This window comes from Pagrus pagrus, assembly GCF_965226575.1.
Source record: "Pagrus pagrus genome assembly, chromosome: 22".
Lineage (NCBI taxonomy): Eukaryota > Metazoa > Chordata > Actinopteri > Spariformes > Sparidae > Pagrus > Pagrus pagrus.
The window spans coordinates 2,626,551-2,739,703 of record NC_140204.1 but is presented as its reverse complement, the minus strand read 5'-3'; the positions used below and the strand labels follow the sequence as shown (position 1 = coordinate 2,739,703).

Here is a 113,153-nt window from a genome sequence, read left to right as displayed (position 1 = left end):
TTGAACTCAAGCACACAGTCAGAGATGAGCTTAAGACTAACTTCAAGTAACATGAACATTTTTTTTTTTTAAATGGAGGTTTTTGGGGGAGTTTCTCCTCAGCTGAGTCGAGGGTCTGAGCACAGAGGCTGACATATACTGCGACTGCAAAGATTGATTTTTAATACAGGACTATACAAATATAACAACTGACCCGACACATCCACCACAGCTTAACATAAACTTAGCATACATGTACGTTCCCTAGTCTATGTGTCATCCATCAACCATTGTCAGAACACATATAACAGAAGAGGTTACATGAACAGATCCTATTTAGGTTAATTTATTTATGTTTATGTTTATCCATTTATGTTCTGCAACCATTTAACTGTCACCAGACAGAAACCATGCAGGAGGCCCACAGACACAAGTTTTCACCCTACACACGTCTAATATTGTAAAGTTTCATATGCAAGAATAACATATCAAAATAATAAAATGACTTTAGAGAATTTCCCTCACAATACGCATCAATTTAAGTAAGCGAACGAGTGCCAGCTCTCTGTTACATCAGCAGGGTCTGTTGGTGTGGAAAGGGAAATAAATGTGGAAATCCCCTAAATGATTGAAATCTCTGGATCACGGAGCTGAACAACCAGTCAGACAACTCTCTAGTTTAATTTACTTCCCATTGCTCTCTGTGTGTTTGTGTGACAGGTGTGGTCCACAGGGCTGATTAAGTTTCTCCACATCACATCAGTTCTTTATCATCGTTCTTCAGGTGTCTTATCTTTTATCTGTATCATATTCCACACACTGATTTCATTGAGCGTGATGAAGGAGAACGTGGGATTCATCGTTTTGCTGCTCACTCAAGCTGCCGTGGCCTCAAGGTATGAAACTTATTTGTTTTTTTTTGACTGTAGAATCAGTGGAAACATTTTTCGAGTATGTCCTTAATATATATATATATATATATATATATAATGAAATGTAACATGTTAATTAGTGAGCTACAGAAGCAATGCTAGGTGGATACTCTTACCCTGTTTCCACCTGTTTCCAGTCTTTATGCTAAGCTAAGCTACCTGGCTGTACTTTCACATTAATCGTACAATGTGATCTCATTTCTTTAAGAGTTTTGCAGTTTGTTTATTTTTAGTTTGGTTTGATATGATTGTGTTTATTGTTTAAAGCTGTCTTCAGATCTGGAAGCCAGCACTCTAATCTTGTTTTTGTTAGTTTTAGTTTAGGGCGCGTCTTGTTAGTCACCTAGGTTTTCCCTAATCCTGGATATGAAACACTGTGTTGAATCAAATAAAGTAACTTTCACAATCCTTGATGCCTCATTGATGTTCTTGAAAGAAGTCTGTATTTGTATTTGTATACCTAGCGAGATTCCCCCTGTTGCCATCCTTTAACTCACTGTTTCTTCCCTCATCACATCAGGATGTTGAATCAACTTAACCTCAAATAAAGGTCAAGTTGACAGGAACTAACCGCTGCACCACCGCGTCACATTTGCACAGCACTGCTTTCTAGTAAGACAGCAGGATATATGAGGAGTTAGAGCGGCTCTGTTCTCAGTGGGTTTAACATCTGATTTGATTGATTTCTTATATTTTAGCCACAGGACACAACAGAGAGCAGCTCCACTCAGCAAACAAACCACAGTAGTTTCCAATCACAATGCAAACGTTGTTCTGTTTGTGGGTTTGAAAGTGGAACGCTTGTCCTGTGTTTGTTTCCACTTCTGAGAAACAACGCAATGCAGACAATCTCACCACAACCGACCCACACAGGCCGAAAGGCTGCTGCAGTAAATCACTGACAGTGAGTGTTGTTATGTTTGAGCTTTTTCTGTTTACGGTGTATTATAGAGGAAGAAGAGTCAGTGTTGTGTCAGGTTTTAAGTCGATATGAAATGTCAAATGGAAAAAAGGAAAAAAACAAAAGAAACTCAGCTGGACTTGATCTTCACACCTCACATGTATACATGACAAAAACAACTTAACCACAAACACAGCTCTGAACTCGGTCTGCTGCCCCCTCCCACTTCCTTACACCCTCGCCATTGTTTTATGCACTTCATCGCAATGTACAAGCATCGATTTGTTGCTCAAATGCAAATAAGACACTATATGAAGGGTGGGTTCATTTTCTTTATCAGCAACAATGTTGGACACCAAAAGGTCAACGGTCAGAGGTCCTAACACCCCAACCCACATCATCAGAACACGTTTGCACTTTAGGTTTTTATAGCACATGTATCTCTTTCCTCTCCTACCTGAAAGTAACTTAGAGGAGCAGGGGGAAAAGATGGAAAGTGAAGGAGACGGTGAGGAAACAACAACACAAAAGGTTTCACATCTATTTTTTTTATTCTTACTGAAATGTGAATGTGATTGTATTTCTTACAGCTTCTTCTTAAAAGGATCCAATTTGTCCAGGAGATCAGAAGGCCTTTTAAGCTCGTCTCCGCTTCTACAGTCTCTGTTGCCACCAAATACTGCAGCTAATTCAGCTGAACACTGGTGGTAATAACTGCGGCGACGTCCTGCCGTGCTGGGTCGAATGATGCAGACTTTCTGTCCCGGTTTGTACGACTACACGACTATTTCCATGATGACATCGTTGCTGCCGTGTCTCTCTGCAACCGTCCGAGCTGCTGTGAGCAGAAAGAGTTCAGTGGAAAAGTTTCTATGAAAATAATTGTACTCCGGGTAAGACGCTTTTAAGAGCAACCTGTTGACCTGTTTCAGAGCACAGTCTGATTAAAAACAGAAAGAAAGTGACCTGCGATTATGTCGCAATACTGGAGTTTACATCCAAACCGCAAACCTCAACCTAAATCTGTCAGAGCTCATTTAGGTTGAGATAGAATAGCAGAATGATTCATTCTTTAGCTCGTTACGCAGATGACACCTGAGTGTTTTTAGCTAACTGCGTCTCCGAACGTAACAGTTTTGATTATCAAACGCTCAGAGAAAGCTCTGTTCCTACCTCTCTTCCTGTCTCTGTATATGAGTCCCAGTAAGATGGTGGACAGCAGGTAGGGAGTTCCCACCACCAAGTGACAAATCAGTCTGGAAACTGAACTGGAAGTTGCAGCCGGAACAGAAGGTGAAGGTCGAGGAGAAGCTGCGAAGAGAAACAAACTCTTATCCCACCAGGTCGTAAACGATGTGAGGAAAAACTGACTCATTAAATCACAAAATTAAAGTCAGACATTTTTTCTTTACAGTTCACCGTCAGTGTGAACACGACCGTTTATCTCACCTTCAACAGCCAGCCAATTGCTGAGGGACTCTTCACCTCTGTGGATGCTGCACTTGTAGAGTCCTTCGTCAGATTTTGAAGCACTGCTAATGATCATCTCTCCTGTGGAGTTGATGCTGACGGGGAGGCCGTCTTTAAAGAAATCAAACCTGAGGTCGGAGGAGTTCGTCTCAGCTTTGCAGCGCAGCGTCACAGCAGCTCCCTCCGACACAGGGAGGCCAGGACTCTCCAGGAGCACAGGGCGATCTGGAGAAGACAAAGAAACTCATTTTAAAATGTTTGAATGTTTCTGCAGACCAGGGAGGTGTTAAATCTGTATGTTTTGTATCATATCAACACTAAAATATGTGACAAATCACATTCAGGGTCCATGACTATGTTCAGAGTTCACTGTTCAAGACGGAGTGTCAACATTCATGAGTGGCAAACCACTGGATATATTTTTAACATTACGTTTGTGGCGATGAAGCCAAATATTCTGAGAATACATTCAAGACATTTTCAGCTGTGTTTATGGTGACAAACCAAATGTTTTTGACGTGACGTTGAGACATTGGAATAAATAAATATGAACGCTGAATATGAAGATACGTAAACATTCAACATATCTGTGGTTTGCAGAAACTTTCATTGCCAAAATGTATCCCGGTTGCAAATTATGCCTCCGCCAAAGTCTTACTTTGTCAGACAAATACTCTGATGTAAGTCTGATCTATCAAATGCAGCTTTAAGTTTAATCAGCACATGTTTCCAGTGCTGTGTGCAGTACCAGTGATGGTTATGTTGACGCCATTGCTCCTCTCCCCGTCTGCAGACTCACACCAGTACACCCCGCTGTCAGTTGGGTAGATGTTGCGGACGATGCAGGATGAGCTCGAGGAGATGAAGCCCCAGCTGGAGGAGCAGGTTCTGACGCCACTCTCAGACGTTTTCCTCCTCACCTTCCAGCCGGTGGCGTTCGAGTGATCCTCGCAGCTCAAAGAGATGGTGTTATACCTATAGAACTGAGACCTGTCGGGGCTCATCCGAAGACAGGCTGCACGTAGGTGGAGGGAGGAGGGGAAGGACAAAGACAGAACGTAGCAAACACCAAAGTGACAAACAAAAGGCCAAAAGGCAGATGAACATAGTAGTAAAGAAAAGGTAAGAAAAGGAGGGTCGGATGATAAATTACAGGTTTGAGGAGTGAAAACAAGAGCGACAAGTTGATGATCAAACAAAGAGGCACAGAAAACAGCACGAGAGGCAAGAATGGATCAATGAGGAGACGGACACAGACAATACATCAAAAACAGGAAACAAGCAAAAGAGGTCAGTGATTTTTAAACTCAGACACTGAAAACATCTGTCGGCAGCACGTCAGCAGACTTTTTCCAGAAAGTGAAGAAATGTCAGAGTTTGTACTCACACAGCGTCAGGCAGAACGGTGTTAGCTGCATCCTGACCTCACACCAACTAACACACCGACAGTGTGATGTCTGCACTTCCTCTCAGAGAAACTCCACCTCCACCTCAACACCAACCGTGACATCAGGACGTCTCACCACTGCCAGCTGGGTTTTATTGTGCAACACAAGTGAATTTTTTTGAAGAGGACACTGGGAAATTTCCAATAACATTATATTTCCCAAACAATAAACCTAATCAGACCATAAGCAGTGTTGTCTCAGGATAAAATTAAATATTTAACCCCAAAAAACACAATTAATGTAAAGTTTCAACATGCACATGAATGCAGCTGTAATATTAATCCAGAAACATCAGATATGACAGTAAAACACTGACAGGGAACAGTTCACTGCTCTGAGTGCTCTTACTTTTCATATTTAAGCTATAAGATGAACTTTGACTTGATCCAGGATTGAATCAAAAAGAAATGCAGTGTTGTAATTAAATCACTAGGGGGGGCTCTTTATCTGTTTTCAGGTCTGAGACCAGTATTGCGTGAATGAAGCCAGCATTTTGTTAAAAAGGAGAGTGTTTTATTTCATGACAGTGTAGTGAACATACAAAAGGAGAGATTTAGAAAATATTTATATAAAAAATAACAAAGATTAAATAAAGAATCAATACTTTATCCCAAATAAAAGTATCCCTGCCCCAAGATGTCGGATGTTATTGTATCGCATTACAATATGCAATCATTATTTAAATAAAAGCTCTCATGTGGTCAACACATGAAGAGATTTACAAGAAGTGAGCAGAAAGTGTGCGCAGACATGAATAAATAAAACTGTTGTGAACTGGTGAAACGACCTGCAGGTGTGAAGGAAACATGAAGCGTGACGCGAATGATCGCAAAACTGTCTGATCACAAGTATTTTAAAGTAATTCCAATAAAAGACACAAGTGCAACATTACAGACAGTTTAAAGAGCTGCTCTCATATCAGCTATACCCAATTAGCTTCTAGATTGTAGCTAAAGCCCAGTTAGCCTTGGTCCGCTAACATGACTTTAGTCTCCATTCATTAAATCCACAAATGATTTGTTCCAGTGGTTATCGTGTGCAAAAGTTATTTTCTGTAGTGAATTAATTGTCCTGAAAACTGTGCTGTAATATTGCAATTTAGGAATCTAGCATACGGTAGCTAGTTAGCACAAGCAGGCTAATCATAAGCTAAAGATCAAGTAGTGCGTTCATGGGGTGTCGGGGAAAAAATGTTTAACCAACTGGAAAATTCACATGAAAAGTCGAACATGTCAAGAAAATCAAGTAAAAAATAAATGTCTTGCTATGCCTGAAGGAAAAGTTCAAAGTTCAAGAATTAAATGAGAAGACCGACACCACTCTCAGGAGCATCTGGCCATGCAGATAGTTTTTTTTTTTTGTTAAGGTTTACAGAAATCCCAGACTGAACCTTTTACATCTTTATGTCAAACGTTGTGCTCTTTTCTTCTGATATTAACAGCTCGTTTTCCTCCAGTAAGCCTGCCAGCGGTGTGTAGCGGTTATTGTGACTTGACGCTAAGGAATGTCGACGCTGAGGTTTGGGAACTTTTGGATCAGGACGAGCAAAACAGTCACTCTTGGAACGACCGATCTGGCCGAGCTTTTTCTTTGAAGAAGCAGACGGCACCAGATCGTCAAACTTAAAAATATCAGGGCTGCTGTTGATACGGTTCCTTTGCTTCGGGCAGCCAGGTTCTTGGACACTGTTCTGTCGTGTGAGGCCAGGTCTACGACCCTGATTCTGGGGTAAGTCTCCAGGTTCTGGAGGGTTGCTGTTGGCTGAAGCTGCAGGACTGAAGAACATCGTTGGCGAGCCAAGCTGGAAAACAACAGGACTTAGAGGAGGATTGTTGTTCTGTAGTTGGTGGATGGTCTCGTCCTTCTCATGAAGCTTTGACTTGAGGTCGGCGATCTCTCTTTTCAGCTTCCCAACTTCGTCGTTGTCAACCCTGACGTTCTGCAGGAAGGGTTGATCCTCACAGGAACCATTGATGGTACTCACTGTACTCTGATCTGACGACTGCCTTGTCATCGGGAAATTTGCTCCTTTTGCTGTGTGAGTACAAAAAAAAAAAAAGCACCTTTAGCTTCACATTTGTCTTTTACTAAAAGATAATTTAACTTCAAGTGTTCAAAACAAAGAAGATAATGCCCAAACTGCAATAATGTCCTGGAACTATTCTTGAAAAGGAGGATAAATAAATACAATGAATAGAGAACGAGGAGGCTTTTTCCCCCAGATATTCTGTTTCCTGTCAAAATAAAAACTTGTGTAACGTTTGCCATCTTGTTTTTCATTGACCTTTTAATGAAATAAATCAATGCAGTGGTAAGAAATGTGAGCAGGAATTACTATCTTTCATTAAAATAAACACTTCCTGCAACTGTTTCACATTAAAAGTCTCTGAATGTTGCGAGACTTCTGCACACCTCATATTACGCTCAATGACAGTGATTTTAAACATTCATTTCACAAGTTTTAAAAGTTATATCTCCCACTATAACATTCTTTAGCACATCCAAATACTGTCTGGGTGAAAATATTGAAACGGACCATGTTTACTTGGTATGAGGAGATTAATGACGGCAGGGTTTGACATCCAACAGACCTGCTTCCTGATCTGTAACCTGATACGCTTGAGTCATGACTTTCAGTCGGCCTCATGCCAGAACATTTACGTATTCCTTTCTCGATCCGCCCTTACTGATATCTCTGAGGGATTTTTCATACTCTCGTGACTGCAGGAACTTGCCGTAAACCACGTTCATGACATTTGCATACTCGACGCCCCTAAAAGGGCCAAAAAAATCTGCCTTCTGCTCAACTTGTGGGCAGGTTTCATCACGTTTCCTCAATCAGCAGATAAAAAGTACTGGCAGTATTGTGTTCAAGAACAACTTTAGTGTTAAAACAAGTCGAAGCAATTAGAAAATATCACAACAGCTGTCAAGAATATACTGTGACAGAAATAAAGATTGCTCCGACATGAAGTTAGACACTGAGAATGTCTTGATTTGTACAGGACTGTTCCCGCCCCGTGTGGAGCCGATCTTCTTGCACTCTTATGTTTTCACAGTATGTTCGTCATGGTATGCCAGTTGAGAAGCGAGTTTCTGTGCCAGCATTGTCTCAGTGTTACTGACTTACCAGATTTCCTGCATCTCGTCTTTACCAAGGCAGTTAAGCCACATGACAACGCTGACAGAAGTAAAATGGCTTCTCCAACAGCGATGCCAGTGGACAGGGAGCAGGTCCTCATGCAGTCAGCTGAAAAGACACAGATGTAAATCATGGGATATATCATAAATCATTTATAAACACACATGGAGACCACATTATCTGTTGTCAGGAGCAGATTTCATTCTGCTTTTCTACTGCGGGAAATTTTATAAAACTAAGGTCACCGAGTCTTTCTATGTCCGAGACTTAGTGGAGGTTGATGCATTTCAAAGAGACGACTAGTACATCCGGCTGTCCCAATGTGTCACAGTGGAGTATGGAAATATGAAAACATTTTACGATCATCTAATCTCATCTCGTTATGACCCTGGAAACATTAAAGGTGTTACAACACATATTAAAGGTCATATCTGTAGGAAAAGTAGATTTTTAGTCTCGTTCCAAACTCTTGCAGCGTTGTGACGGCGACCGACCCGACCTACAACCCCAAAGTGTAAGAAATAAGACTCTCAAATGAACTCCTCTTACCAGCAGGACCTTTAATGACAACATGATAATTAAACTCTGCTATAACACTTGACATGGTGACTTTTTAGTGTTTTTCATAACGCAGCCTGTACAGGTGTGTTGAGCTCCGGCGTACCTGGTATGTGTATCTGTGTAACTCTGGTCTGGTTGCTCTCCGGCTGGTGAACACTGCAGGTGACCCTGCGATGAACACAAGTTTGAGGTTAATGAATCATAGATGTTATGTTTTTTCTGATGGGAAAAAAGTCTTGCAGTTGGTGAGTCACTGTAATTTCACCAACATGACTCATGATTCAACCCACATTTGTGCTACTGTAGAGTTTCATCTGCGGAAAACGAACCGCACACATTAACTCACATATTTTATGTTCCTATTTTATGTGGTAAAAGAATAAGAGGACCGACATCATCACACTGCACAGAGCCCAATGTCCTCAGATGCTTCTCAGCTCTGGTTAAGAAAACTTGTACACAAGTACATTTCGAAGTGGGCTCAGCTGGACAGCCCAGGAATTGCCAGCCCTGCTCCACAGCAGCGTTGGGAGTCACCAGCAATTGACCTATTCAGTTGTTTAGGAATGAGGGTGTGCTGCATTTTGTTCTACCCTCACTGACAGCAACTAAAATGAATAGAGATGTCCCAGACTGCAGCACATTCGTGTTCCTGTGACCTCTTTCCATGGTTTTATGCAGGATTTTGCCATAAATGATGCTGACTGACTAAAAGTCTCAGATTTGGGACTGAAAACAAAACCTTCTTGATTCTGTTTTAAAGGTAAAGGACAACTTAGTTTTAAAGATGGAGCCACAAAAGGCCTCTTGTAGAATAATAATTTAAGTCTGAGTGAAGAAGTGGATGCGAACCTCTGGGTAGCATCCTGGAGAGTCACTCTTCGAGTCACGGTGAAACACCCACTGGCGTCTTGACGTCTGCTCGGGTGGTCAGCAGTGATGTTGTTCCCCTGATGATCCAGGAACTTGATCTCGGGCTCTGGCAGCCAGCAGGTGGCCTCACAGTGAAGAGTCACTCCTCCGCTCTCAGCTGGCACCACGGACAGCTTTGGCTCAGAGACAGCGCCTATAAAAACAAGCATTACGCAAGGATTTACCTGCGAGGGGTTCACAGAACGTTTCTGTCAAAATGTGTGAAATATTACTGGGATAGTCATTGAAAACCAGCTTTTCATTCATACGGTGTGAAGTGGAAAAACAGTTTCCACCCACATGGACTTAAGTTAATAACTGACTGCTTGAATGCACCACACCCAACCCAGTCGTAAAAGTGATTGTCAGTCACACTCCTTTGGGTGAAGCTCTTGGCTGCATTTTTTAGCTACAGGACAAACTGAGAACAACATAATGTCATGTCATTAAATTAATGGAGTGAAGAACGGAAGCCACACCTGAGATATTGTACAGGTAATTAAATCTTTGATCATAGTATAGCTCGTAGGTGTGATCCACACCCCAACTGTGTAATTCAATGATCGTCCTGCAAATAGACTAGACCGGACGTACCTACAACAAGCTCCACAGTTGAAATGTCCCGTGGGGCTTTCTTCCAGAGCCTCATGCATTGGTATTTCCCTGCATCAGACAGCTGGACGTTGGAGATCCTTAAGGAGATGTTCCTGTTCTTCATTTCTTTCGTGATGAAGCTCGTCCGGTAGTGGAAGGCCGGATTCTTCATCTCGTAAGTCTCACAGCCATCCCGGTACAAGAAGATGACGTTCGGCTGCAGGCCCTCCTTGGACCACTCCACCGATGGAAAGTCATCGCTCGAAGTGATCTCGAAACTGCAGGGAAGAACGACATCCTCGCCAGCGAAGGTGTAGACGGTCTCTGTTGGACCGTTCACAGAGGTTTCTCCTGGGAAAACACAAGACGTACAAATCATTTAGAGACATACGTTACACATCAAGTACAGTGTTGTGGTGGGGGCTGTTCCTGATGAGACGTTGGGATATTTCCAGTCACGTTTGTAAAGACAAAACACAACGTTTTGAACAAGATGTTGGGATACCTCAAGCCTTATCTGAAGTGACATTAACCAATATTTTTAAGATGCTGTTGGGATATTTCCAACCTTATTTGTGGCCATCAAAACGTGATCTTTTCCTAACCCTAACCCTAACCAAGTGGTTTTATGCCAGAACCTAACCAGACCAGAAGCACAGCGCTGTCACATCATAAAATTGAAGGTGGAACCGAAAGAAACATTATAAATGTCAAGTGCCAACAAAAGCTTGATGTACAGAAACAAATATAGCCAACGTTCATTCTGCCGATTGGGTTGAGAAGGAGTTTGGATTCTCCTGCAACCTTCAGGCCTCTAAAAGTTGTTTAAATTAAAGACTCTCTGAAGTGTCACAACTCAAAGACTACGCAGCATGTAGTGCGTCATATCAGGATTTCACGGGCCAAAAATCCTCTTGAATACAATCTCTAGAAAGACAATAATATTTATTTAAGAAGCACACACAAGCGTAATCTGCTGCCGCCTACGCAATCCCAGTGTGACTGACGGGAGTGTAAAAGTGTGTTTGTATGTTATGACCAACATCCAGTGTACACGTGTGAGGGCAGGTCTGTAACGGCCTGTAACGGCCTGCTGGGAGCACCCGTCCTAACTCAGACATCTCCTGGGTTTATAAACCAATCATAGATCAGAGGCATCACATACTCCTCTAAACAACAACTTCCCTTTTTTCCGCAGGCAAACAGGAAACCGGTGTGACGAAGGAATCTCAACTAACTGGAACCTCGGGTCAACAACTCGAAACACTCGGCTGACGAGCAGTTCCTCGTGCTCCAGAGGTCATAAACATGTCGTAAGTTTCCACTGTTCATGTGATTACAGTCACTTTCCATAATAAAAATGTACTACGTTTTAATTACAGTGCTCTGAGGGAGAGCTGTCAGCATCGTCAGCGATTACAGTGTGAATAATGTCAATAATTACTATTATTTTGATTACTAGAAAGCAGGAGTTCATTTCATTCAAGTCAATAAGCAGCAATTAGCCTGTCACACTCACAGAATGGATGAGTGACGTGAGATGAGTGCCTCAAGTCCTGGTGCTGACATCAAAATACATACTGAAATACATCAAATCATTTCCTTTTAACAGGACGGATAAATGAGACAGTGTGCCTGTGGTGTGTGTGTGTGTGTGTGTGTGTGTGTGTGTGTCAGAAAAAGGTGAAAGGTGAAACTAAACTATTGCACACATTATGTTTGTGCTGTACGTTGTGAATAACTTGAACTCTGAACGCTGCTTTGTCAGTCACTGACCCAAATCCACCTGAGCCACAGGTGTGTTCCTGGTCCCGCTGCTTACGGGTCGACCTGCGCATCACAATATACTGTAAATATATAAAGTACATACATACATGTATAAAGTAGGTGTCATATACTTAAGCACATTTAACATCAGACACTTTAAGACTTTTACTCGAGTACGACCATTCAACGTCACCACATCTGGAGATACGTGGTTTTCACTGGACAGGAAGGTAATCTGAAGAGTAACTAGTAACTGAAGCTGTCAGACAAATGTAGTGGAGTAAGAAGTACAACGTTCACCTCTGAGCTGAAGCACTGTACGCTCGTCTTTATCGGCCTGATCGTGTTTAAATGAGTCTGATAACAGCGACAATAAAACGCTGCTTAATGAAAGTCTGACCGCCGACTCGCTCCAGATACAGGAAGTAGTGTGATTACAGCTGAGAGTATATTTGCAAACACATTGAGTCATTTCACAAAAACAAAACCGCCTCAATGACAACAGACGGTTCTGATTATCAAACCCACAAACTCGACTTCCCTTTCTCATCCGGAGCCTTTGAGCCCCGCAGAGTAAAGCTTTTACAGATACTCTGATGCAGCATGTAATCTGCAGAGTAACCAGTAACTAGAGTAATCACATAAATGTAGCTGACTAAAATGTACAATATCTGCCTCCAGAATGTAGCTGAGTAGAAGTATAAAGCAGCAGCAGATGGAAAGTTAAACCACCTCAGAGTTGTACCTAAGTACTTGAGTAAATGTACTCAGTTACATTCCACCAGTGGAAACAGCAAACAGATAAAAGTTATTTGTGTAACTGAGATGATTACAAAACACTTCCTGTATTTTATTTTTCACTATTTTAATCTGGAAAGTAACTAAGTACATTTACTCAAGTACTGTACAGGTTCAAATTCAAGGGACTTTACTTGAGTATTTCCATTTTCTGGAACTTTATACTTCTACTCCACTACATCTCTGAGGTACATATTGTACTTCTTACTTCACTACATTTGTCTGACAGCTTTAGTTACTAGTTACTTTTCAGATTACCTTCCTGTCCAGATAAACTGATTGAGTGTTCTTAAAGTATCTGATGTCAAATGTACTCGAGTATCATACTTACCAGTAAAAGTAACTGATACAGACATTATACTAACATGTATGTATACACTGTATACTGTGAGTCAACACATTTCAAAATGTTCTACTTCGGCTCTGATGCAACATGTAATCTGCAAAGTAACTAGTAACTAAAGTTATCAAATAAATCTACTGTTGTTGGGTAAAAAGTAGAATATTTGCCTCTAACAAGTACAAGTATCTCAAAATTGTACACAATACTTAAGTAAATGTACTTAGTTACATCCCACCGCTGTGCATGAGTCTTTATCAGCGTGATTGTAACTGAATTACTCTGATTACAGCAGCAATAAAACACTGATTGATGATCAAAGTCACTTCAACATGTGCTCCACAGTCTGACTTCAGCTCAGAGTTAAAGAACAGAACCAGCCCGACCAGAACTGACGGTTCTGAGCTCATTTCTAACCACTTCTGTTGCCAACGCGCTCGTTTGTTCAGCCTTTCACAGACAACCCCTCCAAAGTAAAAGCACGAACACACACTGACAGACCTGTGCAGGCGGACAGCAGAGAGGCGGCCAGCAGGACACGAGGATACATCACCGCACACGGAGGCTGCGGGAGGGCCGATCCAGGAGAAGTCTCTGCGGGCTGGAGTCACCTGGGCAGGTGTGATCAGCTGAGCGGTCTGAGCAGACTGAGCCCGTTCACAGGTTTACACTACTGGTAATGCATGCTGCGTTCAAGGTCGCTGGGAAAAGTCGGTAGTTCTGCTGCTTCCCACCTCAGTGCACTGGTTAAAGCTGTATCTATACACAGTGTTGTCACCACACTACAGATACTGACTCTGATGCAACACATTGAAAAACGTCCTTATCTTTATTTTTTATCAAAAGACAAGTTTAACAAACCTTGTGCACTTCGAGTGTGAGAGCGATAAAACAAACGACCAAAATGAACTGAAGATATTTCAAATGCTGTGTATCATCACGCTGAGTGCAGCTGCAGGGTTCGACTTTATAGAAGCAAAAACAAAAGCAGCGTTACATTCTCCAAGTTGACTTGAATAGATGTTATTTACACCTTTTTTAAGCTTTAAGTTAGGATCTCGGTGCTTCTGGAGACCTGGATTACAGCAGAAGAGCTGTAAAACAAGCCCCCAGCTACTTCAGTTGTTGAGGAGAATGCTACAGCTTTTGCTGTGAGGATGTAAAAACACTTGTATCAAAGTGTTTAGACAGAGTTTGAATCAGAAGTCTAATTTCCCAGTTCTTGAGACAACATTGAACGTCACATCAGGATGAGGCAACAACTGGGTCGTGCACTTTCCACAGCTGTCAGACACAGGAAGTCATGTGACACGTGGAAAGTACAACAAGATGATAAGGAGGAGCAGCACCACAGCTTCATGTGATGATACTGATTTATTCTCATGTTGTGTAATTGTGTTATTTACAGGAGCTTTAAACACAACATGCAACTTGCTTCTAAGCTCCACACAGGGTTTAAACCCCTGCAGCTCCCCTGCAGGTAGTTAGAGGTGAAGAAGCCTCGTGGGTGAGAGGTGAAGGTCCAGTTGTCTACGAGACAGCACTTGTATCCCGCCTCCCACTGCATGGACATGTCTCCTGGTGAACAGCTTCAGTTTAACCACCAGAGGGCGCATCAGGCTTCCTGACAGGCACACGACACAGTACTCAACACTGTTCACTTCATACAACAGCCTAACCTTCGAGGCCGGCTCAGCAGGGGCAAGACCTTAGAAGTTGAGAAAGCACATTTTAATATACTCACAAAATGAATATATTACAAGTTGACAAAATGAGCCAAGACGTAGCCTGACAGATGAGTGCCCGCGTCCACTGTGTGACAAACTGAAGACAAATGACCTGTGTCTGGCAGACCCCTACGTAAAGCCCCGCTCCAGGCTGAAAATCACAGCGTTTTTTTTTACAAAGCCAGCTTACTTATGTTCTGCTCGAGCTTCCAGCAGCTCACAAAGAGAAAGTTAATGCTGTGTAATGCATCGGTTTTTCAGAGCTTTTAAAAAGTGTAGTGCTGCTCCTGCATGTACTAAGAGTAGTAGCAATGATGCTGCTGCGAGTACATCAGAGACAGCAGCTAGCATAACTGCACCTTTAGCATCAGCAAGCACTGCTTCTCCTGCACCTCCCTCCATCCCCCCAACAAGTGCTGCCCCAAAGCAGCCTGCTCAGCTACCCACTGACTTAAATGGCAATGCACCATCTCAGCCGATACTGGGTAACTACCCAAAGCGTGCATTTGGGGGTCACCCACAAATTGTGAACTTAATGGCTGTGTGTTATTACATGCTTTTATTTGAATTATTTATTATTTACACAAAGATTGGTTACAGTTGGTTGGCCGATGAACATAGAACCAATTACCTTTCATTTAAAGGAACCAAAAGTGCTCTTTCTGCTCTCTTTACAGGAGACAAACTGTTCAGCGATCATTTTTCTGTCTACCCTGTCCAGCTTGTCTTTATGTACATGGCACACAGCAACACTGTTGAGGCGGGTTTGGGTCATGGTGCTGCGTAGCCATGTTTTCAGCCTCCGGAGGCTGCTGAAAACAACACTCCCAACTCATTGACCCAATCCAGAGCATTCCGCATAAATATTGACGCAGTACAGGACTTCTGTGTTATAAGGTTAACACAGTGGGCAGCACAATGAACGTAGGGAGCCAGAGGTTGTTTTTTTTCTTACAATGGCCTGTGCTCCATTGTATTTGCCAGCCATATTTGCGGCCCCATCATATGCTTGGCCACGCAACCCAGTGATTTAGGTTAAGTTTAGGTGCTGCAAAACATCCATGACTTTTGCTAGGTTTTCTCCTGTTGAGAAACACATCAAGCTTATTTAAAAACCTTGAAAGCATAAAAACTCATTCACAGTACCTGTTAAAGGGAGATGTAAACAACCATAACTTCTGTGGGTGGATATGTACCGGTGTTAACATAAGATTTGTTATTGCTAATAAAGTTTTAAAAAAAAAAAAAAATCTAACAAAGCAAGAGAGGCGGGACTTAAGGCAGAACAGCCAATCATCACACTGAAAGCCGGGGTCATGTTTGAAGCAACAACAGGAGAGGGAGGGGGAGAGGAGGCATCTGCAGGGCGTGCAGACGGAGACCGGTCAGAGAAACTGAGCGACTGTAGTGAGGCGTCTGTGCAAACCTGCAGAAAAACTGCAGAAAAACACCCACATCCCCCACGGGTGCGACGCCCCTGACTATAAGCACAGAAAAAAAAGTGCTGGAGCACGATGTGTACACATGGTGCCCCCTTCACATTTCTGACTGCCCCCTCATATGTGCCTGCCTAGAACCGGCCCTGCTAACCTTTACATCACAGTGGAAGTCAAAACATTTCTGTATTTAACCTCTAATGAAGTTTGAATCAAACATTTTTAAGTTCATTTACTCACAAAACAGGAAGTAACTTCTCAAAAAGCTTCTCCCAGTCGTGTGGTTTATGATGTGAAATGGCCTCGAGCGTTGACAAACTTGTTAACTATATGAGAATATAACCAAACTCTCTTAACCATAAATATGTGATATGATGTACAGGCTCTGTGTGAATGTTTGCTTTAACTTATTTTAGTCGCACATATGTTTGAACCTGAATATGGAAACAAAATGATGGCACATTGTAAACATTGTAGTTAACTCTATTATATAACTGTTCCTGAAGAAAAACATTGTACTCTCTGTAAACACATCACTTTACTTTATATTTACAGGCTGGAGCTTTGAGAAGCAGCTTGACAGCAGATACTAAGAGGTGGAGACGGATTGTGGTTTGGTAGATCAGAGATGAGATGTGTCACCAACAAGCAGCAGTATGATGGTGGCACATTGTAAATATTGTTGTTAACTCTGCAGAAAGTCGACAGGAAATGTAGCTTATGTGGTTTGGTCACATGTTCTGGTGTTGGTTCAGTCTGCAGAGCTGCTTTCCCTTTGTGTTGTGTCACTGCTCAGTTCAGACGGCTCACTGTTCCTGTATTATACGTCTGTTTTGAGAAAGCAACTTGCAGCAGATACTAAGAGGTGGAGCCAGACTGTGGTTTGTAGCTCAGAGATGATCACTTGTCACCAACAAGCAGCAGTACGACTCATGTTCGTATGTCTGAACCTGTACTACACATCAGTTTTCAGTCAGGAGTGTTCCTCTTCTACAGGCTGCTGGTAAGAGCTCTTTGTTAAAAGAAAACTTGGATGTTAAATGGTTTATATATGTCATGATTTTCCAGATTATTTGTGCACAAGTAAATCTATGTTGTCTATTAGGATTTCATTATAGTGAACTGTACATAAAGTGGACATTATGAAGTTAAAGTTAGTGTTGTACTCCAACAGTGGTGGTAAAAGTACTGTTTTGGTCAAGTAAATAAGTATTTGTAGTAGTTTGATGTTTATCTCACTGTTCCTCTTCGTTGAGCTTAGACCTTCACTGTGACACATTTGACAGCTGTTGAGTGAAAATGTCACTTATGAGTTGTCACATCACACTGGAGGAAGTCTCACGACGGATTGTTGAAAGGGTTTTATTTCATCACAATGCTGAAGTTGTTCCAGCCTCAACACTGCAGTAAAAATGTAGATATAAAAAAATTGAGAACATCAGAAACATGTCTTGAAAAGTTCATAGACACTGTACGGGAGGAGAGGATATGGAAAAAGGCAAGTTACGAAAATTCCTATCATTTACATTTCATGCATAATTTGACTGTTGGTATTTTCCACCAGTGCTTATAAAGCTGTGATCTGTTTCTGTGGTAGGAGGTGATAGTAGATCACAGAAAGACTGAAACAGAAAGTCAGAAACTAACCCACCACCACTGAATAAAGACAGATGTGTCACTGTAACCAGAATAAGACTTTGTCCTCTTAATACTTTTTGTTATTTAATCTTCAGGACTCCAGGATGCTGCATCCAAAGAACGGCTCCCAGTGATGGAAAAATCAATGGTAATTTCTGTGTAAAACACTCTGGTGTGTGTGTGTGTGTGTGTGTGTGTGTGTGTGTGTGTGTGAATGTCATCAGTTTTGCACTAATTTGGTCATGAAGCACATTAAAGTTGTGACCTGAAGGTGTCAGATGATCAGCAGAGATGTACAGTTTCACTTCCTTAATGGTCGTACCTTTAACAGTCACAGTTCCCTGTAGGATTATATCACAGCCACGTCACAGCAGCAGCTGAGGCGATTTAAAGGACTGTTTCTGAAACTTTTAGCGATATGAATCATTTGCACACCAAAATATAAATATATAAATAATGTGTGATGGTGACTGAGAAAAAAACATGTGACCAAAAAAAGAGAAGTAGAATCAGAAACTCACATGACCTAATTGACCAACCACAGACATTTAAAAATAACACCTCTGCCCTCAAGGCCCAACATGTATTGGCTGTGTCAGGTATGACTGAGGTCATAATCTGACACAGTTTCCTGTTTTAAATGCAGCTCTGATAACATTGACATGAATAGTAACTACTGTGCTGCTGTCTCTTGTTTGTTCTTGTGTTTTTCTCGCAGCGGCGTCAGAGCTGATTAGTTCTCATCAACCAATCGTAGCCCTGGTTGGTGAGGACGTCCTTCTTCCATGTCACCTTGAACCTGGAGTCAGTGCCAGTGATGAGACAGTGGTGTGGACAAAACCTGGTCTGATTCCAGAGTACGTCCATTATCACCAAGATGGACATCTGCGGTTTGAGACACAACATCCATCTTATTTTTTACGCACTAGACTGTTTATGGATGAGCTGCCGCGTGGAAACGTCTCCATGAAAATATTCAAAGTGAAAATCTCTGATGCAGGAAAATACTTCTGCATCCTTCCATCAATGAAAAAGGAGGCGTCCATCCAACTCACTGTTGGTGAGTCAGACTCTGATTGAGTTTACTGAGTATTTTGGCTCGATCTGAACCCAGTTTGAAATGTCTCCTCTCCTCTCATCAGGTGCTGTCTCCACACCCTTCATAGAGGTTGTGTCTAATATAAAAAGACATGTAGTTCTGCAGTGTAACTCTACAGGCTGGTATCCAGAACCTGAGGTGTTCTGGCTGGACGCTGAGGGAAACCTCCTCTCTGCTGGACCTACAGAGACAGTCAGAGGTCCTGATGACCTCTATACTGTCAGCAGCAGAGTGACTGTGGAGAAGAGACACAGCAACAGCTTCACCTGTAGAGTCCAACAGAACCACATCAACCAGACCAGAGAGACACTCATACATGTTCCAGGTAGGAAATCAGTTCTGCATGAATTCAATATCCTGTCAGTGTTTTAAACAGCTGAGGTTTAAATTCTCATTCTGTTCTGTTTTGTATTGTTGATTTCTCCATAGTTGAGTCGTCTTCTGATTGGGTTTGGAGCATTGTTATTTTTCTTGTCAGTGCTGCTTGGATCTTCATTATCATACTGACCAAGAAATGTAAGTCACGTCTTCATTTTACATTTTTCACAACAACTTCCTGTCAGAGCTCTTTATTGGCTGTAGTGAAGTGTAGCAGTTTATTTCAAAGCATGAATAGATTATAGAGCACAATGGGTGCTGGACACCTGCTGTGTTTGAGGTTTGGTCGGCACCATTCAGTACAACTGTAAAGAACGTTAACTGATTTTTTCTTTTTATTGTATTGTAAAAACAACAATGTTAAACTCAACCATCATTTCAGATGATGTATCATCGGATATCATCATTAAATGTTTTTTCTTCGAAGTAAAAACTAAATTAACATATGAACTTTAACAGATATCACTGCCACTGTGAGGAGGTGGAGGAGGAGGAGAGCAGAACTGCAGAAGGCATTTCAGTCAAAGACGGAGTGAGTGAGGCAATTTAAAAATATCTTTCATACACTTAAAGCAAGTAAACCGACATATTTCTCAGAAGCGAGTGTTGTGCTTCTTTGGTTCTTTTGTGTTCATTTTCACACATTTTCTTTTCTAAGGATAAAACTACAACAACACGGCACATTTTAACAGATCTCTTCTTCTGTTGGCACACAGGCATCAAGAGGAATCAGTGGCCTTGCAGATGATGAATTTCCAAAATGTGGTCAAGAACGAGAGCGAGTCATCCACAGTCACTGGACAAAAGAAGCAGCTGAAGCAGCCGCAAGCAACTGGAGAAGACAGTGAGGGTGCAGAATAGGAACAACATTACCAGTAGACCTGCGAGCAGGTTTAAAAGGTACAGAAGAAGAATTCAGCTATTAGAATTAAAAATCTATCACATCAATCTGCTGGTTTCAGGGTTATTGTCAACCATTTGGTGAAAATAGATAGAAGATTAAATGAAATTAAAAAAATGTTCAGCAATCACTACAGCAATATATTTAATAAAACTACAGACACACCATTTGACCAATCTGAATATGATCTGCAGGACTTGATAAATACCATCTAAAGAATGTCTGTAGCTTCATCTTCCCCCGTATAAGAGCTTGAGACGAATGGGAGAGAAATGGTTAGGCTTGCATATATAGATTTCACAGGTGATTGAATTGGGGTGACATAGGTGGTTGAGTTAATGCAGCACAGGTGGTTTGATTGGCTGGGCCTGAGTGGCAGATCAGCAAGGAGGAGTGGCGTGATCCAAGTATAAGTATATCGTATCGTATCGTATCGTATCGTATCGTATCGTATTTTCCCTTCTCCATGCACCTTTCAAAGTTGTGCCAGAAACTCCTACTCTGCTTCAGAAGGCACAACTACCAGGAGGAGGGAATGAGAAGAATAAAATAAGCTTATAATTTCATTACTAAGTTGAACATTTTACTGCATGTAAATATTTATGTACTGTATATGTGGGAATCTCTATTTAAAATATATATTTTTCAAACTTGTCATTTTTGTTGAACTGTATGTCAGTGTCATGCTGTAATCAAAGGAGAATTGCAGTCTAATTATCTGCATGTGCAAATTAAATTGATCTTGATTTTGTTTCTGGAATGATCAGAGACTTTCATCAGATGCATTTCATCTAAAACTTTCTATTCTGACTGCAGTCTTGTACATTTGTGATAAAGCACTTCTGATGTATTCCAGTGTGAGAAAACACAAGACGTTGTTGCACCTTTTGATGAATAACTGCAATAAAATGAATCTTTCTAAGGACCGAGGCTTATTTGACTCATTTGTCGATACTTACCAGTATTATTCTATTATAAACTCAACACTTTATTCTGAGTGGATGTGGATGTAAATGTAAACACAGTATTTACTCCAGCACGCTGACGCTGTCTGTAATGAACTGCTTCGTCCTGTCAGCATCTCTTATATCCTCATGTCAACATGTCATCTCATGAACAGCTCCAGGGAAACCACCAGAGGGCGCAACAGGCTGTCTGACCAGCAGACAACAACATACTCACCTTTGTTTGAGCAGAGGTTTGCAAAAGACGCCCAACAAACAGGAAATGGGGAATAATACAGTCTGTCCCCTTTAACCAGCTCTGAAAGCAAACACATGTTCAAACGTACAGATGATATGAAACTGAAGGCTTGACAAACTATTTCATATATATGAGTGTAACTAAGCATCTCAATATCAATAAGTATCTGCAATGATTTGCCTTTTTTCACCTCAGCAGAAGATGTTTGAGCCTGAATCACAAAACGAATGATGATTGTGTAATTTGCAGGTAATTCAGTGCAAATAAAACCAACTGTTGTGACGCCCGCTGTCTACTTGATACAAAGAGTGGTGCAGGATGGGACTTTCTTTAAATGACAGAAAGCAAGGGTTTGCAGGAGACACCCACACTGACAGTGTCAAACAGGAAATAGGTCGTTACAGATTACAGAAGTCCCCTCGTGAAAAAGGCAGTTTACTGACAACAACAAACGTGCACGCACATGCGCTCACGTGGTTTTAAAGCATGAGCTTGAAGATAAGCTGCGCCACACAAAAGAACAAGACGTGAGCCGCTCAAGGTAGGAAGTGTTTGAGACTTTCCACAGTGAAACCTGATTTTGCTTTTCAAAGCCACAGCGTCTTATCTTTAATTGTGTGACTCTGACATAAATGAAACGCATACTGAATATTGTTTTATATGTCATGTTTGGTGGGAGAAGTGAAGAAATCCTTTGAACCCTGTGGCGAAGTAGTCAAAGATACACAAAATACTCCATTAATACTGCATTTTAACCGTAACTAGCTCAATACAAACGTAAAGTAAGGAGGCATTTGCAGGGTAGGCTAATTTATGAGTTTATTGAGTTCTTATCTTGATAATGACGGGGAATTTTAATGTGATGCACTGTTTGATGTTGAAGCAGCATGAGCACAACAAAATGCAGCATGGCTTCTTCTTTGTCTTTGTCTCTCATCAGTTGTAGGATTTAAACACAAGTTACGTCGATGACAAACTGGTTTCTCTCTCTGTACCCGTGAGCATTTTTCTGTTAAAAGATGATTACAGCCGGTTCGAAAGTGAAAGTTTTTCACTATTTGAAGACATTTTCCATGACATATTTCACTGAGATTTGTCACTACTGGCTTTGAACTGAGAAATTTGGATGTGATTTCCTAGTCAGGTTCCAAAATGATGATTATTTGCACATTATGGACGATAAGAGGTGTTTTAGGACAGTAACAAATAGGCTTTTTTCCAGTTTTAGCAAATATAAGGCAAATAAATAATGATAAGAATGAATTCTCAAACAATGAATTTTGCAAACAGGAGGTGGTGTAGGAAAAAAAATGAATAATGAATAGGTGTTTTACCAACTATTCAGCAGAAAAAAAAAATCGATACCTTTAAATCTTAAAGCCCCAGCCTTATATTTACATTTATGGGGCTTTGAGAAGCAGCTTGACAGCTAAGAGGTGGAGCCAGATTGTGGTTTAGTAAATCAGAGATGATCACTTGTCACCAACAAGCAGCAGTACGACTCGTGTTCGTATGTCTTCACTGCATTTCAGTGTGAGAACTGAACCTGTACTACACATCAGTTTTCAGTCAGGAGTGTTCCTCTTCTACAGGCTGCTGGTAAGAGCTGTTTGTTAAAAGAAAACTTGGATGTTAAATAGTTTATATATGTCATGATTTTTCAGATTATTTGTGCACAAGTAAATCTATGTTGTCTATTAGGATTTCATTATAGTGAACTGTAGATAAAGTGGACATTATTAAGTTAAAGTTAGTGTTGTACTCCAACAGTGGTGGTAAAAGTTCTGTTTTGGTCAAGTAAATAAATAGTGTAGTAGTTCGATGTCTATCTCACTGTTCCTCTTTTAAATAGTAGTAATTTCTTGTGAGATCTGTTTCTGATGTCGAAGCTTAGACCTTTACTGTGACACATTTGACAGCTGTTGAACGAAAACGTCACTTATATGAGTTGTCACATCACAACCTCAAGGTTGAGGCAGCTCATGACGTCTCGTTGAAAGGGTTTTATTTCATCACAATACTGAAGTCGTTCCAGCCTCAATGTAGATATAAATACTTTGAGAACATCAGAAAAATGTCTTTAAAAGTTCATATACACTGTACAGGAGGAGAAGAAATGGGGAATTCCTCTCATTTACATTTCAGGCATAAATTGACTGTCATTGTTTTCCACCAGCGCTTACATGTGAAGATGTGATCTGTTTTTGTGGTAGGAGATGATATAAAGTCACTCAGAAAGAGTGAAACAGAGAGTCTGTCTGAGTGAAAAACAGATCACACTGTCAGAACGTTGAAAAAGACGAGTGAGAGATGATAAAACCAAAGGCAAAGAAACATCTAGAAACTCTACCATAGTCAGAAACTAACCCACCACCACAGAATAAAGACAGATGTGTCATTACTGTAACCAGAATAAGACTTTGTCCTCTTAATACTTTTTGTTATTTCATCTTCAGGACTCCAGGATGCTGCATCCAAAGAACGGCTCCCAGTGATGGAGCTCAGTACCTTCAGTGTTTCACTGTTCATCATCTTTCTGATGCAGTTTTTTGGAGGTAATTTCTGTGTAAAACACTCTGGTGTGTGTGTGTGTAAACAAGGCCCAACATGTATTGGCTGTGTCAGGTATGACTGAGGTCATAATCTGACCTGCTAAGCTGTTTTAAATGCAGCTCTGATAACATTGACATGAATAGTAACTACTGTGCTGCTGTCTCTTGTTGTTCTTGTGATTTTCTTGCAGCGGCGTCAGAGTTGATTAGTTCTCATCAACCAATCGTAGCCCTGGTTGGTGTTGACGTCCTTCTTCCATGTCACCTTGAACCTGCAGTCAGTGCCAGTTATGAGACGGTGGTGTGGTCCAGACCTGATCTGATTCCAGAGTACGTCCATTATCACCAAGATGGACGTCTGTTGTTTGAGACACAACATCCATCTTATTTTTTACGCACTAGACTGTTTATGGATGAGCTGCCGCGTGGAAACGTCTCCATGAAAATATTCAGCGTGAAAATCTCTGATGCAGGAAAATACTTCTGCATCCTTCCATCAATGAAAACGGAGGCGACCATCCAACTCACTGTTGGTGAGTCAGACTCTGATTGAGTTTACTGAGTATTTTGGCTCGATCTGAACCCAGTTTGAAATGTCTCCTCTCCTCTCATCAGGTGCTGTCTCCACACCCTTCATAGAGGTTGTGACTAATAGCAGTGAACATGTAGTTCTCCAGTGTAACTCTACAGGCTGGTATCCAGAACCTGAGGTGTTCTGGCTGGACGCTGAGGGAAACCTCCTCTCTGCTGGACCTACAGAGACAGTCAGAGGTCCTGATGACCTCTATACTGTCAGCAGCAGAGTGACTGTGGAGAAGAGACACAGCAACAGCTTCACCTGTAGAGTCCAACAGAACCACACCAACCAGACCAGAGAGACACTCATACATGTTCCAGGTAGGAAATCAGTTCTGCATAAATTCAATATCCTGTCAGTGTTTTAAACAGCTGAGGTTTAAATTCTCATTCTGTTCGGTGTTGTATTGTTTCAGCTGATTTCTCCATAGTTGAGTCGTCTTCTGATTGGATTTGGAGCATTGTCTTTGTTGCTACTTGGATGTTCATTGTTATCATAGTGAACAAGAAATGTAAGTCACATTTTTCACAACAACTTACTATCAGAGCTCTTTATTGGCTGTAGTGGGTGTAGCAGTTTATTCCAGAGCATAAATAGATTATATAGTGTAACGGATGTGGGTAGGGCATGAAAGGAGACGACCCAAGGACTTGTTTTCCAGCTTTTATTTTCTGCTGAAAACAGTAATGCACATTAATTTCCTTCTGCTCTTTTTCTGCACCTCTGTTCCCTCAGCAATGCAAGGTGGCACTGTCAGCCTCAAAATACATACAAATACATTGATTTGACATCACAGTATATACCCAGCTCAGTGTGCACATTACTAGTCAAGAGCTATTTAAATTGACAGGAAAACATTTAACCTTAAACAACAAATCTCCTCAAAACCATGACACGATATACAAAAGGGAGAACAGTGACCGCTGGTGGGCAATTTAAAACGGTGCATGGATGAAAGCGACGAAACAGAGACAACGAAAATTATAACATGTAGCAAAGAAAAGCACATACCTGCAGAAAACAGTAATGCACATTAATTTCCTTCTGGTCTTTTTCTGCACCTCTGTTCCTAAACAGGCAAAATACCAGACTTTACACTAAGAAATGAATGCTACGGTCTCTGAAGCGGTTCTGTGTTTACAAGACCCAGGGCAGTCTGCTGCGTTAAGGCGGCACTGCGAGGGCCAGTCTGGGCTACGGAAGCTTAGAAGGTACAGAAAAGGTGACGTTTGGCAAAGTAATTTCCACAGGAAACATTAATAAAAATAACAGTAAATTAAAATAACCCATTAAGATAAAATTCACACATACCCAACAATCATTAAATGATAAATAATATTGACAAATACAAAAGAAATAAGAATTGATTAACTCTGTTACAATAGCACAATGTTTATGATATGATAAATTGTAAAATTATGTAGGTAAACTTTAAACCAGTGAGAAATATGAAATGTAGTCGAGGCCTGTAAAGAATGTTAACTGATTTTCTCTTTTCATTTCATTGTTAAAAAAAAACAATGTTCAACTCAACCATCATTTCTGCTGATGTAGTTTCATCATTTCATGTTTTTCGTTCGAAGGAAAAACTAGATAAACATATGAACTTTAACAGATCTCTTCTTCTGTTGGCACACAGGGCTCAAGAGGAATCAGTGGGCTTGCAGATGATGAATTTCAAAAATGTGGTCAAGAAAGAGAGCGAGTCATCCACAGTCACTGGACAAAAGAAGCAACTGAAGCAGCAGGAAGCAACTGGGGAAGACAGTGAGGGTGCAGAATAGGAACAACATTACCAGTAGACCTGCGAGCAGGTGTAAAAGGTCCAGAAGAAGAATTCAACTATTAGAATTAAAATTAAAACAATCTCACACATCAATCTGCTGGTTTCAGGGTTATTGTCAACCATTTGGTGAAAAATGGATTAAATGAAATAAAAAAATGTTCAGCATTCACTACAGCAATATATTTAACAAAACTACAGACACACCACTTGACCAATCTGAATACGATCTGCAGGACTTGATAAATACCATCCAAAGAATGTCTGTCAGACTTGTGGATTTATAGAAGTCTATGAATTTTTCATATTTCGAAAAACTATAGTGAGGGACTTCTGAATTGACCATTCACTAACAAGACCACGCCACAGTTTAACGTTGAGGTAGTCTATATAAATTGGTAGAAGATTTTGGAAAGGATAGGAAAAGGGATGTCGGGGTTGGTCGATGAAGAGGGGGGGTTGGGTTTTGGATTGGCTGGACCATCTAGGAACCAGGGAGGTTGAGACTCTGAGTGGGGGTACGTCTCGATGGACGTCTTAGTCAGCGTACTTGAGACAAATGGGAGAGAAATGGTTAGGCTTGCATATATAGATTTCACAGGTGATTGAATTGGGGTGACATAGGTGGTTGAGTTAATGCAGCACAGGTGGTTAGGTTGATGAGTCACAGGTGGTTAGGTTGATGAGTCACAGGTGGTTTGATTGGCTGGGCCTGAGTGGCAGATCAGCGAGGAGGAGTGGCGTGATCCAGTTCCTGAACCTTAGTTATAAGTATAAGTATATCGTATCGTATCGTATTTTCCCTTCTCCATGCACCTTTCAAAGTTGTGCCAGAAACTCCTACTCTGCTTCAGAAGGCACAACTACCAGGAGGAGGGAATGAGAAGAATAAAATAAGCTTATAATTTCATTACTAAGTTGAACATTTTACTGCATGTAAATATTTATGTACTGTATATGTGGGAATCTCTATTTTTTTTAAATATATTTGTTAAACTTGTCATTTTTGTTGAACTGTATGTCAGTGTCATCCTGTAATAAAGCACTTTTGACGTATCCCAGTGTGAGAAAACACAAGACGTTGTTGAACCTTTTGATGAATAACTGCAATAAAATGAATCTTTCTAAGGACCGAGGCTTATTTGACTCATTTGTCGATACTTACCAGTATTATTCTATTATAAACTCAACACTTTATTCTGAGTGGATGTGGATGTAAATGTAAACACAGTATTTACTCCAGCACGCTGACGCTGTCTGTAATGAACTGCTTCGTCCTGTCAGCATCTCTTATATCCTCATGTCAACATGTCATCTCATGAACAGCTCCAGGGAAACCACCAGAGGGCGCAACAGGCTGTCTGACCGGCAGACAACAACATACTCACCTTTGTTTCAGCAGAGGTTTGCAAAAGACACCCAACAAACAGGAAATGGGGAATAATACAGTCTGTTGCCTTTAATCAGCTCTGAAAGCAAACACATGTTCAAACGTACAGATGATATGAAACTGAAGGCTTGACAAACTGTTTCATATATATGAGTGTAACTAAGCTCTCTTAACCATAAGTATCTGCAATGATTTGCCTTTATTCACCTCAGCAGAAGATGTTTGAGCCTGAATCACAAAACGAATGATGATTGTGTAATTTGCAATTGCAAATAAAATCAACTGTTGTGACGCCCGCTGTCTACTTGATACAAAGAGTGGTGCAGGATGGGACTTTGACAGGAAGCAAGGATTTGCAGAAGACACCCAAACTGACAAACAGGAAATAGGTCATATTACAGTTCCCTTTAATCAGCCTCAAGAAATATCTAAACTAATGCAAACACACAGAATCTTGTCAGAGACAGAAACTCTGTTTGAAATGTAAAAAGTTTCTTCATATTAGAAACATGTATAATGTTTAGAAAAGAGAGTTTGGCTTGAAAACACTAAAATGTACTCGACTTCTCGTTTCTAAGATTACAGCGTTCCCCGTGTGAAAGAGGCAGCATACTGACAACAACAAGCGTGCACGTACATGCGCTCACGTGGTTTTAAAGCACAAGCTCGACAATAAACTGCGTCACACAACAAAGCGAGACATGAGCCGCTCAAGGTAGGAAGTGTTCGAGACTTTCCACAGTGAAACCTGATTTTGCTTTTCAAAGCCACAGCGTCTTATCTTTAAATGTGTGACTCAGACATAAACATATGAAATGCATACTGAATATTGTTTTATGCGTCATGTTTGGTGGGAGAAGTGAAGAAATCCTTTGAACCCTGTGGAGAAGTAGTCAAAGATACATAAAATACTCCATTAATACTGCATTTTAACCGTAACTAGCTCAATACAAACGTAAAGTAAGGAGGCATTTGCAGTGTAGGCTAATTTATGAGTTTATTGAGTTCTTATCTTGATAATGACGGGGAATTTTAATGTGATGCACTGTTTGATGGTGACGCAGCATGAGCACAACAAAATTCAGCATGGCGTCTTCTTTGTCTTTGTCTCTCATCAGTTGTAGGATTCAGACACAAGTTACGTCGATGACAAACTGGTTTCTCTCTCTGTACCCAGTGAGCATTTTTCTGTTAAAAGACGATTACAGCCGGTTCAAAAGTGAAAGTTTTTCACTATTTGAATACGTTCACATTTCCCATGACATATTTCACTGAGATTTGTCACTACTGGCTTTGAACTGAGAAATTTGGATGTGATTTCCTAGTCAGGTTCCAAAATGATGATTATTTGCACATTATTGATGATAAGAGGTGTTTTAGGACAGTAACAAATAGGCTTTTTTTTTCTTTTAGTTTTAGCAAATATAAGGCAAATAAATGATGATGAGAATGAATTCTCAAGCAATGAATTTTGCAGACAGGAGGTGGTGTAGGAAAAAAAAGAATAACGAATAGGGGTTTTAGCAACTATTCAGCAGAAAAAAAATCGATACCTTTAAATCTTAAAGGTGTCGATGGTGTTTGACTTCCTTTCTTGTCTCATTTGTAAGCAGCGTGTGGTTGAGCGTGCTCTAACATTGTTTTAACTAACCACAATCATTTTTCACTATTTGAAGACGTTCATCAAACTCACTGACTTTTAGCTGAGCTGAAAACATTACAAAAACAAAACAATAGAATACATCATTGTAATAATAACATTGTTATATAACTGTTCCTGAAGGAAAACATTGTAATCTTTGTAAACACATCGCTTTACTTTCAATTATATTTACAGGCTGGAGCTTTGAGAAGCAGCTTGACAGCTGATACTAAGAGGTGGAGACAGATTGTGGTTTGGTAGAGCAGAGATGATCACATGTCACCTCCTCACTGCATTTCAGTGTGAGAACTGAACCTGTACTACACATCAGTTTTCAGTCATCAGTGTTCCTCTTCTACAGACTGCTGGTAAGAGCTGTTTGTTAAAAGAAAACTTGGATGTTAAAAGGTTTATATATGTCATGATTTTCCAGATTATTTGTGCACAAGTAAATTCTATGTTGTCTATTAGGATTTCATTATAGTGAACTGTAGATAAAGTGGACATTATTAAGTTAAAGTTAGTGTTGTACTCAAACAGTGGTGGTAAAAGTACTGTTTGGGTCAAGTAAATAAGTATTAACTTCCTGTGAGATCTGTTTCTGATTTCGAAGCTAAGACCTTTACTGTGACGCATTTGACAGCTGTTGAACGAAAACGTCACTTATATCTGTTGTCACATCACACTGGAGGAAGACTCATGATGGCTTGTTGAAATTACAATACTGAAGTCGTTGCAGCCTCAACACTGCAGTAAAAATGTAGATATAAATACTTTGAGAACATCAGAAAAATGTCTTTAAAAGTTCGTATACACTGTAGAGGAGGAGAAGAAATGGAAAAAATCCTCTCATTTACATTTCAGGCTAATTTGACTGTCAGTGTTTTCGACCAGTGCTTACATGTGAAGATCTGTTTCTGTGTTTTGGGGTGACAGAAAGTCAGTTTGATCAGGAGTGAAAAACAGATCACAGAACGTTGAAAAAGACAAGTGAGAGATTATAAAACCAAAGGGAAAGAAGAATCTAGAAAAATGTACCATGGTCAGAAACTAACTTACCACCACTGAATAAAGACAGATGTTTCATTAGTGCAACCAGAATAAGACTTAATACTTTTTTTTTTAAACTGGACTCCAGGATGCTGCATCGACAGAACGGTCCCAGTGATGAAGTTCAGTACCTTCAGTGTTTTGCTTTTCATCATCTTTCAGTTTTTTGGAGGTAATTTCTGTGTAAAACACTCTGGTAACAAACTGGTGTGTGTGTGTGTGTGTGTGTGTGTGTGTTTGTGTGTCAGCTTCTGCTTTATCTCCAACATTTACTGAGGCTGATGTGAATGTCATCAGTTTTGCACTAACTTGGTCATGAAGTGTTTGTTAAACACATTAAAGTTGTGACCTGAAGGTGTCAGATGATCAGCAGAGATATACAGAACAACTTCCAAAATGTTGTCAGACACTGACAAGCACTTTTAATGGGCGTACCTTTAACGGTCACAGTTCCCCGTAGGATTACATCACAGCCATGTTTCTGAAACTTTCCAAGAGCGTCTGGCTGCAGACCTGCAGCCTCCAGTCTCAGGCCGGGAAGTGCATGCAAGAAACCTAAAAAAAAAATTGTTTAGCCACAATAAACTTCAAAATAAAATCATGTAGACACTTCCGGTGGAAGCGCTATTGTCATGCTTATGTCGCTGATTTATATTTAATTAATCAACATTGTAACGTTAAAACCATTAATTTCTTAAATGTGGCATACATGTTGATCTTGCTAATTCTGTCTACGTAGCATCGGTAGGCCTATATGTATCAGTGTAGCAACATATCGATTCAATACGTCTGCCATCAACGTTACATTAATTCTGTCAATAGGGCATAAACTCTGTCCATGTAGCTTAGTGACGTCAGTTCATAGAAAAACATGAAGCTTGTTGATTGGACAGTTGAAGCCTAAAGCCTCTCTTCCTGTCTTTATCAAAAAACACACTTCACACATAATTGACCTTTGAAGAGTGTAACAGTAGTTTAGTACAAACATCTGCATTTAATATGGAAAATGTATTTCATGACACAAGAAGCTTATGTGTCTGCTTTACTGTAAACCTGAAGATCTTTTGAAGAGATGAGGCTATATATTTTAACTATGCAAGCAATCTCAGCACACATGTGGAGGGCAGGAGTAGTTACTTAAAACCATATCAACATATAATTAGCCTCTGCTTTTAATATCTTATGTACAATATTTATAATGTTAAATACATTATTTTATTGTGTGCTATTTCTGTATATGGTTTCACCTATCTCTTATACATATTACACCTGAAGGTCTTTAGAAGACGTATAGGCCAATCAAATGTTTTACTATACTTAAATATATAACAATGTCAGCCTACGTGAAGGGCAAGAATAGTTAAAACTATTCATTATCTTGAAAATGCATTAACTTACATGTTTTCTTCATGGTATAATCAATGTAAAAAAAACAAACATAAAATGACAAAATGATCAAAAAATCAGTTTTATTCAGCACAGCAACAACAGTACAAGGCCATCAATCATCAATTTGACATTCGCAGTATGTCAAGTAGCCTTGTTTATCACTCATCTCCTCACAAAATGTCCACATGTCTTCAATTTTGGAGACAGAAATTTGAACAGCTCCAAGCTGCCTTCCCTTTCCTGGTCATCCATGTCCGTTATTTCCTCCTCAACCCAGAGGCTGGCATATTGCTGTGCAGCCTCTGCCAGTTCCTCCTCTCCCATCAGTGATGCATCTTCATATCACAGAAAAACTGATGTTAAGCTCATAGTACATACATTTCATTTTAAATAAGATTAACATTATCTTATACGGCCTTTACACGCTGGGTGAAAACTTCTTATTTCAGTAAACCGAGCGGCCTGAACGATAGCAAAAGTTTAAATCTTCATTTTATCTTCATTTGGACGACAACTACATCCTAAGACCTATGATGTGCTAAACTCTTAACTACAAAAGTTGGACACAGTTAGCCTATATATAAACAGTTAGCTTACTTTATCCTCAGAAAGAAAGCCAATGCTACCATTAAACTTTAGGAGCTTGCGCTAGCCACCGTTGACGTAACTAAATTACATAACAAACAGCCCATCCACAGTAACATTCAGTCATTTGCGTGCTTTAGATTTACACATATTGATAACGATGTATATTAAAACAGCAAACATATGCAAGACCCGTGCATTCAGAACTTTTTTTGGATAAATAAAATCAGTCACTTACTGTTACTGTTTTCTTCCGGTCCTGAGACTGGAGCCAGCCTGAGACTGGAGGCTGCACCGGAAGCGACCCCACACTGGAGGTCTGCAGCCAGACCCCTCTCAAACTTTCAGCTATATGAATCATTTACACAAAAACACCAGGGGCTATTTTTGGCTATAAATACTGCTGACGGTGACGTGAGAAAAAAACATGTGACCAAGAAAAGAAAAGTAGAAACAGGAACTCACATGACCTTACTAACCAACCACAGACATTTCAAAATGTCCCTGCTGCTCTATGTATATGAACAAGGCTCAGAATGTATTGGCTGTGTCAGGTATGACTGAGGCCACAGAGGTCATAATCTGACACAGGTTCCTGTTTTAAATGCAGCTCTGATTACTTTAACTATAATAATACCTACTGTGCTGCTGTCTCTTGTTTGTTCTTGTGTTTTTCTCGCAGCAAAGTCAGAGCTGATTAGTTCTCATCAACCAATCGTAGCCCTGGTTGGTGAGGACGTCCTTCTTCCATGTCACCTTGAACCTGCAGTCAGTGCCAGTTATGAGACGGTGGTGTGGTCCAGACCTGATCTGATTCCAGAGTACATCCATTTTCACCAAGATGGACGTCTGCTGTTTGAGACACAAAATCCATCTTATTTTTTACGCACTAGTCTGTTTATGGATGAACTGCCGCGTGGAAACGTCTCCATGAAAATATTCAGCGTGAAAATCTCTGATGCAGGAAAATACTTCTGCATCCTTCCATCAATGAAAAAGGAGGCGACCATCCAACTCACTGTTGGTGAGTCAGACTGAGTATTTGGAATAAATACTTGAAGAAACCAATTAGCGTATATATTTCAGCTGGATCTAAACACACCACTGTTTGAAATGTCTCCTCTCCTCTCATCAGGTGCTGTCTCCACACCCTTCATAGAGGTTGTGTCTAATATAAAAGGACATGTGGTTCTCCAGTGTAACTCTACAGGCTGGTATCCAGAACCTGAGGTGTTCTGGCTGGACACTGAGGGAAACCTCCTCTCTGCTGGACCTACAGAGACAGTCAGAGGTCCTGATGACCTCTATACTGTCAGCAGCAGAGTGACTGTGGAGAAGAGACACAGCAACAGCTTCACCTGTAGAGTCCAACAGAACCACATCAACCAGACCAGAGAGACACACATACATGTTCCAGGTGGGAAATCAGTTCTGCATAATTCAATATCCTGTCAGTGTTTTAAACAGCTGAGGTTTAGATTCTCATTCTGTTCTGTGTTGTGTTGTTTCAGCTGATTTCATCATAGTTGAGTCGTCTTCTGATTGGTTTATGAAAAATAAGTTTGGTCTTGTCCTTGGTGTTGGCTCTGCTGTTGGGATCGTCATTTTGATCATACTGACCAAGAAATGTAAGTCACATCTTCATTTTCCATTTTTCACAAAATTTACTGTCAGAGCTCTTTATTGGCTGTAGTGAAGTGTAGCAGTTTATTCCAAAGCATAAATAGATTATAGACTATAATCTATACAATATGATATTGAAAATAGGGGGTTAGGGTTAGAAAAATATAAAACATATTCGAGGTGGTATAAGCAGTCGTCCTACACCACAGAGTGCTGGACACCTGCTGTGTTTGAGGTTTGGTCGGCACCATTCAGTACAACTGTAAAGAACGTTCACTGATTTTCTCTTTTCATTTTATTGTAAAAACAACTATGTTAAACTCAACCATCATTTCTGCTTTTGTATTTTCATCATTTCATGTTTTTTGTTCGAAGGCAAAACTAAATTAACATATGAACTTTAACAGATTACTTCTCCTGGTGGCATACTGCCACTCAGAGGTGGACGAGGTGGAGGAGGAGGAGAGCAGAACTGCAGAAGGAACTTCAGTCAAAGACGGAGTGAGTGAGGCAATTTAAAAATATCTTTCATACACTTAAAGCAAGTAAACCGACATATTTCTCAGAAGCGAGTGTTGTGCTTCTTTGGTTCTTTTGTGTTCGTTTCAACACAGCAAATGTTGACAGATTTCTTCTTCTGTTGGCACACAGGCATCAAGAGGAATCAGTGACAGTCACTGGGCAAAAGAAGCAACTGAAGCAGCAGGAAGCAACTGGGGAAGACAGTGAGGGTGCAGAATAGGAACAACATTACCAGTAGACCTGCGAGCAGGTGTAAAAGGTCCAGAAGAAGAATTTAACTATTAGAATTAAAATTAAAACAATCTCACACATCAATCTGCTGGTTTCAGGGTTATTGTCAACCATTTGGTGAAAATAGATTAAATGAAATAAAAAAATGTTCAGCATTCACTACAGCTATATATTTAACAAAACGTTGAGGTAGTTTATTTAAATTGGTAGAAGATTTTGGAAAGGATAGGAAAAGGGATGTCGGGGTTGTTGGATGAAGGGGGGGCGGTTGGGTAGAGTTTCGTATTGGCTGGACCATCTAGGAACCAGGGAGGTTGAGACTCCGAGTGGGGGTACGTCTCGATGGGCGCACGTCTTGGTCGGCGTGGCTTCATCATCCCCCTTATAAATACTTGAGACGAACAGGAGAGAAATGGTTAGGCTTGCATATATAGATTTCACAGGTGATTGAATTGAGGTGACATAGTGGTTGAGTTGATGGTGGTTTGATTGATGAGTCACAGGTGGTTTGATTGGCTGGGCCTGAGTGGCAGATCAGCGAGGAGGAGTGGCGTGATCCAGTTCCTGAACCTTTGTTATAAGTATAAGTATATCGTATCGTATCGTATCGTATCGTATCGTATCGTATTTTCCCTTCTCCATGCAACTTTCAAAGTTGTGCCAGAAACTCCTATTCTGCTTCAGAAGGCACAACTACCAGGAGGAGGGGATGAGAAGAATAAAATAAGCTTATAATTTCATTACTAAGTTGAACATTTTACTGCATGTAAATATTTATGTACTGTATATGTGGGAATCTCTATTTAAAATATATATTTTTCAAACTTGTCATTTTTGTTGAACTGTACATCAGTGTCATCCTGTAATCAAAGGAGAATTGCAGTCTAATTATCTGCATGTGTAATTAAATTGATCTTGATATTGTTTCTGGAATGATCAGAGACTTTCATCAGATGCATTTCATCTAATACTTTCTATTCTGACTGCAGTCTTGTACATTTGTGATAAAGCACTTCTGACGTATCCCAGTGTGAGAAAACACAAGACGTTGTTGAACCTTTTGATGAATAACTGCAATAAAATGAATCTTTCTAAGGACCGAGGCTTATTTGACTCATTTGTCGATACTTACCAGTATTATTCTATTATAAACTCAACACTTTATTCTGAGTGGATGTGGATGTAAATGTAAACATAGTATTTACTCCAGCACGCTGACGCTGTCTGTAATGAACTGCTTCGTCCTGTCAGCATCTCTTATATCCTCATGTCAACATGTCATCCCATGAACAGCTCCAGGGAAACCACCAGAGGGCGCAACAGGCTGTCTGACCAGCAGACAACAACATACTCACCTTTGTTTGAGCAGAGGTTTGCAAAAGACACCCAACAAACAGGAAATGGGGAATAATACAGTCTGTCCCCTTTAATCAGCTCTGAAAGCAAACACATGTTCAAACGTACAGATGATATGAAACTGAAGGCTTGACAAACTATTTCATATATATGAGTGTAACTAAGCATCTCAATAACAATAAGTATCTGCAATGATTTGCCTTTTTTCACCTCAGCAGAAGATGTTTGAGCCTGAATCACAAAACGAATGATGATTGTGTAATTTGCAGTTGCAAATAAAATCAAGTGTTGTGACGCCCGCTGTCTACTTGATACAAAGAGTGGTGCAGGATGGGACTTTGACAGGAAGCAAGGATTTGCAGAAGACACCCAAACTGACAAACAGGAAATAGGTCATATTACAGTCTGTTCCCTTTAATCAGCTTCAAGAAATATCTAAACTAATGCAAACACACAAGATCTTGTCAGAGACAGAAACTCTGTTTGAAATGAAAAAGTTTCTTCATATTAGAAACATGTATAATGTTTAGAAAAGAGAGTTTGGCTTGAAAACACTAAAATGTCCTCATTGTCGTCATTACTTGTGTGACTTGAATCAAACGAAATGAATATTTTGAGCAAAACACTCGACATGACGAGTTTCTAAGATTACAACAGCATGGCGTCTTCTTTGTCTTTGTCTCTCATCAGTTGTAGGATTTAAACACAAGTTACGTCGATGACAAACTGGTTTCTCTCTCTGTACCCAGTGAGCATTTTTTCCGTTAAAAAACGATTGCAGCCGGTTCAAAAGTGAAAGTTTTTCACTATTTGAAGATGTTCACATTTTCCACAACATATTTTACTGAGAATTGTCACTACTGGCTTTGAACTGAGAAATTTGGATGTGATTTCCTAGTCAGGTTCCAAAATGATGATTGTTTGCACATTATGGACGATAAGAGGTGTTTTAGGACAGTAACAAATAGGCTTTTTTCCAGTTTTAGCAAAGATAAGGCAAATAAATAATGATAACAATGAATTCTCAAACAATGAACTTTGCAAACAGGAGGTGGTGTAGGAAAAAAAAAGAATAATGAATAGGTGTTTTAGCAACTATTCAGCAGAAAAGAAAATCGATACCTTTAAATCTTAAAGGTGTCGATGGTGTTTAAGTTCCTTTCTTGTCTCATTTGTAAGTCACTGACTTTTAGCTGAGCTGAAAACATTTTTAATTTCCTGAAGGAAAACATTGTAATCTTTGTAAACACATCACTTTACTTTCAATTATATTTACAGGCTGGAGCTTTGAGGAGCAGCTTCACAGCTAAGAGGTGGAAACAGACTGTGGTTTGTAGATCAGAGATGATCACTTGTCACCAACAAGCAGCAGTACGACTCATGTTCGTTTGTCTTCACTGCATTTCAGTGTGAGAACTGAACCTGTACTTCACATCAGTTTTGAGTCAGGAGTGTTCCTCTTCTACAGGCTGCTGGTAAGAGCTGTTTATAAAAGAAAACTTGGATGTTAAAAGGTTTATATATGTCATGATTTTCTTGATTATTTGTGCACAAGTAAATCTATGTTGTCTGTTAGGATTTCATTATAGTGAACTGTACATAAAGTGGACATTATGAAGTTAAAGTTAGTGTTGTACTCCAACAGTGGTGGTAAAAGTACTGTTTTGGTCAAGTAAATAAGTATTTGTAGTAGTTTGATGTTTATCTCACTGTTCCTCTTCCTTCCTGTGAGATCTGTTTCTGATGCTGAAGTTTAGACCTTTACTGTGACACATTTGACAGCTGTTGAATGAAAAAATGTCACTTATATGAGTTGTCACATCACACTGGAGGAAGTCTCATGACGTCTTGTTGAAAGGGTTTTATTTCATCACAATGCTGAAGTTGTTCCAGCCTCAACACTGCAGTAAAAATGTAGATATAAAAAAATTGAGAACATCAGAAAAATGTCTTGAAAAGTTCATAGACACTGTACGGGAGGAGAGGATATGGAAAAAGGCAAGTTATGGAATTCCTCTCATTTACATTTCATGCATAATTTGACTGTTGGTGCTTTCCACCAGTGCTTACATCTAAAGCTGTGGTCTGTTTTTGTGGTAGGAGGTGATAGTAGATCACAGAAAGACTGAAACAGAGAGTCAGTCTGAGTGAAAAACAGATCACAGTCAGAACGTTGAACAAGATGAGGGAGAGATTATAAAAACAAAGGCAAAGAAACATCTAGAAACTCGACCATAGTCAGAACTTAACCTACCACCACTGAATAAAGACAGATGTGTCATTGCTGTAACCAGAATAAGACTTTGTTCTCTTTGTTCATCCAAGTGATGGAGCTCAGTACCGTCAGTGTTTCGCTTTTCATCATCTTTCTGATGCAGTTTTTTGGAGGTAACTTCTGTGTAAAACACTCTGTGTGTGTGTGTGTGTGTGCGTGTGTGTGTGTGTGTGTGTGTCAGCTTCTGCTTTATCTCCAACATTTACTGAGGCTGATGTGAATGTCTTCAGTTTTGCACTAACTTGGTCATGAAGTGTTTGTTAAACACATTAAAGTTGTGACCTGAAGGTGTCAGATGATCAGCAGAGATACAGTATAACTTCCATAATGTTGTCAGACACTTAGAAATGACAGCATCAGCAAAAACAAGCACTTTTATTGAGTGTACCTTTAACGGTCACAGTTCCCCCTAGGATTACATCACAGCCATGTCACAGCAGCAGCTGAGATGATTTAAAGGACTGTTTCTGAAACTTTTAGCTGTATGAATCATTCAAACACCAAAATAAATAATGTCTGATGGTGACTGAGAAATAAAACATAGAAACAGGAACTCACATTAACTTATCAACCAACTACAGACATTTCAAAATCTCACTGCTGCTCTATGTATATGAATAAGGCCCAACATGTATTGGCTGTGTCAGGTATGACTGAGGCCATAATCTGGTTTCCTGTTTTAAATGCAGCTCTGATTACTTTGACTATAATAATGCCTACTGTGCTGCTGTCTCTTGTTTGTTCTTGTGTTTTTCTCGCAGCGGCGTCAGAGCTAATTAGTTCTCATCAGCCAATCGTAGCCCTGGTTGGTGATGATGTCACTCTTCCATGTCACCTTGAACCTGCAGTCAGTGCCAGTTATAAGACGGTGGTGTGGTCCAGACCTGATCTGATTCCAGAGTACGTCCATTTTCACCAAGATGGACGTCTGCTGTTTGAGACACAACATCCATCTTATTTTTTACGCACTAGTCTGTTTATGGATGAGCTGCCACGTGGAAACGTCTCCATGAAAATATTCAGAGTGAAAATCTCTGATGCAGGAAAATACTTCTGCATCCTTCCATCAATGAAAACGGAGGCGACCATCCAACTCACTGTTGGTGAGTCAGACTCTGATTGAGCTTACTTAGTATTTGGCTCGATCTGAACCCAGTTTAAAATGTCTCCTCTCCTCTCATCAGGTGCTGTCTCCACACCCTTCATAGAGGTTGTGACTAATAATAGTGGACATGTGGTTCTCCAGTGTAACTCTACAGGCTGGTATCCAGAACCTGAGGTGTTCTGGCTGGACGCTGAGGGAAACCTCCTCTCTGCTGGACCTACAGAGACAGTCAGAGGTCCTGATGTCCTCTATACTGTCAGCAGCAGAGTGACTGTGGAGAAGAGACACAGCAACAGCTTCACCTGTAGAGTCCAACAGAACCACATCAACCAGACCAGAGAGACACTCATACATGTTCCAGGTAGGAAGTGAGTTCTGCAGTCATTAAAGATACTGTCTGTGTTTTTAACAGTTGAGGTCTAGTTGTTTCTGTTCTGTGTTGTATCGTTTCAGTTGATTCATCAATGTCTTCTCACTGGATTCAGAATTTGAGCATTATCATTTGTCTTTGCATCGCTGCTTGGATGTTGATTGTTTTTATACCGAAATGTAAGTCACATCTTAATTTTCTTATTTTATATCATGTCACTGTTGTTCTGTGTACTGAACCCAACTAAGCACTAACGACCGGAAGCCTTTTGTACAGATGAAATATTGAATATACACACGTGTAAAATTATGTTGGTAAAATTCAAACCAGAATGGTAAATATAAAATGTGGTCAAGGTGGTGCAGAGGTTTAAGCAGCTGTCCAACACCAGAGAACTACATCAATAAAGCACATTTTAACAGATTCTTCTTCTGTTGGCCCTCAGGCTCGGAGAGGAAGTAAACTGTAATGCAGTCTCAAAACTGTGGTCTAGAAGGAAGTGAAGAACCAGGAAGCAACCAGGAAAGGTCTAATCTGACCTCATGACGTCTGTGTTTGGATCACCTGTGCCTCATGCGAAGGTCTGACTCCGAATTGAGAACAATGACTGTCATCAATCCATCCTCCACCACATGGCTGAAGTGGATATCTGCTACATGGACAGGACAGAAGTTACTACAGATGGACACACTAACTCTCACGCCTCATTTCAACACAGCTCATGTTGTGTGCAAGTCAACCTGAAGTCCATTCATTTCTACAGCAAACTCTGTTATCTAAGCACTGTATGTCGTCTGACTGTTGTAAACTGATTGTTTAATCTAATACAGTGCTATTTATACATCTGTTCATATTTAGCTAGCATTGGTTGCATGTGTAACACAGAGTGCACACATTAAGTCAGATGTTTCTGCATCTTTTGAACAAAACATTTCACAAAACGTGCTGATGAAGGTTCTCAGTCATCCAGGTAAACGATGCTCTGGTTAAAAAATACAGACTGAGCTTTTGAGAAAATCATCAGTATTAAACAAGCTGCAATAAACTGAGTCAACTGTATAACTTGTGGGAGGTGTTTCTCTGCTGGGTTTGTGCTAAGTCACATCCTACTACAGTACTTCCTCATTTTCTGCCATGCGGAACAAGACGACTTCAAGTTAAGTTCATCAGAGTCTGAGTCTGAATTCATCACACTACACGTAAGAGTTTCTCATTCAAGTCAAACTGCTATGTTCAGTGTTGGATATGTCATAATCTCATATTGTTTGACTGATAAATCACGTGTGTATAGACGTTGTAGTTTAGGAGTTCTGGATTTTTCACAAGTGTCAAAGTGTGCCTGTATTATTATACTGTTAAAAGTTCTTACTCAAACCTCAAAGAGCTCTTTGTTAAAATAAATAGTATGTCGTCATGTCACAATCTTCAACCGTTAAACCAATGTGCAGATTATTTGGAAGTCAATTCTCTCATGTTTATTTGTATTTCATTATTGTGTTCTGTATATTGAGTGGACGTTGTTACACAGACATGTGAAAGGTGTGATACTCTAACGGAAGTGGTGACAGTACTGTTGTGTTTACTACATAAATAAGTACTTTCAGCAGTCAGATGTGTGTCTAAATGTTTTTCTTTTTTCTTTCTTGTTAGTTTGTTCATTTGTTGACATGTGAACAGTTTCTATTGCTGCAATTAAAACATTTACAAACTTGGAACTTTTTGCTTATAATCCTGTGAAAGCAGGAAGTTACACAGGTCGGGAATGAAAAAAATCCCTGTCAGAGCAACAAAGTGAAACCAAAGAAAAATAAATTTCTAGCTTCATCATGAACTGTTCTCCACTATAAAGATGTGTTATTCAACCACTTAAACTTAAAACTTTTTAAAACTTAAAATATATATTTTCAGGATTCCAGGATGCTGCATCCAAAGAAGGAGCCCAATGATGTGGTGTCCTTCAGCACCTTCAGTGTTTTGCTTTACATCATTCTCTTCATACCGTGTGTTGGAGGTAATTTCTGTGGACATTGCAAAAATGTGTTAATTAGCACTGTATACAAAGATCAGCTGATACTGATGGTAAATTCATTAGTTTTGCAGATATTTGGTCTGGATGTCTGTTTTTGCTAAATCTGCGCCCTATATTTAAAATTGTTAGTGTTTGAATGAGTCATAAGAACCGAAAGTTTGTGAGTCAGTGCTGTAGATCGCCTCCGCAACTGCAACATAATCCCTCTTACATGTGTAGGAATTTTAAAATGTGGCTGGGCTAGTCCTCATATTTTTGTCTGAAGCTCAAATTGTGATGAGTGCGTCAGACTTCTCCATGTTTTAATTTGGCTTCATTAAATGATTTCTGTGCTCTCTTCTTTTTTCTCACAGTGGAGTTTAAGCTCGTTTCCTCCGATCAGCCAATCACAGCCCTGGCTGGTGATGATGTCACTCTTCCATGTCTTCTTAAACCATCAGTCAGTGTCAGTTATATGACAGTGATGTGGACAAAACCTGGTTTGATTCCAGAGTACGTCCATTTTCACCAAGATGGACGTCTGCTGTTTGAGACACAAAATCCATCTTATCTTTTACGCACTAGACTGTTTATTGATGAGCTGCCGCGTGGAAACGTCTCCATGAAACTCTCCAGTGTGAAAATCTCTGATGCAGGAAGATACATTTGCAAACTTCCATCAATAGTGAAGGAGGCTCCTGTCCAACTCATTGTTGGTGAGTCAGACTGAGTATTTTGAATAAATACTTAAAGAAACCAATTAATGTAAATATTTCAGCTGGATCTAAACACACCACTGTTTGAAATGTCTCCTCTCCTCTCATCAGGTGCTGTCTCCACACCCTTCATAGAGGTTGTGTCAGATAAGAAAAGACATGTGGTTCTACAGTGTGAGTCTACAGGCTGGTATCCAGAACCTGAGGTGTTCTGGCTGGACGCTGAGGGAAACCTCCTCTCTGCTGGACCTACAGAGACAGTCAGAGGTCCTGATGACCTCTATACTGTCAGCAGCAGAGTGACTGTGGAGAAGAGACACAGCAACAGCTTCACCTGTAGAGTCCAACAGAACCACATCAACCAGACCAGAGAGGCACTCATACATGTTCCAGGTAGGAAGTGAGTTCTGCAGTCATTAAAGATACTGTCTGTGTTTTTAACAGTTGAGGTCCAGTTCATTCTGTTCTGTGTTGTATCGTTTCAGTTGATTCATCAATATCTTCTCACTGGATTCAGAATTTGAGCATTATCATTTTTCTTTGCATCGCTGCTTGGATGTTGATTGTTTTCATACTGAAATGTAAGTCACATCTTAATTTTCTTATTTTATATCATGTCACTGTTGTTCTGTGTACTGAACCCAACTAAGCACTAACGACCGGAAGCCTTTGGTCCAGATGAAATATAGAATATATACACACGTGTAAAATTATGTTGGTAAAACTCAAACCAGAATGGTAAATATGAAATGTGGTCGAGGTGGTGCAGAGGTTTAAGCAGCTGTCCAACACCAGAGAACTACATCAATAAAGCACATTTTAACAGATTCTTCTTCTGTTGGCCCTCAGGCTCGGAGAGGAAGTAAACTGTAATGCAGTCTCAAAACTGTGGTCTAGAAGGAAGTGAAGAACCAGGAAGCAACCAGGAAAGGTCTAATCTGACCTCATGATGTCTGTGTTTGGATCACCTGTGCCTCATGCGAAGGTCTGACTCCGAATTGAGAACAATGACTGTCATCAATCCATCCTCCACCACATGGCTGAACTGGATATCTGCTACATGGACAGGACAGAAGTTACTACAGATGGACACACTAACTCTCACGCCTCATTTCAACACAGCTCATGTTGTGTGCAAGTCAACCTGAAGTCCATTCATTTCTACAGCAAACTCTGTTATCTAAGTACTGTATGTTGTCTGACTGTTGTAAACTGATTGTTTAATCTAATACAGTGCTAATTATACATTTGTTCATATTTAGCTAGCATTGGTTGCATGTGTAACACAGAGTGCACGCATTAAGTCAGATGTTTCTGCATCTTTTGAACAAAACATTTCACAAAACGTGCTGATGAAGGTTCTCAGTCATCCAGGTAAACGATGCTCTGGTTAAAAAATACAGACTGAGCTTTGAGAAAATCATCAGTATTAAACAAGCTGCAATAAACTGAGTCAACTGTATAACTTGTGGGAGGTGTTTCTCTGCTGGGTTTGTGCTGAGTCACATCCTACTATAGTACTTCCTCATTTTCTGCCATGTGGAACAAGACGACTTCAAGTTAATTTCATCAGTCTGAGTTTGAACTCATCGCACTACAGGTAAGAGTTTCTCATTCAAGTCAAACTGCTGTGTTCAGTGTTGGATATGTCATAATCTCATATTGTTTGATTGTTAAATCAAATGTGTGTACAGACCTAAACTGTAGTTTAGGAGTTCTGGATTTTTCAGAAGTGTGGCTGTATTTTTATACTGCTATAAGTTGCACTCCATTTTTACAGTTGAAGAGTTTAGAGTTTTGTTCATTAATCTTAATACAAATGCACACTTTCTGAAGAGTTATTGGTTGTTATTGATGAAGTGATGCCTTTTTCACAACTTCAATATCAAAGATGGAGTTCCAGCCATCATCATGTAAAAAATATTCAATAACTAAACATTATTCACTCGATTGAAACATCTCTGCATCTCTGACATCACTAACTTTCCTGTTCTCACCAACCCAGAGATTAACTGAGAAACTCAGGTATCTAGTGAATTCAATGTCATCACCGTAGTGATTATCAGGATCTTTTTCTTTGTGTAACTTCTGTTCTTGGTGTCATGATTCTTGCTCAGCCAAGATAGAGAGTTAGCCAATGCCCAGCTGGTCACTGAACTGCCCAGATGTTACCAATATTAATGAACTAACAGATGAACTCCTTCAGACTATGGATTGTGCATGTGGACATGTCATTCAACATCCTGAGACCAACGGGGGGATTTTGAGACCCACAGATGAATCAGCCTCTATCGTATAAAACAAAGTGAAATAAACTCAGAGTCAACTGTAGAACCAGAAGAAAGTGTGTAGGTTTTTTTCTCTGCTGGGTTTGTGTGTGCTGTTTAACATCCTGCTAGTACTTCTTCATTTCATGCCACGTGGAACAAGACGACTCCACTTTAACTCAGGCATTACAAGACTGTCAGGGCTTTATGTCCGCCTGTTTAAGACGGGACGAGAGTTACAGTTTACAGTTTAAAAAGATTTTGCTGTCTGAAGTCAATCTTTTTGTCCAGGAAGGACTTCATTGGGTAAACATGCATCTTTGATGGTATGGTCCTGAGTTTTTAGTCCAGTTATTTCCTGTTGTATTTTGGAGGTTTTATGCTGATGTGTCATGTTCTGTGTAACAACCCAGTCGGTCAGTTCTTCTGTTTCAGTCCTCCAGTTTTGTTCCTCATGTCATCCTGGTTACAGCCCTGAACTTCCCTGAGTCTCGCATTTGGGTATCTTTTTGTAAAGCTTGATTTTTGATTTGCATCCACTTTGTTTTTACATTTCAGAAATCCAGGACACTCATGAGAACGCACAGTAAGGAAGTGTCCTTCATCATCTTCAGTGTTTTGATGCTCCACCACGCTGTCATTCTTCTAATGCTGTCTTTTGGAGGTAAGTGCTGCCGATATGATAAATTCGATAAAAGAAATATATGACTATTATTTCAGCCACACTGTGTCGTCCTGTAGGGCTCTCCAAGCCTTGGTTTGACTGTAATGCTAATGACAAAGACAATGATTTGTAGAAGGCATATTTTTACCTTGCACACCATCTTATTTTAGTGTGATAGCTGCTTTTGTAGATACATATGGAAGATTCTTCAGCGATGGTGGTTGTTTGGTTTCACCACCTACTGACGGAGCTTGACCTCTAGATCATTTTTTGTTAACTTGCCCCAGACAGCCAGATGAGCAGAGACTCTGGTTCTCTGACATGAAGTAAAGTCCATTTCCCCTCCAGCTCCAGTCAGCAGTCAACATTACAGAACATAAACACCCGACAATGGAGGTCACCTCCAGATCACTGCTGCAGTCAGGTTGATAAACAGGAGTGAAGATAAATCCACTTTTTAATCCCGGAAGTTAAAAACGTAATCTCTGAGCTCTCCTCCCACCGGATCAGAGCAGAATCTGATGAGACTCTGGGTGTTTACTCACCGACTCTCCTCCTCTGATTCATCTTTATCAGATGATTTCTTGCTATTGATTAATTTTGATGACATGAATTATAACTGTGCTGCTGTCTCTTGCTTGTTCTTGTGTTTTTCTCGCAGCAAAGTCAGAGTTGATCTGTTCACATCAAGTCGTAGCCCTGGTTGGTGAGGACGTCCTTCTTCCATGTCACCTTGAACCTGCAGTCAGTGCCAGTGATGAGACGGTGGTGTGGACAAAACCTGGTCTGATTCCAGAGTACGTCCATTTTCACCAAGATGGACGTCTGCTGTTTGAGACACAAAATCCATCTTATTTTTTACGCACTAGACTGTTTATGGATGAACTGCTGCGTGGAAACGTCTCTATGAAAATATTCAGCGTGAAAATCTCTGATGCAGGAAAATACTTCTGCAACCTTCCATCAATGAAAAAGGAGGCGACCATCCAACTCACTGTTGGTGAGTCAGACTCTGATTGAGTTTACTGAGTATTTTGGCTCGATCTGAACCCAGTTTAAAATGTCTCCTCTCCTCTCATCAGGTGCTGTCTCCACACCCTTCATAGAGGTTGTGTCTAATAATAGTGGACATGTGGTTCTACAGTGTAACTCCACAGGCTGGTATCCAGAACCTGAGGTGTTCTGGCTGGACTCTGAGGGAAACCTCCTCTCTGCTGGACCTACAGAGACAGTCAGAGGTCCTGATGACCTCTATACTGTCAGCAGCAGAGTGACTGTGGAGAAGAGACACAGCAACAGCTTCACCTGTAGAGTCCAACAGAACCACACCAACCAGACCAGAGAGACACACATACATGTTCCAGGTAGGAAGTGGGTTTTAAATACTGTTTTGGTTTTGTAAGATAGAGCCAGAAATGTATCACCTAAATAATCAGTTCACAGAGTAAGATGTAAAAATATTGCTGTTGCTCTGCTGATACGCTGTCCCTTGTATTTTTGGAGCTACCTTTGAATTCTGGTCATATTTGACAAATTATACCTCAAACAGTTGAGGTTGAGGTTGATTATAAAATGTTCTGTGTTGTATCATTTCAGCTGATTTCTTCAAGGATCAGTCCTCTTCTCATAAGATTTGGATTCTTTCTGTGAGTGGTGCTTTGATCATCATCATTATCACCGTATGGATGAAGAAATGTAAGTCACACATTGTTTTTCCTTTCGCCCCTCCGCCGAGGAAGATGTGTTTTCACCCGTGTCCGTTTGTCGGCTGGTTTACTCAAAAACTACTGAACTTATTTCCACCAAACTTGGACAGAGGATGGGTCGCAGCCCAGAAAAGACACCATTAACTGTCAAATCCGGATAAAGAGACAGAACCAGGAATCTTTTGATTTTTTGAATGGAATAATGCATGGATGTTGACGTGTAAAATCAGGTGTATGGAGCTCCTCAGGGCTCTGTTCTTGGCCCTTTGCTCTCCTTGTTATATACTGAACCTCTTGGTCAAATTATTCGCAGTTACGGAAAACATTTTCACCAATACGCTGATGATACTCAGCTGTATATACAGACAAACGGTCATTCTCAAATGACAAGTTCAGAGGTCTGCCTGTCTGCGGTGAATAAATGGATGTTCCTGCTCCTGAGTTCTTCGATCGTCTCAGCCCTCCCACCTGCCAGTATTATCTTTTTTGGTGGGTCCATCTCAATGTCAGTTAATTAACGTCAGTATTTCAAGCTAACGTTTGTCCCGCTGACGAGAAAACTACAATCAGTTAACTTCTGATAAAAATGGCATTTCTCTAACTTCTGTTTTTGTTTGTTTTCTTTAAGCTACTCGCTGCGTAAGTCCCTCTCCCCCCTCTTCTCTCTCTCCGTCCCTCTAGCTTTCTCCTCTTTCATCATTCAGGCTCCTCTCTGCTGGACCATCGGAAACCCGGGAACCTCACTCACTGGATCGTAATACCTAAAGGCCCCCCTCATGGATCATTACTCACTTCTGCTTTACAATCTTCTTATATCTGTACTTTTTTTAAAAACAAAATGTCTTTAATTTTGTGCTGATCATCTTGTGTGACCTGTCCTCTTCTAGGTCACCATGGCAGACTGGAGCTCGTGTGGCTTGGATACCATTTGGCACGTCCGTCCATCCTGGGAGAGGGATCCTTCCGCTGCGGCTCCTCACGAATTTTCTTCCATCTTTTTTTTTCCCTGTTAAAAGGGTTTTTTTTAATTTATTCTCAATATGGCAAATTTTTCCTCACTCGGATGGAGGGTCTAAGGACGGGGATGTTGTTCACTGTACAGACTGTAAAGCTGGTTGAGCCAGTGAAGTTATGATATGGGGCTACATAAATACAACAAAAGAAGAAGAATTTATTTTTGAGACTATTCAGGTTATTCATTTTCGTTGTCTGTCGATATTTCATGTCCATGTTTATTGAGCTAAAGTTAGCTAATGTTGCGACTTTAACGTCAGGTGTCAAGACCAAACTTACCAGTAATGCTGCTGTCCTCTGGAGCAGGAACAGACGAGTTATCCTCAAACCTCACACCGACACTGTAGCAAGTCATGTTCGCTAACCGTCGCCCTCCCATCAGATCATCCATGAGTCTGTCGGGGTCAGAAACACTTTTGCTGTTTTGACTGTTAGCCTTGTAGCGTCAGTAAACACACACACATGTAAACACAGCTAATGAAGTATATCATCTTTTACCATCGTTGTTGTCAAGTCTTCCTCTTGTTCAACTTCCAAAGGACACAAGGACAACTCACATTCCTGAATCACTTTTATTTTTCTTCTGGCTTTCCAGTTGATTGGTCTGTTCAGTAAATTAGGTTGTAAACCTTCAAAGACAGAGAAACAAAAGTTAACATTTTAATTAAACATTTTGAATGAATTTAAACATTTAATTAAACATTTTAAATGAATAGCCTTTTAAATGGAATAAAGAAAAATCTAATTTCATGAATTTTCCAAATGTTTTAACATTTAACAGACTTTTAACATTTTTAACTTTGTATTATCCTTTTGTATCTTATACTTTTAATTCCTCAGAACTCAAAATGAAATATTATTTTAGCACAAACTCATTTAACACAAAATCAATGAAGTCAATGCTGCATTGTGTTCCTTAACCAATCTACACAGCAGTTAAACATAAACTTGAACATATTAAGCAGCATTTCAAACAGCACAAAGTAAATAAAACATTTCACCGACCGTTGGCGTCTTTGGACTGAACCTTTGAGTGAACTTCTTCATCTTCTCTCTGAAGTTTGTTTGTCTGAATGACTGAGATCCTCCACGTCTTCACAGGTGCTCCAAATCAGTGACACTGATCAGGTAACAAGCAGCCAGTTTGCTGCTGCTGGTGCACTCTGGGAAGTGTAGTTCTTTGAGACCCATTCCTGAGATTCAGCTCGACAGTTGTCTTCAGTTCACGTGCAGCCTCCTCTGCTGTAAACGACCCAAACAGGAGCTGGACCTCCTCTTTGGCCTTTAAAGGGGCATTCTGTAGTTTTGGAGAAGAAATTCAAACATTTACAATATTAATGTCCTTTCATGTCAGTGTGTTCATTATTTATTATTATTATTTAGTTTAGTATTCAAATTTCTTCCCCAAAACTACAGAGTGCTCCTTTAATAAAATGAGACTGAATGTGTTTAAACTGAATGAAACCGTGATGTACAATTAAAACAAGTTGTTTCCTTATTCTGTCTCTGCCTCCCTGTATATGTCCGCCATCTTATTCATACTGTAGATGTAGTGAACATTCATGTGAAGTCCAACTCTGCCCCCTGCTGCTAAAGAACAGGAGGAGAAACTGTGATGACGAATCAAAAGAAAAACAGACAGAAAAGGAGAAGCTGACTGACTGTTTTCTATATAAAATCACAGTCAGAGGGAAAAGAAAGTCTCCAACTTTTATTATGAACTCATCTTTTTGAATTTAAATCAAACACGTCTTATATTAATAGAACAGTACTACATGGTATCAGGTGTAAATAGAGGAAACACTGATTCCGATCTGGACCCGAAGCTCAGGTAAGTAATGAAAGCAGAGGAAATTAATGATCCGACAAATCACAGAAACTCTTCTTCAGCAGCATTTATCAACTGAAGTGCCTCTGAAGACTTGACACTCCTGGACACGTTGCAGGAGTTATTTTCATGTAGTTACAGTGTTGTTGCTCTTATCATCTACAAAGTTCACCTTTGGCGTTTCTAACAAAAATAAATAATTAACCCCCTGCAGGCCTGTCAGACCATAATAATACGCCACTGAGCGGACCGGCCCGTTGCTGCGATACGTCGGCGCCATATTGGATGTGTCAGATCTGCCCGTGAACCAATACAAGTGAACTTGTGGCTCCAGCAGAGCGTCAGGATTTAAAACAGGTATGCGCACGTTTTATTCATTGATCGATGTGTTTCAGGTGTTTGTCTTGGACGTTATATCACATACAGGCTCATTTATATATATGTATTTTCAAAATAAAAGACAGAATGACACACTGAAGACCCTGCAGGTTATTTATAGGTTGTTGTTTTCAGATCGTCGAGTTTAACTGGTTCATTCATGTAAGTCACAGACAGAGTGGAGACTTCAGGGCTGAGAAATATGCTTTTATTGAGTTACTGAGTCAGTTTCAGGAGATATGAAACACGTTTTATTCACATTGTCGCTCCGTCATCGAAAGTGAAAGTAAAGTGAAACTGAGTGTGAAGCTGCAGTGAAGGACTCTGATGAGCTCTGTCTCTTATTTAACTGTAAAGTGTTGGACAGTGAAGTCAAAGTCTCGTTTGGATTCACACACCAGCCTCGTTACAGTTCGGTTCACCCGCTGACATGAGGGAGACATGAGGGTGCGTGTGCGTGTGTGTGTGTGTGAACGACCTGCAGCGCCCTCTGCAGGTCGTTCACAGCTGTCACACTGAGGAGGGTTATGAATATTAATATCATAAATCTGATGACTGTAATGTGAAAACCGCAGCTGCACGTTTAGTTTGTATATCTGAGGGTTTTAATGTCATGAGTAGAAAAATCAAAAAGGTTTAATAGTATTTAACACCTGTGTTATTTATGATAAATAACAAGCTTCATTTTTAGAGAGCACCTTAAAAAACAGAGTTCACAAAGTGCTTTGATAATCAAGCAAAAGCAGGAAACAAGAAGGCGGAACAGAAAATTTAAGACACAACAACTCCATATGATTAACTACAAGTCAAAGGAATACAAGTGATTAAACAGACAAAATCACAGAAAAAGGAAGAGAGACAGGAGAAAAAAGGCAAAAATAGAAATAAATAAAATAATAAAAACAATGAAGGACGATCAGAAGACGAATTAAACAATAAGAAGACTTTCTTAGGACATGTATCATGTTGAGTACACTAACATTGACCGTAATCGTGATATTTAAAAGTAAAATTCATTCATTTGTTCTTCATCTAAATCTTGAAAAATCCCCGAGCTCTCGTTCTCAGTGACGTCGAGAGCACAATTAAAACAGAGCAGGTGCAAAAATGTGACAACAAACAGAAACAACGCAGAACAAATAAACAGAATAGGAACATAAAGATGATAACAGATAAGAAACAACATGGCAGCACGTAGTTAAGGAAAGTTAGTATCAACGTTACAAAACAGGTGGAAAAGCCGGATCATTAATGTGAATGAAAACTTTTTCTGTCTCGTCGTGCTACTCAACTTCTCCTTTTGTTTGTTTTCTGTTTTCAGGATGATTCGTGTGAGACTCAGTCGGCCCCTGAACCTTCAGTGTGGTGCCTTCACTGTCCTGCTGCTCCTCGCCCTGACACACTCATGTAGAGGTGAATTAAACATTCCTGATTTTGCCGTCTTCAACAAGCGTCTTCTGCATTTAATGCAGAAATTAAAATAAAAAGCCTGTTTTCTTCTCAGGTCAGCATCATGTGAACGGTCCGACTCGGACAGTAATGGCAGTAGTTGGTGAGGACGTGGTTCTGCCGGGCCTCCTGGACCCTGTCATGGACGCTTTTGGTATTACAGTGGAGTGGACGAGACCCGACCTGGACCCCAGATTTGTCTACGTGTGGCGTGACGGAGTGGAGCTGGAGAGTAAGAAACATCCATCTTACGAGGGAAGAACATCACTGTTCACTGATGAACTGAAGCTCGGAAACGTTTCACTGAAACTCTCCAGAGTGAAAACATCTGATGAGGGACGATACAGATGCTTCATCCCAGATCTGAGCAGAGAATACATTGTTCAGCTTGTTGTAGGTGAGAGGAGACGTCTTCTGTTGAAAGTGATTTTAAGCTTTTAACTCAAAGGTAATGCTGAGAACAACACATATTCACTCACAGAGAACTGACCGTCAAATAACTGTTTTTTTTCAGTTCAGCAGCGTGTGATTGGTCCAACTCAGCCAATAATGGCAACAGTTGGTGAGGACGTGGTTCTGCCGAGCCTCCTGGACCCCGTCATGGATGCTTTTGGTTTGACAGTGGAGTGGACGAGACTCGACCCGAACCCCAGATTTGTCTACGTGTGGCGTGACGGAGTGGAGCTGGAGAGTAAGAAACATCCAGTCTACGAGGGAAGAACGTCAGTGTTCACTGATGAACTGAAGCTCGGAAACGTTTCACTGAAACTCTCCAGAGTGAGAACATCTGATGAGGGACGATACAGATGCTTCATCCCAGATCTGAACAAACACTCTATTGTTCAGCTTGTTGTAGGTAAGAGGAGTACTACAGTATGATATCCCTGATGGTTGATGGTGGCTGAACACAGTGGTTGAACAAATCAGCGTCCTTTGAGGAACTAATGGCAGCTTCAGACTTGGTTTAAATGTGTCTCTGTCACGTCACCTGACTTCCTCCATTGCTGCCATCATAATAGCTATGACCACTAGAGGTCACCCCAGAACAATAAACGTGACTACAGGTTGTTCTTGTCTCGTCTTCAGGTGCTGCCTCCTCACCTGTTGTCCAGAAGACCAAAGACAGCAGTGGAGTGGTTCTACAGTGTGAGTCCACAGGCTGGTATCCAGAACCTGAGGTGTTCTGGCTGGACGCTGAGGGAAACCTCCTCTCTGCTGGACCTACAGAGACAGTCAGAGGTCCTGATGACCTCTATACTGTCAGCAGCAGAGTGACTGTGGAGAAGAAACACAGCAACAGCTTCACCTGTAGAGTCCAACAGAACCACATCAACCAGACCAGAGAGACACTCATACATGTTCCAGGTAGTGAATACAATGTTCATAAACTGTCTCTGCTTCAGATAACTGTGATTGTACTCACATGTTTCTGTTGTGTGTTTTTTCATTTCAGATGGTTTCTTCACAGGCCCGTCTGGTTCTGGTTCTGGTTCTGGTTCTGGTTCATCTCTTCCAGTCATCATCGGTTTGATTCTCAGCATCCTGTTTGTTCTCGTGATTGTTGCAGCTGTTGTTGTGTGGAAATGGAGACAGAACAGAATCAGTAAGTCTGAAACTATTTAAAACACCAAACTGTCTCTTTAAGCTCCTTTGCTAGATACATTTTGGCGTCACCTGATCAGTGTCATGAATTGATCCTTGTCGGTATAATATTATTTTCTCTGGGCTCTAATTGTCGTGAACTGGACGTACCTAGAAACATGAAACTTGGGAAATGATGAGCAAGTGCTCGACAAGAAACATGAGCCCAGTCAGCAACATGGTGTCCTGTACAAGAACCACACCCCTCACGCCTCGAGTGCTGCTGACTTGAAATTGGACTCACAGGTCCAGCTCAATATGCTGCACAAAAACCTCTCTGACTGTCGGGGATCTTTTACTGCGATACCATGAGTGTCCACTGGGCAGGATTGGAAGCAAGGATTAGCAGCACCAGCATGTCCAGGTCTAAATGATAAAAACATGGCTGACATCAACCATAAAGTTCATGAAGGGCCAGAAAATGGTCATAACTCATTATGGTTTGTTCAGTCACCACAAGAGGAAACCAAACATATCAACAACATGTGACTGAAGCCAGTCGACAGAATGATCTGTGAACATGTTAAAAACAGAAATGTGTCATGTAAACTCTTTATTGTTTGTGAACACAGGGAACAAGAAGCACCACGAGGATGAAGAGAGAAGAAACCGTCCAGAACAGGAGCTGCTGATGGGAACAGAGACAGACAGCAAACAACCAACAGAAGAGACAGACACAGTTAACAATGTGGACGAGTTCAGAGGAGACACAGGTCTTCAGACTGAAACAGACGAGGAAACACGACAACGAGAAGCAAACAAGGCTCAGTGTGCTGATAGTGAAGGAACAGAGACTCAGTCTGCAGTCAGAGGAGGACAAACAACAAGAGGGACAGAAACAGGTTTGGACAAGAGACAAGTAGAGACAGAGACTGAAGCAGTTACTGAGACAGCTTCTCTGAATGCAGTCAGCACTAATGTGAACAACACAGATGAAACTAAAACAGTGACGATGGTGGAAGAAAGACAGAAAGACAATAATCAGCAGACAGAAGAAGAAGAAGAGAAAATAAAGTGTGCAGGTGATGAAACAGCAGCTCAGAGTTTGACTGAGGAAGACAAACATGGAGAGCAGCAGACAGAAAGAGAGACACTGAGGGACAGAGAGAAGGAAAACCTGAAGAAGAAACTGAAGACAAAAGAAAGAGACCTGAAAAAATTTGAGGAACAAGTTTCTAAATATGAGGGACAGAGAAAGGATAAAGAGAAGCAGATACATGAAGTCAGACAGCAGCTGGAAGAGGTGGAGAGACAGACAGAGGAGGCTGAGAGGAAGATGAGGTCAGTGAAGAAGGACAACAAAGATTATAAACGTCTTTCAGATCTGAACAAGAAGAAGGAAGAACTTCAGGAACAGCTGGAGAAGTTAGAGACACAACTGGAGGGAATGAAGAAGAGTGAGATTGTTGCAAGACAAAAGAAATTAAAAGCAACAAATGAAAAGGAGGAAATGATTATGAAATTAAAGGAGCTGGAGATGCAGGAGTCTCAGTGAAGATGGAGTTAAGTGAACTAGATGTTTTGGTGTGAACGTCTCTCAGTGTGATCGTGGTCTGCTCACACTGCCTGAACACTGACTGCATGTGATTGTGTCTGAGTTGTGTTGCTGTGAAACAACCTGTCTGTTGTGTCAGTGCTGCTGCCGTCATGTTCCCGTCTGTTCTTCAGCTGTTCTGACTTCAAACTCAGAAGAAGAAGAAAGAAAGTCAGAACCAGAATCCTCGTCTGGATTTGAACATCCATGTTGGTGAAGACAGAAACATCAGAGCTGACTCGTGTGACTTCAGTTAATATGTTTGTATTCACTGTATTTGTAAAGCTTTTGTATTTTCTACTGCTAATTATTGATATTGAGCCGTTTAATGTGTCATGTGTTGTTAACTGGACTTTTAACTCTCTCTATTATTTTACATTATATTACATTCCCAGTGTTTGTGTGTATGTGAATGAATGAATGAATGAACACTTTATAACTATACTCTGTCAGAACATTTAATGTATGTCATTGAAATGCTTTTGTTTTCTCTGTGTGACTGTGTTGCCTCTGTACAGTTCACTGTGTCATGATGAAGACAGTAACAATAAAAGCTAAAGGATGACTTATTAAGAATCAAACCATAAAAAACTTGACCTGTTGATCTGAGTCTTTGTCAGGAGTGTGTGGGTGGAGACTGAACAGCTATTATCAGGTTTAAATAAGACTTTCAGGGACGTGACTGCAGGTCTGTGGCTCCAGCAGAGTGTCAGGATATAAAAACAGGTATGCTCACGTTTTATTCATTAATCGATGTGTTTCAGGTGTTTGTCTTGGACGTTACATCACATACAGGCTCATTTAAATATATATATTTTCAAAATAAAAGACAAATCACACAGTGAAGAACCTGCAGGTTATTTATAGGTTGTTGTTTTCAGATCAGTGATCGTCGAGTTTAACTGGTTCATTCGTGTAAGTCACAGACAGTTAAAGTGGAGACAGCAGGACTGAGAAATATGCTTTTTATTGAGTTATTGAGTCAGTTTCAGGAGATCTGAAACACGTTTTATTCACATCATCAATATTTAACTGTAAAGTGTTGGACAGTGAAGTCAAAGTCTCGTTTGGATTCACACACCAGCCTCGTTACAGTTCAGTTCACCTGCTGACATGAGGGTGAAGGACCAGCAGAGGGCGCTGCAGGTCAGCTGTCACACTGAGCAGGGTTATTGATATTAATATCATAAATCTGATGACTGTTAGTCCACACCACTGCTGCATGAGGACACATACTCTGTCAGTCATATCCACTCAGCTGTTTGTCTTGAAGTCATAAACATTCAGTTTCTGTAAGAACTGTTTGAATTTAAACTTCTGATCCTTTGCAGGATGTATTTGTGTTGCTGCTGACCTGTGACCAGTGTTTTCTATCTCTTGTTTTATATATATAAAGTTTTAAGTTTAAAAGTTTATAAGTTTTCACTCCACTTCTTTTCCTTTGTCTTTGATTTGTGAGTCCAGGATGCTTCGAGTGACGCTCAGTCGGTCCCTGAACTGTCAGTGTGGTGCCTTCACTGTCCTGGTGTTTCTCACCCTGATACACTCATGTAGAGGTGAATGTGACACGTTGATGTTAACATGCACAGAAAAGGTTCAGATGTTGTCATCCATCCATTTTGCTGCACATGAAACAATCAAACACTTGTCTGTGTTCAGGTCAGCATCATGTGATCGGTCCGTCTGAGCCGATAGTGGCGACAGTTGGTGAGGACGTGGTTCTGCCAGCTCACCTGCATCCTGCCACCGATGCTTTGAGAGTGACAGTAGAGTGGACGAGACCCGACCTGAGCCCCAGATTTGTTCACGTGCTGCGTCAGGGTGTTAAACTGACGGGTAACCATCCGTCTTACGAGGGAAGAACGTCACTGTTCACTGATGAACTGAAGCTCGGAAACGTTTCACTGAAACTCTCCAGAGTGAGAACATCTGATGAGGGACGGTACAGATGCTTCATCCCAGAACTGGACAGAGACTCTGTTGTTCAGCTTGTTGTAGGTGAGAGGAGACGTCTTGTGTTCAAAGTGATATTTAGCTTTCATTTGTAAAGGAAATGGTCAAAGGTAACAACTAACTAATGAGCTTCATAGTGGCTGCAGATCTCCCAGTTTTATGCAAAGACTTATCAAGTAGTTCCTTCGTATCGTGAATATATATTGATGAACATTCATGCAGGTAAACCAAATGATCAAACAAACACAGCAAATATAATATAGAGACTTAACTGAAGGAGGGCTGAGCACACGTTCACCCCAACAGGACAATGTTGGTAGTCAACCAAAATGAATGGTCTCGTCTTCAGGTGCTGCCTCCTCACCTGTTGTCCAGATGACCGTAAACAGCAGCGGAGTGGTTCTACAGTGTGAGTCCACAGGCTGGTACCCAGAACCTGAGGTGTTCTGGCTGGACGCTGAGGGAAACCTCCTCTCTGCTGGACCTACAGAGACAGTCAGAGGTCCTGATGACCTCTATACTGTCAGCAGCAGAGTGACTGTGGAGAAGAGACACAGCAACAGCTTCACCTGTAGAGTCCAACAGAACCACACCAACCAGACCAGAGAGACACTCATACATGTTCCAGGTAGTGAATACAATGTTCATAAACTGTCTCTGCTTCAGATAACTGTGATTGTACTCACATGTTTCTGTTCTGGTTTTTATCATTTCAGATGGTTTCTTCACAGGCCCGTCTGGTTCTGGTTCTGGTTCTGGTTCATCTCTTCCTGTCATCATCAGTTTGATTCTCAGCATCGTGTTTGTTCTCGTGATTGTTGCAGCTGCTGTTGTTGTGTGGAAATGGAGACAGAACAGAATCAGTAAGTCTGAAACTATTTAAAACACCAAACTGTCTCTTTAAGCTCCTTTGCATAAATACATTTTGGCGTCACCTGATCAGTGTCATGACTGGATCCTGTCAGAATGTGTTTGTCAGTATAATATTATTTTCTCTGGGCTCTAATTGTCGTGAACTGGACGTAGCCAGAAACAGGAAACTTGGGAAATGATGAGCAAGTGCTCGACAAGAAACATGAGCCCAGTCAGCAACATGGTGTCCTGTACAAGAACCACACCCCTCACGCCTCGAGTGCTGCTGACTTGGACTCACAGGTCCAGCTCAATATGCTCCACAAAAACCTCTCTGACTGTCGGGGATCTGTTACTGTGATACCATGAGTGTCCACTGGGCAGGATTGGAAGCAAGGATTAGCAGCAGTAGCATGTCCAGGTCTAAATGATAAAAACATGGCTGACATCAACCATAAAGTTCATGAAGGGCCAGAAAATGGTCATAACTCATTATGGTTTGTTCAGTCATCACAAGAGGAAACCAAACATCAACAACATGTGACTGAAGCCAGTCGACAGAATGATCTGTGAACATGTAACCAAGAACAGAAATGTGTCATGTAAACTCTTTATTGTTTGTGAACACAGGGAACAAGAAGCACCACGAGGATGAAGAGAGAAGAAACAGTCCAGAACAGGAGCTGCTGATGGGAACAGAGACAGACAGCAAACAACCAACAGAAGAGACAGACACAGTTAACAATGTGGACGAGTTCAGAGGAGACACAGGTCTTCAGACTGAAACAGACGAGGAAACACTACAACGACAAGCAAACAAGGCTCAGTGTGCTGATAGTGAAGGAACAGAGACTCAGTCTGCAGTCAGAGGAGGACAAACAACAAGAGGGACAGAAACAGGTTTGGACAAGAGTCAAGAAGAGACAGAGACTGAAGCAGTTACTGAGACAGCTTCTCTGAATGCAGTCAGCACTAATCTGAACAACACAGATGAGACTCAAACTGTGACGATGGTGGAAGAAAGACAGAGAGACAATAATCAGCAGACAGAAGAAGACAAAGAGAAAATAAAGTGTGCAGGTGATGAAACAGCAGCTCAGAGTTTGACTGAGGAAGACAAACATGGAGAGCAGCAGACAGAAAGAGAGACACTGAGGGACAGAGAGAAGGAAGACCTGAAGAAGAAGATGAAGACAAAAGAAAGAGACCTGAAAAAATTTGAGGAACAAGTTTCTAAATATGAGGGACAGATGAAGGATAGGGAGAAGCAGAAACATGAAGTCAGACAGCAGCTGGAAGAGGTGGAGAGACAGACAGAGGAGGCTGAGAGGAAGATGAGGTCAGTGAAGAAGGACAACAAAGATTATAAACGTCTTTCAGATCTGAACAAGAAGAAGGAAGAACTTCAGGAACAGCTGGAGAAGTTAGAGACACAACTGGAGATAATAAAGAAGAGTGAGATTGTTGCAAGACAAAAGAAATTAAAAGCAACAAATGAAAAGGAGGAAATGATTATGAAATTAAAGGAGCTGGAGATGCAGGAGTCTCAGTGAAGATGGAGTTAAGTGAACTAGATGTTTTGGTGTGAACGTCTCTCAGTGTGATCCTGGTCTGCTCACACTGCCTGAACACTGACTGCATGTGATTGTATCTGAGTTGTGTTGCTGTGAAACAACCTGTCTGTTGTGTCAGTGCTGCTGCCGTCATGTTCCCGTCTGTTCTTCAGCTGTTCTGACTTCAAACTCAGAAGAAGACGAAAGAAAGTCAGAACCAGAATCCTCGTCTGGATTTTAACATCCATGTTGGTGAAGACAGAAACATCAGAGCTGACTCGTGTGACTTCAGTTAATATGTTTGTATTCACTGTATTTGTAAAGCTTTTGTATTTTCTACTGCTAATTATTGATATTGAGCCGTTTAATGTGTCATGTGTTGTTAACTGGACTTTTAACTCTCTCTATTATTTTACATTATATTACATTCCCAGTGTTTGTGTGTATGTGAATGAATGAATGAATGAACACTTTATAACTATACTCTGTCAGAACATTTAATGTATGTCATTTAAATGCTTTTGTTTTCTCTGTGACTGTGTTGCCTCTGTACAGTTCACTGTGTCATGATGAAGACAGTAACAATAAAAGCTAAAGGATGACTTATTAAGAATCAAACCATAAAAAACTCGGCCTGTTGATCTGAGTCTTTGTCAGGAGTGTGTGGGTGGAGACTGAACAGCTATTATCAGGTTTAAATAAGACTTTCAGGGACTTGACTGCAGGTCTGTGGCTCCAGCAGAGCGTCAGGATATAAAAACAGGTATGCTCATGTTTGATTCATTAATTGATGTGTTTCAGGTGTTTGTCTTGTGACGAACTCACACAGTGAAGAACCTGCAGGTTATTTATAGGTTGTTGTTTTCAGATCAGTGATCGTCGAGTTTAACTGGTTCATTCATGTAAGTCACAGACTGTTAAAGTGGAGACATCAGGACTGAAAAATATGTTTTTTATTGAGTTATTGAGTCAGTTTCAGTAGATCTGAAACACGTTTTATTGACATTATCAATATTTAACTGTAAAGTGTTGGACAGTGAAGTCAAAGTCTCGTTTGGATTCACACACCAGCCTCGTTACAGTTCAGTTCACCTGCTGACATGAGGGTGAAGGACCAGCAGAGGGCGCTGCAGGTCAGCTGTCACACTGAGCAGGGTTATTGATATTAATATCATAAATCTGATGACTGTTAGCCCACACCACTGCTGCATGAGGACACATACTCTGTCAGTCATATCCGCTCAGCTGTTTGTCTTGAAGTCATGAACATTCAGTTTCTGTAAGAACTGTTTGAATTTAAACTTCTGATCCTTTGCAGGATGTATTTGTGTTGCTGCTGACCTGTGACCAGTGTTTTCTATCTCTTGTTTTATATATATCAAGTTTTAAGTTTAAAAGTTTATAAGTTTTCACTCCACTTCTTTTCCATCTGTCTTTGATTTGTGAGTCCAGGATGCTTCGAGTGACGCTCAGCCGGTCCCTGAACTGTCAGTGTGGTGCCTTCACTGTCCTGGTGTATCTCACCCTGATACACTCATGTAGAGGTGAATGTGACACGTTGATGTTAACATGCACAGAAAACGTTCAGATGTTGTCATCCATCCATTTTGCTGCACATGAAACAATCAAACACTTGTCTGTGTTCAGGTCAGCATCATGTGATCGGTCCGTCTCAGCCGATAGTGGCGACAGTTGGTGAGGACGTGGTTCTGCCAGCTCACCTGCATCCTGCCACCGATGCTTTGAGAGTGACAGTAGAGTGGACGAGACCCGACCTGAGCCCCAGATTTGTTCACGTGCTGCGTCAGGGTGTTAAACTGACGGGTAACCATCCGTCTTACGAGGGAAGAACGTCACTGTTCACTGATGAACTGAAGCTCGGAAACGTTTCACTGAAACTCTCCAGAGTGAGAACATCTGATGAGGGACGGTACAGATGCTTCATCCCAGAACTGGACAGAGACTCTGTTGTTCAGCTTGTTGTAGGTGAGAGGAGACGTCTTGTGTTCAAAGTGATATTTAGCTTTTATTTGTAAAGGAAATGGTCAAAGGTAACAACTAACTAATGAGCTTCATAGTGGCTGCAGATCTCCCAGTTTTATGCAAAGACTTATCAAGTAGTTCCTTCGTATCGTGAATATATATTGATGAACACTCATGCAGGTAAACCAAATGATCAAACAAACACAGCAAATATAATATAGAGACTTAACTGAAGGAGGGCTGAGCACACGTTCACCCCAACAGGACAATGTTGGTAGTCAACCAAAATGAATGGTCTCACCTTCAGGTGCTGCCTCCTCACCTGTTGTCCAGATCACCGTAAACAGCAGCGGAGTGGTTCTACAGTGTGAGTCTGCAGGCTGGTATCCAGAACCTGAGGTGTTCTGGCTGGACGCTGAGGGAAACCTCCTCTCTGCTGGACCTACAGAGACAGTCAGAGGTCCTGATGACCTCTATACTGTCAGCAGCAGAGTGACTGTGGAGAAGAGACACAGCAACAGCTTCACCTGTAGAGTCCAACAGAACCACATCAACCAGACCAGAGAGGCAAAGATACATTTTCCAGGTAGTGAATACAATGTTCATAAACTGTCTCTGCTTCAGATAACTGTGATTGTACTCACATGTTTCTGTTCTGGTTTTTATCATTTCAGATGGTTTCTTCACAGGCCCGTCTGGTTCTGGTTCTGGTTCTGGTTCATCTCTTCCAGTCATCATCGGTTTGATTCTCAGCATCCTGTTTGTTCTCGTGATTGTTGCAGCAGCTGTTGTTGTGTGGAGATGGAGACAGAACAGAATCAGTAAGTCTGAAACTATTTAAAACACCAAACTGTCTCTTTAAGCTCCTTTGCTAGATACATGTTGGCGTCACCTGATCAGTGTCATGACTGGATCCTGTCAGAATGTGTTTGTCGGTATAATATTATTTTCTCTGGGCTCTAGTTGTCGTGAACTGGGCGTAGCTAGAAACATGAAACTTGGGAAATGATGAGCAAGTGCTCGACAAGAAACATGAGCCCAGTCAGCAACATGGTGTCCTGTACAAGAACCACACCCCTCACGCCTCGAGTGCTGCTGACTTGAAATTGGACTCACAGGTCCAGCTCAATATGCTCCACAAAAACCTCTCTGACTGTCGGGGATCTTTTACTGTGATACCATGAGTGTCCACTGGGCAGGATTGGAAGCAGGGATTAGCAGCACCAGCATGTCCAGGTCTAAATGATAAAAACATGGCTGACATCAACCATAAAGTTCACGAAGGACCAGAAAATGGTCATAACTCATTATGGTTTGTTCAGTCATCACAAGAGGAAACCAAACATATCAACAACATGTGACTGAAGCCAGTCGACAGAATGATCTGTGAACATGTTAAAAACAGAAATGTGTCATGTAAACTCTTTATTGTTTGTGAACACAGGGAACAAGAAGCACCACGAGGATGAAGAAACAAGAAACCATCAAGTACTGAAGCCGCTGATGGGAACAGAAACAGACAGCAAACAACCAACAGAAGAGACAGACACAGTTAACAATGTGGACGAGTTCAGAGGAGACACAGGTCTTCAGACTCAAACAGACGAGGAAACACTGCAACCAGAAGCAAACAACGCTCAGTGTGCTGATAGTGAAGGAACAGAGACTCAGTCTGCAGTCAGAGGACAAACAGATCAGCTATTGGCAGAAGAAGAGACAGAAAATGGTTCAGACAAGATTCAAAATGAGACAGAGACACAAGATGCTCCACTTCCAACAGACAGTGATCAGAAGAAGAAAGAAGATGAGACTGAATCTGTTAGTGACAACACAGAGAAGCTGAGAGAAGAAAGACAGAAAGACAATATTCTGCAGACAGAAGAAGAAGAAGAGAAAATAAAGTGTGCAGGTGATGAAACAGCAGCTCAGAGTTTGACTGAGGAAGACGAACATGGAGAGCAGCAGACAGAAAGAGAGACACTGATGGACAGAGAGAAGGAAGACCTGAAGAAGAAGATGAAGACAAAAGAAAGAGAACTGAAAAAATTTGAGGATCATGTTTCTAGATATGAGGGACGGATAAAGGATAAGGAAAAGCAGATACATGAAGTCAGACAGCAGCTGGAAGAGATGGAGAGACAGACAGAGGAGGCTGAGAGGAAGATGAGGTCAGTGAACAGAGAGGAAGAAGAAGATCTAAAGAGGAAGAAGACAGAACTTCAGGAACAGCTGGAGAAGTTAGAGACACAACTGGAGATAATAAAGAAGAGTGAGATTGTTATGAGACAAAAGAAATCAAAAGCAACAAATGAAGATAAGATAAAAGAAAGAGACCTGAAAAGATTTGAGGAACAAGTTTCTAGATATGAGAGACAGGTGAAGGATAAGGAGAAGCAGATACATGAAGTCAGACAGCAGCTGGAAGAGGTGGAGAGACAGACAGAGGAGACTGAGAGGAAGATGAGGTCAGTGAAGAAGGAGAACAAAGATTATAAACGTCTTTCAGATCTGAACAAGAAGAAGGAAGAACTTCAGGAACAGCTGGAGAAGTTAGAGACACAACTGGAGGGAATGAAGAAGATGGAGATTGTTATGAGACAAAAGAAATTAAAAGCAACAAATGAAAAGCAGGAAATTATTATGAAATTAAAGGAGCTGGAGATGCAGAGGAGTCAGAGGAGTCACAGTGATGCAGCTGATTCTTTGATCGCTGCACTGAAGAGTGTAACAGGTGAACTTTAAATGAAGATGGAGGTAAAGTGAACTAGATGTTTTGTTGTGAACGTTCTTCAGCTGTTCACAACACGATTACAATCAGCTCACACTGACATCGTGTAGAGGAGCGATCTGATCTGAGGTCTGCAGGTGATCTTTTTCTGCTAAACAAACCCACTTTTTAAAGAATTTACCATATGTGTGTTTTCATTCTTGTACAGGGATTTTTTTTTTCACAGAAACAGGAACGTTTGATTTTGACGTTGTTCGTACAAGCTGCCATATTTAATGATTTGGTTCTGATAACACTGGACTGTATGTGGTTGTGTTTCAGTTGTGTTAAACAATCCTGTCTCTTGTAACACTGATGTTACAGCTGTAAATATGTTTTAGTGAAAAAGTGAGAAATCAGAGCTCACCTGTGTGATTTAAATAAATGTGTAAAGCCTTTGTATTGACGACTAAGAATTGATATTGACCCTTTTGACATGGAGCTCATGAAATGTGTTATAGCTCCACCTGTAGGACACGTTTACCCTCCTGGACTTCTGCTTCTCTTGTCTGTGTCTTTTATATTTTCTGTTTTCTTCATGATGAGTTGTTCTGTTGTTTCGTCTCATTAAAGCTTCTGGTCGTGTTCGGCCTGAAGTTCTGACCCAGAGCGACTTCCCCCCATTAATGTAGTCTGAAGGATGATTATTTAGCTCCACCAAAACTGCATACTGCACCTTTACATAATAACTGAATCTGATAATAAACTGTAAAATTAACAACTTCATTTAGTTTTCTTTGTAAACAGAATGAAATGCTGAGATAACGCCGACTGTTCATAAATCCCTTCACGTGACCAAGGCCTACAACCCTCCTTGAAGCCATGGCGACCCCTGGTGGGGGTCAGGACCCAGAAGTTGGGAACCAGCGGCATCGCTGACCCACAGAAACACGACACCTACGTTTCAGTGCATCATGACGTCATGCACAGTGGTGCTCTGACCGTCGATCATTAGCCAAGCAGCACGTCGATATCAACACCTGCACTGCTGCACGTGTGTTCAGCTGTTAAACATTAATCGATGCTTTAAATAAATGTGTGTTCGGTGACGTGCTGTCTGTTCTGCACCACATGCAGCTGGTTTTACAGGCACTACAGATACATTTATAACTTTACCTCTGAGAGTCTTCATGTCTTAATTTACGCAGCATGTGTGACGAGGTGTCTACACGGGTCATAAAATCATCTTTATCGATTAGAAACATGGACAAGTTAGTTTGATTTGTCCCGTGTAGTGTTAAATAATAAAGCATGTAGATATTTGAATAGTAAACAGCAGTTTAAAGTCAAGTTTTTCTAATAATATTCATTATTACATTACAACATGAAGTTTAGTGCTATTTAAACACTGAGAAAGTGTTCATGAGTTGTTAAGGTGAGATGGAAATAACTGTGGTTCACTGCTGTGTCACAGCGTTGTGTTTAAAACAACCACGCGTCAGTCAGTCAGTTATTATTAACGTCATGTGTCGATGCTTCTTCTCTGCTCTGACAGTCAGTCGGCATCGAGACACGATGGAGTTCACAGGCCTCCTCCTCGCCCTCTGTGAGTAACCGTCACTTGTATGATATCAAACAGGCTTCAGACTTCTTTACAAGCAGCAGTCACCAGTGGTTTGTTCTGTCCTCTGCAGCCTCTCTGGCCGTCTCTCCCGACAGATCTCAGTTCTTTAAGTACGAGTCTTTGTCTCTGAGCTGCGAGGACGACAGAAGATCCTCCAGATGGAGAGTGAAGGCCAGAACGGTCCGAGGAGTCTCAGAGTGTGGACGCGACTGGGGCTTTCTGCAGGGCTCCACCTGCCTCATCAATGAGGCCTACAGCTGGAACAGCGGGTCGTACTGGTGTGAGTCCACGTCCGGAGAGACGAGTCCAGCTGCCAACATCACCGTCACCGGTGAGTGTTGTCCTCCAAGAGCAGTCAAACTTACAATGTCTGCAAGCAAAGACCCGGCGAGCAACATGAGGAAACTTTGTATAAAGCTCATGAACTTTTTAAATTTAAAGACATTTTTGTTGAGTGAATAACACGCTGCATTTCCTGTCACTGCTTCACAATAAAAGCCATCCTGTGTTTCGCCAGTTGGATGCCTTTAATGTGAAGGGTTAACGTCAGCAGTGACTTAAAGCAGCTCTGGTGCATCAGCAGGAGAGAGAGTAGGAAACACACTGCGCTTCCTTGTGCATGTGAAGACAGTCTGAATGGTGGACCCCGCCACAAAACATGAAATTGACTGTTTAATGAGGTAACTACAATGTTAATAAGTGAAAGGCTATTGCTAATTATGGAAGAAGAGCCGATCAAAAAGAGGATTTTATCTGATATCTTCAGGGTTAAAACCTTTAAAACATGAATCTACTATCAAACCAACATAACACTCATGTATAGTTTGATTATTGAACACAAAATATTCACACACTCTCAACATTAACCTGCTACATGAGCAATGAAGAGCACATTAAATCCATTTTTTTAGCCAAAAGAAACAAAGATCAAGACTCACTTGTCTTATTAACAGTAAACATCGGTCAACACTGCCCTCTGGTGTCCATAGCTACTAACTACTAAGTGGATCCTCTCAGCGGAGGAATGATTTTATGCACTTTTATTGTTTTTCTCTTTGGTTAAAAAATTACAATATTCTACCTCAAAGAAATAGAATAACAATAAATGCTTGTAATTATCAGTTAAACAACGTTTGAACTCTCATCCTTCAGTGTAAAATCAGCTAGTTTTCAAAACATACTTCCAAACACGAGCTCCAGACATGACTTTGTTTGTGAAGGTGATCCTAGCGTTGGACTTTCAAAATGAAAGTTTTCCTCCAGGTAACATAAAACACAGCAGATGCAGAAATTGATAACTGCATGCAGAGTGGATTATGTCACTATTTCCAATATTAAACGTACCGATCACACATGAATGTGTTCTGGTAACACACAGCTTTTTATTTAATGTCAGACACATAATATAAAGTAGAACGTCTTCAGAAAGAGACATGAAGTGAGCTTAGATGATACATCCAATAAGTCCAATATCCAAAACACACGCAACAACACTGACAAAAACAGGCAGGGACTCGTCCAAAAAGATCCCACAAGACAAACAAAAGCTTAAAGACGTACAAAATGTGATAAAAGGCAGAAAACACCAGAAACAAAACACAGAACGCAGGAGACACGCAGGACTGACAAAGACTAAGAGAGAAACACAGGCTTTAACACACTTGGACTGATTGACAGATGAAGCTCAGGTGTGCACAGAAAAAGGGCGGACAGGAAGTGGAAAGTCACAACAAGACATGAGGGTGAATTCTACAAAATAAAGCAGGAAACGTCTCAATGAAAAACCAAAGTAAGAAGAAGAAAGACAGCTGCACAGGCTCCAACGTTCACCGTGAGCAGGTATTCAACAGTTCATGAAACTGTAGCTGTTTAAGTTTTAATAACCTTTAAATTATTCTGTGATTCACAGAGAATAACGTGATCCTGGAGAGTCCAGTGTTTCCTGTGACGGAGGGACAATCTGTGACTCTGCGCTGCTCGACTCGAAGCAACTCTTCAGACCTGCGAACCAGCACCTTCATGAAGGGCAGATCTCCTGTCGGAGCCGCGATCACGGGACAGATGACCGTCCCCGCCGTGTCCAAGTCTGATGAAGGCCTCTACATGTGTGTGATCAGTGAAGTCGGGGCGTCGACGGAGAGCTGGCTCGCTGTCAGAGGTGAAGTACTGAACATGTGCACGTACGGTGGCCTGTAGTCCAGCTGGAGGAAATATCATCTTTTTACTTCACTACAATTATTTAAGAGCTTTTGTTACGTTGCAGATTCAGGTTTTTTTTACATGATTATGAAATTTGTTTTGTAATATTTAATCTGCCAATCTATACAGCTACAGTACAGCTGAAAAAATAGTTGACTGCACACAGCATGGTCATACCGGCGACAAGGCTTGCAAACATGTAGCCGCAGTTCGAGTCTGTGTTTCAGCATTTGTAAACATGGAAGCAGTGGATATTTTCCATGTTTGTGACGACAAAAATCTAATATTTTGGACGTGAAGTCGGCACATTAGCAGCTGTGTTTTTGGCGAGCAGAACTAGGAGTCTTTAACGAGACCCTGGGACGTTTCCAGCCGTATTTTTGGTGACCAACCCAGGTGTTATAAGCCAAACCGTGACGTTTTCCTGACTCCAAGTCGTTTCTACAAGCAGAGCAGAAACAGCGTTGTGACAAGTGAAAATTGGAAAGGCAACCTAAACAATCTTAAAGTTGCAGAAAGAGCATTGTTCAGTTTGAACTTGTGGTTTTGCAGAAATATACTCTAATGTGTATTCTGAGGACTGGGCTGGTACTTCTTCAGTGTTAAATCACAGTAGATAGATGTAATAAACAGCCTGAGTGAACAGAAGTTGAGGGAGAACAGAGGTGATGGGAAGACGGAGGATCAGACTGCAGGTGCATTGACCTTTAGCATGAAGTCATATGAGATTGCTCGTCAGCTTCGTCTTAAAACTGACTGAAAGTCTTGGTTTTCATGCACAGAACTAGGCACAGAGGAAAAGGAAGCAGCTCGACCCACTCATGGCTTCACTGGAAACGTGACAGAAGGTAAGAACATTTTCAGGTCCTGAGGCCGATGTGTCCGCTGCTTTAATGATATGTTGAGTTTCAGTAGAGATAGATTTATGAATACTGGAAAGGAGAGGCTCACAGCTTCATGAACTCATGCTGAGTTTTGAACACCAGCAGGTCCTGGTGCTCCTGCAGCTCCCCTGCTGTCCGTCTCCAGACTCATATGTCTTCTGGTGGCGGGGACTCCCTACCTGCTGTCCACCATCAAACTGGGACTCCTGTACAGAGACAAGGCTGAAAGTGAGTGTGACTGTGGGGGTGGAGATGATTTTAAGGATGTTTTCAGCTCCGTTCTTGACTGTGCAGAGATGAACTGGGTTTTTGTTTCTGCAGCGCGGCAAGATGAAGAGACAAGACACTGCGATGAAGTCCAGGAGGAAATAATCTGATGGACGGTGCTTTTTCACGAAACTGGGGGACCTGACACCCACTACGGGTCGCAATGCTTCACAGGACGTTGTGAGGCCGTCTTGATTTTAAACGTTATTTTTTCATTTTTCAGGAAGTGAGAGGACCAAGAAGTCATCGTGTTCGACTACTTTGTTTTGAGTTTGTGAAATTTTGGAACAAATAAAATATTAAGTCATCTGAGTCAATGCGCAATGTTTCTGTGTGTAATGTTTTTCATTGGATGATACTTTTTTTTTAAGCGCATACGGGCAACAAACAGACTTGGTGTGCAAAGGCCTTAAATGTGACATCTGCAGTTGCTGAACAAGTATTAAGGTCACTTTATTGAGTAAACAGCAAAACCTCGAGTCAAGCAAGGCATTCTGGGCATTCAAGATCTAACTGAAGTACAGAAGTATGAGCGGCAAAATGAATTTACAGTATGAAAAGTAAGAAGTACTCATGGAGCAGAATGACATTACTGTATAAGCAGTGTTTTATACACACTTAACTAAATGTAGTGAATGTTAATCTGCAGCCTCACATAGTTTTACAGAAGACGAGGCACTGTGGGAACTACATTACAAGCAACAAACAAACTCCAGCAAAATAAAATGTGCTTCCGTCTGCAAGTAAACACAGAAGATGTGTCGTCCTGTGTGAGGACGAGAGAAACAAGGCTATTAACATTTAAACCCATCTTAAGAATGCAGAACCTGCGGTTTAACACTGACGGTGACTAAATATGGCACATCATCGACATAGGAGTGATATGACCAAGTTCCTGTGCCAGTCACTCTTCATCCTGACAGAATGAAGGCGTCATCTGTCGCTCTGCTCCTCGGTAAGTCAAACAAAGACATTATAAAACATATACATTTGAATAATACAGCTGTGGCACGCACCTCAGAGTAGGTGGTACAGTGAGCTGAAAGGACCGATGGCTGTTAAAGTATCTTACTGTCATGTTTGATTTGACCAAGACTCCACAGATCAACAAGCAGCTTCTTTTAGACATTGTTTTGCTATATTTATGTTATATCTGCAATATACGTATGAGGCAAAAAGATATAACAGAAAATGCAAGTCAATGTCGAAAGAGAACAATTCAGACGTGAGGCTTCTACAACATACATGTGTATATAAACATATTTTAAAAAAACAGCTTGCAACAGCAGATAACAGCAGTTCTGCTTACCCGGGTCATGTCGTGGTTGAGTTTATCAGCTGTGGTTACTTGGACACATTCAGTAGATCTACATGTCCCTGGTGTAATGATCAAGCTTTTGCAGAAGTGAGCTGTAGTTTCACACGGGCGTCAGAAGAAAACCACGTCTGTGGGTGCAGGCTTCTACTTCTCTGCCCTGCGAGGAGAATTTCACAAAACACGAGTCGGAGAGGTTGAAAAACGAATGATGCGGCGTATTTACCAGATGAAGTCCTCACTATAATCACAGCATGCAGTTAATGTGGTGTTCACCTTGTACTTCATCCAGTTTGTCACTATGTTTGATAACCCTGTGCTAACTGATGGCCTTTGCTTCTCGTCCGTTTGCAGACCTGACCGTGCTGCTTCTGTCTGGATTGACTGTTTCTGCAAGTAAGCTGAGAGAAGTGAAATGTTACCCAAGTTGTCACTGATACAAATACACCCAGCCATCCATCTCACTCTGTCCTGCACGTCTTTCCTCCAGTCTCTCTGAATGTCAGTCCAAACCGTCAGCAGTTCTTCTCAGGTGAAACTGTCCGTCTGAGTTGCGAGAAAGAGGGTAACTCTGCTGGATGGACGCTGAGGAGGATATCATCCATACGGACGGAGATGTGCGAGGCTGATGAAGGCTTCGGGAGACTCAATGGTTCAACCTGCATCATCTCCGATCTCTCTCTCTCATCGGGTCAAGGTGTTTACTGGTGTGAACACCACAGTGGACAGAGGAGCACCACGATCACCATCACTGTGTCAGGTAGAAGAGCGACTAGATGTTGGGTCAGCAGGTCTGGTGTTAATATTGTTTGGCGCTTCACGGAAAAGCTGGAAACTCAGTGTTTCTTAACGGAAAGGTCTAAAAGGTCCGATCTACAAACCTTAAATACTGTAAGCATTTTTATTAGATCAACGTGGCAAGAGTTCATTGCTTCTAGCAACCAATTCTGGAGTTTGTCATCATTCATTCTGGCTGAATGATGAAGACAAAACAAGACGACGGTCGGTTTGAATAACAAGCTGACAAAGAACGGCTCCGGACAATTTAATGATCAATGACATCTCTAATAATCCACAGCAGTGAGTAGATGTCACACTTACGTCGGTTTAAAAGCCGCATCAGTCAGTATTTTTGTATCGACTACTGATCAAAGGATCACGTGTAATGTGTGTACGAGGTTGATGGTGATTAAAATCCCACAGATTTACCAACACAACTCTGCAGATCAGATTCAGAAAGAAATCTACGACTGGCTACTCGCCCAGCATTTAACGACAAACGTAGCGACCAGCAGGTGAACATACCGAAGCATTTAGCTTGTTCTGCTCCCCCAAAGTGGCAAAAAGAAGTTTGATTTAAATTGATTTAGACTTGTCTCTGAACGTCTGCCTCCTCATTATGTTTCTGTCCATGTGCTCGTTCCCCGTGTGCTTCAGAACGTCCTTTTATCATGGAGATCCCTGCACTTCCTGTGGTGGCAGGAAGTGATGTGACTCTGCGCTGCAGGGACAGACGTGGTTCAGCTGTCCCGGTTAACTTCTTCAAGTTCGGCAGACACAGCGCCCCGTTTAAAGCCGCACCTGACGGAGAGTTTACCATCAGGAATGTCCAACGGTCTGATGAAGGTTACTACTGGTGCTCTGCTGATCAGACGACATCACCGTCGAGCAAGCTGAGTGTGAGAGGTAATGAAACAAGGGAGCCGAGTTTACTGAGCTCATGGCAAGAAGTGTCGACTTTCCAAATACAGTGGAGGCCCCTGAATGAAGCCGCCTCTGTGATCTGATTTATAACAAGAAAACAGCCCAACCCAATCGCCAGGATACGATGGGAACAGGGACACTACAGATGTGTTTAAACTTTATGCATCTGTAGGATTTTTTGTGCTTATGTTCTGTCTAACTTTAGCAACAAAAACACTTTGCTACAGTTAGGAGAGACCATGTTTTAGACTTAGAAATACCTGTTTTTATTTAAGACAATGTAAAGTATTTCTCTGTACGGTGTTTCCTCCACAGCTGCTCCTCTTCCTCCCACCACCTCCTCAGCCCTCTCTGCCTTCCCTCTGGTCAAACTGCTCTGCCATCTAGTGGCCATTAGTCTGTACTGCGTCTCTACAGGCCTGATGGTGTCCATATGCTGCTGCAGGAAGACGGGCAGCAGCCGAGCCTGGCACTCAAAACTCCACTGCAGCTTCCCGCCCACAGCGAAGTCATGCACCGTCACCATGGAGATGGTCAACGAGCATGCTGATGACATCGCTGGTGTCACCACTGAATATCACTTCTAATGCTCAGCACAGTCTGTAAAACATAACCTTTTACAGTGTAATGTAATCTAAGATTAACAGTTTAAACACTGTAGATATTGTTTCTGGTGTTGTTTTGTGTGTCAGTAGTTTTCTTACTGTTGCTTCTTAGTTTCAACATATTCTGCCTTTCTGTGTCACAGATGATGATGATGATGATGATAAAAGATGCCGGTGCCATGTGAATTGTTTGCGCTTGCCAATAAAGCATTGATTACATTTGTTTTGTTTTTTGTTGCTGCAATGAAAAAATGGTATCAATGATTTCCAACAAAAAGCCAGAACATCTGCAGTGTGCAGGTCTGAGCCAAGCGACCAACTATGTTTACTGAAGCGGCCTTTAAGGCAAGTTTTAAACTCTCTACTCTATTGATAACTGTGCAACCCGATCACCAGAATAAATATTAGCGTCTCCGTTGCAAACTATCCAGCGTGGTCTGCCTTTTGGAGGGGAGGAGGGCTCTCTGCATCGATATACTCCGGTGGTAACTCAGTTCACATCGACAGTAAATGTAAATAACTTGGTTCTTGTGGAGAGAACCATCTGTTGCCATTCAAAAGACCCTTTTCTTTATCCATTTCTGCTCGAGGAGGTTTGTTTCTGCTGCATCGCTTCCTGATTTCCCAAATTACGGAGTGGGCCGAGTCAAAACAATGAACAGCTTTAAAAGGAATAGCACTAGTTAAAACTGACAGTTCTTTATGTTGCAAGTTTACATTTGTTTAGGTTGAATTCCCTTTTTTTCTCTTGTCACATGGCTGTGCTTATGCTCTGGTTAGATTTAGGCACTAAACCACTTGGTTAGGTTTAGGAAAACATCACGGTTTGGCTTAAAACACCTATTTTGGTTACCAGGATACAGATAGAGATGGTTCGCCTTTGAGCTTGCCACTCCCAGTTGGTTTTAAAGATTACGGTATCTAAATTACTTCCTCTGCTCACAGTGAACGTCTCACTTGACTAGAAAGAAACTTTGAGTGCTGACAGGGAAGGAAGGTCAGGAAGGATTTTTTACTTTTTACCTGTGCACAAATTGAATAATTTCTGATCCATGTCATTGATTTCTTTCATTTCACTGTGTTTTCATTGTTCAGATCTCCAGGATGACTTCTGGAAACTCCTTCAGGGACGTCACAGTTTTGCAAACTGTTATCTTCCTTCTTTTAAAGCAGTTCTCTGTAGGTAATGTATCCTTGTGACACAATATCCTTCATTTTCCTATTCTAATTTAAATATAGAGACCACAGCTGTGAGAGCTGGTGACATAAAATAGATGTTCTTGTATTTTATGTCTGTAATTGGGGTTAACAGGACTTTTAATGAGGGAATAATCATGGAAAATCTCCACAGAAACAAAAAGGTGTGTCATTAGGATCTCAGTTATGTCGTTGAGTTCTATAAATAATACTAAACATCAGTAAATACTTAAATAACAGGTGATAACAGATCCAGTCCTGACTGAATTACATTGGCTTCCTTCTTTTAGGATTCAACTGAACATTTTTCTTACACGGTCTTTCTCTGCTTTATATTTACAAGTGCAGTGCCCACTCGAAGTGTACCTGTTCGATTCCTGCGTGTACCTTTCTCAAGAAGTCAAATCCCAACTACTACTTTACACCTGGCACGGCGGCAGAAACAGAAAACATGAAGGGGCGAAATAAGAGTGTTAGATGATGAAACATTTAGGAAATCTGGAGTCTGGTGGCTCTGAAGAGTGTTGATTTTTGCTGCTGGCCCTTGTACACAACATTACATAACAAACAAGGCAAAATACAGGGCCAAAGGCTGCACTGTAAAACTTGGTAACACATTAAACTATCTGGCAAAAGACCAGGGAAACAGAGCTCGTACAGTATATGCAGGGCAGCTACTGGGGGAATGGGGAACAGGTGCGCTGGCAGGTTAGCTGATCAGGAGATGGTGGTAAAGGGAGGTGGGGGACAGCAGGTATCTAAAATGACAGGACAGGTTAATGACTGGCGTGGGGTTACCTCTCTCAGCTACTAGTGGATAACTTAATGTTTCTGTCACAGGTCAGTCTGCGGTGGTTAAAGCTCCTCAGCCAATAGTGGCAGCAGTAGGTGATGACACCGTCTTGCCATGCCACCTGGAACCTGCTGTGGATGCTACCTCCATGACTCTGGAGTGGTCCAGACCTGACCTGAACCGCACATTGGTCCACGTGTGGCGTGAAGGCGAGGACGTGCGGACTGATCAGAACCAGTCTCACAAAGGAAGAACGTCAGTGTCCATCGACAAACTGCAGCACGGAGACGTTTCACTGAAGCTCTCCGGAGTGAAACTCTCCGATGACGGCGTGTACAGATGTTATATTCAGAAGCTGAACAAAGAATCATTCGTTACTCTAAATGTTGGTGAGTAGAAATATTGCACTGTTCAGAAAGGTAGTGTGTTGTGAAGCAGAGTCCTCTGCTGGTGGAGGTCTGAAGCTACAAGGAGGGTTATTGTTTACATATCTCACACGAGAGGCTGAAAGTCCTGTCTCGACACGAAAACATACATTTTGTCACAGTTTTATTACCAAAGATCTATTTTTAGCTCACCATAATCTCGTCTTAATCTTGACAAAAGATAAATGACGAACATTTTTGCTCATCGACTTCATGCTCACTTTGTAAATACACTGTTGTTTTGTGTTGTATCATTTCAGATGGCACCTCGTCTGGTACTCCTGCTTATGTGATCATCCTGCCGGTCGTCTTCATCATTATTATTCTTGCAGTTGCCTTTCTGACCAGATGTCGTGTAAACTGTTGTGCAGAAATAATAGCTGGATGTATTTCAGAAACTTAATCAGCGTCACTTTTTTTTGTCTTTGACTTGAGAGGCGAAAGCAAGCTGATGATATTATCATAATATTTGTTCTTACATAGAACTCTGAAAGTGTTACATGACCTGAATTACTCGTTAAAATGTTTGTTTTAACATATTTCAACATGTTAATTACAGCGAATTTAATAATAATGATGCATTTTATTTAAAGGCGCCTTTCAAAGCACTCAAGGACACACATCACACAACAGCAATGAAAAGATATAACCAGGTAACACTGGTGTGGAAGTATTTACTGAACAACTGTGTTGTTTTATATGTAATTCTGCATGAATTTGTACTCTAAAGCTCACATGATGTGCAGTAAAAGTTCATAATAATAAAAAAGAAACTCCTCCTCTCATCTTTCTCTCTCAGCCCTGACACTCCTCTGTAGGATACAGATGGAGACGAATGTATTAATGCTTGTTAAACCTAAAGATTTTTGGCAAAACAACTATAAAAATAACTATATTATAAATGTGTCTGCTGAAGAACAGCAGTGTGAGACGGCTGGTTACTGTGAACACTTTTTCAGTGGCTTTACTTCATGAACAAATACTCAGATTGCTTTTTTCTGCAAATGGTTTCATCTTTAAAATCAACATTTTGTTGCTGGTTTACAAAATATGACTCAATGAAAGTGCAGCTGGAGGACAAACACGTGATCTGATATGAGGCAGTCAGTCACTGTGGAGTGATGCATTTTATTTTGCTTTGTTTTCTGTGTTTATAACAGACTCATTGAACTCTGTGTAAGATGTAATTATTAACTTGAGCCTGATGGAGGATCTATCAGTCACTGTAACAGACCTCATCTGAATCACAGAGGGCGTGTGGTGGAAGTTCACCTGATTTGATTCTGGACGTCTTTACATGCCGTTGTCATTATTTATAGCCTGTTTCTAGATTCATAGTGCAATCTTCATCTGCACACTTATATCACGCCTCTCTGTGGATTTTCTTCCACCGACCAGTTGCCGAAGGAATAACTTATAAAATGATGTGTGTTGTACAAAGAACGATCACACGGAAAAACTAAAGTGATCTGCAAAACATGTAATTCTTATCCTCCATAGTTTTAGTCAGTTTGATCAGGCTGTTATGAAAGCTGTCCTTAAAATCACACTAGTGCTGAAACAATCGGTCAGTTATATATTAGACTGATGACATTTCCCCATGTTTCACTCGAACAGCAGGACAGTATACGATAAAGACATTAATTTGTCCGACCAGAACGTTGACTAGTCTCGACAAATTATACCATTAGTTATAAAGCCCTGCATGTTTCACTCACAGGCTCTGAAGCTAGCAAACTGACGTTAGCTAATACATTTTCCCAGCCAACGTTAGCCCTGAAGCCAGATTTTAGTAAATGCAAAACCTAGCCAACGTTAGCCCTGAAGCCAGGCTTACTCAGACATTATTTTGTTACTGTAAACTGCAAACTTTGCCAGGGGAAAAACTGCCGTCCAGCCAGGCCGAGACAACATGTTTCCCATCATAAGCTGACGTGGCCGACTGCTCAGTTTCACTGGCTTAATGTTTGCAAATATGCTAAGCTAACTCACTGAGGCATGAATAGCCTCCAGCTGTCCCTCAGGTTGTTTTGTCATGTCCACTCACTCTGTAGCCACAGGTCGTCTCTCAGTCCCTCTTTACTGTCTCGTGTTTTGGGACGGCGTCGGCTGGGATCAATGACACGAATGTATTAGTTACAGTTTTGATGGATAGACTCGATGCACAACTGTTTGAATGTCCCAACAGTCCACTCACATTTTAGTCCTGTCTCGTCAACGATACATACATTTTGTCATAGCTTTATTATCATAGATCTATTTTTAGCTCAACATAATCTCGTCTTCATCACGACAAAAGATCGTTGGCGAACATTTTTGCTCATCGTCTTTATGCTCACTTCGTAAATACACCGTTGTTTTGTGTTTTATCATTTGGGATGACATCTCGCCTGGTACTCCTGCTCATCAGATCATTCTGCTGGTCTCACTGAGTTAGTTTCAACATGTTAATTATAGTGAATTTACTGAACAACTGTATTGTTTTCTATGTAATTCTGCATGCGTTTGTACTCTAAAGCTCATATGATGCGCAGTAGATTTCACGTCACTCCACCCAAACTGAGGATTAAAACGTTCTTTAAAAATGATTAGTCTTATTAGTGTTGCTGTTAAAAACAAAGTTGCCCGTCCAGCTCACATAGCAATAGCAGGCAGTCTAATGGCTCCTTCATGCTCAATGTTAGACATGGACACTACAAGAGTGTTAGTGCCGGGGGGGGAGAAAAAAATCAGAGGAGTACTTTTATTTCTCCATTATGCACCTCAAGAAAAAGTGGAAATGTGGAGGATAAAGTCGACACTGCTGGTCCTTCAAATCCAGCTAGGGGAGCTGCTGGTCTCTGCCGTCACTACATCCTGAGAGTGTAACAGTCTCTTCAAAGTCCTCACACTGATGACCACACCGTGTTCATGAGCTCAGAGAGAAATCACGTCTTTGCTACTAAAGCCGATTCTGTTTCACCGGTTCATCTACACGAGGCTTTTTGTTGAGATGTTTGATGTCGTCTCAAGAGGTCGACTTTAGGCTTCAAATGTCGACTTTTTTAACTTCATGATAGAAAAAGAAACTTCCTCCTCTCATCTTTCTTTCTCAGCCCTGACACTCGCTTCATGTGTATTTGTGCAGGATTTCTGCAAGAAAGAGAAAATGAAAATGAATCCTAAACAGAAAGTTTCAAGCTAAAGAAATGTTCAGTGTTAACTTATCTGTGGTTCTGCAGAAACGTACTCGGCTAACATTTATCCTGGTCATTGGATTATGATATTGTAGTATAGCCTAAAAGCATCTGTTACCCTGTTACCATTTAAATAGGATTAATGTATTTATGCTTATTAAACACAAGTGTTACACTTCAACATGCAAATGTCCTGTCTCTAGTTTGTTTTACCTGCCAGGTGTTGTCTTGCTCTTGGCTATGTACTGAAGGTGACACATTTACTTGACGTTTGTTTTTTTACCAGTGTTGAAGTTTACATTGTAATGACGTGTGGTGTCCTCAGGTATAATAATGTGAGGACTTGACGTGATATCAGAGCGGACGAGGAACGAGAAGCAGAACACATCTGTGGTGAGTACAGAGCATTAACTATCTGATGTACAGGACAGCCGGCTGTATGTAGAGAGAGCCTCTGTAAATGTGAAGGGAAGGTAGCAGCTCATCTTTCTCACTATTCATTTTATAATTATTTCATTACATCATTGTGTCGGTCTATTAACAGTATTAGCAGGGAGGAAGCAAGTCCCGACAGTTCTGACAGGACTGGAACAAGTTTCCTATCAATGACCTACTTTACACGTCATTTCAAGTGTTTGGCATCCTGATAAACTGCAGATAAAACTTAGCCACATACTGTTTATACCTCTCTGTTGGTTAAGCACACAGTTTATTTCCTTGTGTCTCATTTTCAGGTTATATTCCAGCTGTACTTAGTGATCACTGAGCCATGCATCCAGCTGTGCTCACTGCTGCCCTGGTGCTGGGGGTCCTGCTGTGTAACGTGGGGACTACATGTAAGTATTCGCGTTGGAGATTAAGAATAGGACCCAAATCAATGAAACCTGTGTCAGTATTAAAGCAGCTGTTTTCTTACAGATGGGAACAGTGCGGCATTTTGTACAAACTATCCAAAAAAGTCATGTGGTAAAGGATTTGAACAACTTGATGCCAAACGCTGTGTTCAACTGTTCTGGCCCAAGATAACCTTCTACGAGGCTTTGGTAACACAAACACACACACAGGCAGAGTTACAGTGCATGTCCTCATCCTGGACACACGGACAAGATGAGGAGCTCACATTTCTGTCAATTTCAGGGCTATTGCCGCAGGTTCGGTGGAAAGCTTGCGTCCATTCACAGCGATGACCAGCGGAAGCAGGTGGATTGCATGGTCTGGCGTGGAAGACTTACAAGCAAAGAAATTTGGATCGGCGCTGACAGACCAGGACACATGAAAAAGGGGCAAAAGGGGCAAAAGGAGGTAAGCAGTTAACGCCCTGAATGGTGTGTCTGGGTACCGATCATTATTTAGCTTCACTCGACATCAGATGTCATCAACAACACATATATTTCCATGCATACATAATCCCACATATGATACTTATCCTGGTTTTAATCATGTTTGGGATATTGCACTGAACACATGATTAACAAGGTTTCTGTCACCTGGTTTCCACATTTAATTTTTTTATCTCCACTTCAGCAGCACGTACTTACACCACACTGCCAGTTTCACTGTAGATGTTCTGAAGGTTTTGTTCATGTATCATTTACATCCTGGTTTATACATTTAAACAGTTTATTCCTAAAAACATGGCGGAAATTGATTTTGTTTTTACACCATAGACTCTTAATATGTCAACAACATGAAACAAGAATTTTGAAGCTTTATCCAGTTTTCAGATTCCTGTTTGGGAAATGTATGGATAGTTTAGATAATGTTTCATTTGCATAGTTAAACATAACATTTCAGAAAAAATTGTAATACAAAAGGTTTTGGTGATTTCTGTCACACCAGCGGCTCAAAGGCCTCATCGTGTTCACTTGAATGCCAAAACAAGACACATACGACACCACTGAAAACCCGAGAAACTCACTTCACATGGATATGAAACAAGTTGAAACAACAGCTATTCTTTAGTCGAGGCTTTTTAGGCCTTTGACAGTTACAGATTGTCTGATCTTTAATAAAAACTGTGTTCTGAAACTTCAGCTTTCTCCAACCTGGTTGTAAATGCTCATGCTTTGTCTACTCAGGAGTACACCTTTATAGACGGATCTCCTATGGATTACGGATACTGGAGCCCTTTGAAGCGCCTCACGAAGGGATCAAAGCGTTGCGTTGCAGCCAACTATGCCGGTAAGCAAAAATAAGGCAGTTGGAAGAATGATGGAAGCAATGATGATTTTAATGAGACAAACGTGCCACTGGTTGTCCTTTTCTGGTTCAGTTATTGACGGAAGATGCCTGAAATCATCTGTGAACTAACTCAACTCCTCCATCTGAATGCTGCTGCTTTGTAAAAACTCTGGAAGAATGTTTTCCAGCTGATGTCGTGACTGATTGTGATGTTTTGTGTTTTTCAGAGGGGGGTACCTGGGGTGCCACATGGTGCAGCGAAAAGAAACACTTCCTGTGCACCGTGGATAGATCGCAGATGTGATCGTCATCACTTAATATCTGTGCGGCAGTTGGACGTGTGTGCCGCATGATAACCACTGCAAACACGAGCTTTAAACTTTGAGGCAATAAAAACTTCAGTAAACCTGTTTGTGCTTTTTGTTTCATTTCTGGTTTGCAGTGCGTCAGTAGAGCTGCTGCTCACATCGCGTCGTACACTTGTGATACTGACGTATACATTCTGCTCAGTTTGGTTTAATATCAACGCTTCAAAGAAATGTTTAATCTACTGACTATATATATGTATCGGACCATGAAGTCAGCACAAACAAACCTCGGACATTTGTAGTTGTGAATGTTTTCTGCACATAATAACATTTAAAAACTGTGTGAGCTGATTGTAGAGTCTGATTGTACGTCTTCTCCAACCAGCGTTCATCAGCGTTATTTCATAAGTACTCTTCACACCAACATGGAAATATACAAAATCCACATGTCCACAATGATTTTAATGATGTTCATATTAGTAACATTAAAAATCTGAACAATTAAAACCTACATTGATATAAAATTACTTAAATATTGTCAGATTTTAAATAACCCAGTGATCATCAACACACTGCACTCACTGATTGTGAGTCAGCAGCTGTGCACAGCATACTGCTGGTATGGGAGGCCGCTGGGGGCCCCTTCGCCTCAATTTCTTTGGTGGGGCCCAAACATTTGCCTGCTTTACCTTCTGATACTGCGCCTCTGTGTGTCGCTAATGAACCAGTCATCGAGCCTGGGCAAGTGATGTTGCCTGGATCCTAGACTCAGCTGTCTGTCCAGGTTCAAACTGTGGTAGTCTAGCTAGGCTGAGCTCAACTGCCTAATACTGAAATGATGTGAAAGTATAAATGGGAAAATGAGCCCTCATCATACACATGTAGTTTTTGCATGTATGTATTAGTTTGCTCATTCTTGTAGAGTGTATCAGGAAAGTGTTTGTTGGTGCAGCAGCTTCACGTCTTGTTAACTTATCGCTGTACACTCCGGCTGTGAGGATGATTTTTTTTGCGACATGAGCTGCGCCTCTCGTAGATATTTCTAAACATGCAGCTCAACACCAGAAATAATGCAAACAGGAAGAGGAGGTTTCGACCTACTTAGTTGTGTGTCAGTCTGACGCTGCGACAGTCAGCAGCAGAACATCATGGACGCTCCAGCTCTCTGCATCAGGCTTTGTGAGTACTTCTGTCAGTCAGTGTTTGTCAGTATCTATGCACTGCATGTATTGTTAATTTTATTTGGCTCCATTAGCTTCCACAAACTGGGCACTCGTCTACCTGCAATCCACACACACTGACAAATAACAGTAAAAACAAACAGTTGACTCACTTGAATTGTAATTCATCACACAACAAAAACAAATGTATCTCTTCATTTGTCGCTCCAGTGTCGGTCCTGCTCGTTGTACAGCTGCACCACAGCTGCTTTGCTCAGACAGCTGGTAAGTTGACTTAATTAATTAGCAGCCAGGCTAAACTCCCAACAGTCTGTGTGATATTCCTGATAAGTGTCTCAGCTGCCGTGCGTTTGGTTTATACCTTAATGTGTTTTAATACTTTTAACGCTTTTTAACTCGTCTATTGAGAATTCGACAACATATCTTCATCTGATTGTCTTTCTGTGTCTTTGTCTCAGACGCAGCTTTTCCCCGTATTTCTCCAAACAGACTGCAGTTTTTTGAATATGAGACTTTCACTGTAAACTGTGAAGAGTTCACTGGTTTGACTGAATGGAGAGTGATGAGGAATCTGCAAACTCCGATAACTCCAGCAGTTTCTGACACCTGGAACTCATCAGCCCCGTCCTGCAGCATCTATCCTTCCTTTAAACGTCACAGTGGAGAGTACTGGTGTGAAGATGCAGAGGGAAGAACGAGTGGTGCTGTCAACATCACTGTCACTGGTATGTTTAGCAAATAGTAAATCAAGAGAGTCGGATTTATTTGAGGCAGAGACACAGTAAGCTTTTGACATTTTGATGTTCGGGAGACATATTCAGTTTTACTACATTTAGTTCTTCCCTGCTAACTTTCTTCTGCAGCCATGTGGAAGATACGACCATGAAATAACTGACATGAAATCCAGCCGATCATCCACGAGCCGGATTGTTGATCAGATCATGAATCTGCAGTGCTACCCGCCTTTAAACTGCAGGTCAAACAACAGAATTGGCCAATTCTATGAGTCAAGCTGAACAATTTTGGGGCTAACTTTCCCTAAAAGGCCGGTATAAAGAGAAAAATACACTGACGGAGCTGGAGAAAGATACACATTCATAACTCAAATATTATTTTTAATCTTAATCCCATGAATTTCCTGTTGACTACGTAAAAAAGCCACTTCTGAGTTACAATGTTGAGTAACAATATAGTCATTAAGAGTTCACTGGTATTCAAGAAAGGTCTCCGACGTTTCCCCCATGACGGACAAATAGAACGTATAGAACGTTCTTAAACTCTCTTGTTAAGACTTTTAATTGGAATATCACATGGCTGATGTTTCCACATGTGGAAATAATGTTCTCATCACATTGTTCAGCTGGTTCTGTGATCCTGGACATTCCAGCCCGTCCTGTGGTGCAGGGACATGATCTGGTTCTTCACTGTATAAAAGAGAAATCCGTGTCAGAACACAGTGCAGATTTCTACAAAGATGGTTCCCGTCTTGGTACCCGGTATAAAGGCGAGGCGATGACCATCCAAAATGTTTCCAAGTCTGATGAAGGACTCTACAGGTGCAAAATCTCTGGAGCTGGAGAATCACCAGAGAGCTGGCTGGCTGTTCTCCAGAGGACTGAAGGTGATTAGTTTTGTTGCAGCTGCGTTGCCGTTTCAAAAGTGTCACAATTGTGGCATCTATTCAAGAAACTAGCCCGTTTTACCAAGCTCTTGTGTGTAACCTCAAAAATATAGAAATATCTATACATAGATTTTAAATATTTGAAACGACTGTCAGTATTAATATTTTGCGGTGTTGATACACAAGTTAATAGTTCAAGCTGTGTTTGAATAGTGTAGATTTTACTTGGACACAGACTAAGAAGAGGATTCACTTTTTGTTTTACCCTTTAATATGTTATTAAAGGGTGATGATCATGTGATGCAGACTCTATAAAACACTGAAGTGTTTAAGAGACCAGTGAGTCCTAGTGACTTACATCAGACAGACTCCTGGAGAGAGTTCATTAGCTGGTATTACTGCTGTGTAAACTGACACTCGAGGGCAAATTGTACAAGAGGATGTGTGATTTGGTTAAAGCTCTTGATTATATGTCATAAAATAGATCTGACAACTGGAGTTTGCAATAATCGTGTATGTACTGAGGAAGTGGATCAGATGATTGATCGCAGAGCATTTACTTTTCTTTTGGGTCTGTTTTGTTATTGGTGCAGCAGCTGTAGCAAAACGTTAGCAGCTGCTCCTGATGCGTCACATGATAAATGACAATGATGATTATTATTTTAAAAAATGAAATCTCTTGGGGGCATATTTGCAAGTCGCACAGGAGCTCCTAGTTAAAACCTTCAGTCACATCGTCTCCAAATATGCGACTAAACGATCAAAGTCTGGAGACTTGTTTTATTTATCTTTTAATAAAAATCTAAAATTTGAATCCCTCAACACTGTTTCAATGTTTCCCTGCGCTGTCGAGTTAGAAAATCCTAGATCTTGACAACACAACTGTCTAAACCTAATTAGCCCATAATCAGAACAATGAAAAGTTTCAACGTATCCGTGTGATGTTACGCTAATGTATATATTTAACATATCAATGCTTTGTAGATGCAGACAGTGTCAAAATGTATTCTGGCGACTGGGTCGACTTTTTCTTTGTCTGTGTGAGCACGTGTGACTGTTTTTCCAGGTTGAAGATGATGAAAACATGTTTAATGTCTCGTTTCCTACAGAGACTCGTCCTCCCCCCAGTCCGGCCCTTAATGGCCTCCCTCTGCTGTGGACTGTTGTTCTGGTGGCTCCGTTGCTGTTGGTGATGGGATTTCTTCTCTGCTGGAAACACAAAGGTAAAGTCTCGTTGCCTTCTAGAAATTACATTGTACTGATTTGTTTTCTCCAAAGTCAGTAGGACGATGTGTTACGTAGCCTTAACCTAATTGTCTACAGTACATGTTATCAGGTTTGTATGGAAGAGTTTTAGGGTCAGAGGTCAGAAGAAACAGATGAGGAGGAAGTTTCTGTTCATTATGCACTTTAAGATTAAAGTCGACCTTCACACTCATATGACCGCCTCAGCAAAATGCCTTGTGTAGATGAACTGGTGAGACTGTACTTCACAATCGGTGTCACAACCTGAGCGAACACCATTAAATACTACGTGGAGAATTAATTTGACTTTTTCCCCAAACAGAGCCAGACGCGTCCAGAACCGGAACCAAGCCACGTTTACCGGACAGGGCTGTCTATTCTTCAGTCTACTATCGGTAAGACTGAGGCTCTTTCCTCTGATATTACAGTTCATGTACCTGCATCAAGTTACAACCACACTGTTCACACTTACCACTTAAAGATGATGTGAAACGCTCTCCACGAGAAAAAGCTTTGCGATGAGTTCAGTGAAATGTACTTTGGAGGTTTAAACCAAAATGAACATCGACAGCTGTCAGTCCATAAATAATGATACAATTGTCTTTAGCATTCCTGTTTTGAGTTACTGTGGATTGACCTGATGATCTAAACTCTGGAGCTCTTTCCATTTTCCCTTTGAGATAAAATCTCTTATTGTATATTTCCTGTGTGTTACAGGCCGCTGACACCTGACTGACGTACAGAGCAGATGGTCTGTTTAAAGTTAGCTCCCTTGCTAACTTTTAGCTGATGATTTTATGCTAGCTTAGTATTTTTTATATATATATAATATTCAATCTGTGAAAATATTTGAAAATGTAAATGTCAACACGTTATTTGGTCGATTTTAAATTCACTGCAAAGCACGTTAGATATTCTTGCCATTATATTTTCTATCATAAAGTGACTATTGATGTAAATTACAAACTTTTTAATTCTCTTCTTGATCAATAAAATCATACAACAACTAACAGCAGTGAGTTCACTGAAAGTACTGAGAACTGTTGGTTACATTGTTACTGTTTGTCTCTGAGTGAAGAGACTCTCCACTTTAAAGTCACTGTGTGGATCAAGGGAAGTCAGAGTGATGACGCACACCTGCGTCTTATATACCTGTGCATGTTATCATATACCATAGAGAATTAATTATAATCTTGTGATTTCCTCTTATAAAATGCAGCACAAATGAGGGTTTAGTCAGGAATAACCGTAAATGAAAAGAGAAAATCAAACTTTCTGCTTACTTTTTTGCAGCTTGTCCACAGGACTTAAGTCAAGACATTAAGAGATAAGATGGTTTCATTAATCACTACTAATATCTTCAAAAAGTCAAAAATTAAAGCCTGGTTTTAAACCATGGCAGATGAAGAAGACACAACAAGATGACAAATTAAAAAAATGTAAAATATTGCAACAGTTTAACTTTTTTGAATGAAATTCTGGTGAAAATAAAAACAGGTGGATGAAAACAGACTTATGGCAGTTGACCTGAATCACCAACATACAGCATGCAAGCTGTTTACAGCTGTTTACAGCAGTGAGAAGGGTCGTATGGTTCATCTCCAGTTCAGTCTTTATCTGGGGTCTTTGGCTTGGTCACGTCAACATGTGCATTTTGAGCCTCAGTGGTTTATTGAAGCGTGACAGTTAAACCACATCGTTCTGTCTGCTCACGTGTCTGAAGATGCTGTTTATGAGAACTGAACTGCTGCAGCTCTTAAATACACTCACTGTGGTCAGCAGCCAGCATGATGTGGTTGCAGCAGTTCGACCTGCAGCAGACGCACCGAGCTCAGAGGAACATTTATCTTGAGTTTCCATCAACGTATTGAAACACTGACATCTGTTAACGCTCGCTGATTCTCCCCTCGGGGCTCGGCCACATTTATAATAGCAAGTATTCACTCCACATTCATTTCAGTTTTTAAAACCACACACAGCAGTTAACGGTACTGTGGGTCCTCATTGTGTTTGCATTGCGCATGTGCACGAGTACACGAGGAATGTGATACAAAGTCCTGATGGTTTCACACGATACCACACACACACACATACATTTAAGTTTCTTTAGTTCTTTATTTAAATCTCTATTAACTTTCACAAGATGGTCACTAATCAACAAATACTGAAATTAACATCCTCAATATCAACAAAGCACAAAAATGCTATACGAGTCAAACACAGTGATAGAAACTCTTTTTGTTTTTATAAATATATATCTATTAAACAAATAAAAACAGAAAAAGAAAAATGTAAAAATTGTTTTTTGAGGTTTTATAAAACAACAACATATATACACTATATCTTTCTTCTCATCTCTCTGTGTTTGCACTTACACTGTATGTTTCAACTTGCATGTTCAGTGTTTAACCCTCTTAAATCCACGTTACTTTTCATTTATCTGGTTCTCTGCTTCCTTCTTTTTTTGTCGTTTTAACAATCACATTCTCTGTCATCTGTAATAGTTTCTCTGTGTTCAGTAAAATAGTCTCAAGTTCCCTCACTCTGTCCTTCAGGTCCCAATTGTTCTCATATATTATTTCTTTATGATCTGGTGCTTCCTCCACTGACTTAAGCTTTCTTTCATTTTCCTCCACCAGCTTCTCTAGCTTTGTCCGTAGGTCTTTCAGTTGATCTCTCTGGTTCTTCAGTTCCTCCTTCTGTTTCATCAGTGTGTCAGCCATGTCTTTGTGTTCTTCCTTTTTCCTCTGTACTTCTTCAGACATCTCTGCCATTTTCTTGTCATTCTCTGCCATCAGCTGCTGTTCTTCTTGTGAGGTTGTCTTGGCTTCTGCGAGGAAATAAAGACAGGAACACTTGAACTTCAAGTGTGCATCTATTGTTTGATGTTGTGCTGTACTTTCCATCTATCTGTCTTCTATCTTGAATTTTAAAATGAAGTACAGAAGCTAAAAATAATGAATTTGTAACATACCGGTTTTGTTTCGCCTCAATTTCCACACAGCAAAGACAACTGCAAGAACACATGTGAAGCAAGCAACCACGCTGATGGTGATACAGGCAGCAGAGCTGGATGGGACCATGAAGAAATCATCTGAAACAATGACAGAAAACATTGAACCACATTTACATAATATAATACCTCCACTGTTTGAAGTGAAAACAATGAGCACATCGTACATTAATAAGTGATTCCTACCTGGAACATGTATGAGTGTCTCTCTGGTCTGGTTGATGTGGTTCTGTTGGACTCTACAGGTGAAGCTGTTGCTGTGTCTCTTCTCCACAGTCACTCTGCTGCTGACAGTATAGAGGTCATCAGGACCTCTGACTGTCTCTGTAGGTCCAGCAATGAGGAGGTTTCCCTCAGCGTCCAGCCAGAACACCTCAGGTTCTGGATACCAGCCTGTAGAGTTACACTTTAAGACCACGCCGCTGGAGGTTCTGTCAATCCCTGCTAAACTGATGGCCGGCGACGCAGCAGTCGCTGATGAGGAGAGGAAGATATAAAAACAGTCACATGATGAGTTTTGTGATAGATAGCAATGATCTTTTCAACCCGACTGTCACATTGTATTAACTTGGTGCCTGTTTATGACTTAATTGGAAGTATATTTGGGAAACCACCATTGGCTAAAGTCAAATTAGGCATTGAATAACCCATCACCAATCAAGAACTGTTTTACTGAACAATTATTAACAATTTGAAGCATGCAGCAGTAATGGCCAGTAAACTCATCTCCGTGGGTAATGGTAAAAAAAAAATATGTTCACACCACCACTACGACAACAACAGCGACAACTAATAATAATAATAATAATAATAATAATAATAATAATAATATATGCATGCTTACCAACAACAAGTTGAACAATAGAGTCTTTATCCAAATCTGGAAAGTAACATCTGTACATTCCCTTGTCAGAGAGTTTGACTCTGGAGAGCTCCAGTGAAATGTCTCCACGCTTCAGCTTGTCAATGGACACTGATGTTCGTCCTTTGTAGGACAGATGCTGATTAACATGAAGGTTTTGACGTTCATGCCACACATGGACAAATCTGGGATTCAAGTCAGGTCTCGCCCACTCGAACGTCATACCCACAGCATCCCCAGCCGGTTTCAGGTGGCATGGCAAAACAACATCCTCACCAATGGTTACGATCACTGGCTGCAGTGGACCAACTACCTGAAACTGACCTGGAAAGAGACATACAGTCATAATCAGGCCATTTCAAACTTTTTCATATCATCACTGCTGCCAACAAAAAGAAGTGCTTCCTGGGTCACATGTATACATTCCTTTGAACACAGTCAGTTTACTTTAATAGCATGACCATTTGGGATATGTGATACTGGACAACATTGTTTAGTAACAGTACAAAAAATATCTCTAACAACAGAAAATGTACCAGTTTAATGTCTTGCTACACTGAACAATACAGTTGGACTACATTGATTTTGTGTCTCGTTGCAATGTAATGTTTTTCACTTGTTTAACTTTTAAACATCGTGTTTGTGTGTAGGTTACCTCCACAGCAGCGTGTCAGGAGAAGCAGCACAGCGCTGTGATAAAAAACTGAGAAGTTAAAAGCAGTGAGCTCAGATTTCAACTGCCTCGTCTTCAGGAGAAGCATCGTAGAGGTCTGCAAAAACACAAAAAACACATGAAAAAACAACAACAAGCTTTCCAGTGAATGCTCGAGTCAGGAACATTATGCATAATGTTGCTGCATAACATGCTGCAGGTAAAGACACACTGAGGAAAAATGTGGGCAAGCCCAACAATAAGATCACAGACATACACCCAAACAGGTGTTTAACATTACTCAGGGGGCCATTTTGTGAGGTCAATTGTCAATATTTGTGTAGGCGTCTCACCTCAACATGGACAAAGCCACGCTGTGCGGAAGTAAAACCAGTAAAACATTTACTAGCTGCATATAAACTTCTGACAACTCTCACACTGTATGTTAACATTAAGAATAATAATGCACAGAAACTCGTTTTTCTAAAACTGAGGATTTATTGTAATTCTAATTGGGACCCACCTATGATATGATATGAGACTTAAAACTGTTATACTTTTATAATACACACCGTGGTGTACGTTACCGTACTTGTTGTAGGGCTTCTAAGTTACATTGCAGTCAAGAAAATGACTCACATTTCAACTAACAGCAGTTTTTATATATTCAAATTACAATTACAATTACTATCATTATCACTTATACATTTTGTTCTCTAGAGATGAGAAAAATACAGTTTTTATGACGGACGTGCCTATACTGCACACAGTAATCCTTAAAATGAAAAGTTAGTGAGAACATCAATACTCTTGTGAATTAAATGATAAAAAAGTACATTTTTAAAATCTCATACCTGTTGTTTGCGGCAACGATTGGCTCACTGCGGTTAAGTAAGCTGCAGTCAAAGTCCTCAATGCATGAACTTTGACCCCAGCAATCTGGAAAGAGAGGCGTGTCCACCTAACGTCTGAAGCCGTGTTTAGCCTCATCAGTCAGCTGAAGCAGAACTAAACATCATGAAACAGCAAGGACCCCCAACTTAATATGACTGATGCCAGTGTTCAGAGATGATTTATTGATTGAAAATAGATAAAAAAGAAACTTAGAAAACAAAAACAAAACAATACTCCTACAATACAATACTGCGAGTCAAACTGTGTAGAGCCGACCGGCAGATGTGATGGAAAAATGGCACATGACACAGCGTATGAAAAGCAGCAGTGTGATCGAGGAGGATAAGCATGTTGAGTCAGCAGCAAATATGACAATAACTGTTCTGGTGTATAAGAAAGGTGCAAGTAGCATGTAGGTTTCTATGTGCATTTAATGTGGCTGTGTCCAGATCTTGGGAATCGACAGAATGCACTACGTTGGCACTCAGCTGAACTCGAGCTGAGCGCTCTGTTTGAGTTTAAAATGGAGTTGAACGCGGTGACAAGTCTCGCTATTATAAACGCTTCTGTGATCAGACCCCAAAGTAGCATCAACAAGAGCGCATGTCTAACAGGTGACAGTGGCCGTTTTAACAGCAGCGTGTTGGTTGCTGACCACAGTGAGTGTATTTAAAAGCTGCAGCAGCTCCACTCTTATAAACAGCATCGGAGATGTGATCAGACAGAGCACAGAGAACAATGTGGTTTAACTGTCACATTTTAACTAACTGCTCACTCACTCACTAAAAATATGTGCTAATGACGTTACGAAGCCAAAGACAGAGGACAATGAACCACACGACCCTTTTCAGATGCTGTAAACGTCAATTCAGGTCAACTGCCTTAACGTCTGTTTCTATTCAACTGTTTTTATCAAAAATGCTTAAATGTTTGCCAATACCTAGCAGCTCTGAACATAAATGCATTTCTGACGCGTTTTATAAAACAAGAAGACTTAGAAACAGAAAAAACAATTTACCTCACAACTCAATTCATTAAAAACACTATTAGTAATGGAGAGGTGATGATACATTGCTTTAAAGTGATGGAAAATAAGAAAATTACAACAAATAAAAAGGTACTGGTTCACATCTTCCTCTCTCCTTCAGACAGCTGTTTCTGCTCTCAGAGGCCTGTAAGACACGCTTCCTGTGAGGTGAATACAAATGTTATTATTATTTTTTTATTAAAGAAAAAGCATTCAGTACAAAAGATGTACTGAAAAATAAATCAGTTGTATCAGGTGAACCCAAATTAGCTGTAGCGTGATAGTGTCTTATTTTGTGCCTCTAAGCTCATCTTCCCCTGGTTTAACTGTACTGTACCCTACAGTCAAGTGAAGGAGGTACACAAAGTGTTATGTATATTATCTGTTGTGTTATTTATTTGTAAACAGATGCTGCATCAGCCTTACCTCGAGTATAATAAACTGAAGTATAGACAGCACTCTCCTCTGGCTTGGTCATTGCTTTGGACATTTTTGGTACTGTTTTGGAAACAAAGACACATTTTCTTTCATTTCATTCAATTTCAACTTAATGTATCAGTAAAGCATTTATTGAGCTATTTTTTTTAATTTATAGTATTAAATCTGACACATTCATGTCCCCGTCTGCATAAAGTGTTGTGATTTAATCAGTAACTGTTAACATGCAACCGTTTCACTAAAAAACACAAATATCAACCTCTTGGTGACACTTGAGTCATAGGAATCAACGGAGTCATTATGATCCATCATCAACTATTTATTACATATTATAACAGAATTGCATGGCTTTCAGTAGCTGCTGAGATATTTTAATCTTGACCAACGCGGTGGATAGACCTATATTCTTGTCCTTAGAGCCACAGGTGATTAAGGAAATTCAAAAACCTTTTAAATGTATCTAAAAAATACTCAACACTGATAGTGTTATATACATTACATCAAACATAAATGATCAGAGCTAGAACTGTCTTCTAGCTCTAAACTCGACGTTAAACCAGGAGTACAGTAGTGAACAGTTACCTCTGGTGGGGCTTCCTTCAGTTTTGTCCTCTGTATCTTTGTGTTTCCAGCAGTACAGTAGTCCAAACACCAATAGCAGCAGGGCCGGCAGTAAAAGCAAGGTGAGGAGATCCGGGGAGTGACTGTGGACAGGGTGAGTCTCTTCATAAGTTTCTGAAAAAAAGGACATAAAGTACATTCTTTATCTTTAAGACATAAGAGTTTTATTTGATAACAATGTGAAGCATCACAATGTAGTGAAACTGGCTCTCTGCATTTAACCCATCCCAACTTGCGGCGCCCAGAGATCAACTCCAGATTCTAAGTCAGTGCCTTTGGGTCAATGGCACTAACTGGTGAATTAACTTAATATACGTACGTGTTGTGATGGTCGGGGAAACCACAGAAGTAAAGGCTGAAGAAAGAGAGGAAGAGAAGGGATGTTGATATTGGTATTGGCATATATTTTAGTACAGAAATACTTTAGTCTAGTAGGAAGTGGTACATTGTTTACAAGACTGATGTAGTTATGAGAGATGGGAAAGTACATGCAATGAACCATTCCACATAGAAAAAGGTCAACATTTTCCATTCCTGCTCAGAAAATTACTATTTCTACCTCCATACTTCAAAATGAATTGAATTGTACTCAACTAAAACCAGTACTGGCCTCATAAACAGTCTGTTTTTATGGCTGTTGTACATACTGGAAATGTGTTCGGCTGCCAATAAATTACATTGTTTCCAATTATCCTTTTTGAAAGAAACAAGTGATCTAATGTGACCAAACTGGTCTAAAAAATTTAACTGAATGCATTTCATAAAAACATCAATTTTGTGGTTTCTTCTGGAAATAAAGTGTTTGAATATGGCAAGTTATGAAAAGTGTGTCATCATCAGTGCCGGTGTGGTGGCACCAGGTTGTGAATACAGAACTCGTTTATTACTGGTACTTTGTGATGGTGGCCGAACTGACCTATGATAGCACAGTATTCGACGAGTTGGGAATGAGACTGAAAAATCAACTTTCTTACAAACTTGACCTTTAACACAGTGTCTACCACGAAAGAAACTATTCATGTAGCCAACACTAAACACAGTCTCACCTCTGACAGCCAGACGGCTCTCTGGTGATTGTCCAGCTCCAGCGATGTTACACTTGTAAAGGCCTTCATCCGACGTGGAAACATTGTAGATGGTCATGTTTCCTTTATAGCCAGTCCTGATGCGGAGGCCATCTTTATAGAAATCAGCGATGAGGTCAGCAGAGCTTTTCTTCTTTTTGCAGAGCAGACTCACATGGTCGCCTTCGTTCACAGGCAGGACAGGACTCTCCAAGATCACAGAACCAGCTGAACAATGTGAAACAAACTATTATGATAATCATTCAGATTGCTAAACTTCCTATAGTGTGTAAATGTGTGATAAAAATGCCTTAATTATTCATGAATCAGATTTCATCGCTCTAAAATAAATTGGAATATATCTTGAGTCACTGGCTAAACATACCAGTGACGGTGATGTTGACCGCATTGCTTCTCAATCCATCTCCGTCTTCACACCAGTATCCTCCACTGTCTGATGAAAAGGCAGGTTTAACGGTGCCAGATCCTGCTGATGTCGCCCAGTTAGAAATGTTAGTTGGGATGATTTCCGTGAGTGTCCTCATCACTTTCCATTCAGCTGAGCCATCAAACTTACAATTAAAAGAGATGGACTCGTATTCAAAAAACTGCAGTCTCTCTGGGAGAATATGAAGAAAAGCTGCACCTGGGACACGCAAGAGGTTCACTTTTTAAACTGCTGGTTCTGACATGGAAATAAATACAATTAATACATGTAATTTCACAACACAGTCCCTACAACACCTTATGTTTCAGACATGATTAATCTGTAGTGAGAAAGGTTGACTGACCCTAAATCAAGCTTATATATTACTCTATAGAGTCTCCATACAGGGTGCAGAAGCTCTGTCTACACAGGACATGTTCATGCACGGTAACAGTAGAGCCCAACACAGGATTACTGTAGTTGAGGGCATAAAACAGAAGAAAATAGACTTTAGTTACTTTTCTTAACTTGCACTGTACTTCAGGAAGCGCGAGCCATTAAGCAGCTTGAGTCTACAATTGTACAGATTGAAATAGCGGTGCATCTGGCTGAAACACACAACATACACATTAAAATGTGTTTTCTATTATGCATATAATAGTGGGCAGTCTTAGGTTAACAATGTGTATGCTTTGCTGCCTTTTATACACAAAGTGCCTTTAAAATAATTTGTATTAGTGTTTTGTTTGAATTCTTTACTATTATTAATTTCATTTTTAAAAACATGTGTTTTTGAAACATTGGTATTGAATTCAAGAGCAAGTTTCTTCATTTAACTAACTGCTGCTTACCATCATTTTGAGCACAATCGCTGTTCTGAACCTGTCCACCCAGCACCACCAACACATTCATCACTGAAGAGACAAAGGAAAACAGATGATTTTACATGTAAATTCATTCTTTTTGGAAAACTATGTATTTTGCTGCTCTGTTGATCAGTTGACCACTTCAGTATATGATTAGATATCAGTGGATGTACTTCACATAGTCAGTTAGAAAAAAATATAGACTAAATATAAATAGTAGTATACTTTAATAATAGTGCTCTAACTTTACAATAACTTCTCAATAACAGATCCTACAAAGACATTTCGCAGTTATTTTAGCAAATGGATTAGAACATCAATGAAACACATTTCTTTTACTTAGTAACAGAGCGGGAGACTCCTACTTATATAACTGCTAAAATTTCTGCTGCAAATAAAAAAAGGTTTGATTAAAAAGAAAGCATTGCTTAGATAGCTGCAAACTTCAGCTCATGTAATACTTTATTTTTAATTCTTGCACAGGAACCGGGAGATGGACTCAGTACTCACACAGTCTGATGAAGCGAGCTGTGACCTCCATGTCCTCTTGCTGTTGACTGTCTGGAAATCAGACTGAAATGCAGGTGAAGTGAATAGTAGTTGAGAACTTCCTCTTCCATTGGAGATGAATTCTGATGTTGATACAATAGCAGGTTTGCACGTTTGTCTGAGTGAGTGAGTGAGCGATGAAGTTATGGTATTTGTGCAGGAAGTCAAGTAGCCTTCCCCCATTGGTCAATGCCCGTTCAAAATGAATCGGCGCGAATGGTTATTACATCACCGGGGCTGGTCTCTCTTTCTCATGAGGGTCATGTGAGGGACAAACCAGCTCTCTCAGCCTGCCTGCACAGACAGACCTGCTCTGATGACAATACGCTCTTAAGCCCTGTTTAACTTCACTAAGAGGCTGTTCAGTGCTCATATTTGGTATCAACATGCTGATCTGGTCCCAAGTGGACAAATTTAGGTCCATTAGTTCACAGCTGACATTAACATGAGTCCTCACATGCATCTAGAGCAACCGCCTGTGATAAGATCTTACTTCCTCGCTCTATATATGCAAATAAACATGTAGGCTACATCAGCGGTGTGTTTTCTACACACAGAAGGACATAGCTTCATGTACGACCAAAAGTAAAGTATGATTTGTGGACAGCATTTCACAAAGTTGATAAAGTTTCTGCTAACTGAACAGCACACACAACTGATCCACTTTTAAAAGGAGTCTTGGGAGTTTCTTCACAGGAGTCAAAGAAGTAGTTTGTTTACTGTGTTTGTAAAATGAGAAACATTGCTTTTTTTTATTTTTTTATAAAAATGTCTTTCGTATATTTAATTAATGTAAATGATTAAATAAGTTAAAACAGTGGTTCACCAGCTACAGAACAGACATTTGTTGTGGATATAGTTGTCTGTGTTGTTTAACAGTAAACATCAGCTGGATTTTATTCCTGCTAGAAATGTTTGTGTTTTGCAAAGAAACCCGTAAAAACATTTTTTTTTTCTAAGATTTTTCTGCTTGCCATCAGGTCTAGGTTTACATGTAAGTAGCACGCTGTACTAAACGTGTATATGAGGTATGATGGAAAAGGATAAAGATAAAAGACCATTTCACCAGATCCCATTAGGCTGAACTGAATAATATCTAAGTTGATATCTGAAGGACAAACTGAGGGAACTTGAGACTAATGTACTGAACACACAGAAACTATTAGTGATGACAGAAGACGTGGTTGTTAAAATGACTAAAAGAAGGAAGCAGAGAGCCACATGGATGATGATTAATGAGCAGGAGAAGGTGAGAAAAAGGTGAAAGTGTTTTACACTTAACACTCGTGTTGAAGTTTAACAGTATAAACAAGTATGAATACTAAAGACATAAAAATAGTTTGTTAAAAGAATTAAAGCAGGCAACTGCATTCAGTTGATTTTTTTTTTCATTGTATCACATCAGAACAATACAGCTTAATGGCGCCCCCTGGAGTTTTCTACAGTTCTGTTTACATTCAGTGTTTCCATATTGTGAACATCATTGTGCATCATTGTGAACAGAGATGAAGCAGACATCTGTTCAGCTTTGTCTTTCCCAGTTGTTTGTTCCACATACATCTGAGGAAACTCATGAGTGTCATGTGTATAGTTCTGAAAAAGGGGTTTTGCTCGATTGTGGAACTGCTGCAGCTCAGTTGTGGGGCTGTAAAACTGGATTATCCCGATGTCCCTAACTAATTTTGAGTAGAGTACTCTCTAGTCTTAATCAATAGCTATCTAAACTGCAGCTCTGATTCCACTCAAGTTTTCTGCTTGTGACTGCAAACTGAGGCTTGATTGTATTTTTAAAGTCTTTTCTTCTGTATTTTGCCATCAAAACACTCCTGAGTTCACAGCAGTGAATGGATGGTGTAGACATTGTAAGAGGACTGAGGTGCTGCTCACATGCTGCTCTCTCTTTGGAGACACTGTGTACAGTTTAATTCAGGTTTTAATATATGTTAATTATATGTACCGTATCAAATTTCTCATAAATACGTACAATGCAAGTTCTCACTCTAATCATTGACTGATCCATTACAGCAGTTGACTGTAGAAATGCACATAACAATAACACCCTGGAGTCACATACTGCAAATATTTGACATTTGAACACTGGGGGGCAGCACTGAGTTGTCCTTCACTTAAGGCTTGGAAATGTTTGAGAAAAACATATAAATGATAATAATGACAATTAAAGGAGCAATAAATGAATTAAGTATGCAACATTTATAACATTTTAAAATACTTAATGAAAACCTTCATCATCAACTAATCATTAATAAATCATTCAAAACACAGATTTCCAACACGATAAAGAAGTTTATTTGAAGTTACAGTTGCTGTAACAACGACAGTGATAGAGCAACAACAGACTTCAACAGCTATTCACGATGCTGAAGAACTCCCCAACAACTGCTATTAAGAATTCATAAAGGTTTTCAATGAAGCAGCGCAACATCTTCACAACAAGCAGTACACTCACTGATAGTCACAACTGTCTAGTGACGTTTACAGCAAGCCCTCTGCTTTAATGTGTAAAACTGTAAAAGGAGAGAGAGCTGGACTGTGAGGGAGTACGTCACTCTGAGTGGGTGTATAAAAAGAACTGAACGTGCTGCAAAGTCTCACATCTGCATTGTGTGTAGGATGCAGTGGTTTAGTATATCAATGGGACCTATGCTGAATGTATTTCTAAGCTCAGCGTGTCTGCTTCAGGTCAAACTGCTGCAACGGCTTCATGGTGGTTGCTGACCACACCGAGTGTATTCAAAAGCTGCAGCAGCTCCGATCTTATAAACGTCATCGCAAGACGTGTGACCAGACAGAGCAGATGGAACAATGTGGTTTAACTGTCACACAGTCTAATAAACCACGACTCTTAAAAATATACACTGATGACGTTACAAAGCTGGTGACTACAGATAAAGACTGAGGACGACAAACCACACGACCCTTTCCAAATACTGTAAACAGCTCGACCACTTTCTGCTCTACTTGGTATATCTTTGACTTCAAGAGCAAGTTGATAGGAAACTAAGTACAGAAGTATAATCTTGCCTTAAAAGTAAAATGTACAATATACTGTCACAATGCCACATTCAAGCCATTGTGAGATCAATCCACCTTCCGAACCCGGCTCATTTACTGTTGTTTGAGGTAAAGAAAAAAAAAAAACAACAGTTTTTGGAGAGGAGACCTCACCCCTGTGCACAAGGAACTAAAACCCAAAAGCCGACCTTAACAATTGAGTTGTTAAAGAACTGAAACGCTTTCTGCTGTCACACAGGTGTCTGGATGAGATTTGCGGTCTTCTTTGTCTCAGCAACAAACAGCCAGACAATGACTCTGAAACTTTTTTTTTTAACGTTTTTACAATTTTAGAAATATATACACTGAGAAATTGAAGAAGTAGCCCCTGCTGACCCCCCTAAATGAAATAGAAAAGTAGAGCACTTTGAACGGTACATCTCCTCGGTCCTTCAGTCAGGTGCCAGCGGCCTGTAAAACACACAATAGCATGGAAGTTATATATATGAAGACTTATTTGGCCTTATTTTTTAAGAGTTTGTTATAAAGGGTACAAGTCTAAGAGTCTACAGCCACGCTGAGCCTCTGTTGGGCTGTAAATATATAGGAGAAGCTACAGTAATGTCAGCATGCTTAGGTGCTCACAATCACAATGCTCATGTCTGTGTTCACCATCTTAGTTTAGCCTGTTAATATGCTAATATTAAAAAGTGAAGCTGAGGCAGTTGGGAATTCAATTAGTTTTTAAGGTATTTGGCCTGACTAAGTGTGACAATTCACAGAAATACATCTGATAGATATTCAGTCTGGACCAAAAGTGATGGGAGTTAAACTGAACATAAGCCTACATGACTTCGCTCAGTATGACTTTACAATAGTGTGATCAAGATTCCACTTTAAGTTCACTGTAAATAAAAAAACAACATGACTGGATATCATAAAGGCAAAGACAGCTGTATCATTGTTTCTGAGATTAAAGCTATTAATGTTCATCATTGTTTAAACATGATTGACTGCAAGTACATTACCTGTAATATTAGAGGAAAGAGACTCTGAATCAGCCTCACCTCTGGTAGATTGAAGAATAGATGACACTGTCTTCTGGTGAACTTGCCTTGGTTCCTGCACTTCCTGTTTAGGGAAATAAATAAACTTAACAGTTCAAAATTTTTATATGTTAATGATAACATGTAAAGCAGAGAATTATTTTTGTATTTATTTGTTACTTTAGGAACTTTCATTCTCCATTTTATGATGCATTTTTATCATTGGTTGCTGTTTTTTTCGGGTTGTGAAATACTCTGCATCTCTGGCTTTTAAAGGCAAAACTTAAAGAATAAAAGCGTTGAAATGTGTGGGAAAAAATAAGCTGTGCAGAGGTTATATACCATACAGCTGTCAGTTATGTTGAACTGTTCAGTGTGTTCATGTTGAAACTTCCCATCTCATAGTGCATGTCACCTCTCACAACCTCTAGGCTACTGAGGGGCCCTGTGGTTTTCTCATGTGGTTGACAACTATAAATTATCGCCTGCACCCAAAGTACTTAAAAGGAAACACAGTGTTCTGCAGACATATGTGAAAATTTTTAAGTTATGTAGTTCTATTATTTTAGTGGATTTAAAAAGTAACACATTGCAACACTAAGGTGACATTTACAACCCTGTTCAAGTTGGAAATTCATTTGTAATTACTAACTTAGCTTGTACCTGAACATACACAAAACAGTATCGCACTGAAATGATCTTATAGTGTAATTCTGCAAGGAAGTGAACACCAGTTAACAATGAAGTGAAGGAACAGAAACTACCTTTCTTCCTCCTCTGGTTTTTAACAACAGCATATGTCACATTGTCTGGATCACCTGCGTTTTCTCCTGCGGACCACGTAACATAAGAAAACAAGAAGACAGTTTCTCACATCCTGTTTTTCATTTTCATCTTCAGATATTCTATACAGTATAGTAAAGACCGAAAGATAGGGGGAATATAGTAATTGCAAATCAGACCTAACATATTAAGACAACTTAAATTCTTGAGTTTTTTTCTGAGCAAGTGCTAATAGGATAAAAAATTGTTTCCTCTGCCTCAAACAGAAGTTTCCTACAGCACAAAATGAGCAAGAAAATATCTGCAAAATAATTGAAAAAGTGCAGATTAACACAAATATCCCAAGTACACAGGAGAAGAGAGACCAGAGAATTCTTCTAAGTAGAGAAATTTCAACAAAACTTACCTTTTTTCCCCTGTTTTCTGACAACAGCATATGTTGCATGTTGTGGATCGACAACACTGTTCTCTCCTGAGACTGAAACATAAAAAAGACTCACTGACCTGCTGTATTTTATCAGAAAAAGCCACAGATACAGTAAAGCAAAGACAGGAAGACAAGGGTAAACAGTAACTGCACTAAAAAGGATCTGAACTTGAGCAAAACATATGTGCAAAATGGTTGCAAGAGTCTTGATGAAAACAAATAGCTTACATAGACCAAAATATCACAACACATTACCAGCAACAACAACAGTCTGAAAGTTGAATCTAAAATGAGTAAAGGAAATTACACTTGGCCAAGATACTGAACCCCAAAGTGCTCCAGATGGCTATTCCACTGGTACATACGTGTCTGTGTCGATGGGTGAGCACAGAAATCAGAAATATCGTTGGTGAATTTGTATAGATAGCGCTGTATTGCTCTAGCTGAGCATGCTGGCACCTTGCATGGCAGCATCTGCCATCAGTGATCATTAATGTGTGTGTGAAAAGTTGTACATCTTAAGTGTAAAGCCATCTAAGATGCAGAAAAGCTAGCTGCTAGCTAGTTGCAATTAAAAAGCCCTTGCTTATGGAAACTATTTGTCTGCCTTCATTACAAAAATGACTTTGATAATGATGATGACATCACTTTGTTACGTGTTTGGTGTTTCTCACCTGTGTGATCTTCCTGTGAGCGTGATCCTGGTGCTGGTTTTCCAGATGAAAAACAGATCAATACTGAAGGACAGAAAAGAACAAGTGTCATCAATACAGAAATGACACTGAAGACAATCAATCCAGTACAATCAGAGGAAGTATGGAGGCAAGGAGGAGAAGTGGATGAGAATTAACATGAAAAACACCATTATAAATATATTTACTGTAATAAACAGTGAGTGTTATTGTCTGTATTCAACTATACTATGTTAAAGCAATAGGACACAGCATCGCTCTACCTTTGTGTTTCCTGCAGAGAAATAGTCCCGTCACCAACAGCAGCAGAGCCACCAATAAAACCCAGACAACAATCCACAGAAGGGAGAGGGGACCCAGCAGCCTAGGTGGAGTCCCGTCATCGGCGTCTTTATGTTGATTTAAAACAGCCAGCCGGCTCTCTGGTGATTCTCCAGCTCCAGAGATTTTGCACCTGTAGAGTCCTTCATCAGACTTGGAAACATTTTGGATGGTCATTGCCTCGCCTTTATACCAGGTACCAAGATGGAAACCATCTTTGTAGAAATCTGCAATGTGTTCTGAATCGGATTTCGCCTTCAAACAGTGAAGAACCAGATCATGTCCCTGCACCACAGGACGGGCTGGAATGTCCAGGATCACAGAACCAGCTGAACAATGTGATAAGAACATTATTTCCACATGTGGAAACATCAGCCATGTGATATTCCAATTAAAGTCTTAACAAGAGAGTATAAGAACAAGCTCACGGATTAGGAATAAAAGATCCATTCCTGTGCAATGCATAAATTACACTATATAATGTTGCAGGTAAAATTAATAACTTTTCTATTTGTCCGTCATGGGGTAATGTTGGAGACCTTTCTTGAATACCAGTGGCCTGTTAATGACTATATTGTTACTAAATATTGTAACTCAGAAGTGGCTTTTACGTAGTCAACAGGAAATTCATGGGATTAAGATTAAAAATAATATTTGAGTTATGAATGTGTATCTTCCTCCAGCTCCCTCAGTGTATTTTTCTCTTTATACCAGCCTTTTAGGGAAAGTTAGTTAAATTAGTTAGAAAAAAAAAAAGTTAGAAAATTGTTCAGCCTGACTCATAGAATTGACAAACTCTGTTGTTTGACATGCAGTTTAAAGGCGCGTAGCAATGCGGATTAATTATCTGATCAACAATCCGGCTCGTGGATGATCGGTTGGATTTCATGTCAGTTATTTCATGGTCATATCTTCCACATGGCTGCAGAAGAAAGTTAGCAGGGAAGAACTAAATGTAGTAAAACTGAATATGTCTCCCGAACATCAAAATGTTCGATTGTTTAGCTGTAGCTCTTTTCCAAAATGCGAAGTTGAGCTTACTGTGTCTCTGCCTCAAATAAATCAAACTCTCTTGATTTACTATTTGCTAAACATACCAGTGACAGTGATGTTGACAGCACCACTCGTTCTTCCCTCTGCATCTTCACACCAGTACTCTCCACTGTGACGTTTAAAGGAGGGATAGATGCTGCAGGACGGGGCTGATGAGTTCCAGGTGTCAGAAACTGCTGGAGTTATTGGAGTTTGCAGATTCCTCATCACTCTCCATTCAGTCAAACCAGTGAACTCTTCACAGTTTACAATGAAAGTCTCATATTCAAAAAACTGCAGTCTGTTTGGAGAAATACGGGGAAAAGCTGCGTCTGAGACAAAGATACAGAAAGACAATCACATGAAGATATGTTGTCCACATGTAATATTCTACATTTACAAAAACAATACACTCCTTAAAAATGATCAATGCTTACAATTTAATATACTTTTAGCAACTTGTAAAGAAGCAGGTGGCTGTGGTTGAGGTTACATTGTCTGTTCAATTCTGCACTAGCTTCACTCTGTAACATGACGACATAGTTCTTGGTCCCTAAGCACTGTTTGCTGCTAAGGTCCAAATAAAAAGCACAAGAGGAAATATCAGAATCAGAACGAACACATATGTGAAGAATTCTACTGAGTAAAATTTCTCCAAATGCTACACACAGTACTGAGAACAAGTTTAAGTAATGAAGCTAATTATCAAGAATATCACATGGCCAAGCAAGAGTGTTAGGGATATTAGCTGAACAACTAAGTAAATAAATCTAACTTACCAGCTTCTTGAGCAGAGCTACTATGGCCAATGTGTGCAACCAGCAGGACTAACACATCTATTACTGAAGAGACACATGAAAAGAGCTGTCTACCAAATACAGTATAGAAATATTTGTCTAATGGCTAAAAATACAGATTAGTAATTGAGTGACACAAAGTCTCAGTACTTACACAGTCTGGTGCAGGGGGCTGTAATGTCCATGATGTGTTGCTGCTGATTGCCAGAGTACAGACTGAAGTGCAACTAAGACACAATGCAGGTCAGTACCTCCTCTTCCTGTTTGTATTATTTCTGGTGTCGACGCAGCAGCAGGCTTGAACTGTATATCTAGAAATATCTTCGCGAGGCACAACTGCTATTGTAAAGTCAGGGGAACAGCAGTCACTTCAGTGTCAGTCACTGGCTTTCTCACAGCCAGAGTCAGATACTCTAATATAACCTGGTACTGATGGTGAGCCTCCTTTGTTGTTTTTTATTGCAGGTTAGGTGAGTGCTAAATGGCAACAGCCAAAAAACACCCGCTTTTAAAATATAAACCCAATATCCTCAATCTAAGTAAATGAATAAACAGATGAATGTGGACAAATGTGTTTTTTTCCCCATTGTAAAGGATGATATCAGGGAGTTGAGAGCTAACTCACTCGCCTAGCTAGAAGAATACAGTCTGAACTTTGACAGACTGCTGGGTCGAGGATAACTTGGCTTGACTACCTTAAGAGCAAACACTAGCGATTTTAAAATGTTTTGACTGATGTCTGCCATGCTGCTGGTAGTCTGCGATGGCCTTCCAAGCCCAAAGCAGCACGAGGATATACTGTATAGCTTGTCAGTGCCTTCGATAACTGTTACAAATCACCATTTCAATACTAGTTTTCTCTTCTTACACATCAATTTGACATGGTCTAGATGCACAAAAAAATGGGTTAGGCTTAGGAATAGATCATCATTTTGTTAAAGGGGCACTATGTAGTTTTGGGAAAAGAAATTCAAACTGAGAATTTAAATATTTACAATATTAATGAGGTAATATGACAAACTCAGAAATATATTATTAATATTTTTGTAAGTGAATAAACAAAATGTTCTTGGAGGAAATATGTACACTGTTTGAAGCTAAAACAGTTATGAAAACAAAGAGTTTATTTAGTTTGTTTAGGAATAAAAAATCAACCCAAAAGATATTAATTTTCTAATTAAATTATTTTCCCCAAAACTACATAGGTAACCTTTAGAATAACTTAGTTATTTAAACAAAATTAGGACTTACAGAGTTAAAATAAGGAAACATCCCTCATCATGGTTAAAAGAATACCCACTGTTGATTTAGGCAATGATCATGGTCTTGGTTAAACACTGTTGGTTTGTTAGCGATGGGAAACACAAAGTGGCTTCCTGTGTCAAAGTCTTGACATTTTATTGACCCTTCCACCAACCAAAACCTCACTACAGAGGTTTTGAGGCTCTGTTGTCACACTTCTGCAGTCATAATTCACACAGCCACTAGAGGTCTTTTTCAGTTAAATGTAAACATAAGTCATGATAGGCATTTACAATAGTGATAATAGTGTTGTTTTTCTTGGGAAGACATAACTTGCCCCAAAATGTATCACCAAAAAACCTTGGAGGGTTTTCCTGAAACTCTAGACTCCAAATCCCAACTAGGTACAGATTCAGTATTTTGCTCAAGAACACCTAGCCAGACCACAGTCCTTAAGAATGTTTAGGGAATTGAGACTGTGATTTTTTTGTAAATGAAAATTCAGTCTGTATTACAATTTGACCATTTGCAATTGATCCGTCAGCCTGCAGAACTCAGCCCTCTGAAAAGATTATGATTTCCATGGATATCTGAAGGAAGTCCTACTCTGCCCTCTGCAGTCCTTCAGTGACTATCACTACTAGAATGTAAAGGATGACAAAGAGATAACTTTTTGGCTCATGGTTCAGTTTTATTTGTCTCAACAGACTTATACTGTAGAATAAAGGTGAGATCGAGCTACAGTTATACCCGTGGGCTGGTATTTTATGAGGGCAACTCACCTCCAACTTAAACTCCTTCTTGTTGTAGTAGTTGTTCATTAACTTGAATCATTCTGAATATTCTGCTGTTGGGACTGTTTCATCACACACTGAGCTGAATGTCCCATGAGATTTAAAATACCCATTCAATCAGAGTGATTATTCATAGTATATAGATTGGATATGCATGTGAACTCTTAGAACTGTGGTTACATGGTGAATGTTAACAATTGCACATATTGTTAATGCAATGGAAACTCTTACTGACAGGAAAACAACGAGAACACACCTTATCTGATTACAGTTGAGCTGCGCGAGGGAACAAATCATTTTATTCGAGGACTTTGCTCCTGAAGCTGACTGCGCTCTGAGGTGACTTGTTGCTGCAGATTAAAGGTAAGATGTTAGATTATTCGTTTTACTTCAAACTTTTTTATCAAGTTTGAAGTTTTAACTACAGCATATTAATCATAACCTATTCATCAAATAAGATCAGGTCTGCCATTACAAGTGCATGTCTACTTAATATTATTATTTCTTACATTTTTTAAAAAGTTTTGAGTGGCTTTATTTCATGGAAAGAAACATACAGAAGCATAAAAGGCAAATATTTCCTAGTAAAGAAATAATGTTTATCATTAAATGGTTAACAAACTATATGATCATGTGAGTATTTTGAATATTGCATACACACACACACACACACACACACACACACACACATATATGTGTGTGTGTGTGTGTGTATGTGTGTATATATATATATATATATATATATATATATATATACACATACATATACACACACATATATATATATATATATATATATATATATATATATATATCAGGATATATATCACCCCAGAATGCTCTTATCCAAATGTCTCTTCTTTAAAATTAATATTTTGTTGCTGGTTTACAGAATATTACTTTTCAGAATTGCAGTATGTCTCCATTGACAGATGATCAAATGAAAAGTGAGTACTTCCTGCCATAAAACACGCTTGTGGACTAACACATATCACTTAAACCTTTGATGTTATGAGTTTAAACTTTCTGAGATTTTGCAGCAGCAGCACTACATTTCCTCTTTCGTGATTTGTTGTATGAGAAAAAAATATGTTACAATATATTAATTCAGATTAATTCAGAAGTTTCTGGAAAGATTTTTCTTAATACAAGTCATGGCTGTAGATTCTTTTCCTATTATTTTCATATGACAAAGACAAATGTGTCATTGTTGCTTTCACACCACTCTTGAATTTTCTTTAATGTTTTCTTGTGAAAACAATGTGCAACCCCATCAATGTTTTATGGTGTTTTTTGTGAATACTGTCCTCAGTAATACAAATGAACAACATAAATAGCCAAAGCTCTTCTTTGCCCTCTTCTCAGTTGGCCAAATTCACAATATTGTTGTTCTCATTTATATATTTTTCTGTGTCTGTCATCACACAACTGAACAAGTATGAAACAGCACTGCAGGGGTAAAATAATTCTGCTTCCGATAAAATCAATATTAATCCAGATAGTGACAATGGCTCTGAACTGTGTTCAGCTACAATACAACCACACAGAAAGTTAGAAGTGACTAAAGGCTGTCTTCTTAAGTTGACCAGCACTGTGCAACACAGCCCCCAACTCTCAACAGGCAGCTTACATAATCAGTTCAACCCAGCATTTTAAGATGAACGCACTTTGGAGGCAGTTTTAGAAAAGTTCCATTTTGGGAGAGGAAAACATTTTAGATTTAGTCTGGAGGATGGCTTTAAATGGAGAGGGAAATATGTGTTTGCAGACATTCTCTGTGTACTAAGGATGTATACTCTAACTGTTCCTGGTTCTGATCGAAGGGTGGGGGGCAGCACAGTCTTTCTTATTGCCCTTTTTCTGATTTAATGATTGATAAGCTTGCCATATAAGTTTGACATTTCTGTTCTTACTATTAGGTGCTGTCTCCTCACTAGGAGATATTCCAGTTAAAGTGGGTGAGTTCACTCGGACTTGCAGTGTCCCCAAGGTCGCAATTGGCTTCGCTTGCCTGGTTACTGGTTTTGTACTTGGTGTTTTAACGTATGAACATAAATGTAAGTCACAGCTCATTTATGGTTACAGTTATATTTCATTGCAAAACGCTAACCAAGTGTTATTTTTGATGAAACTGAATAGTATTAAGTTTAAAATGATTTGTAGTGGTGAAATGGAACACTTCATCATGCATTTACTTTCATCATTCAGTATATACAAAACATAAAGTACTTCAAAATGGTGTCTTATTTTGGTATAAAATGCTATCAGGGAAGGAAGAAAATCATACTCTACTGATATATTTATTGTTGTTTAATTACACTGATTTGATGCTTCTGTGTTGTTCAATGTTACTTATGTTTTTTTGTATTTACTTTTTTTTATTTGACAAACCACAGGAATTATTAAAAGAAAAGGAAAACATATTACAGGTTCAGTGGAAACTGGGTGAGAGTAAGACATTTTTGGAGAAACAGATACTTGACAGAGAGAAACTGCTGGAGCTCATCGAGTAACAGGTTACTAGAAACAACAGGCAGAGGGATGTTAGAGTTCAGTCAGAACTAGCGGAATAGAGAAGCTGAAATCAATCAGTGCTAACAAGGTCACCACAAGTCCAAAAGGTGAAAAGATAATAAAACACAAATATTTCATTAGTACACCTGGAACTTGCATAAATGTCAAACCACAGATGAATCATTTCATGCTTTCTGAGGAAAAGATGGAGTGTAATTTAAATTTTCATTAAACAGGGTAGAGTGTGAACTGGGGATTTAGGATCAGCAGGTGCAGCAAAATGACAGCGAGGACGACATTTATGATGGCATAATTGTTGTGTACCTACAATGTTTAAAATGTGTAAAAATAAAATCTTCTATAGAGAGGACGCTTTCCTTTTTTCATTGTTAATACTATTGGATTCAACTGTAAAACACATGAGTTATTGTACGAGTTATTTATTCTTACATAGATTCAGAGCTCATTGAGTATTATGGGTATGACATACCTTGTTTAAAGTACACATATATAGTATTCTGCTCTATGTTGAAGATTCACTTTTGTTAATTTTCTATATGACTTCACATGAACTCCTTTAAGAACTCTTACGTCATGCAACTTTTATTATTAGTATTAATGATACCAAATAAGAATTTTGGACATGAAGACATTTTTGACTTCGATGAGAGATTTTCTTTGATAAATCAACTGCACTGAAGGAACAGAATATAAACAAATGAATAAAAACAAAATACAAAAAAAACCCCTTATATTTGATGGTGGTAAAGCAGATCTGATGGCGATGACTGAGGCCTAATTACAACAAACAAGTCCAACCATTTCACCATTCAAGTCAATGTTTCATTAATTAACAACTTTATGTAACAATCTGGTACCAAGAAATAACAATTTCTCATGTATATTTTATCCCTTTGTAAATATTAACATTTGACAATTAATTCCCTGATGTCTTGCATCCGAATCCTTTGAGACTATCAACCAAAGCCATGGACTTCAGTCTTAAGCTGGACATTCATGTTTTTTTTAAAATTTAGAATACATTTTTGAAGGAGAGTTGCAGAAGAGCAGGGTTTTAATGATGGAGGGTTTTTGGAGTTTGCTCCCCTGTAGCATCTGTTCTGTTTTATTTCTTGGTGATTCTTTTGTTATTACCAGCCAGGACTGCATAGACTGGTAATGGTTTCACCTTGTCTGTTTGTGTGTGTGTGTCATCATGTTAAAGTGTGGTCCTTGACACCGTGTGTTGCAGGAACTACTATGGAAACAGTTTGAGTATTTTGCCAGGTGTTTAGAAGTCTGTCCGTCAGTGGACAGATTTGTATCTGCACAACAACTGTGCAAGTTGTGGTCATGAAACTTTACAGGTGTGTAGTTGAGAACAAAATGATGGCCAAGTTTAAAGATGGGCATTTGCAAGTCACACAGGTGCTCCTAGTTATAAAATGTTGTCACGCTGTCACTAAAATTTGGTTGCAAAGTGCAACAAAAGGCTCACAGTCTGGAGCATTGGACACTGCTACAATAAAACAGCCAGCTACCTGATCATCCTGACATCAAACCTGATGTTGTTTGCAGTGTATTATATTTGATTTCAGCATTATTGAAAAACACCTTTTGTAAATGATTTCCTACAACTGTGAGTAAGGTTAAATTATAGAGACACAAAGTTGAGAGAGGACTTCTTTGGTTTTAGAGGAGAGTTTCAGTATCCACTGATGATTCAAAGCATGAAAGCAAACGTGAATCCTCAATATTTTGGATATATATTTTAATCTGACTGGTATTGAACTATAAGAAGTCTATTTGATTGTTATACAGCCGTGCATGTTTATGCTACTAAGTGAACACACCTCATCTTATTATACACGGATACGTTCAAAGTACACATCCTTTTATTTGAGGACTTTGACCGTGCAGTTTACTGAGAAGTGAGGCAACACCTTCGAGCACACAACAGGTATGTTTGATTTTCTAAACTGAATTCAGTCTTTTTTAGATTGCTGCTATCATCCTTTTAGTGAAGTTCACTATGTATATAATCCAGTCTGCAGCATGTATCTGGGTAATTTGTCACCTGGTCTTCAGCAAACTCACAGGTCCTCTTGAAATTTAAAAAGTGTCTGCAGCAATGTCCGTTTCAAAGTGAACACCTAAGGTTTTATTTTTTATTTTTTTGCATGAAGAGGTGATTTTCCTCGTACTTTTATTAATCAGCTCAATATTAAATTTGACCAGTGTGTGAAAGTGGAGGAAGTTAAAACGTTAAAAAGTGTTACCAATCTGCTAGGCAGAGACATGTTAACACCATAGGATGCCATCAGAAAAGCAAGAACCAGGATAATCTCATCAAATTGACTTTTTTTCAGTCGGCCACAGATAGGTTAAGGTATTTCAGTATGGCAAATGAGCTATTAGCAATTCTTGTTTGAAATATACCGATGAATGTACCGACACTTTCACTGAATTACTTCTGAAAAAGGTTAACATGTATTTCATTTCATTCCCTAATCCTGTCCGAATGGGGCTTTAAATTGAAAGTGTGTCAGGCTATTCAGGAATTATGTTACTGCTACAGATACTGCACATTTCATTATTTATTCACATTTAACATCTTAATGGCATTAAATGTTCTACACTAAAAATAGTTTGTACATTTATTTAGATTTTTGGGGAAGAAATATTGCTTCTAATACTTGTATTTCTACTAATTACTATTTCATAACTTTGTTTTTGAATATTTATCACTCCAGGATGGTTCGCGCTGTTATCTTCCTTCTCCTAACACTCATTTGTGGAGGTAACTGACGCACAACCACGTTAATTATGCCATGGTATATGTTTAAATGATACAAAAACAGACATAACTAACACAACAAGGCACCATTAGGTTATCACTGATTATCTGTTGCTTGTAGTTTGACGGTGTACCGCCACATCAGCACAATCTTAAAATTTGCCAGTTGCAGTTTTGATTCATATACACTCAACCTGCACTGCATGCGTAAAAAAAAATGGTGACAATTAGATGACTGGTGAATTTCTTTTGTTGTTTTTTGAAACTTCACCAAAAAAAAGTCACCAAAGTAAAATCTGGATATCAGTTGTTGTTTAGCGTTTAACTGATGAGTTAAAAAGTTTTGCATAATCAGCTATATCAACAGTATGACATTTCTGCTCATATCTCTCATCAGGTGAAATGTCAACCGAATTGGATAAAACCAGTTGTACTCCTGTCACCTATGTTCCCATGGCTGTGGGTTGTGTCTTGGCTGGCCTATTCCTTTGTGGTTTGGCATCTTACATTGTGTGGAAATGTAAACGTAAGCTACAGCTTGTTGATGGTATCATTAATAGCATGTTTCAGTGTAAAGCACCAACCCAGTGTTACTCTTGATAATATTAAATCACATTTAATTTAGTTTTATGTTGTGTGTAGTGGAAAAAACTGAACACTACAGTACATTATGCTTTTTACTTTCACAGTTCATTCAAAGCATACAGTATCTGAAATGTCTCACTTTGACGAGCACATTTTATTGGAGAAGGGAATGTTTAATTTACTGAAATTTTGTTTGCTATTTAATAACACTTTGTGGTGTGTTTCTGTGTTCGTCAATGTCATGTCTTTTCTTCACAAAAGGTGACGAAGCACAAAAGCTGAAGACAGAAAGGGACAACGCCATTGCTGCACTGAAGAAACAGAGGGAAGAACTGGAGAAACAGAGACGCCGACTTGGGGAACAACTTGAGGACAATGAGAGAGAGAGAGAAGAGAATAAGCAGAAGCTTCGGTCAGTGGAGAGGGAAATAACAGAGAGAGAAAAGATGTTTGACAAACCGGAGGAATTATTAAGAAAAAAGGAAAACCTAATACAGGTTCAGTGGAAACTGGATGAGACTAAGAAATTTTTGGAGAAACAGATACTTGACAGAGAGAAATTGCTGGAGCTCATAGAGAGAGAGAGTGGTGTTCGAATTTTTATAGATTAGCCAAACAGATGCAAATGTCAACGCAATCAGAGCAAATAGTCACCAAAAGACCAACATGTGAAAAGATACAGCATCACACACATTTCATTGGTGTCTGGATTAAATGTCAAACTACAGATGAATAATTCATGTTTGCTGGGACTGTTGACAAAAAAACATATGAATTGTAATTTGAAATGTTGTGAAACAGGGTACAGTGTTTTATGGGGATTCATAATAACCAGGTGCAGCTAAATGACAGCAAGGACAACATTTATGATGGTGTAATAAGAACCACTATATTTATTAATTGTGTGCAGACAGAATTTCAAAACATGTACGAGATTTATGAGATTTAGAATATCTTTCAACATATCTATAAAAGGTGTCAAATATATGGGTTCACTGCTCTGTGATGTGTTTATCATGTGTTTGTAATGTCATGGTTTTTGTTTAAAATTTGCAGACTGTTGTAGACATGTTAAAAATATAAATAAAATTCAATTTAATTTTGTGGTGTTTTTTTCCGAACTATGTATTACTGTTGTATTCTATTAACATTAATCCCAATTTACCACAACTTTGTTCTTTGTTCTTCATCAAGGAGGTAACTGCAATGCTTAGGAAAACCTTTTTTTTTTTAACTTAATAACTGAAGTTTAAAACCAAGCCTACAGTGCTTTACAGGAGGAAATGGTACATGTCACAATGAAGTTATCGATACTGTAAAGTTAAATCTCAAGTTATAAAGTCAAGGAAATACTAAATAAAACAAGACCACACCCCATTTTTGATCATGCACCATCAGGAATACAATTTTTAAATCAGTCCTTAAAGTGACAGGGGGCAAATAGAGAGAAGATAAAACTAGAGTAATGTGTGATCGACAGTTTGTTTTGTTCCAAGTCTTCACACACACTATGTCAAAGCTACGGCAGGCAGGCGGGAAAATCAGTAAGTGAACACACCTTACCTGATTACAGATGAACAGGATCAGAGTACGAGTTTTCTTATTTGAGGACTTTGATCGGCCAAATGACTGCATGCTTCTCTGACAGGAGGCGACTTTGACACAAACTGCAGGTACGTAAGCTTTTCAATAATTCAGTTATATGAAACTGCTTATTCTATATAAGTTGTCCAACATACGGCACTGCTACAAAAAAATCATCGTCATGCCTGGATTTCAGCATAAATGTTTTGTTCTAAGCGCCATATGAAGTGACTTTGAAAGCCATGTTGTTCGCTTATTCTGTCTCATCCAGTCCTACCTCATGTGTCATCATCATGCGTTCCTTCCTGTTGGCTCTTGTCTTCACCTCTCTCATGTTGAAATGTAAGTAACAGCTCTTGATGGTCATGCTAATACGATGATATTCATTAAAAAAATTTAGGACTACAGAACTGTTTGTAGAAAGAAATCTGGTTGTATTGTTCTGTTTCTTATTGGAATT

The 113,153-nt window shown here is 40.1% G+C and overlaps 13 protein-coding genes and 4 long non-coding RNA genes across 17 annotated transcripts; 11 read left to right on the top strand and 6 right to left on the bottom strand.

Annotated features, from left to right (window-relative positions):
• Window positions 1–2,411: 2,411 nt before the first annotated feature.
• On the bottom strand, window positions 2,412–4,884 carry LOC311251687 (low affinity immunoglobulin gamma Fc region receptor III-like). Its single transcript, XM_084344273.1, has 5 exons — window positions 4,670–4,884; window positions 4,031–4,297; window positions 3,262–3,507; window positions 2,986–3,123; window positions 2,412–2,650 (listed from the first exon to the last, which is right to left on the bottom strand). Exons 1-5 carry the CDS (start codon window positions 4,698–4,700, stop codon window positions 2,589–2,591), a joined length of 744 nt encoding a protein of 247 aa, XP_084200399.1. The 5' UTR covers window positions 4,701–4,884; the 3' UTR covers window positions 2,412–2,588.
• Window positions 4,885–5,246: 362 nt separating this feature from the next.
• Window positions 5,247–13,494, bottom strand: LOC311251685 (butyrophilin-like protein 1). Its single transcript, XM_084344271.1, has 6 exons — window positions 13,346–13,494; window positions 9,940–10,290; window positions 9,286–9,499; window positions 8,537–8,601; window positions 7,861–7,980; window positions 5,247–6,764 (listed from the first exon to the last, which is right to left on the bottom strand). Exons 1-6 carry the CDS (start codon window positions 13,392–13,394, stop codon window positions 6,124–6,126), a joined length of 1,440 nt encoding a protein of 479 aa, XP_084200397.1. The 5' UTR covers window positions 13,395–13,494; the 3' UTR covers window positions 5,247–6,123.
• Window positions 13,495–15,887: 2,393 nt separating this feature from the next.
• Window positions 15,888–20,637, top strand: LOC311251858 (butyrophilin subfamily 1 member A1-like; the record flags this gene model as incomplete). Its single annotated transcript, XM_084344503.1, has 6 exons — window positions 15,888–15,978; window positions 18,364–18,705; window positions 18,788–19,069; window positions 19,174–19,260; window positions 19,582–19,654; window positions 19,839–20,637. The coding sequence occupies 6 exons, from the start codon at window positions 15,888–15,890 to the stop codon at window positions 19,981–19,983; spliced, it is 1,020 nt and encodes a 339-aa protein (XP_084200629.1). The 3' UTR covers window positions 19,984–20,637.
• A 2,080-nt stretch (window positions 20,638–22,717) lies between these two features.
• On the top strand, window positions 22,718–24,257 carry LOC311251690. Its single transcript, XR_014621447.1, has 3 exons — window positions 22,718–22,825; window positions 23,683–23,781; window positions 23,970–24,257. It is a non-coding gene; the product is annotated as an uncharacterized lncRNA (long non-coding RNA).
• A 5,134-nt stretch (window positions 24,258–29,391) lies between these two features.
• On the top strand, window positions 29,392–35,668 carry LOC311251686 (butyrophilin subfamily 1 member A1-like). Its single transcript, XM_084344272.1, has 7 exons — window positions 29,392–29,538; window positions 30,309–30,392; window positions 32,877–33,218; window positions 33,330–33,611; window positions 33,706–33,822; window positions 34,225–34,318; window positions 34,469–35,668. Exons 2-7 carry the CDS (start codon window positions 30,338–30,340, stop codon window positions 34,557–34,559), a joined length of 981 nt encoding a protein of 326 aa, XP_084200398.1. The 5' UTR covers window positions 29,392–29,538; window positions 30,309–30,337; the 3' UTR covers window positions 34,560–35,668.
• Window positions 35,669–38,814: 3,146 nt separating this feature from the next.
• LOC311251857 (butyrophilin subfamily 1 member A1-like) lies at window positions 38,815–40,138 on the top strand (the record flags this gene model as incomplete). The annotated part of the gene is made up of 4 exons (XM_084344502.1): window positions 38,815–38,848; window positions 38,963–39,304; window positions 39,386–39,667; window positions 40,122–40,138. The coding sequence occupies 4 exons, from the start codon at window positions 38,815–38,817 to the stop codon at window positions 40,136–40,138; spliced, it is 675 nt and encodes a 224-aa protein (XP_084200628.1).
• Window positions 40,139–41,593: 1,455 nt separating this feature from the next.
• Window positions 41,594–43,712, top strand: LOC311251856 (butyrophilin subfamily 1 member A1-like; the record flags this gene model as incomplete). The annotated part of the gene is made up of 5 exons (XM_084344501.1): window positions 41,594–41,687; window positions 42,059–42,400; window positions 42,512–42,793; window positions 42,886–42,981; window positions 43,250–43,712. 5 exons carry the CDS (start codon window positions 41,594–41,596, stop codon window positions 43,264–43,266), a joined length of 831 nt encoding a protein of 276 aa, XP_084200627.1. The 3' UTR covers window positions 43,267–43,712.
• Window positions 43,713–43,949: 237 nt separating this feature from the next.
• Window positions 43,950–49,530, top strand: LOC311251221 (butyrophilin subfamily 3 member A2-like). The gene is made up of 5 exons (XM_084343588.1): window positions 43,950–44,000; window positions 45,226–45,331; window positions 45,993–46,331; window positions 46,414–46,695; window positions 46,928–49,530. Exons 2-5 carry the CDS (start codon window positions 45,241–45,243, stop codon window positions 47,179–47,181), a joined length of 966 nt encoding a protein of 321 aa, XP_084199714.1. The 5' UTR covers window positions 43,950–44,000; window positions 45,226–45,240; the 3' UTR covers window positions 47,182–49,530.
• Window positions 49,531–50,150: 620 nt separating this feature from the next.
• On the top strand, window positions 50,151–55,439 carry LOC311251220 (uncharacterized protein). The gene is made up of 7 exons (XM_084343587.1): window positions 50,151–50,236; window positions 51,579–51,670; window positions 51,762–52,103; window positions 52,221–52,562; window positions 52,793–53,071; window positions 53,160–53,309; window positions 53,920–55,439. The coding sequence occupies exons 2-7, from the start codon at window positions 51,580–51,582 to the stop codon at window positions 54,840–54,842; spliced, it is 2,127 nt and encodes a 708-aa protein (XP_084199713.1). The 5' UTR covers window positions 50,151–50,236; window position 51,579; the 3' UTR covers window positions 54,843–55,439.
• Window positions 55,440–56,346: 907 nt separating this feature from the next.
• On the top strand, window positions 56,347–62,717 carry LOC311251855 (uncharacterized protein; the record flags this gene model as incomplete). Its single annotated transcript, XM_084344500.1, has 9 exons — window positions 56,347–56,431; window positions 56,541–56,879; window positions 57,184–57,462; window positions 57,551–57,697; window positions 58,317–59,141; window positions 60,887–61,225; window positions 61,530–61,808; window positions 61,897–61,991; window positions 62,667–62,717. The coding sequence occupies 9 exons, from the start codon at window positions 56,347–56,349 to the stop codon at window positions 62,715–62,717; spliced, it is 2,439 nt and encodes an 812-aa protein (XP_084200626.1).
• A 965-nt stretch (window positions 62,718–63,682) lies between these two features.
• LOC311251854 (uncharacterized protein) lies at window positions 63,683–67,749 on the top strand (the record flags this gene model as incomplete). The annotated part of the gene is made up of 4 exons (XM_084344499.1): window positions 63,683–63,953; window positions 65,485–65,535; window positions 65,624–65,884; window positions 67,463–67,749. 4 exons carry the CDS (start codon window positions 63,683–63,685, stop codon window positions 67,747–67,749), a joined length of 870 nt encoding a protein of 289 aa, XP_084200625.1.
• Window positions 67,750–78,464: 10,715 nt separating this feature from the next.
• LOC311251416 (eosinophil granule major basic protein 1-like) lies at window positions 78,465–80,709 on the top strand. The gene is made up of 6 exons (XM_084343814.1): window positions 78,465–78,511; window positions 78,853–78,954; window positions 79,037–79,161; window positions 79,256–79,420; window positions 80,197–80,299; window positions 80,527–80,709. Exons 2-6 carry the CDS (start codon window positions 78,888–78,890, stop codon window positions 80,601–80,603), a joined length of 537 nt encoding a protein of 178 aa, XP_084199940.1. The 5' UTR covers window positions 78,465–78,511; window positions 78,853–78,887; the 3' UTR covers window positions 80,604–80,709.
• A 1,046-nt stretch (window positions 80,710–81,755) lies between these two features.
• Window positions 81,756–85,489, top strand: LOC311251852 (Fc receptor-like B; the record flags this gene model as incomplete). The annotated part of the gene is made up of 7 exons (XM_084344497.1): window positions 81,756–81,786; window positions 81,999–82,052; window positions 82,247–82,513; window positions 83,149–83,409; window positions 84,519–84,632; window positions 84,977–85,049; window positions 85,372–85,489. The coding sequence occupies 7 exons, from the start codon at window positions 81,756–81,758 to the stop codon at window positions 85,388–85,390; spliced, it is 819 nt and encodes a 272-aa protein (XP_084200623.1). The 3' UTR covers window positions 85,391–85,489.
• A 2,566-nt stretch (window positions 85,490–88,055) lies between these two features.
• On the bottom strand, window positions 88,056–89,259 carry LOC311251544. Its single transcript, XR_014621425.1, has 3 exons — window positions 89,185–89,259; window positions 88,512–88,853; window positions 88,056–88,141 (listed from the first exon to the last, which is right to left on the bottom strand). It is a non-coding gene; the product is annotated as an uncharacterized lncRNA (long non-coding RNA).
• Window positions 89,260–90,646: 1,387 nt separating this feature from the next.
• LOC311251882 lies at window positions 90,647–92,518 on the bottom strand. The gene is made up of 4 exons (XR_014621463.1): window positions 92,481–92,518; window positions 92,123–92,275; window positions 91,529–91,600; window positions 90,647–91,263 (listed from the first exon to the last, which is right to left on the bottom strand). It is a non-coding gene; the product is annotated as an uncharacterized lncRNA (long non-coding RNA).
• Window positions 92,519–97,275: 4,757 nt separating this feature from the next.
• LOC311251542 lies at window positions 97,276–100,113 on the bottom strand. The gene is made up of 3 exons (XR_014621424.1): window positions 99,890–100,113; window positions 99,147–99,210; window positions 97,276–98,550 (listed from the first exon to the last, which is right to left on the bottom strand). It is a non-coding gene; the product is annotated as an uncharacterized lncRNA (long non-coding RNA).
• A 168-nt stretch (window positions 100,114–100,281) lies between these two features.
• Window positions 100,282–105,852, bottom strand: LOC311251438 (basement membrane-specific heparan sulfate proteoglycan core protein-like). The gene is made up of 6 exons (XM_084343843.1): window positions 103,332–105,852; window positions 103,160–103,222; window positions 102,446–102,712; window positions 101,291–101,677; window positions 101,010–101,072; window positions 100,282–100,386 (listed from the first exon to the last, which is right to left on the bottom strand). The coding sequence occupies exons 1-6, from the start codon at window positions 103,360–103,362 to the stop codon at window positions 100,301–100,303; spliced, it is 897 nt and encodes a 298-aa protein (XP_084199969.1). The 5' UTR covers window positions 103,363–105,852; the 3' UTR covers window positions 100,282–100,300.
• Between the last annotated feature and the right edge of the window lie 7,301 nt (window positions 105,853–113,153).

Bases quoted from the DNA above. Each gene is read 5' to 3' on its own strand.
- LOC311251687 (XM_084344273.1), bottom strand. From the start codon at position 4,700: ATGCAGCTAACACCGTTCTGCCTGACGCTGT. The intron at 4,298-4,669 runs GTGAGTACAAAC...ACCTACGTGCAG, and splicing joins ACCGTTCTGCCTGACGCTGT to CCTGTCTTCGGATGAGCCCC. The intron at 3,124-3,261 runs GTGAGATAAACG...TTCTCTTCGCAG, and splicing joins CAATTGGCTGGCTGTTGAAG to CTTCTCCTCGACCTTCACCT.
- LOC311251685 (XM_084344271.1), bottom strand. From the start codon at position 13,394: ATGTATCCTCGTGTCCTGCTGGCCGCCTCTCTGCTGTCCGCCTGCACA. The intron at 10,291-13,345 runs GTCTGTCAGTGT...GTGTTTTCCCAG, and splicing joins TCTGCTGTCCGCCTGCACAG to GAGAAACCTCTGTGAACGGT. The intron at 6,765-7,860 runs GTAAGTCAGTAA...GTACTCACACAG, and splicing joins GACGAGATGCAGGAAATCTG to CAAAAGGAGCAAATTTCCCG.
- LOC311251686 (XM_084344272.1), top strand. From the start codon at position 30,338: ATGAAGTTCAGTACCTTCAGTGTTTTGCTTTTCATCATCTTTCAGTTT. The intron at 30,393-32,876 runs GTAATTTCTGTG...TTTTTCTCGCAG, and splicing joins CATCTTTCAGTTTTTTGGAG to CAAAGTCAGAGCTGATTAGT. The intron at 34,319-34,468 runs GTGAGTGAGGCA...GTTGGCACACAG, and splicing joins GAACTTCAGTCAAAGACGGA to GCATCAAGAGGAATCAGTGA.
- LOC311251221 (XM_084343588.1), top strand. From the start codon at position 45,241: ATGAGAACGCACAGTAAGGAAGTGTCCTTCATCATCTTCAGTGTTTTG. The intron at 45,332-45,992 runs GTAAGTGCTGCC...TTTTTCTCGCAG, and splicing joins TCTAATGCTGTCTTTTGGAG to CAAAGTCAGAGTTGATCTGT. The intron at 46,696-46,927 runs GTAGGAAGTGGG...GTATCATTTCAG, and splicing joins GACACACATACATGTTCCAG to CTGATTTCTTCAAGGATCAG.
- LOC311251220 (XM_084343587.1), top strand. From the start codon at position 51,580: ATGATTCGTGTGAGACTCAGTCGGCCCCTGAACCTTCAGTGTGGTGCC. The intron at 52,563-52,792 runs GTAAGAGGAGTA...TCTCGTCTTCAG, and splicing joins TATTGTTCAGCTTGTTGTAG to GTGCTGCCTCCTCACCTGTT. The intron at 53,072-53,159 runs GTAGTGAATACA...TTTTCATTTCAG, and splicing joins GACACTCATACATGTTCCAG to ATGGTTTCTTCACAGGCCCG.
- LOC311251416 (XM_084343814.1), top strand. From the start codon at position 78,888: ATGCATCCAGCTGTGCTCACTGCTGCCCTGGTGCTGGGGGTCCTGCTG. The intron at 78,955-79,036 runs GTAAGTATTCGC...GTTTTCTTACAG, and splicing joins GTGTAACGTGGGGACTACAT to ATGGGAACAGTGCGGCATTT. The intron at 80,300-80,526 runs GTAAGCAAAAAT...TGTGTTTTTCAG, and splicing joins CGTTGCAGCCAACTATGCCG to AGGGGGGTACCTGGGGTGCC.
- LOC311251438 (XM_084343843.1), bottom strand. From the start codon at position 103,362: ATGGACATTACAGCCCCCTGCACCAGACTGT. The intron at 103,223-103,331 runs GTAAGTACTGAG...GTGTCTCTTCAG, and splicing joins AGCCCCCTGCACCAGACTGT to TAATAGATGTGTTAGTCCTG. The intron at 101,678-102,445 runs GTATGTTTAGCA...CACATTGTTCAG, and splicing joins TGTCAACATCACTGTCACTG to CTGGTTCTGTGATCCTGGAC.